The sequence below is a fragment of the Misgurnus anguillicaudatus genome, chromosome 14 (assembly GCF_027580225.2).
Source record: "Misgurnus anguillicaudatus chromosome 14, ASM2758022v2, whole genome shotgun sequence".
In the NCBI taxonomy this organism is placed as follows: domain Eukaryota; kingdom Metazoa; phylum Chordata; class Actinopteri; order Cypriniformes; family Cobitidae; genus Misgurnus; species Misgurnus anguillicaudatus.
In genome coordinates this window covers 17,645,793-17,789,971 of record NC_073350.2, presented here as the reverse complement: position 1 = coordinate 17,789,971, position 144,179 = coordinate 17,645,793, and the positions used below count along the sequence as shown (strand labels likewise).

The 144,179-nt window shown below is 38.2% G+C and overlaps 4 protein-coding genes across 18 annotated transcripts; 3 read left to right on the top strand and 1 right to left on the bottom strand.

The window, feature by feature from the left end:
* The first annotated feature begins 29,170 nt into the window (after window positions 1-29,170).
* id1 (inhibitor of DNA binding 1, HLH protein) lies at window positions 29,171-30,250 on the top strand. Its single transcript, XM_055184796.2, has 2 exons — window positions 29,171-29,645; window positions 29,760-30,250. The coding sequence occupies exons 1-2, from the start codon at window positions 29,292-29,294 to the stop codon at window positions 29,793-29,795; spliced, it is 390 nt and encodes a 129-aa protein (XP_055040771.1). The 5' UTR covers window positions 29,171-29,291; the 3' UTR covers window positions 29,796-30,250.
* Window positions 30,251-35,572: 5,322 nt separating this feature from the next.
* ncoa3 (nuclear receptor coactivator 3) lies at window positions 35,573-83,496 on the bottom strand. Of its 2 annotated transcripts, none has more exons than XM_055183786.2 (23): window positions 83,342-83,496; window positions 57,839-57,943; window positions 57,598-57,758; window positions 55,793-55,893; window positions 55,484-55,658; window positions 54,007-54,192; window positions 53,828-53,914; window positions 51,319-51,462; window positions 50,785-50,932; window positions 49,880-50,367; window positions 47,845-48,860; window positions 47,572-47,698; window positions 47,274-47,432; window positions 46,905-47,132; window positions 46,681-46,795; window positions 43,404-43,575; window positions 42,913-43,275; window positions 42,723-42,824; window positions 42,565-42,630; window positions 42,164-42,329; window positions 41,628-41,808; window positions 39,447-39,630; window positions 35,573-37,422 (listed from the first exon to the last, which is right to left on the bottom strand). In XM_055183786.2, exons 2-23 carry the CDS (start codon window positions 57,922-57,924, stop codon window positions 37,411-37,413), a joined length of 4,467 nt encoding a protein of 1,488 aa, XP_055039761.2. In that variant the 5' UTR covers window positions 57,925-57,943; window positions 83,342-83,496; the 3' UTR covers window positions 35,573-37,410. The 2 variants fall into 2 exon arrangements, with proteins under 2 accessions (XP_055039761.2, XP_073732091.1); XM_073875990.1 differs by lacking the exon at window positions 83,342-83,496 and adding an exon at window positions 66,824-66,846.
* Window positions 83,497-85,572: 2,076 nt separating this feature from the next.
* Window positions 85,573-110,781, top strand: zmynd8 (zinc finger, MYND-type containing 8). 8 transcript variants are annotated; one of them, XM_073875985.1, is made up of 21 exons: window positions 85,573-85,591; window positions 92,972-93,045; window positions 93,209-93,360; window positions 93,791-94,012; window positions 96,050-96,163; window positions 96,595-96,660; window positions 96,910-97,002; window positions 97,081-97,168; window positions 97,249-97,304; window positions 97,375-97,452; window positions 97,564-97,679; window positions 99,067-99,563; window positions 99,913-100,041; window positions 100,453-100,608; window positions 104,325-104,879; window positions 104,991-105,491; window positions 105,601-105,794; window positions 105,906-105,986; window positions 106,067-106,145; window positions 108,825-109,064; window positions 109,341-110,781. In XM_073875985.1, the coding sequence occupies exons 2-21, from the start codon at window positions 93,021-93,023 to the stop codon at window positions 109,508-109,510; spliced, it is 3,612 nt and encodes a 1,203-aa protein (XP_073732086.1). In that variant the 5' UTR covers window positions 85,573-85,591; window positions 92,972-93,020; the 3' UTR covers window positions 109,511-110,781. The 8 variants fall into 8 exon arrangements, with proteins under 8 accessions (XP_073732086.1, XP_073732088.1, XP_073732090.1 ...); XM_073875987.1 differs by lacking the exon at window positions 85,573-85,591 and adding an exon at window positions 86,901-87,029 and having other exon boundaries at window positions 93,869-94,012; XM_073875989.1 differs by lacking the exon at window positions 85,573-85,591 and adding an exon at window positions 86,901-87,029 and having other exon boundaries at window positions 108,825-109,119; window positions 109,341-109,481.
* A 1,961-nt stretch (window positions 110,782-112,742) lies between these two features.
* Window positions 112,743-135,995, top strand: dido1 (death inducer-obliterator 1). Of its 7 annotated transcripts, none has more exons than XM_055183401.2 (17): window positions 112,743-112,891; window positions 116,840-116,903; window positions 118,440-118,547; window positions 118,888-119,785; window positions 122,280-122,622; window positions 123,813-124,028; window positions 124,477-124,690; window positions 127,018-127,612; window positions 127,724-127,883; window positions 128,017-128,133; window positions 128,214-128,363; window positions 128,641-128,797; window positions 128,898-129,390; window positions 129,512-129,662; window positions 129,772-129,861; window positions 129,968-130,163; window positions 131,532-135,995. In XM_055183401.2, the coding sequence occupies exons 3-17, from the start codon at window positions 118,472-118,474 to the stop codon at window positions 135,461-135,463; spliced, it is 7,788 nt and encodes a 2,595-aa protein (XP_055039376.2). In that variant the 5' UTR covers window positions 112,743-112,891; window positions 116,840-116,903; window positions 118,440-118,471; the 3' UTR covers window positions 135,464-135,995. The 7 variants fall into 7 exon arrangements, with proteins under 7 accessions (XP_055039376.2, XP_073732079.1, XP_073732080.1 ...); XM_073875978.1 differs by having other exon boundaries at window positions 123,810-124,028; window positions 127,021-127,612; XM_073875979.1 differs by having other exon boundaries at window positions 123,810-124,028; window positions 128,214-128,315.
* Window positions 135,996-144,179: the final 8,184 nt, after the last annotated feature.

Here is a 144,179-nt window from a genome sequence, read left to right as displayed (position 1 = left end):
AAAAAAATCCTGATAATTTATTCACCACCATGTCATCCAAAATGTTGATGTCTTTCTTTGTTCAGTCGAGAAGAAATTATGTTTTTTGAGGAAAAAACATACCAGGATTTTTCTCATTTTAATGGACTTTAATGGACCCCAACACTTAGCAGTTTAAATGCAGTTTAAAATTGCATTTTCAAAGGACTCTAAACAATCTCAAACGAGGCATAAGGGTCTAATCTAGCGAAAAGATTGTCATTTTTGGCAAGCAAAATAAAAAATATGCACTTTTAAACAACTTCTCGCCAGCGCAACCTCACGTAATATGTCATCACGTCAAGAGGTCATGGATGACATATGCGAAACTTCGCCCCAGTGTTTACAAGTGTGGAGAAAGTGGACCGTTCCGACATTGTTGTATGTCCAATGATACTAATCAATGTCTTTGTGTCAGTTTATTGTTTAAAATGGTCTGCAAAAGTGCGTTTTATATATGTAACACGTGACCTTTCCACGGCATTACGCAATTACGTGAAGTTGCGCTGGCGCGTCACACAGCTGGAGGAAGAGGAGAAGTTGTGGTTTAAAAGTGCACATTTTTATTTTTTCTTGCCATAAATGACAATTTTTTCACTAGATAAGACCCTTATGCCTCGTTTGAGATCGTTTAGAGTCCTTTGAAAATGGCAATTTTAAACTGCATTAAAACGTGTAGTGGAAGATTTTCTAAAATTTTAGAAAAGAACCGCCTTCTCCACTTTTTAAAGAAATGCAATTGCGCAACACTCCTGATTGACAACTAGGAGGACCAATAGTCTTGATAATCCACCCGGAAAAAGAAAATCCTCCGCAATACCTTTAAGTGTTGGTCTCTATTAAAGTCCATTAAAATGAGAAAAATCCTGGAATGGTTACCTCAAAAAACATAATTTCTTCTTGACTGAACAAAGAAAGACATCAGCATCTTCGATGACATCGTGGTGAGTAAATTATCTGGATTTATTTTTAAGAAAATGGAACCGCCACGGACCCTCAAGGGTCCCTGGACCCCCTCTTGAAGACCCATGACCTAATATGTATAATTTTGGTACAGCCATGTACCTTTAAGGACCCAGCATGTACCTAAGGAAGCAATATGCACCTTTTAGGTACAAAAGTGTACTTTTTGAAAAGGTACTAACCCAGTGACAACTTCTGTAACTTTTTCAGAGAGTGAAAATGTGATGCTTGGGGGTGAGGGGGGTTGTACAATATTTGTAGTCTCAGGTTAGATTGAACTATCAAAATATGAGGTGTATGGTATACAATACAAAACACTAAACTTTTAAGGTAACTATCAAATAATTTGGTAAAAATTGCAAACCACAGCGTATCAGGGCAGGAGCTTTCAAACATTATGATGGCGGGGGCCCCCACATATAATGAACCTTTAGCAAGGGACCCCTCTCCTAAAACATATATCCATGTTTTATAAAGAAACATTTAAACTGTGTTAGATAAATAGTAATTCTGATATTATAAGGACAGCTATTTTTACTTTCTCTTTAAAAGTTTTTGGGGGACCTCTTGGAACCTTCTAGGGGACCCCCTGTATAAGGAAATCTGGATTTCAAATATACAAAAAGTGTATAAAATAAAAAGCTCACAGGGTTATTAAACATACATAAACTATAATTAAATTTTTTAATATTTGTTGATCCTCTTTTGTGGTAATATGTTTTAGTCATTGTCCTGCGCTATTGCTACTTGTTGTGTGTAAATTTTGCACACCAGTGCAACATTTTTAATGCATCATTCTAGGCTGTCGATTTATTTCCTTAGCTCAGAGTGCTGATGATGTCTGTATGTGATGTGTTATAGGTGCACTGGCAAAAGGTTTTGCTAACTGACCCATTTGATGGACCTGTTGGGTTTAAATTGCCCTCTCCGAAACCATCAGAGGACACATGCTGCGTCTCCAAACCTGTCCTGGCCCAGTACAAACCCAAGCACCCTACTGTTACACTCTCACACATGCAAACACACACACCAGATGGGCACAGAAGATGGACAGAAGGGCAACACATGTGTCCAAAAGGAAGCTGGCTTTTAAATAAGGAAGTGATTGGGTGAAAATATATCTAAATGTGTAACTGTAACACACGCTCTCTTAATAACAACACATCTGTAACTGTATGTTGCTACTGTCAGTTTCTATCTCTAATGTTGGCACATCTAGACCCCACTGCACTTTCTCCCGGGTGTCTTAACACCACTCGCATTTACGTCATGTACCATTCAGCAGCACATATCTTAAGAAAAACCAAAAGAGGCCTCCCCACAGCATTCCATGGCACTCCACCACTTTTCTATTTTGCTGATGTGCCAGGACGGTTGAACATGCTTTATTTTTTGTGAACCGGTGTGAAAGTTTGCTGGTATATGCCAACACAAGTGACAAAATAAGCAAATGGAATAAAGTGGAAGGAGTGTTGTTCCACTCCGCAAATGTTTTTCCACTTGTGAATTATGGTGCTTTACTTGGGAATTCAGAATTCCAGAATGCCAGGAATCAACGTCAGAAGAACAGAACAGAAGTACTGAGACGGCTCAAGATGTTCATGTGTTTGTTCCTTTTCCTTTAAGGAACAGATTACCATAAAGGAAAAGTCTGTCATTATTTCTGTCATTATTTATTACATCACTCTCCTGTCGTTCCAAACCTGTATGACTTTCTTATGTTGAACCAAAAAATAATCATAATTTTGAAGAATTAAACAGAGTATAGTCTGTTTTTTATGTGTACGTTTGGTCAAACACACAGCCTTTGAAAGAGTAGTTTATTTGACTCGTATGTGTATACAGACGTTCGACACATGTGCATTGCAACAAAATGCAACGCATCTCTTCACTTTTAGACTTAACTGTAATTTCTACAGTTACTTACCACAAAATGCCCAGTAAAATACCATAATTTTCTTTTCCAGTTCATTACTGTAATATGCATTGCATTATGGGTATTAACATTTAATTTACAGTGATTTACTGCATGTTTTGAATTTGCGGTAGACTGCTGTAAAACAACAGCACACTGTTAAAAAAATCCGTAGAAATTGCAGCTGCTGGTAACTAACTGTAGATTTAAATTTATGTTGCTTACTGGCAACATTTTGATCAAAGTTAAATGAACATTAAACATTTACAAGTCTTTGTCTTTACAGAGTAAAACTAAAAAAAACAGCATCAAGCAAAACATTCTGGGAAACAAAATCTGAAGCAAAAAACAGAAAATGGTTGATGATGATTTCTGGTTCCCAGAATGCTTTGCATGAGGCTGTTATTGTATAGTTTTATTCTGTAAAGATAAAGACTTGTTAATATTTAAAATTTATTTAACTTTGAACAAACTCTTGTCAGTAAATAACATAAATTTAAATCTACAGTAAATTACCGGCAACCCAGCTGCAATAACATTGTAATTTCTACTGAATGTTTTTACAGTGCAGTAGTGCAACTGTAGTTGAATAAAACAGTGTTATAAAAGCATATAAAATGGAAAAAATAAAATATATCTATTAAATGAAATACATTTTATTTTTATGCTTTTAGCAGTGAAGCAAATTTCAAAATGTGAATTGTTTTTCAGCAGTGTAAATAATTTATTGAGAATTTTAGATACAAAAAGAAAGGGATTATGGATAAATGCTTGACTTGGGGAGTGTAGCGAGTAACTTTTATTAAGTGACTTTGTGGCATGTGGTAGTGTTAAGGACCTACATCATGGGCGATCTGGGTTTAATTCCCCTTCAAGGCAATATATTTTTTTAAACTAGGTTACAGTAAGGGTATTTTACTGTAAAATGGAACTGCGGTAAAGGCATCATACTGTAAAAAACATGTACAGTTATGGTACAGTAATGGGGCAGTTACATAACTCACTGGCAACACATTGGCAGTGAGTTATCGCATATATACAAAGAAAGTCTAGCAGTGTTGGGCTATATAATACATCTCCTGTGACATAGGTGTACAATGTAAGTGGGGTTTCAAAAGTCAGGCGGTGGGCATACTCTTCTGATGACAAAAATTGCGTCATGCACACTATGCGAACCCCCGTACGCGTAAAAAATTGACTTTTCTTTGGTCTTTCAACTATTGCAAAAGTCTGACTCCAAGACAGTAGAGCATAGCAACACCAAAATCTTAGTTTTTTTTCTGGTACACTTTAAAAATTGGTTATTTTTAACCCATAGTTGGGTCAAAAAGTACAACCCCAACAAAATTAACCCAGAAAATGTATATATTTGACCAAACAATGGGTTAAATCAAATCAGGATGCTGGGCTGAAACAACCAGTATTGTAACCCAGTGTTTGGATTTGTCCCTTTTTGATCCAACTATGGGTTCAAAAAAAATGTATACAGTATGTTCTTTTGTACAACAATTTTATAATTTTAATGTTACAATTTTAAAGTGGACATGTCATGAAAATCCCCAGTGCTCCTATCAACCTAGAAAATGTGAAAAAGATCAAACAATAGACTTATTTTGGTAAACCATTCTCTGCAAGCATGTGAAAAAATAGGTAATTGAAATTTGGCTCCCCTTGTGATGTCAGAAGGGGATAATAACGCCCTGCACTTTCCAACCACTGGCGCTGCCATTTAGTGCAGAGATCAACTCATTTGCATTTAAAAGGACACACCCACACCTACAAAGTGGCAAATTTAACATGCTATAATAAATTATCTATATGGTATTTTAAGCTAAAACTTCACATACTATACGTACTCTGGGGACACTAAAGATTTATTTGACATCTTTAAAAAAAGTCTTGTGAAATGTCCCCTTTAAATAAAAAATTGTCTCTTTATGGATCTTTTATGGAGAAAAGTTTGTGTTGCTCAATTGGTAAAGCATTGCATTAGCAGTGCAAAGGTCATAGGTTTGATCCCTAGGGAACACACATACTGATAACAAAATGTGCAACTTGAATGCACTGTATATCACTTTGAATTAAAGCATGTTCCAAATGCATAAACACTTTTTCTACTGTTATGTTCCAAAAACCAAAAGTTTTCAAGTTTGAAACAACACGAGTAAGCACAATTTGGATGACCTATTCCATTTAGCTTGTTTCTCTTGCTGACAACCTAATAGTATATCGGGCTGATCATGACACAAACCACTGGTCACATCAGCATACAGCAGTCACCTGCTCGGCTAAAGGAAATGGAAAAATCAGCGGTCCGAACGAGATGAGACAACATCACATTCATACGTGTGTGTTTGTGTACCAGATAGAGAGAATTCCCTGAGTGAGGCAAAAAGCAGGAACTATCTCTCCAGCTGTCTTTGAAACAGGAAGCTACTCTCTGAGAAGAGGTTTCTCAAGGCCTGATCGTAAAGGCGTGACAGGAAGCCCCGTCAAATGACAGGAAGTGAAGTCTGGAGAGAGGAAGTGGGCTGTGGAGATTCGGCTCCAGTGAGTCTGGGCCCTAAAGCGAGGGAGGAAAGAGAGAGAGAGAGAGAGAAAGATGCTGGGCGTAGTGATGTTAGCGGCAGCTGTTCCCACACTGCCAGCTGTGAGTTATTATTTGCCGCCTCGTAAAAATACACTGGCACCAGACGGGCAGCCTCCTGTCGCCATGGATCCTCCTGTCACCGTGGTCCTAGTAAAGTACTAGCAAAGACCAGATGTGTGACAACACATCAGCAATCGAAATCATCTGTCATTCGGTTATTAACATTATTAAAATGTTTTCAATCCGTGAGCACAATGCTGCAATCATTTAGGGGACATTTATTTACAGTTTAATGAGAAAACAAAAGTGATTAAAATATATGTATTTGTGAACTAATTAAAGCAAAGACTTTGCCTGGCTCATATTTACAACGTCTTAAAACACACGCTAGCGAACGACTCTCCCCTTAGGTTCATAAAAAAAGTCTTTAAAGTTTATGTCACAGAGACTGTAGCATATGTTTAAAGCATCGACGCTGCTAACCGTGCCTTATCCGCGCACTTAGCATACAGAAAATAAGGAAATAGCTGCTTTGCATTCAAATAAGACGTATCACCTCAGATAAGTAGGTGCTAATTTGTATAGCGGCAGATTACATGAATACAGTAGCTGCATCATTGTGCATAACGGGCTGTGACCGGGAGCATAACCGCAGAGCTTGCTTATACTCGTGCTAATTTGGATATAAACTTCCTCATTCAGATGGTGAGGAGCACCAGAGGTGCTAAGTGTACTGCTTGTTGCTAATGGCCCGTGACCTTCTCTGGAAGGAAACAAGTGATGGCATGGAGACAATAGCTAATTACTGTTATCACACTTTCTGAGTGCCACCAAACAAGGTTAAGCACTAAAACATTTCACCTACTGCAAAGATCTTTGTGAGTCTTTTCTTCAAAGATGCATCAGGATGCTAATGGATCATTAGTAGCTTTTGCACCGGCACTTGAACCTCTGGACTTTTTATTGTGACTCAGGTAACACTAAATAGTTCTAAATAGTTGCCTATACTAGAATGCTGGCCATTTATTTGTAGGCTACTTATAAGGCACATATTAATGTGTTACCATATTCTACATCCCTTAATGCTACAGCATCAATTCTACAACAACTACCTTATTAATAAGCAGTAAATATCCAATAAACTCTATTGGGGCAAATTTTTTAGTAAAAAGTAAATGTGTTCCCCATACTAATGTGTACCCATTCAAATAGAAACCATTTAGAGTTATTAGGAAAGATAGGCAAGATGTTGAAATACTTGTTTCACCATTAGGATAATAACTCGCAGATGGCTGCAATTATGAAATATTTATGAAATACAATCTTAAATATAAAAGTTGCTGCAATGCCATAGAGGAACACGTTTTGGTCAGTGGCTCTTGAATTTCTTTCTTATCTTTTTACAATCTCAGAAAAAAGGTACCATTTCAAAAAGTACACTTTTGTACCTAAAAGGTACCACAATGGTACATATTAGGACCTTTTATAAAAAAATAGGGGTGCGCGGGGCACTATCCGTTTACATTGTTGCACAGGGTTGAGTGATTTGTTTTTGTGGTATTGCTTTCACGCTGTCAAAAAAAATGGTCTTCTGCAAATTTGTGGAAGGGTATAAAGTTTTTCCATAGAGTTATTGATGAAAGAGTGTTTTGCGTGTGTGTGTATGATACCAAAACCAATGTTATGTCATATTAATCAGTGGCTGTTGACTAAAACATAGCATCATTTTGAAATCTGTCTGCAGTTTTAGCAACTTTTTTGGTGGGCTTAAAAATATTTTGACCCAGCGGGGTTAATTGTAACGCTGTGTTACAACTAACCCCTCAGCACTAATGATATGAAAACAGCTAGCGTAATTCTTGCCGTTAATATTAAATAGGCTACACACGAATGTTGCTGGCTATCAACAAAATAAATGTGCCTGTTTTATCAAAAGTGGTCTGTCAAAATTAATTTTTGTTTATATATCTAATATTGATTGAATAAGGTCACGTCAAAGATTAAAATCATAATGAAATGAATGGCTAAAATCAGACTTTGATGCTCATTATCTTAGAATTTAATTTTGAGACTTTAGTATGTTTTTTACAAACTTGGTCACATAAAAACTTTTTTTTCATAATTGTGCTTCTTTTTCTCACATATTTTGACATTTGTATCCATTTATAATTGAACTATGGTTAGATAAGGGATAAATAGTGTAGATACCTGTCTATTATAGACAGATATATAAACAATATCCACTTCAAGTATATATATAGACAAAAGAGTATTGAAATATTTGCCTGCAAACTTAATTTTAGCAAGTGTTACAACTAACCCCCTGCCAGTAATTTTCCAACAATGGTAAGTAATAGAAAAAAACTTCAAATATATTTATTTGTAGCAGAGATGTGTGTGTTGCTTGTGTAAAAATATAATCAATCAAACTCAAATATTTTTTTAACGAATGAGCCAAAACCAAAAAGCGCTAGGTTGTGCCCTGCTCGCCCCTATATAAAATAGTCCTGCTCAAATATTCCCAAAAGCTGTAGTGTTTTGGAAGACTTTTGTCAGCATGGGAATCTAGGATGCTGGCTTCTCTAACTTAACCAACTAATATTTCCTTGGTCAACCAGTTTTACCGCAAAATATCTTTATGCCCTAAACCAGCATAAACCGGCCAAGACCAGCATGACAACAAGAGGCTAGAGAGGGCATCTTTTTTCAGAAAATCTCATTTTTATCTTTGAGATAGAAAATAAAGAAAATAAGAAACGATGCAATATCACAAGGACATGCACAAGACAGACAGTCATGTGTCTTTGAGATTACTGTGTGAGACTGGCTGGCATTACCTCAACATCTGGACAGCCATAACACACAACCCACAGCAACAACACAGACATAATTCAGCCTGCTTTATAACCATGTGCTGATAATATATCACATTGTGTTGCATTTCTAAAGGGTACACATGAAGATACACACACACACACACACACACACACACACACACACACACACACACACAAACACACACGCAATCACGCACACACACACACACGCACATTTACCTAGTTATCAAAATAAGAACATAGACTTCTATTGCTTTTAAATACAACAATATATTCACAATATTTTATGTAAGTTACACATTTTTATTATATAAATTATTTTAAATAAATATTTAAAAAATAAAAACTGCTTTATTTATTAATAACTTTTAAAAATTTTGGATTTTACACACATGGTAACCCCACAGTGGCGGCTCGTGACTGCTCTTCCGAGGGGCGCAAATTCAACATTTTTGTTCGTAGTGTCATGTGTGTTGCTCATATTTTCAAAATATGTGTTTGTTGCATCATGTGAACCATGTGCATCACATGTTTTGTCAAAATAAGTGCCTGCTGCATAAGCGTGATAAAAGAGACGCTCACATTCTCAAAATACATGCAAGACACTCCCTTAACAGTAAACTCTTATTATGCATGAGATTATGCGAGTATCTGGCAAACGCGAGCGTCTCTTTTATCATAAACCCATTAGACGCGTCTGCAGCAGGCACTTATTTTGACAAGACACGCGATCCACATAGGTCCACTCGACGTGCCGAACACACATTATGAAATTACGAACAACACACATGAAGAGCTACATAAATGTTGTGACGAACTTCGCATCGTGCGCCCTCAAAAAAAGAAGTCATCGGCCGCCACTGTAACCCAAGGGTTTTACTAACCACTAAAAGTGGTAATTTTAGATTTTATTCTTAGTTCATATTCAATTTCAAATTAAATTTTGTTAGTCTTTTTATTATAATTTAATTAAGTACAGTTTAGCAGGTTTTTAGCGCCATCTAGCCATGAGATTGCGAATTGCAATCTCAATTTTGCAACGCAATGAAAAGCGGTAGCTGCCACAGGACAAACATGTCGTCGTCTGAGACAACGTAGAGATGAACGCGCTCTGTCGAGCAGTTTTTCTTTAAAACAGCTTGATTTTGCAAGTCAATTCAACCTACTATTTTAAATTTTGGCATAACTAAAATCAAATAAATAAATTTAAGTTAAAATGGTTGAAATTGCAATTTTTTACAATGTGTAGAAACATGACGGTGACTTCAATGTAAGGAGACCCGCAATGTATATACAGTAGATTAAAAACGGCTCATTTTAAGGTAGTAAATACAATACAGTTCATTATGTATTGTTATCTTTATACACCAATGATAATATAGCACCTGTGTGTAGCACTATGTCCTGTGTTGTTTTGTGTAGCACCTTGCCTAACTTCTGAGGATTACTATGTCCCCAAACCAAAGCTAGGCCCAGTAAAAGCACTCTTAAACACAACTTCAGCAATGATAAAAACAGTGATTCCTGCAACTTATTGCGTTATAACTTTTCAGGAATGTCACTGATTTTTCATCTCCAACTTCGGTCATTTCAAACTCATTTCGAGCCGAGGCTTTGATCACCTCACACAGCTGCCTCGAACTACTTTCATTGCTCTCACAAAAGACGAAGAGTGTTTTTCTGCAGAAGAAAGGCCAGGGTTTAGTTCCCAAAGAAAGCTGAAGTTTAGCTCCTTCACTTTCTCAGCATTGTTATGCTAACAGGACCCGAGCTAAAGAAACATCTCATTAGCATGAGAAGAAGACCCCACATCTGAGAGGAGACCTTCCAGAAAGACAATCTCTCATTCCTCTCTCACACTCTTTCACTTATTCATCCATTTCTTCTCATTCAGCTCTGATCCTTCACTTTCTTTTCTCGATCTTCATTGTTGTGTGTTTCCAAAGATCCCCCATCTGTTTCTCCCTTAACATGAGATACTGCGTGAAATTTCTTCTTCGGAAACATCTTTAACTATAGACTCCGATGCCGAACCATATTTATTGATAATCGCATGGCAATTATTTTTACAGTGACTCTCGCTGTTATAACTGCTCTTTACGTATCCTTTAGACTCGGGATAAATTCATCATGTATATGGCAACAGTGTGGGCTTTAACTGGTGACAGATGTGAAGACGTTCAACATGGACCGTGTGTGTGTGCGTGTGTGTGTAAATCACGATAAGTATGACCGCACTGATGTCTGTCTCAAACTAAAATGCCATCCGTCTTAAAAAGCCCAGCCAGAGTAAATATATATGTTTAGATGCCATATTCAACACAGAGCTGTTGGATTACAGACATGTGGGACTGCTGAAAACACAGAGCTCTTCAGACCATATTGGGAAATGTGAAACACATACTTCATTATGACAAAATGTGCTGGTTAAGGGATTATCTACTGTGTGTGTGTTTGGTTAAAGACATTGCATATATTTGTGTGTGGAGGGGTGCAATGCTTTGGGGACTTAGTTAAAGTGATACTCCAGCCAAATATCAAAATGACCCCATGATGTACTCATCCCCAAGCAATCAGAGATATGTACTGTGTAAAAGTCTTAGGCCATCATGCGGCTAGATTTGTTGTTTTTGCAATTGTAAAGTGATCATATATAATTGTTTCTTAGTCTCTTTATTAGAATACAATCAGAAAATACAGGAAATGTGTATGTTGTATTAAAACAGTATAAGCTGAAGTGTCAAGTATTTAGGGTAAACTCCTCTTCCACGTGAGCAATAGCAGAAAACTGCAGGATCACTTAAACCTAATTGAAATTAAATCCTAATTTCTAATTCTAATCGAATGACTTCAGGACTTCTCCTTAAAAAAGCTCAAGATGTGTTTGGTGCCAAGAGAGGTCACACTAAATACTGACTGATGCCTGAAGAAGACATTTAGTTCTAAAAATTGTTTTGTTGTATAATTTTGTTCATATTTCCTGTATTTTCTGTTTGTATCTTAAAAAAGATTGAAAAATAAATATGAATGGACATTAAAACTTTGCTAAAACAACAAAGCTGGTGATGGTGGCCTAAGACTTTTGCATAGTACTGTTTATATCCATCATCTTTCAGACAAACACATTTGGAGTTATTTTAGTAAATGTTCTTGCTTTTCCAAGTTTTTAAAACAGGGATCGGGAAACAACTTCTGACTTTAAAGCACAAAAAATTGCATCCATCCTTCACAGAAGTAATCCTCACGGCTTTAATGGGTTAATAAAGGTCTTTTGCAAGTAATCCCTACTGAAAAATCCAGCTAAGACCAGCATAAGCTGGTAGCTGGTTTTAGCTGGTATAAGGTGGCAGTAGCTGGTCTAAGCTGGTCCTCCCAGCATGAAAAAGCTGGTCATGCTGGTGGGTCAGCTGGTCTTCCAGCCTGACCAGCTAAGTCCAGCTAGACCAGCTTAAAAAGTGACCAAAACATAGCTAGACCAGCTTGCTACACGCGCAAAACCAGCTTCCTACACCAGCAAAACCAGCTAAAACCAAGCTGGAGACCAGCTAAAACCAGCTCACCAGCTTATGCTGGTCTTAGCTGGATTTTTCAGTAGGGATTGCTGTGAAAAATATCTTATTTTAAATATCATATTGTTTTAAAATATCATATTTTAACTTTATAAACTATAATAACTAGCTTCCGGTAATGACGCCATCGTGGACTCATGCATTCACAGCCAATGTACCCGTGGCAATGAATGCTCACTACGCTAAAACTCGCGTAGATCAAGATGACGTCGTTACCAGAAGCTAGTTATTATAGTTTATACAGTTTGTAACCTGGATTTTTTTTCCTACAAAATCACATCGATAACCCGCAGAAGACCTTTATTAAAGGTCACGTTCTTTCTGATCCCATTTTTTAAACTCTAGTTAGTGTGTAATGTTGCTATAATAGCATAAATAATATCTGTAAAATGATAAAGCTCAAAGTTCACTGCCAGACGATATATTTTCTTTAACAGAATTCGCCTTTTAAAGCCTACAGCGAACGGCCGGTTTGGACTACACCCCTCTACTTCCTGCTTTAATGACATAATTATAAGAGTTTTTGACTAAACTCCGCCCACAGGAATACGTCAGTCGCCAGCTAAGCTAACGGCAAGCTAAGTTAACGGGAAGCTAAGCTGCTGTCGAATCACAACACACTAAACAAACTACACAATCAGAACTCGATACGTATTTCTGAAGGAGGGACTTCATAGAACAAGGAAGACATCAGCCTGTTTTTAGGACAATGAAAACAGCGGTATACAGATAAGTAAATTGTGTGAAAAATACCGCGTTTTTTACATGTGAAACGTGAGCACATGTTATATTGCAGACTGTAAAAACAATCAAAGCTTCAAAAACACAGAAACAACGGGACCTTTAACCCATTGGAGCCGTGTGGATTACCTTGGATAAAATAAGCAAAATCAATCTATCTATATTATGTCTATGGCCTACATGTAGCTCAATTTGTAGAGCATTGCTGTATAAATGCAAAAGGTCATGGGTTTGATCCCAAGAAACACAGATACTGACAAAAAGGTATAACTTCCCTACTGAAAAATCCAGCTAAGACCAGCATAAGCTGGTGAGCTGGTTTTAGCTGGTCCCCAGCTTGGTTTTAGCTGGTTTTGCTGGTGTAGGAAGCTGGATTTTCTGGTGTAGCAAGCTGGTATAGGTGTGTTTTGGTCGCATTTTAAGCTGGTCTAGCTGGACTTAGCTGGTCATGCTGGAATACCAGCTGGCCCACCAGCATGACCAGCTTTGTCAGGCTGGGAGGACCAGCGTAAACCACCTTAAGCCAGCTTAAACCAGCTAAAACCAGCTACCAGCTTATGCTGGTTTTAGCTGGATTTTTCAGTAGGGTTGAGTGCACTGAATATAGTATGTTTCTTTACATGTACGCAAATGTACACACACGGTTGACACTCTTCCTTGCAAAGTATAGTTTATTTGACGTAAGTGTACACAGATGCTTAATGCATGCACATTGCGACAAAATGCAATAGATCTCCTGGGCTACAAACCATAGTGCGACATAAGCTGGGTTTCAAAAATCTGCCGTTGTGTGAACAGTACATGCACAATCTTCTGATGATGAAAATTGCGTCACATGCACTATACACGGACCCTCGTGTACGCATTATAAATGGATCATACTTTATAGGCGGAGTGCACAATGTTTGAAAAACTCTTTGGAAAAGGGAGTCGGGCCGACTAACAAAACACAATTGTAGCCAATCAGCAGTAAGGAACGTGTCAACTAACCAACATCCTTGCCGGGGTTGCGTATGTGTGGGGCGGGTCTATCAAAAGAAGGTACAGATTCTATTGGGGAAGGGGCGTGTTTGTTTAGGTGATTTCAAATGTCACTCCGCCTTTAAGTCACTTTGGATAAAAATGCGTCTAAAATCTAAGTTACTTAACATTAACTTCTTACTGATTTTGGGCTCAATTGAGTATTGTGTTAGCAATGCAACGGTCAAAGGTTTGTGTCTCAAGGAACACACAAGCTGACGTGTAAGTTGCTTTGGATAAATGTGTAACTTAAAACCACAAACAATATAATTCTTGCAGGCATGTCATTATACTAAATATCAGCACTCTTGCTGTTTCGAGTCCTCAATTGTCAGTATTCATTAGACCAACGTGGGAGCGTGAGGGTGTCAATAAGCAGTCTGATTATCACTTTGAGAGACTGATAAACAGTAGTGAGTGAACTCTGTGAGTTATGTGACACACAGCCTGCTCTCATCTTCAGAAACAGAAACTACTGCCAGCTGTACAAAGAGTCAGAACCACACTGCACATCTGTGCCAAAACACACACACACACATAAGAAAGACTGGAAAGTCCAGAGTCACTGTGCTTGGCGCCTGTGTGCGCGAGTGACGCTTTCGGTAAAAACTTAGGCAGCTGGGCTGACGGAGAGCAGCTCGGTTGGCGATTGCAACACGTACCTGTGACTAGCTATGTGGTGTAGCGTAACATTGCATACTTAAGGAGCTGTGTTGAGTCACCCACACACACAAGCTCTAATATGGGTAGGCCAAAGTGGATGACTAAGGCCCGCACCTGCTGGGCTGTCAGGGCGTTTCACTAAAGACACTTGTACAGACAGAGAAAGAGAACGAGGGAGGATGGGAGGGGGAGGAAAATAGGATATTTCCAGTGAAGGGAGAAGGATGTTGTGAAATCACGTTGCGTATGTGACTGCACAGCTGCAGCTTTGTGGAAAGGAGTGTACTGAGCATGTGCAAACACAAAGAGTCACACGCTGGATAAATATGCAGAACTCACACTGACACTTTTAGATGTTAACAGACTGATAAGGTAAACGTGATAAGACCTGTTACTAAAATAGAAATGTGGGAGTGTTTTTAGAAAAATATGTAAATACAACTTTTAAAAAGTTCCCATGTTTATTTCATTTAATTGACTTAAATGGGCAATTACTGTAAAAATTGCATACAGTATTTAAATTGATGGTGAACAGTGTAATGTTGTGTTGGCCATTATTTGCCTTGAACTTGGACACTGATTGACTGAATACATTTACGTTTAGGCATCTAGCAGACACTTTTATTTAAAGCGATTTGCAGAGTCAAGATTAAAAAACAATATTATATCGGCATGCAATGCTTTTAGTTTCTATTAACTCCATTAGAAGTCAGCCATTATAAATGTATTCGGTATGTGTGGTGTATGACATTATAATACTGCGAGGGTGATTTGAGAAATCATATAAAGTAATCTGCTCTCGAATCGCGAATCGTACTTTGATGTCATACACTTGTCGGTCTGCATGGCGCATGAAGTCACACACACTTAAGTATGTTGTGGCTAGAAGGGATACAGCAGTGGCCAAAATCTCATAAAATCTTGCCGGATGAGGGCTGTTTTTATCCTACCCCCAAACCTAATAATATTAATAATGCATTTTATTTCATGGCACCTTTCAGAACACCCAAAGTCACCTTACAAACAATATACAAGTAACGGCATAAGACAAAACACACAACAAAGAAACAGCATATGCATGTAAAATACACTTAAGTCTCAATAAAATATGAGCCTGTATAAAAAGATATGTCTTGAGACGCTTTTTAAAAGTCAACAAGCACTCGCTATTGCAAACATCAAGGGGAAGAGAGTTCCATAGGCGGGGGGCCGTAGCTTTATCCCATCTAGCCAGAACCGCTGTTTTTATTTTAATCCTATCCCAAAACCTAACCCCAAACCTTGCCAGATTTAGGCCGTAGTTGTACTCCATCTACCCAAAACCACCTTAGTATTCAGCAGGTCATGTGATCTTAAAGGGGCCATGGCATGAAAATCTGACTTTTTCCATGTTTAAAGGAATATTCCATTTTCTTAAAAGAAAAATCCAGATAATTTACTCACCACCATGTCATCCAAAATGTTGATGTCTTTCTTTGTTCAGTCGAGAAGAAATTATGTTTTTTAAGGAAAACATTGCAGGATTTTTCTCATTTTAATGGACTTTAATGGACACCAACACTTAACCCTTAACTCAACACTTAACAGTTTTTTCAATGGAGTTTCAAAGGACTATAAACGATCCCAAACGAGGCATAAGGGTCTTATCTAGCGAAACGATTGACATTTTTGACAAGAAAAATAAAAAATATGCACTTTTAAACCACAACTTCTGGTCTAGATCCAGTCGTGATGCGCCAGCGTGACCCGACGCAATACGCCATGAAGTCAAGAGGTCACAGAGGACGAACGCAAAACTCCGCCCGCCAAGTGGTTGAAAGAGGACCGTTCCTACGTTGTTGTATGTCAACTGATACTAATTAATGTCTTTGTGTCAGTTTATTGTTTAAAATGGTCCGCAAATTGGCATTTTATATATGTAACATGTGACCTCCCTACGTCACTACGCATTTACGTTAGGTCGCGCTGGACCGGACCTAGACGAAAAGTTGTGGTTTAAAAGAGCATATTTTTTATTTTTCTTGTCAAAAATGACAATCGTTTCGCTAGATTAGACCCTAATGCCTCGTTTGAGATCGTTTGTAGTCCTTTGAAACTCCGTTGAAAAAACTGTTACGTGTTGAGTTAAGTGTTAAGTGTTGGTGTCTATTAAAGTCCATTAAAATGAGAAAACTCCTGCAATGTTTTCCTCAAAAAACATAATTTCTTCTCGACTGAACAAAGAAAGACATCAACATTTTGGATGACATGGTGGTGAGTAAATTATCTGGATTTTTCTTTTAAGAAAACTGAATATTCCTTTAAGTGCTATAATTGGGTACCGAGTGCTTCTATCAACCTAGAAAATGTGAAAAAGATCAACCTAGTAACTTAGTTTTGGTAAACCATTCTTTACAAGCACATGAAAAAATAGGTTGTTGAAATTTGCCTCTCCTTATGATGTCATAAGGAGCTCTTATTATAATAATAATACCACCCCTTAATCTGCACTATCCAACCACTGCACTGCAATGTAGTGCAGAGAAAAGCACAATTGAGTTTTAATTGCAACAAACCACCATCATTGTGATCAATGTTTAAATTTCATCAGCTCATTTGCATTTTAAAGGACACACCCAAAACGGCAAATTTTTGCACACACCTACAAAATGGCAATTTAAACATGCTAAATTATTTATAAGGTGTTTTGAGCTAAAACTTCACATATGTGATCTGGGGACACCAAAGTTTATGTGGCATCTTAAAAAAGTCTTGTGCCATGGCCCCTTTAACATGTCTGACCCCATCAGGTGACCTACACTGTAAAAGAAATGCAGCATGAAGTTTAAACAACTTAATTATGCATAATTATACCTAATTAAGTAAATTCAACCTAATTTTTAAGTTTTGACTTGGGATGTAACTTAGAAAAACAAGTTGAAATTGTTTAACTTGATTTGTTAAGTTAAAGTAACATTAATAATAATAATAATAATGATATCATATCAACATATAATAATATATGTTGATATGATATCATTTTTTACAATGCATGTAAAAACGACTAATGTGATGACTGTAAATGTGCCTGATTCTAACACTAACAAAAAATTTCAAACAAGGAAAAATAATTTTGTGTAACTTTAATTAAGTTTAGGGGGAATTTCTAAAGTTGTTTATAAAGAGTTGTATGCCTTTTAAAATGGTTTTTATTAAATTTATGTATTAAATTCATTCATTTGTTCAACGTCGAGTGCTTCATCTCATCTGTTCTCTGAGAAATTTGCATGTCATTGGGAGCAAAGTGCAGATTGTTTAAAGCACTGTCAACATCACATGAACATTCATCACATGAGCTCTCATGAGACAGCAAAATAACTCATGAAGTACTTTCAAACACTGTTCATTTGGTCATTACAAATACGGGAACAAACACACTACAACAGTAAGTCCTTGATCATTACATCATCATTGTTTACATGCTCTAAGAATCATTGTTTACAGCGAACACTGACAAAGAGAAGTCGCACACACACACACACAATAAAACAAATGCATACATAAGCAGCACCTTGAGTTTCCTGTAACTATTAGGCTCTGATCCAGCACATTCCACTATTAGGGAAGGAAATACCTCACAGCTTCGGCCTCTCTGATGGCTCAATACAGAGAAACACCCTGCACATGCACTTCTTTTGTTCTTCGTGACATATTTATTAATGGATGTGCAGGTGGTGTGTTCTGCTATCCGTTTATACAAATAATACATCAAATATTGGTTTAAATCAATCAATACGAGAAATAACAAGTTTGTTTTGACAGGTCTCATTAAATTCGTTTCAATTCTGGGTGTAAGCAATTCAACAAAGCTACAAAATATATGACACCATTTCAAAAAACAATCTTGCAATATTTGCAGGATGGCAGTCTAAAGGATTTGAACACATATTTTACATGTATAAGTCTATATGTATACACATGCACGCATCCATTGATACTGTATATTCTACATAATGTAAAGAACATTCTGTAAAAATTTAACCTTGACATTTTCATATCGACTAAGACCATGTCAAAGATTAAAATAAATTTTAGATTACATTATGAAACTTAGCTTGGATTTCACAGACAGGGTCACATATAATTAATAAGCAGTGTTGGGGAAAGTTTATTGGAAAAGTAATGCGGCTTTCACATAGATTTCACATAAATTACTACAGTGTTTATATTTGGGTTAAATAGTGGATGAGGAATACAAAGACTGATGTTGCCCGTCTCCATTTCACGTAACTTTAAGCTGCCTACCTACAACAAGCTACCTGACTTAAACACACCTGACATGCCAACTTGAATTGCTAAGTGTTTCCATGACACGGCTTTTCTTCCGATGTCTCTGTAGGATTGTAAACTTGTATTATAAAGCTCCGGGAATTCCGAAACACACAGTATATAAGCTTTTAGTCCATTTTGATTTTGATTTGCTTGTTTGGATGCCCCGTTTTTACTATTGGCCGCGCGGGTAATCGTCACAGAGTGCAGCGCAAAAGTTAAACTATTTTGAACTTTGCTCGACGCAACAACAAACTGCCCTCGCGCAGCGCAAGCCATTGAAATGAATGGGTTTCTTAGCACATCTCACACCGCATCCTATGTGAAAGCCGCATAATGCATTACAATATTAAGTTATACTCCCCAAAAAAGTAACGTATTGTGTTACTTAGTTACTTTTCATGGAAAGTAATGCTTATGTTACTTTTAAGTTACTTTTTCTTACTTTGCAGGTGTTTTTTATGACTGAGAAGTTCTGGATTCAGAAATTGCATATTTTCATCGCAAAAATGTTAATGCTCTGGTCTGTCATTTCCATTTCTGATATTCACGCATAAAATGTGTATTTCTACGTTAATACGTTCAGTTTAATGCAGTACATTGTTTTTACACATCTAATTAATTAAACTGAAAAGTAACTTTCATTTTTTTTTTTAAGTAACTCAAATATTAAAGGAACAGTACGTAAGAAATGTATATCAATAAATCATAAAATGGCCCTGATATGTCACTAGACATTAATAAATCATTTTTATTTTAAATACTTATATCACTGACAACAGTGGACTGGCCAGGATAATGTCATTTAAAAAGTGGAGTTGCAGCCCTCAACTGATGTTTATGTTGTCATGTTGTGTATTGGCCACCAGTTGTATGATTGCAGTACCAGTTTTAGCCACAAGTTTTGTGATTGCAGTACCAGTTTTGGCCACAATCCTACATACTGTTCCTTTCATGTGTACATTTATAAAGTACTATAAATTAAATAAATTAAATAATTTAAATAAATTAAATTATAAATATAAAAAGTAAATATAAAAAAATATATAAAAATAAAAACTTTACTCGTTACTTCAGAAAAGTAATATTATTACGTAATGCACGTTACTTGTAAATACTTGTAAAGTATTTATTTATTATGAATATAATTTATTATAGGTTATGTATCCAGTTTTTCTTGTACACTGGCAAGACAAACCAATAAACGTTTTATCCTGTGGTGAGATGTCCTCCAAAACATGGTATAATTTTGTATGAAGCCAAGCATCTTTCTATACAGGCGCTGTGTGGTCCAGCTCTCCCAGGAGATGTGTATGAAGCCCCAGGCTTTCTTTAACTGTCTGTTCTGCTTTGATACCCACTTTATAAGGCGGTGCGATGGGTGGGGTATTTATGCATGTTGGTGTGCATGCATTTTTCACTCCGTCTCTCTAAAATGTGTGTGTTTGTACGATTGATTGCATGTTTTTACGAAGTTACCATACAATAAATTTAGTTTTTCACGTGTCTTTTGTGTGTGACTATATGTGTGTGAGAGAATGTGTTTCTGGGGGGGGTATGTCCTGGTTGCCAAGTGAGCACCATATGGGCTGCCTGTAAGGGTGCAGCTGAGGTCTCCGGGCCGTTCCCAGAATTGACATGGTAATGAGAGTGACTCTCTTTAAACTGGACGCTGGGCTCAAGCTGGAGCTGAGAGGAGACGCTGCTTTCAGTGCCTCCAACAGGCTGCGGGACAGCCCACCTCCGCAAGACACGGCCCCTACAACAGGGCCAAACCACCTGTTTGATTTTCTCATGGAGGGGTGGGGGGGCACGGAAATAAAGAATAAAGAGGGAGAGAGCTGAGGAATGTGCTCCGTTAATTCTGTTTCTGAGTGTCTACTCATTCAACTTTCTTTAGATAACCCCCCCACCCTTACCACACACACACACACACACATACACACTACTAATTTTGAGTACGCACAGACATGTACGGACACTAAAGAGAGATGCGAACATACCACGCATACAATGTGCACTCACGCTCCCTTTTGTTACTGTAACCCCCCGAAACAATACAAAGATAAAGAAGAACGTCAAGGAATTGGGACACCTTCTGCTCCCTGTTGCACACAATTGGATTCTTGCAAGTCAAGCCTGGCAACTACATGTGTGTGTGTGTTATGTACAAGTGTATGGTGTTGCTTGGCTGTGGGAAAAGAGATCACTTAATGTATGTGTGTGTGTGTGTGTGTGTGTGTGTGTGTTTACAAAGGGGACGCATTCTTTAACCGTGAGAATGCCCAGGGGACATGGGATGCATCCTTTGCATCCGGATTATAGCCTAATTTATTCCCATGGTCATTCCTATAGACTCTCAAGCTTAACATAGAGGTGCTTTACATTCACAACCTTTAAACAAATACAATGGCACCGTAAGTACTTGGATACTTGTGCCAAACTTAAAATGAATATAACATGTGCATTTGGCAGATGCTTTTATGGCAATGTACTACTAACAATAAAGTAATTGCATTAAATATCAAAATCATAATACATCATGCATTTGACAGACAGTTTTATTCAAAGCGACTTACAATGCATACGTTTGATCACTATTGTAGGTATTTTTATGGGAATCGAACGCATGAACTTTTGCACTGTTAATGCAATGCTCCATTGAGCTACAAGAAGTAAGTACAGGTTTCCTCAAAATAAACTTTAATTGCATTCAATAGTATTAAGATTGACTGATAGATTATATCACTCTCATGGGAGTTGAACTAGTAGGCTACCTACATAAAACAGGTGACGGGTTGAAAATGAGCTCTATTATATTTGCCAGCCCAGCCCTTCCATTTGGCAGATGGGCAGCTGAATGATCTAGTCTGCTTTAGGCAGTCAGTGCACAGTATTTTTACACATAGGCAAAATGTCTGTTGAGCTTCACTTGTAGCTTGACTACAGCTGCAGGCTAAACACCTGTGCGGGGTGTGTGTGTGAGAAACATGGGGTGTGTGTGTATTTTAGGGTGTGGCTAACTGCCTCGGCTCTGTGGACAAACAGCTTCTCGGCAACACCTGATACATGTGAGTTTCTGGTTACCTCTTTCTGAAGTGATTTCAAACCTATTTACACTTTAATAAAGGAATGAAACCATTGAGTCAAAACCAAACAATTTTGGCCGGCGGACTTGATTGCCTCATTGCCTCCTGCCATTTCTCGCACCTGTTGATCCTGAGGCTTGTAAGGAGGTCAGAGGCATTTCTGAAAGCATGACGTAGTGAGTCGATAACAAACGTGGCAATATACAAGCCAAACCAAAGTATTTTTAAAGGGCCATACCACCCAGAGTGGACAATCCAAAATAATCCAGATTACATACATGCAATACTAAAAAACAAAAGAGTGGGAAAGGTCTGTTCAGTGTCAACGCTGACATCCATTTATCAGAACCATTAGCGGGTTTCATTCTCAAGCGGCAGGCACAATACGCTCAGACAAACAGGAGGGCTTCCCATTCTTTAAGACTGCCACTGAGAAAACGGATTTGAGGAATTAATCTTAGCGTGGACCTGAAGAGAAGAGAGTGACCGTGGCTTGGTATTGTCCTCTTTTCTCTGAATAGGGCTTTGTGAGGGAGCCACAGCTGCTACACCCATATTTAGGCCTTACTTTCATCGAACGCTGATTTGAGATCAGTTTAAAGTTATTTTTGCACATGCAGGTATGTAGAGGAAGTCAGGTGGCAGTGTTGACTAAGTACACAACTGTCTTTTTGACACAACCGAACCATGCCATAAGCAACGAGTTGCGACAAGCCGTTACACTTAGAAATAGTTGCTGACGGCAGTGCTTTTGACAGCTCTATACAATATCGGAAATAGCATGGCACCTGACACATTGTGCTCTTAAGCCTAATTTATACAATGGGAGAAGCCAAACATTTTCCCTACTGAATGAACTACGGGAGTTTGGAAGAACGAAGCTTGTTTTGTGATGAGTTATTTGTTAAAGGGATAGTTCATTGAAAAATCTAAATACTGTCAATATTCAGGGTTCCCACACCTTAGTTAACTTCATATTCAAGGACCTTTCAAGGACTTTTCAGGTGCAAATCCCCCTCAAATTCAAGGACTAAATGTGGGACACATTTCAAATGAGAGCAAGGTTACATTGTGTTACCTTTTAAGATATATTGTAACAGTTTCGAGGGAACTCGTGCTGCGTCACTGCGATTGACACTTTGGGGACGCCTCCAGGGGTAAGTGCGTCTGAATGTGTATATCAAATTCAACCAATGGTGAGGCTTAACGACAAAGACAAGGTGATGCGGGAGCCAGGAAGTATCGCTATCTGAAATATTGCCAAAGATGCGTTACAGGGACATAGGAAGTATAGCAAGGGAGACGCAGCGTCTCGTTCCCTTCTCAGGGAACAACAGTTACATACGTAACTCGAGATGTTTTCATGTGTCAAACGCAACTATGCAAAAAAGCATTTTGGTATGAATCAACATTCACATACAGAAAATATAAGCATTTAAAGCGAACAGTTTATAGCAGGTGTGCTTAAAAATTCTAAAATTTTTATGATATTATCTTACACTACACAGGGAATTACATGGATTTTTTTCCAGAAAACTTCTTGCATAAAATAGCTTCAAGCACTTTCAATGACCTGTATCTATGTATGCATATTTTCAAAAACTTCTCAGGGCCTTGAATTTTTTTACCCAAATTCAAAACTTTCAAGGATCCGTGGGAACCCTGAATATTTAAGTTGCATCAAACCTGTATAAATGTCTTTGCTCTGCTGAACACAAATGAAGATATTTTGAAAAATGTTCAGAAGAGATCTGGGGCACCATTCACTTCCATAAAAAAAAAATTTCTACAATAAAAGTCAATGGTGCCCCAGATCTGCTTGGTTGCAAAATATGTGTGTGCGCGCATGTGTATGCTCGACCAATTGATCTAAAGGAGCAGCAAAGGTCCAAACCACATCTGCAATTAGTTTTCACTAATGTTTCACAAACAACACCTCAGAAGAACAAAAACCACAGGACATTTCATTATCTTTCAAGACAAAATAAAAGAAACCTGTTGTTTCAATGTCTATAAATGAACCTTTAGTTTAAAATAGACCAAGCAGAAGCCCGCCAGAGGGTCTTTAGCTAAATGGCCTCTGTCCCTCTCCCCTGCTGCTGGTGACAGCTGCCCGGTAGTCAGGGTCTTCCCTCCAAAACTTGGCCATTATGCACCAGCTGTGAGCAGCTGGTCTCCCGTAAACACACACACACATCACACATCCTCTGGATCACTGTTCACTCAAAGGCAGTGTGATGTAAATTAGGGGAGAGCGAGAGAACATCATTCAACTTTTCTTCTTTTGTCAAGGTGGGGCAAGAGTCTACAATCTTTAACAATGGACTTTTGCCCACCTGGAGCAATTTAGACTCTTCTGGGCACATTAAATAATTAAGGGAACTAAAGAAGTGATGCAAAACAAGGAAGGTGTCTAAAGCACTGTTTGCACCTGGTATTAAGAGCTATGATCACAAGTGATTTTAATGGTGTCTGAATACATGCATCACTCACTATGTCGGTATCACTTCATAGTAATGTGCAAAAAAGAAAAGAAATGTGATGTTTTAAGAAGTATGCATCTCATGGTTTATTAACCCTTGTGAGTTGTTCAAATTCACCTTTCGGGTTGTTTGTGTACAAAAACGGTCACTAAATTAAATGGCTGTAAAATTTATCAGATTATTTTTTTTTCATAAATCTGTTAATCTACCTACTCCATATAACTCAATGTACAAGCCAGAAATTAAGCTCTGTATTTTGCACAGGCCTACTAAAGGGTTAATGGTGCCACATGGTGATCAACAGTAAAAATGACAAATTTTACCTCTTAGCAAAGAGAAAACCCGTCAACAATCAGGAATGCATGATAATAAGGTGTCATTGCTTTGCAATCAAAAAATGACATTATAATGGAAGTCAATGGGACAAAAAAAGCCACGAACAACTAATTAGGGAGAAAAAAATAAAAACTGATGCTGCACAAAAACTAAAAATGCATCAAAGCCCATGTTTTTACCAATCTTTGGCATGCCCTGGACTGTAAAAAAGGTTTTAAAAAATCCAGTCCACAATCACTTTTTATATTGAAAATCGGTAATTTTGTGTGTTTTTGTTTCATCAAATCAGTGACACCACTTATGAACTTGGCAATTAAAGAGTTAAAATCATGGAAATTTTCAAAGCATTTGATAGTTTTGATCACTTCTGAGAGTGATTAACAGATTTATGAAAAAAAGTTAAAAAATTAATCTGATACATTTTTAATTTAGTGCCATTTTTGTACACGAACAACCCAGTAAATATGCCCACAGTATATTGTTGAGGTTTTTTTTTTAAATTTCAAAACATTTTCTCAAAATATGTGTCAATATAAGATTTGTCACCAAAAATCATTCCATATGCTGAAACACAGAGAAAGTTGTGGCCATAAGACATAAAAAAAAAAAATGGCCTCAACAACCCATAAAGGGTTAATGATTGTTGATAACAGGCATGCTGCAGATCTTTACGTTTTTACATTTGGCAGACAGTGAATTAAAGTGCATTATACCACGGGTCTGTTGAATGCTGAATTCTGATTGGCTAAGAAATGTTCTGTGGGTGTGCATTAATTTCGGATAACCGCACACCTAACTTGTCAAATGTCTTAAAAATAGGCACCAGAGCAATGTTTGTGGTAACCGTGGTATAAGCGGCATAATTGACTCCGGTCCTTTGAATTATTTGAAAATAATGCACACCTGCGGTGTAACAGCACTCCGCTTCGCGTCGTTCCGCATTGCACCTTGGGTGTGCATTATTTTTTTATAATTCAATGGCCCGTCATCAATTATTCCTTACTAAATCTATACATTTTGTCAGTATGCTTGTTCCCTGGGATCGAACCCACAATCTTTCTGCATGCTTCGTGCATGTATATGTGTGCACTTCTCAAATTTTTAAATCAGATGGTTAACTTATTTTAAAATTATGCATAACTTTCAATTATTTTAGTGCAGTGGATGATTGAACGGTGAGTAGGCAGCTTTCACTGTTGGCTGAGGCTCTTTAGGATGCATGAGGTCAGTTTTGGACTACCTCCAAAAGTGATCGAATCACACAGTGTATTTGCGCGTCTTTATATATAGTTCACTTGTAATCGGATTTCCCGAGCTGTATCTTAATACCGAGCACAAATGGTGTCCAAGTATCCACTTTGTATAAGCTTTGTTTAGAGACATTACCACTGCCCACTCCTTTTAATGTCACTTGGTAACTCTGCCTTCTGTCGCTTTCGAGGATGTTAATATGGTGCTGTCTGGTCTCATTTATTACCCCACTAACGGCACAAAACAAACGTCTGTTCCCAGAAGATGACACAGTCGAAGATTAACTTAAGAAGGAGAGCTGTTGCCAGTGAGCATGAGAAAAAAAGGAGGTGGAAAACAAAATGTGTTTGTGTGCACGGGGGGTGATGCTGGGGGGGCATCCAGGGGACAGAAAGACCTCCGACGTTATTAGATTTGCAACAAGCCGCAACACTATTGCCCATTGTGTTAGGTCCCCCACCCTTTGCTTCTCCCAGAATCCAGAGCATGTCTCCTCCCTCTCCATAACCCTGGTTCTCCTGTCCCATCCTTTCCCAAAGGTCCGAGTCCTCTCCAGGCAATCTCCAATGGAGTGGAAATGATCCCTGTGCACAATGCCCACTCTCTGAATGGGGCTTCAGCATGCCACTGGTGCTCTGTCACCAGCAGATGGGGAGCTAATTAGGTGCCATTAAGGCACTTTGATAATGTGTGTGGGAGCCAGGCGGAGAGTATGTAGTGTGAAAGTGAGTGGAGAGCAGAGAAATAGGGAGACATGCATTCACAAGCTGCTACCAGAGGACCACTGTGTAGGAGACAGGAGTGGCATATGTCAGGCCTATTAATATATAGACATTATTATGTGAATACATATATAAATATATGCTACAATATATGCTACAAATGCTTACAAATATATATACATGGAATGTAAGTTACTTTGGATAACAATGTCTGCCAAATGCATTTAAAGTTTGTTTATATAATTTGAGTTTGATTAATGAATTTTTATTAAGTCCAACTATGCTATCCGGGTCATTATTATTTCTGTTTTGTGTGTACCGTATCAAGTCTTATTGCTTACATTCCACTTTGTATTAAACACTTCCTTTCCGTGTCTACTGCTTTGTGTCACTGAAATGTTGTGAATTAAAGACTTCATAGCCAGCTGATGACACAGCACAGAACACTGCAGCCTTTTTAGACAACGATCACATGACTTCAGACAGGATGTGATTCCCTCGGGGACAATTATCCGAAGCCACTCTTCCCATGAGAGGGGAAAGTCAAAGATACATGCAGATGCCACAACAAGAAGATGAGTATTCCCATTCATCTGCGAACCCAGTATGGGATCAAATAAATTACAAGGATAACTGAAAGCATGACCGCTTATAATGGGAAACATAATGAAGTGTTTGCTTACATTCAAAACAGAATGTATTGTAAAATAAATAAAACTGTATGCGCATTACTGTGAATGATTTCTGAATTTGATGCAGATTGCAAATGTTTAACTTATTAAACAAATCGGTAAACATAAAAATGAATAATTGCTGTCCGGCGGCCAGCATGTGAAGTCACCAAACAATGAGGTATTACTAAAATCGCAGGTCACCCAAGGGTTTGTAACTTTTTCTTAAAACCGCTTTTCTAAATACGTCCAGTGTTTCATATTTAACCGAAAGTTCATAAGGGTGTGTAAGGGGGATGTTACACTTTTTTGCCTCTCTTTTGCCTTGATGTGCAGTAAACAGGCTTTGGAGAGCCCAGCTGTGAGGGCTTATTGTTGGAGTCGGTAGGAAGTGCTGATAGCTTGCGCAGCTGAACAAAAGCGGGATGAGCGAGTGGAGGGGCGCTCCAGACTCGTCGGCTCCAGCCGAGATTCTCTCTCACAGCCCCGATACTGCACTCCCATTGTTCAGCTCCTCCTCCACCTCCCCTCAACCCCACTCAGCTGTGACCGAGCCAGAAACGCTGTGGTCCTTATGTACTCATGTAGGATGTATAGCTATGTGAACGAGCCATCATATGTGATGCACACATGTAAATGCACATTGAAGTTTCCTGCATGCACATTGCATTATTGTGTTGTTGTTTTTGCACTATTGTCACTTGGCTAATAAAAACGACTTTTAAAATATTTATAAATTATTATAAAATATAAAACTGTTTATTTAAGTCTGCCAAATGCATAAATTAAATATAAAACGTCCAATTGCACTATTAAAAGGCAACGTTTTAAAAATGTAAATGAAATAACACAGTCCCTGGAATCTACTAAAAAAAACGTGACTCAATGGGCTATTTTTCACTTTGTCTCTCTCTTTCTGTGTCTTTACAAGAGTCTTTTGAAACGACAATGGCAGTTTGCAGGTGCGCGGAGCGGTAATCGCATCAGAGGTTTTAAGTGATAAATGAGCGCTGACCAGTTTGTTCTCAGGATTCCGCCGCGCGCAGGTGAATGGGGGAGAGCGCAGGGATGCGAGCCTGTTGTTTGTTGTTGCTATGGAGACCGCCCGCGCGGCGCCAGGCTGACAGGCGTCAAGGCTCGAATGAATGGGTGACGTCACGGCGCTGGCGCCCGGCAGTCTGCTTCGGTTTGTTTGGACAATCTGGGGGAAGAATCAGAGCAGAGCAATGCAAAGTTCTGCGAGTGCGCGCTCAAGGCGACGCGCACATGTGAAGGAATTTGGGAGTTTATGCAAGGAAACACATTTAAAGAACAATGAAGCAATCGTTGCTCAAAAATAAACATATGAAAGAAAAATCTGAACGATTGCCATTGTGGCGAGAGCTGATTGTAGAACAGGATACAACTAGGCACAATACAATTAATACAGTTTATGCAACACACCATGATTTTTTTTTAAATATTACACACAAACAGTGCGAAAAAATTGTAATGATACAGAAACAGGAGCAAAAACAGTATAAGTAGGCGTATTAAAATAAAATAATCTCGTGACATGCCCTATTGCACCACGATTTTATCATAGCGTATTTTAATACAGAACTAATACAAATATTTGATATTAAGCAACAATGTAATACCCAAAAATTGAGTTATTTCCCAGAAACAGTCCTCATATAAAGAAAGCTTGTTTCGTTTTAAAAAAAAATAATTGCCTGTTGATCACCCCCACCCCACTTGTTGATCTGTCTGCTTCTTCACCTGTGGAGTCTTGAGGCCACGGACAGCTGGATTTTCACAGATCATCCGCAAAAAACACACATTTGTTTCCATTTGTAACACCATCCCCCAAGCATATTGTAACTGCGATAACCCGAGCTCCGCTGTGATTGGTCGAGCGAACGACTATGGTGAAATCCCATTGGTCCAAGCCTACAAACACGAGCGTTTGGTGCACGCCCACAAGTCCTCACATCGCATAAATACCGAACAACTTCGCACTGGAGCATGTGGTGAACTGTCATCGCAAACTCGACGACGCGATATCCTAAAGGAGTACGAGCTTGTTGCTTCAACTTCGACTTAATTGTCACTTTTACAACAACAACGGCCAACATGAAAGTTGTGGGACCTACCTGCGCTCTGAAGAGCAAAGTCGGCGGCGAAGATGTCGTCCGGTGTCTCTCCGACCAGAGCCTGACCATCAACAAATGCAAGATTCCGCTACTGGACGAGCAGATGACCATGTTTCTTCAGGACATGAACAGCTGCTACAGCAAACTGAAAGAGCTGGTGCCCACAATACCGACCAACAAAAAAGCCAGCAAGGTGGAGATCCTCCAGCACGTTATTGATTACATCTGGGACTTGCAGGTGGAGTTGGACGAGCCTGGCAAGAGAAACCAGAACTCCGCTCCCCGCACTCCTCTCACGACTCTGAACGCGGAGCTGGCGAGCATCACAGTTGAGGTAAATATCAAATACTTGTTTGAGTTCATCTTGCACCTCCAGTTAAACTTTGTCTGATACGTTGACATGTTCAAATAACTCGACTAATGATGTCTCTTATGTTTTTCCTTGCAGAACGGATGTTCGGATGACCGGATCATGTGCCGTTAAGCTGATGCTCCAGGTTTTCTATCATCTGCTATGGAAGCATCCCGAAGAAGGTGTGCTGACGTGATGGACCAGCACCGTCGTGACGCCTTGAACTGTTGGGAGAATCCCATTTCTCCTGTTGTAGAGGAAAAAGCTTTTCAGTAGAGAGTCACAAAATACTTGGACATGCAGAGTGACCTGCTCTCTGAAATATACATAGACTGTGTTAGCTGTGGAATCCATGGCGATTATTCACTTATAGTTCATGCATTTTTTTTTGTTCAAAGTTATTTTTTTACAATGTTTAATGTTTTCATAACCTTTAGAAAAATGTTATATTTTGCTGTAAAGGTCGTTTTCTCAGATTACTGAGCGAAAGAATGTATTGTATATTACAATGACACGTGATGTGAATGATTATTGTGTTTTTTACAATGTATCTGGTGTTTTTTAATTAAAACAAGAAAATGAGATTATTTGCGACTTGCTCTGTCAATATCTTGTGTGAGAGAGAGGATGAGAGTGAAAGTTTGGTGCATCTTGGAGACAATGCAGTTTCTATGTAAATCAAAGTCTTAGTCATTCTTGAGACTTAAATTGATCTTACAAGGTTATATGCCTTAAGTAAAACATTAAGGGTTGGTTTCCCGGACAGGGCTTCTCCATGTCCCAGACTAAAATGCATGTTTGGGCTGCCTTAATTTAGCAACATATTTCACTATATCTTAATCTTAATGGCATTGTTTTGTCTCAAGATGCACACCAGTAATGTGTGTGTGTGTGTTTTTTTTTTTTTTGTAAGATTGGCTTTACAAACCTTTCAAATGTTCTCATAACTACAGCTTAGGCTTGGATCAATCCAAATTTGTCAAGAAAACTGCCCCTAAGAGTTTACTGTAAACTAGCTAAATCTTTAAATGGGTCCCTTGGGCTTTGATTAAAAATAGACGTTGTCTATAGATGCTTCAATGTATTAAAATCACAGCAGTGACATTAACAAGCAATATAAACTGAGAAAATGAATGGCTAGAGGCCTGTTAAATAATGATTCAGCACACAATTAAAACAAAACAATTAACAGGTATAGTTAATCAAATAAGCTTCAGTTGGTTAGGGAACACCTAATTGAATTCATTTAATAAAGTTATTTGTATCTAGTGACATTTCTAAAACATCATTTTTATGCATCCCAGTATTCAAATAGTGGGCAGATGAAGGGTTAAGTCTTTTCCGAGAAGAAGGCAGTTCGTTATAAGATTTATTCCGTCTCCCTGGTGCAATGTTTTTCTCATTTCCCTGCGGTGCGATGCGCGCAGCTGCAGGCCTCGCGTTGTGAGGCACGGCCAGTGTGTGTGATTGTGTTTGTGTGATCGCTTTGTGCCAAGGGCAGGGGAGGGCGCAGACTGAGCGGCGCCGCCGCACACCTGGGGAAGTTCAGGTTAAATCGCTCCACATTCCTCGGCACACAGCTGATTGAAACATTAACAAACAGTAATCCGCAAGCCCGGGCTGCAGATGGGCCGGGAACGCGGCCAAGGAACTCTCACTCCCTCTGTATAGTTTCCCACATACTACAACGAGACCTTCTTTTAATAAGAACTTAGCGCATTTAAACACAGCGCCATATACTCCAGCCAACTTTTACAGACAGAGTTTTCCGTCACTAAAAGCTGAACAGCCCTGTGGAAACGAGAGGAAAAAAGCAACATGCTGTTTTATATGCCACTGCGAAACTTTTTTATAAATAATAAAACAAATTTTTTTTTTATATAAATACAAATATATTTATTTTGTTAAATTTTATTTATATATAGGCTACTTAAAGTATAAGCTGCTTTAGTATTTACTATATACTGTAAAAAAAATGTTGTACACTGTAAAAATCAAATCAACAAATATTTTTATACTTTAACTTAAAAATTTGCAATATCAACGTGAATTTATAAGTTATGTCAACTTTTTTAAAAATAAAAGGTAAAATAGTAGGTTGAATTGACTTCCAAACCAAGTTGTTTTAACTTCATGCTGCATCTTTTTACAGTGTAGCTATAGTAGGCTAATTACCATATTTGCATAAACATATTGTATTAACTAGTAAAGTGACTTTAGTATAGCAACTATTAAATACTGTAGTATATTTTTAATTATTACTGTGATACTTTTATCTAAAATTTGCTGTAGTTATGCAGCTGTTTGCCAGTAACTTACTGTTGATTTAGATTTATATTATTTACTGGCAACAGTTAAATGAACATTAAACAAAAGTCTTTGTCTTTATGAATAAAACTATAAAATAACAGCCTCATGCAAAGCACTCTGGGAACTAGAAATCCTCATCAACTTTTTTTCCTTCAGATTTTGGTTCCCAGAATGCTTTGCATTAGGCTGTTATTTAAGTTTTATTCTGTAAATATAAAGACTTGTTTATGTTTAATGTACAGTAAGTTACTGGCAAACAGCTGCCAGTAATACTGTAATTTCTACAGGCTATTTTAACAGGAGATTATGTATCTAGATGTTTGTTATGAACACTAAAGCAGTGGTTCTCAAACTGTTTCGGAGTGTGGCCCCCCTTGTGTATGGTGCATCTCTTCATGGCCCCCCAAAGAAAATTTATAACACACATTCCAAAACTTAACATATTAATTAAACAAAACATATTAAATTATACAATGTAGTGCTGTTGGTTAGTAGCATTATTTTTCTGAGGTTTAATTACACAATTTATGGTAAATTAATGTATTTTTGTACAGTTTGAGAACCACTGCACTAAAGTATACTACAGTACTTTGTCGTTCCGGTTTAACTACAAATAAACTTATTTATAAATATTTAGCCTACCTTTTAAGGAAGTATGTTTAACAGTTATAAAACATCTCTCTTTGATTTGAAAAGAAATGCAAGAAAATATGTGACAAATCCAGGCAAAGGTCTCAAAATCTAATTCTGGTATAACGAGCATCAAACTTTGATTTCACAGGCAGGGTCACATTCACATATACAAAGTCCAAGTCTGTCTTTTGTAAATCGTCCTGTCACTGTTTTCATGTGATGCTGCATATTACTCTAGCAATGAAGAGGAAATAGTACATTTTCTGTAGTATTGGGTTGTAGCGCCCCGCGGTGGTTACACAAGTACAATGACTTTTAATTCTCACCCACACCCACACAGTCTATGCAGCATCCCAGTTACACACTATACACTACAATCATGTACTTTTTTGTGATGGTAAAAGTATAAACATTTAAGCGTGTAGCAAAAGTTTATGCAGCTATGATATAATTATTCAACCCATATTTAACACTGGTGTTTTTAAGTCCCTTATTTGTGTGGCATGGTACAAAATTGTGTTAAAACACAATTAGGAACCTCTATAACAAAACCGAATTAGCTTGTTCTGTTACACATACGTACATTTAGCCCATTTATTGAGTTTATAATTTGTGATACAGGAAAACCTGTGGATAATGTTGAACAAAAACACTTGATGTTGACAAATGCCCCGACTGACGTCACTTTTTCGCGTGACCACGCCGATCTCGCTCTGTTGTTAAGTGGCAAAACATTCAACAAAATGGCTGGTTTTCATAGCGGCTGCTGCGAAAACGCCAGTAAAACGGACTATTATCAGCTTAAATTGAATTTAGTTGGCCTTAACAGTGACCCTAACAACTGGCTAAACAACCAATAGTCTTTGGATATTGGCATATGGCCAGACATTGCTTTTCCTGACATATTGCCTACTATTAAACCATCCAACCTTTGTAGAACACAAGGCTCATCATAATGGATGTTTTTTCATGAAGGCTCACTGACAAAACTTTGCAATTACACAGAACTATTCATTGGTGTATTTTAATAGGATTTTTATCCCAAAATTTTACATACCTTACATGGCTTCTGCTACTGATTTACTTCTCCTTTGAGTTTTTTTTGCAGTCTGAATAAAGACCGCTCCAATTTTTTTTAATCTTTGTTAAATTTTTGTCGATCACATAACTACTTTTCGCATTTTAGACGCGTTTTCACGTTCGCTCAGACTTTTCGCCACTCAGTGGGCGTAACCGCAGACACTTCCGCCGAAGGTGACGTCACGTGCATACCCTCTATTATAAAACATGAAGGTTGTTCAGTCTTGTTATTGGGGTGCTTTGCTGTTGCAGGAATTGGAAATCTTGACTTCATAAATTCTTTGAAGTATCAAGCCATTTTGGCAAAGATGGTGATACCTTCGGTGCAGACTTGAAGCTGATGATCAATGGACTTTCCTGCAGCACACAGCCAACCCAAAGTACATCCAAATCTACTTAAGCTTGGTTTAGGGATCAATCATAGAGTGTTTTTGTGTGGCCTGGAAAGACTTAAATCTCATTAAAAAGATTCAGTGGAATTTCACAAAAAGAGTGGTGATATCAAACCCCAAAATTATCAGTCATCATCTGGAAGCTTTTTCAAGTGAGGAATGTGCCAATATTGCAGTAGAGAGGTGACAGAAGCTTATGAGCACTTACAGGTCAGGGTTTATTGGAGGTCATAAAGAATCAATTAATCTGTGCAATATTTCACTTTTAGGGGTTGAATACTTTTGTACATGAGTGTACATTTTTCACCAACTTTACATTCCCAGAATGAATCAAATGTGCATTAATAAGCTTTCTATATAGTTTACAGATGCCTCTATTACTGTTTTTATAACATTTTGTTCTCTGAAAACAAAATGTCTTGCAGGTCAATGGGGTTCAATCATTTTTATTGCATCTGTAACTGTAATCATTATTGAGATTGTGCAAGGGGGGCCCCTAGTTATAGACATTTGATAAAATACTTTATTTATCGTATTAATTCTGTGTAATTAAACCTCAGAAAAATAAGGCTACTAATTTGTATTTTAATGTTTTCAGTTGATAAGATATACTTTTTGATAACAAAAAATGTAAAGGTGCAGTGTGTAAATTTAGCGGCATCTAGTGGTGAGGTTGCAAATTGCAACCAATGGTTCAGTCCACTGCTCACCCCTCGCTTTTGAAACGCATAGAGAAACTATGGTAGCCACCACAGGAAAAAACATGTCATCAACGGAGTCAACTTCATAAAAAAGTTTGTCCATTAAGGGCTTCTGTAGAAACATGCCGGCACAAAATGGCGACTTCCACCTAAGGGGACCCTCGGTGTATGTAGATAAAAACGTCTCATACTAAGGTAATAAAAACATAATGGTTCATTATAAAAAGGTCTTTATACACCCCTGATAATTAGTTTTGTATATTATTTTGCAATTCTGTCAAGAGATCTTTTTAAAAATTACACATTGCACCTTTAATTTAACCATTAAAACCAGAATCCAGAAAACTGAAAACACAGAATTTAAGAATGAATAAAATGGAATTTGGGAAAAAATAAAACTGATTTCATTAACACCAGCACTACACTGTATAATTTAATGTGTTTAGTGTAATATAATTATAAAGTTTTAGAATGCTTTATGTCATAAATTTTCTTTGGGGGCCCACACGCTGAAAAATTTTGGGGACCACTGGCCTAGACGTGAGTTTGTGATGTTATTAATAAAGCACATCAAATATAACTCTTAAATGTAATTTTTTTCTTCAATTTTGATTTCTTGCTTACTATATTATTTCAATAAAGCATCAATAATCAATTCAGTGCAGAATTACTAAACTGCACCCTCTTACAATGAGTTATCATCCGTGATATCAGTTGTTAGTGTGCATGCATCAAATCTTGAATATTATATAGCAAGAATAGTATGCAGAAAAGACTTTAGGACACACGCATGCCACGTTTAAATAGAACTTTTATTTACAACAATATCAACATCAAGCAAAATAATTAAGTGTATTGTAATTTACATCCTGTAAAATCTTCCATGTTCACACCCCTCAGATAACCACAATCTAACAGCCCACAATTTTCCAGAATTATCATTTCAAAATATACTTTGTCACAATCTACAGCAATCTAGCGAAATGAACACAAATGATGGTGTCTCTTTCCTGAAAGACTTCGACTTAATAGATCTCTCATTTCATTCCAATGACTCTCCCTTAACTGGGAATCAACATTTTAAGTCACTGATGGTAAAGACTTGACTCACGAAAAAAGCGAAGATTACTGCAATATATAGATAGATGGATGAGACTTTCTGTTCAGAATGGATTCTTGTGTGCTAAAATTAACATAGTAACCAGTAAGGTGTGGCTACAGAGCTTACTTTGAAAAAGTACATCCAAGGGACTCTTTAAAAGTGGTTTAAGAAACTTTTTAAAAGTTACAGATCTCTTTAAATTCATCTTGGCAGTTCTGTAGATAATTCATAACCGTATTACAAAACTTTAACTGATGAGGGAATAAACCGCATGATAAGAGAAAACCTCCATAAGCACAGACAATACTGCTAAAATATTAACTGGCCTTAAAAATAAACAGGTATACTTGGTTTTGTATGTATACAGTATATAGTACAAAATCATAATATGTAGTAATATGTTCATATGATATGTACCTTTTACTCTGCGCTTTTGCGCAAAAACATATAAATGGATAATATTCTTGAAACTAAAAAAAGACTGAAAAATATCTTTGGATTGTGCATGTTTCTTAAAGGTAGATTTCTGAAGACCCAACAGTACAATACAGTGAGAAAGTGAGTTATTTTCCTTAAGTAAGTAAGAGCTAGCTTAAAGAGCAACATCAAGACAATATTTGCGTATCATCTGAAAACCTGCACCATATTTTCCTGTCAAATAAAAATCGTGAAGCGTCACTGCATAACATTTGCGCGATGTCAAATACAACATTTAGAAAAGTGCCATTCAAACATAATGGCGGCCATCATTTAAAAAGAAAAGAAAAAAAGAAGAAGCTGTGCTGGATAGAATAAAAATAAAATATTTTCTCCCTTTGACAAAAGTTAAAACCTAAAGCAGTTGACCTAAAATATAGATAAGATGGACCTAACAGAGGCCCAAACTCTGTGCAAAAGAAGTATGTAGTAAAAGCATGTATGATACACATTTGTAGCATACACTATTTACAATTCCAATCCTATTCACACACACACACGCACACAAAAAAAACTATCTGTCTAATACTGCAGTACCATTTGCTTTTTGTTGACACGCCACTTGTTGAGCCTGTGGTATTGACAGGAGGATTATTGCTTTGATATGCTTAAATGATGGTGCTTACAATTTCCAGGGTTTTCTTAAAATCCGAAACAAATTCAAAATAGACAATATGCACATAATCGCTCTGTAAGGCTAGAAAAAGCAAGAAATATATTGCAACTATCCTTTTCCATACTAGCCTTAAAATAAAGTGCTCCCCCACAGTCAAGTTGTACCATAACCATTTCTGCTCTGTGCCCTCTGGTGGTTATGTCGTGTACTGCAGTACAGTCAGGGACAGGAGAGAGTCTGCTGCACTTGCTACTGGGTATATTCAGATAAAACTCCACAGAGAAGGCTCGAGTCTCTCTCTCTCTTTCTCTCTCATTCCCTTTCGTTGTCTCTCCAAGTCGAGTTCCACTGGATACTTCCAGTGATTTAACCTCTATGAGGTTCTCATTGGACAGTTGCTTAAAATTTGTCCTTTTCACAGAGATGGCTCATTGTCTCAGCAGTACTTCTGTGAAAACATATTTTAAACACACAGATAAGTAATACTGAAAGCATACAGCACACATGAACAAACGGGTTATGGCATTTTATTGTAACCAGAATAAGGAAATAGATTAGTTGGGTTTCCATCGAATGTGAAACAAATCTTGCAAAAAAGAAAACAAAAAGACAAATGCAAATGAGTTGTGCTTCCATTAAGTTGTTAAAGCATATGACGGTGGCGTTGGTAACCTAGTAAAAAACAGTAAATAAAACAAAGCACACTTAAAAAATGTAGACAGGACTGAATTTAGGTACAGAGTTATATTTGAAGAGTTTATTTCCAAAACGCGATAAACGCCATTAAAAGTCAAAATCAGTATAACAAAGTAAATTCTTAATTTTACGCAAAATCTGATATCCGCCGTGTAATTTTGTCATCTTTTTCTCCCTTTTTTCCCAAAACACAATAAACGGCGCACCTCCTTCTCTGCGGAATGCAATAAATCCGCTCAACAAATCACAGCCCACCATTCCACGCATTGTAAACAACAATGGTGGTGCGGAATACACATATAATCCTAGTTTTCCTCATCTATTTTGTACTTCGTGCTCAAAAAACAAACAAACAAAAACAAAATAATACTTTTTCTGTGGCGGGGAAGAAACGTAATACACTAAAATCGAATAATTTACGTAAGAGGCACTCGGGCAAAGGAAAAATGCCGGCTGTTGCATGTTCTCACATGACAGCATCAAGCTTCTGTCATGCTAACACATTGACCTCAGGGGATCTTATGAAAAACTTTCCATTATTTTACTCGAAGTCAACGAAAATCGAGCAGGACCAAAATATTTTACAGGTGATCGCTGTCAAGAAAGTTCAGCGACGACGTCCCAAATATAACAGCAGCAATGACAGTGTTCTTATGACAAAGTAAGTGTTTTGATGAATGCCATTAATGTTTCTTTTTTTAATCTAATCTAACTAAATGAATATAACATTGCAAAGATGAATGCACATCTATAAAAACTTATGGATGTGAATTATTATTGTTATTATAACCTAAATATGCTATGTAAAGAGCTTGTAACAGAAAATAGTGGTTTTCATCATTCTTGATATAGAAAACACATTTTTACAGAAATGAGTCAAAATGGATTTATTGCGTTTTGGAACCAAACTCTTCAAATATACTAGCAGTGCAGCTTGTAATTGCCAAACTAAATGCTATGCACAGAAGAAGAAATGCAGAAAATGCAGGGCATTGCGACAAAATCGAGCCCCATATATGGTAAAGACAACGACAACAGAAATAGCTAGACGTGGGTTTAATGTTTGCTACGCCAAAATTTATTCAGCAAATGCATTTTATCCATCATTATTCACATTTACTCTTTTTTGAATAACTCAAAAACCACCTCAAGTGAGCTTTTTTTGCAAATTAAGGGATTTTTATTCCAAATTTGGCATTTCCATTACTCGTTTCTTATGCGATACTTCAAAATTTGGGCTGTAACGATTAATCGTGCAAATGTGCGTTTTCTCAATTAATCAATTTTAATGAATTACGGTGAAATCCCGGCACATCCCAAAGCCAGGGGGCGCTCTCGTGCAGAAACTCATTTTGTGCCACAGAAGAAGAACCATTACAAACGCTATTCCAGGAAATGTCTACATAAATATTTATATCGCTGTTCTTCAGATTGTTTCAGGTATTTTCATGATAATAAAGAATATTTTGAATGATTTTGTTTAACGAGTGTTGCTTTTTTAAATGCACGTTATAAACGATAATGATTTTAGATTGATAAGGACTTCCCACTGACCAAATGCATGACAAGCTGTGCATGAAACACAGAATCGATTCAAAATCGATTCTGAATCGATTTCAGAGGCATTTTTAATGGGACGCGCAATTAATCGTTGCAGCCCTATTCAAAATGCACATAAAATCGGGGTGATGGAAACCCAGCTATTGACTTTATAACATTATTGAATAACTGAATAGCTTTGAGATTAAGTTAAACAGAATCACACACAATCTTTACCTGGTCGGGTCCCATCGGCATCCGTCCCATACCCATGCCGTTCATGCCCATCTGGCCTTGCATTGGGGGCATCTGTCCTGCACCGTTGCCATTTACACCACCTTGCATTGAACCGTTCATCATCATGCCTCCGTATTGTCCAGGCGCCCCCTGCTGGGGATATTGCTGCTGCTGCGAGTATGAACTGGAAAAATATTAAATTGCAGCGTTACTTTAAATCTTATGATTATGTTATAAACTTTTCTATGTGTTTGTGATTAGTGGATAAATTATAAATGTTATGACACATTTATTTGATAAAGATTCTTTTACACCTTCTAGCCCATGTCATATTTCAAAACTGAGCAGTAATATAAAATACACATATTTTATATTGTGACATAATAATATATATCCATATTTAACATGAGTGTAACTGTACGTTCACGGGTCAATGGCATGATGTTAATTATTTTGTGTCCGTATGGATAAATTAAATGTGAAAGGGTTAAAATTTCAAAATAAATTTGCAGATTACTTGCATACATTTTTTTTTTTTGAGGACCAAGTGTAAAATTACTGGTTTTATTCATTTTGAAAGAATATTTGGGGGAAATTGCAAAAATTTCCATGTTGTTTAAACGGTCTGTCTCAATTGGTGTACAGTAAACTAGTATTTTTTTAAATTAAAATATAAATATATTTAAAAAAAAAGTGGAATAAAATATAATCATTTAGTTTAGTGTAATATGATTTTTTTACATACAATTTTACATCATTTGTCAAAGATTATTTAGATCAGTGGTTCTCAAACTGGGGGTCGGGGCCCCCAGGGGGGCCGCGAGATGGTGCCAGGGGGGCCCCAGTTTTATGACATTTTATAAAATAAATTAATTTATCATGAATTCTGTGCAATTAAACCCAAAAAAATAAGACTAATAACCAACAGCACTACTTCGTATCATTAAGGCTATGTCCACACGAAGCCGGTGCATTCCCTATCCGATCATTTTTTTTCCTTGCTCTAAAAAAATAATCCGTAAACACGAAACCACTGAAACCGACTGAAAGCGGTGTAGTATATATGCCGGACCAGTATGGAGCGCTGTAATTCTGCCACAGATATACACTATACACGGAGAAGAAGACTTTGAGCATGCGGATAACCAACGTATGGTGTTGTCCATTATCGCTTGTTGGTCACCACAATTTCATAGAAGCAATAGATTTTGCTGTAATAAAGCTAGTAGGCTTTAGTAGCTTCTGTAGCACGAACACAATCACGTAGTCCGCCGTTATTGTTGTTGCTGTTACGTGTGACGCTTCCGACACGTGATGTGATGACGTTTTCGCTTCACAAAATATACGGATTGGCTGTACAGACGAAACCACAAGGATGTCGGTTTCAGATTTTTCTACTTTAGGACCCGGTTTCAAAAAATAGCGGATTCAGTCTCCCAAAATGCCGGATCCGTGTGGATGAAACGCCAATACGATAACACATTTATACGTATACAGTGATACGCGTCTCCGTGTGGACAGCCCCTTAATGTTTTGTTTAATCAAAAGTTGAGTTTTAAAACAGTTTCTTGTCATAAATTTTCTTTGGGGGGGCCGCTGAAAAAGTTTGAGAACCACTGATTTAGATAACAATGCTGTTTTCAGGACAAATATTACAAAATGCATTAAAATTTACTAAATATTTCATTTAGAAATAACTAATAAAATGATATTTTAATTTTTTTTTTAAATTACTATTACATGCCATCAAGGTGGATAAAATATTTAATATTTCTCATTCTTTGGCACAATTGGCGGTTACACCATTTGACATTTTCAGGTCCATTCAGTCTTAACTTTAATAAAAATGGTGCATATGTAATTTTTTATTGCATAAAATTAACATAAACACAGTCACTGTGCATTAGAATATACACTAAAGTGTGCTTTTAAAACAAAATAATAATAATTTCTCATCTTGCCAAACTGTTTTTGTCACTGACCCTCACACCGCCACCGGCGAGAGCGTCAAAAACCTCGACGCTTACACCATCCAGATGCACTGCTGCTCGCCGCCGGCTCTCATTGAAAATAAATGACTTCTGGCCAGTTTGATGCTCTCGGCGGCGATGGTGTGAACGCACGGTAAAAAGCCTGACAGTACCACACTCAACCAAAAAACAATAAGGGTGTATTACTTACTTATTCATGGACATAGGCCCCTGTCCCCAGCCCTTCATCTCTGCTGATTGGTACATAGGATTGCTCTGAGGATGCTGTTGCATCATGGGATTCTGGGGTCCACCCATACGACCAGATATCATGCTGTTAGGAGGACTGCTACCCGTTCCCACAAATGATGGGTCTCCCTGTTGAGCCATACCTAAAAAAAGAAATAAAACAGAAATATTAACAAGAAATCGCAAATTGTGTAAACTTCAATGACTGTATGTCATTGTCCTCAAACAAGTTATGTAAGAGTGCATCTCTTTAGGGTGAATTGGAAGCTAGTTACTCTCCAAAACTCTAAAAATTGTGGCTCTGTGGGACTATTAAAACACTGCTGTCTCGAACAATGGCACGAGTTTAGTTTAGGATTTTTACTTAAACTTATGGCTAATGGCTGACCGGTGGGTGTTCTAGAAAGCTAAAAAAATTGCATTTAGTAAAACTGGTGGCACAAACATGACTTCTGTAGAGATCCCAAGGTGATTACCAAAAAAATGTGTGTAGCCTACCATAGTTGCCTCCATAATTAAAGGCCTGTTGGCTTGACTGGTTCATCGGAGGTCCTCCCATGGGGTTGTCCATTCCTGCGGGTGCGGTAACATTAGGAGGGGGACTGAAGCCTCCGGGTTGTTGCTGCTGCTGCATCATCATCATCATCCTTTGTCTTTGTCTCATCTGTAGTAAAGAGAAACGGCAGGGTTTAAAATAGTAAATATTCTTTTACATAAGAGGACTAAATTAGCAAATAATCACGATGAAACTACCATAGTATACTGAGATGTGGTTGACATTCATCTTCTCTGAGAATAAACTGAAATGAGCTGCTAATTTTTTTAAGGATGTCACATTTGTGTAAACCAAATTAAACAAAAAAATTTTGTAAAAAAAAAGAAAAATAATCAATTAGCACCTCTGATTGAAGATTCATCATTTGTCGTCTTTGCTGAGCTATCATTTGAGCATTCAGGAACCCAGGCTGAAAGATTAAGAAAGGTTGATGAGAGATAATGAACAAATCCCAAACTTTAAAAATATGAAAAACACGCCACGGTAGATCATAAGTTATACCTGTCCTTCCATGCCCGGCTGCATGCTCGGTCTCATGGCAGGGTTTCCTGCAGGGTTGTTATCTGGTCTCATGGCCATTCCCTGTCTGCTCTGATTCAGAAACTGCAATAAAAGGAACATTTTAAGTTATTATGCACTAATGAAAAAAAAAAGGTTTGGCAGACATTGTCGATTGAATGAAGCTATTCACCTGTTGTCCTTGTAATCTTTGCTGAAGCTGTAATCTGAGTGGCTTGGCGGGATTCATCATCCGAGGCCTAATCATGCTAGCACGAGGATGCATAGCACCCATACCACCCATTCCAGGGAAGCCACCCTGCTGGTTCACCTGACCCATCATGGGGTTAAAGCCCGGTCCAGATTGCCCCTGCATGGGACCGGGTCCTGGGCCAGAGTTTGGACCGGGGCCGTATCCGCCCGGCATCCCCATAGAAGGGGGACCTGGATAGCCCTGCCCATACATGCCTTTGGGGTCCATACCCATAGTGGAGTCGGGGCCTGGGCAGGGACCAGAGAAGTGGTCTGTCGGAGGGGCCTGGTCTGAACTATGACCCTACAGTAAAAAAAAATCAAGTTCAAGTCAAATGCATATTGCGCAAATTACTTAATCATACGTAACACAGGATTGGGACATTTCCTCTTAAATAAACAGAAAGCTTATTGAATTCAGTGGCTGTTTACCTGGCTGACAAGATCTGGTATGCCAAGGGCTCGATCGATCTCCTCTAAAGCGATGACATCAGTGTTGTTGAGCAGAGAGTCCAACTGGTCTAGCAGAGCTCGCTCATCACTCTGACCCTCAGTGGTGGATGGAGGAACCAGAAGATCATCCAAAGAGTTATTAAATGGTAGCCTAAAATAGAAAAAACTAAATGTTACACACCTGGGTAGATATTTTCATTTATTCTCTAGATCAGAGTTTCCCAAAGTGGGGTTCGTGAACCCCTAGTGGTTCTTGGGGGAATTGCAGATGAAAAACAAAAATGAAAAACAAAAACAATCATAAAAAGTAAATGAAAGTAATTTTCAAAATAAATAAAGAAATAAATAAAGCACGCACTTACAAGAAGGATAGTTTTTTTTGTTTAATGTCATGGGACTATTACAACTATTATATACCACACACATATTTTTGGTGCAATGTGTAAATTTTTGGGAGGATCTATTGAAAGAAATGCAATATATTTTTTTTAGTGGTGTGAAAAGACCTTACTTATTTAACCACTATGTTTTATTACCTTAGAATGAGCCATTTTTATCTACATACACTGTGGGTCTCATTACATATTAGTCACCATTTTGCGCCACCATGTTTCTACTGTAGCCAAAAATAGACAAAAGAAAAGCCATATTCTTAACTAAATGACCACACACATTTCTATATATTACTGTTAGCTTCAGATTTATAAGATATCTTTATTACTATAAAGCAGTTGTTGTCGGTGAGGTAACAGTGGCAGATCAATGATGAAGCTCATTAAGAGTTATGTAGCATGATTAGATTAGTTAGTTTTATTTATGTTGTGTTCAGCTGCAGTGACAGTCACTGACAGAGGCATGTAATGTTACCGCTCTGCTCGTATTATTACAGGAAATTGCACTTAAAGGAGCATTTCACCCGTAGAAACATTAATCTTTATTGAAAGTGTGTCATATTTGTAGTCGAAATGTAACATACATTTCGAATTTGGTGTCTATTTGACAGAGAAAATGGGTGTTTGTAGTCTCACCCCCTCAACAAAGATATTGGACTTCCTGCTTTCAATGATGCAAAATGATGATTTTTACATCATTGAAAGAAGGAAGTGCAGTCTCAGCGCCAACTGAGGAAATGATGCACGACCATTCAAAAACATGACTGGGGTTCTAACTACACAAAGCTTAATGCAAATGGGTGAAGTGTCCCTTTAAAGCAACACCTGACCAGTGACGAAGAATAATGTCAGAACTGTTATATTTCTTATATATTACAGAAAAATATAAAACTAAAATGAATGTTAATTCATAGTTATATTGAGAAACTATAAATAAAGTGAAAACAGGATAATTTCTATCATAGCATTTACATGGTTGTCTTAACTTATAAAACTTGAGGCAGCATTTTATAACGCGTAAATAGTTTTATGCACATGTGGAACCATGCACCTGGTTTCATTACCATATTTTCTGGACTATAAGTCAAACTTTTTTCATAGTTTGGCTGGTCCTGCATCTTATAGTCAGATGCGACTTGTAAGTCAGTATGAATTAATTTTGACACATATGAACCAAGAGACAACATTACCGTCTACAGCCGTGAGGGTCCGCTATATGCTGCTCCTGTATTTATGTAATTCAATGGATTCAGTGATGTGGAATGACGAGTCTGCGAACTTCACGCTAGTTGGCTTGTTCTGTTCATTTAGCCTATTCAGCCTTCCAGGTATGTCCTGTATGCTATTGTGTATCTTGTAAATAACTGATAATGTTACGTTTATGTATGGACACCTATTCAGCCTGCTAGTCTGTGTGCTATTGTTTCGTTGAATAACAAGCCTTTCCAGATGAAATGTCTGTTCTTCGGCTTGGATTTTCTGAAATAATTTTCTAAATAAACGCGACATATAGTCCACTGCGACTTACGTTTTTTTATCTTCATGACGCATTTTTGATTGATACGACTTATACTCCGGAGCGACTTGTAGTCCGGAAAATACGGTAGATACCCCATTGTATTACCAAGAGTGTAAATATTTTTTTCCAAAATGTTCTTGTTCTTTCAATGAAAAAGGTGACCATATTTGTTCTGCGTAAGATGTCAATTAACATTAATAGCAATGTAAATGTAACAACCTTGACTTCATGCAAGATCTAACATTTAACAAAAAATCTTTTCGATATAAACACATAATATTTACATAATGAACATAACATCTGAGGAACACTGCAACAGCATCTTGATGACTGCAACACGTGTGTGTAGAACGAGCTGCTGTTTAGAGATGGATACAGAAAGGTAAGGGCAAAATGATGAATATCATCAGCATTTTGAATTGTCTTAGCACTCCGACTGCGGCTGTTTCGGTCTAGCTATTATAAACATCTGTATTTAAATAGGTTAATAATTATATATAAATAATCAACATAAAGAGTTAAGTAAGCATAGTTTTACTGTTGCTAAAGTTGTCGCTAGCCTATTTTCAAATGCTTATCGGGTTACGCAATGCTAAATTAGAAATGACCAATATTGTTACCAAAGGAACCCGATATAAAAATACATCAGGCATTTCCTCATGTCACTCACAATTCTGTAGTGTGATGGTTGAAACGAAAGTAAAGATAAGCTACTTTGCAGAAAAGCGGAAATGAAAAGGGCCTATTCTCGAATAAATGTAATTTGTTGGAAAACTATTGAAATATTTTTACTTGTTAAAGGGACACTCCACTTTTTTGAAAATATGCTCCAGCTCCCCTAAAGTTAAACATTTGATTCTTACCGTTTTGGAATCCATTCATCTGATCTCCGGGTCTGGCGCTAGCACTTGATTAATCCATTAGCATCGCGACTAAAAAATAGCCAAAGAGTTTCGATAGTTTTCCTATTTTAAACTTGAGTACACGATGTAACTACAGAAGAGTCAAGTTTTAAATAGGAAAAATATTAAAACTCTTTGGTTATTATTTTTAGGGGTGATGCTAATGGTCTAATCAGATTCAATGGATTGTGCTAAGCTATGCTAAAAGTGCCAGACCCGGAGATCAGCTGAATGGATTCCAAAAAGGCAAAAATCAAATGTTTCACTGAAAAGCTGGAAAATGAGCATATTTTCCAAAAAAGCGGAGTGTCCCTTTAAGAAAACGTAATTGAAACAGGGGTTTGAATAAGCAGCTGGCAAAACAAAGCAACATGGCCCAGATTCCATTCAGCAGCAAGTAGATCCAATGTAACCCGGTGCTATTACAAATGAACCTAATGTACCTGTTTGTATTCGGTGTTCCTTCCATTCCCATCCCGTTGTCTGGCCATGAAGGTGACTGTGGTGGAGGTCCTTGCCCTCTGAATGCATTCATACCCATTCCTCCATCATAAGGCCCTGCAAAACCCACATCACACACAATCTGATGTTTAGCCATCTGTTGCAAGTTGTTCATACTGGTGGTGGCTTTGAATTATTTTGTAATGTTAGCAAAACGAACACCTACCCATATCCATTAACTGCTGCTGTAACATAGATCTGGTTGCTGGAACACTATTCGATCGATTAACCATGGGTCCTCCCATCATGCTTTTAGGATTATGGTCACCCATTCCTGGGCGACCCATGCCAGGGTGACCAACAGAACCAGGGCTGCCACTTGAACTAGGCATTCCCCAATCGCCAGCACCTGCCATAGGGGGTCGATTCATAGCCATTGGCCTGTTTGGACCTCCTGGAAACAATATGTTGAGAATGTTAAAAAAGAAGTACTTGAAATTAAATTACAGATGTAATGTTAAAGTAAAAATGATACATTATTATTTTTAATAAAGCAAGTGAGTAAAAGTGGCCCCAAATATATATAGACACTAACCCATGCCAATCTGGTGATCAGGATGCTCCAGTTTGACAAGAGAGGAGGGGGCGCTCCTTCTACCCGTCATGCCCGGCCCACCCATGGGTTTACCATCTACAGACACCGCCCTTTGGAAGGGCACACGTTGGCCAGGGCCCATACCAACAACGTCCCGGTCTGAAACAACAGGTTTATAAACACAAATCAGGCACATCATCAGTTATCCTTATAATAGTTTTCCAATGCCTTTTTTGTTGAACTTCACTTTTAAGTTTAATGAACCCTCCTTACTTGTCCTTAAAGTGTAGTGACTCACCGTGTGCAGTGCTGTTGGGTCCATTGCCCTGCTTATTGCCCCCCTCTGCCCCTCCAGTTCCAGAATCAGCAAACATTCCAGATCCAGAATTCCTCAGCCCTCCAAGAATACTCTCCAAGTTGTCCAGCTGGAAAAATAAAAGACTGACTTTGAACAATTGAACAAGACAGGTAACAATATCAGGTAAACAAAACAATACATCAAATGTAATTATTTTAAAACTACGCACAAATACATTCCCGCAAATTATCTTGAGAGCTATAAACCCAATACCTCATCTGGTGGTTCGAGCTTGACTTTGGCCCCGTGGTTGTTAGAGTTCGAGGTCGTGACGCCTGAACCTTGCCCTCCCATGACCCCTCTTCCCTCAAGCTCCTCCAACTTTGGCTTGGCCTCTGTGGGATTGGGGTCTTTGGAGTCATCCTTGTTGAGGAGGTAGTGAAGAAGCGCCTGAGGCTTTTTACCTTCTTTCGGACTGAGCTGCTCCGTTTTGGGTTCCAAATTCCTGCCCTCATTGCCCGGGTGATCGGCACCGAGACTGGACTTACCGGTGGCCTCAGCCGTGATGCGAGCCACCTCATCCGGCGTGTTTCCGTTCTTGAGAAGCTTATGGAGTATCTTGTGTTTATCCTGTACGGTTTGAGGGCCGTGGTTTCCGCCGGGACAAGCTGTAGATGAAACTCCTCCCGAACCTTGCTGATTTGCATTATTTCCAGATGAAGATCCAGATGAGGAGGACACGCCCGTGGACGAAGGACTCATAATGCCGCCTCCCGTCTCCTTGGAATCGGGACCCATCGGCGTGGAGGCACGACCTGGGACAGGTCCACCGGTCGCGGCCCCAAGCCCGATGTCTTCGGTCGGGGAGGTGAGCAACTGAAGTAACTTCTTGTGGCCCTTTCCGTCAGAGACTCTCCTGTTGACCTCCGCACCCGTTGATCCCTCCTTACTGGACTGACTGTCTGGTTTATCCATAGTGGTCTCAGATGAAGAGGCCTGCTGTTGATCTACCCCAGTGTTGTGAGAACTCGATGGGCTCTTGGAGTCACCAGAACCGGGTTTGCTGCTGGCGGTTTGGCCTTGCTGATTGGACTGGGTTGAGTTGATGCTGGGAGAGCTGTCGGATTTGTGGGCAGGTGAGCTGAGGGCTGATGGTAGAGAGGAACCCACACCTTCACTAATGGCTTGAAGGGCGTTGAGTGAGCTGCTGGAAAAGGTGCTGCCAACTGTTGGACCAGAAGATCCACCTGTGCCTCCCATACCGACAGGGCCCATTGGCGAATGCATAGCTATGACATAAAGAATATATTAGATATTTCATCTAGACTAACATGGAATCTGCATGCATATATTTTATAATATGGTAAAATGTATTTAAAGGATTAGTCAATTTTCTTTAAAATAAAATCCAGATAATTTACTCACCACCACGTCATCCAAAATGTTGATGTTTTTCTTTGTTCAATCGAGAAGAAACTATGCTTTTTGAAGAAAACATTCCAGGACTTTTCTCATTTTAATGGACTTTAACGGACACCAACACGTAACCGTTTTAATGCAGTTTAAAATTGCAGTTTCAAGGGACTCTGGACGATCTCAAGCGAGTCATGGGGGTCTTATCTAGCGAAACGATTGTCATTTTTGGGTTGCGCCAGCGCGACCTCACGTAATACATCATCACGTCAAGAGGTCACGATGACGTATGCGAAACTAACCCCCAGTGTTTACAAGTGTGGAGAAAGAGGACTGTTCCGACGTTGTTGTATGTAGAATGATACCAGTTAATGTCTTTGTATCAGTTTATTGATTAAAATGGGCCGCAAATGTGCATTTCATATATGTAACACGTCACCTTTCCACGTCATTACGCAATTACGTGAGGTCGTGCTGGCGCATCACACAGCCGGAGGAAGACGAGAAGTTGTGGTTTATAAATGCATATTTTTATTTTTATTGCCAAAAATGACAATCGTTTTACTAGATAAGACCCTTATGCCTCATTTGGGATCGTTTAGAGTCCTTTGAAACCGCAATTTTAAACTGCATTAAAACTGTTATGTGTTGGGGTCCATTAAAGTCCATTAAAATTAGAAAAATCCTGGAATGTTTTCCTCAAAAAACATAATTTCTTCTCGACTGAACAATGAAAGACATCAACATTTTGGCTGACATGGTGGTGAGTAAATTATCTGGATTTTATTAAGAAAATGAACTAATCCTTTAAACTGAGCTGACATTATTTACTGCTAACTGGGAGCCTTTTGCAAGATGGTTGGTAATTTTAATTTATTACATTTAAAACACTCACCTCCAGGTGAAAAGGGACCCATTTTGGGACTCCCTCGTATCCGCGGAGACCCCATGAGATTCTGTTGAGCAGGATTCATTCCAGGGCTTCCCTGGGAAGGACTTGTCATGCCCATACCGTAACCACCGCCATGGAACTGACCTTGCTGATGTTGATTCATGCCAGGATGTCCCATCTGATTCATGGAATTCATCTGATTCATAGAGCTCATCTGATTCATACAGTTCATCTGATTCATGTTCATTTGATTCATCTGGTTCATTTGATTCATCTGATGCATCGGGTTCATCTGATTCATTCTGTTGCCTGGGCCGTACATAGGCCCACCTCGGGGTCCCATGTGAGCTTGCTCATTCATGCCATAGCCCCTTGTATTACCCATGCCCATAGACCCACCAGGAGACATGCCCATCTGGGCATTAGGATTGGCATTTCCCATAACCGATCGCATTACACCACCCTGGTTAGGCCTGTATCCATTTTGCTCCCTCTGTGAAAGAGAGAAAGATAAATGAAATTACAGGCGGCCATTTAGAGTAAACTAATAACGTGTAAATACTCAACAACAACAACAAGTAATGAAAGTGTAGCCAGAGGCAAAGCACTTAAAAACGGCTTTAGAAAACTGCAAATGGAAAGCGAACACAAAGAAAAGCTTTGAGACTAGGTGCTTAAGATTTTATTGGGCAAAACAAGTGACCACAGTATGGGTCATCGATATTTTTAGTCTGTGTTCCTGGAAGAGAGACAATGCAAATTTTTAAAACATTCAAATGAATGATGTGAAAGTTTAGGGGTACTTTAGCAAATGGATGGCCAACAAACATGGACCAAAAGCAATAAAAATCCACTTTAAAATAAGAAAACTGTGTGTATCGGAGAAGTCTAGACGGAGCGCGACCGACCTCTGCAGAAGATGAGTGGAGAGGAAGGTCAGCGGTTCATTGGTGACTGGGTTTCGGCAGAGCTCACTTCGTGTTTGTGCCGTTACTGGAGTGCCGTCTGACAGAGAGAAGCGATAGAGAGGAGTCTCTGCTCTACCATGTATATACGCTGAAGAGAGGAAAGATGAATTAGAAAAGACTATACACAAAATCAATTTATAATAAAAGCTTTTATACCACAGGGCTGTTTAAAGCTTTATTCTGATTGGTTAAGAAATGTTCAATAGGTATGCATTATTTTTTGATAAAAGCACACCTAACCTGTCAAATGTCTTAAAATAACCACCAGAGCAATGTCTGTGTAAACCGTGGTATAAGCAGAATAATTGATGACAGCAATCCGCTTCGCATTATGTCACATTACCACCTTGGGTGTGCATTATTTTCGAATAATTCAATGGCTTAACTTGCATATAATGTGTAACTATCTGAAGTGTATATAGCTCAGAATATAGCTTAGCAATATAGATGCTATGCAAGTATAAATTGACCTACCTTCCTGGTAGTGTCTCTTGTACGACCAGGGTTGGCCATCACTGCGATGCAGGAACATCTGCATACACCTGCGCACTAAATCCTCCCAGCCAGGGCGCATGGTGGTGTGCAACAGACTCTGTTGCTCAATCTCGATCAGCTTACCTGTGATCAAAGACACAAATGCATGTTAATATAAAAGTACATTGTCTGCAGAAAATGTGAGTGAACTATGCAGCTGATAGGGTGTTCTGTTTCGTGTGGTTGGTAAGTGGTTACTTACTGACACAAAATGCCAGACTCTGATTAACCCATTTACTCCTAAAACCCCTAAAACCTATGTTATTCTAGGATAAATACCCTTATCTCCTGAGGGTTTTCAGAAAAAATACTAAGAATTGTCAACGTCTACCAAAAACGTAATATCTAAGCCTCTGTAGCACTTTAGAAACATGAAATAAAAGTAACGGGCGGTAGATGTAATGTTTTTGGCATGCAGCATCAGGCGCAAATGGGCTCACAATATGGCTTGGGTGGTACCTTGCTAAATTTTGGTTTATGGGATCTATTCAACCCATTTTATCATTTACCAAGTGACGATCAGCAAGCACATTTCTTGCGAATTGCAATTAACCTCAATTTCGAAACGCAATGAAAAGCTACGGTAGCTGCCACAGGACAAACATGTCCCAACGTTGGGACGAAACGCACTCTGTAGAGCAGTTTGTCTGTTTAGGGCTACTGTAGAAACATGACGGCGACTTTTATGCAAGGAGAACCACGGCGTATGTAGATAAAAACAGCTAATTTTAAGGTATTATAAACAATACGGTTCATTATGTAAGGTCTTTATACACCACTAATAATATAGTTATGTATATTATATTGCACTTATGTCAAGAGATCCTTTTAAAAGTTACACAATACATCTTTAAGACAAATATAACAAATTTCTTATTGTTCATTTAAAGGAATACTTCACCGATTTAGCATTCAGCTTTGTATCTGTAGAAACCCGGCAGTATTACTGAATGACCATGTTTCCCTCCATCATTTCCCCCTGAGAGGAGAGATATCTGCATTTTGGTTCTGCAAAAAAGTCCTCCGATGATGCAAAAATCGTCATATTACATCATCGGAGGACTTTTTTGCAGAACCAAAATGCAGATATCTCTCCTCTCAGGGGGAAATGATGGAGGGAAACATGGTCATTCAGTAATATTGCCGGGTTTCTACAGATACAAAGCTGAATGCTAAATCGGTGAAGTATCCCTTTAATTACTTGCTTATTTATTATTTATCATTACTTGCTATGTTTTATTATTATTATTATTATTATAATAAATGTTATAAAATATTATATGTGACCCTGGACCACAAAGTCGCACAGGTATATTTGTAGCAATAGCCAAGAATACATTGTCTGGGTAAAAACAATTTTATTTTTATGCCAAAAATCTTTAGGATATTAAGTACATAAAATAATTGGAAAAATTCCTACTGCAAAATATCAAAACTTTATTTTTGTGAGTGGGTGCAGTTGGTGCAGGACGTCCTTTGAACAACTTGAAAGGCAATTTTTTGTACCCTCAGATTGCCTTCGGCCAAATATTGTCCTATCCTAACCATAAATCAATGGAAAGCTATTTTATTCGGCTTTTAGGTGATGTATAAATCTTAATAAAAAAAAAGAACACTTATGACTGCTTTTGTGGTCTAATGTCACATATAATGTTACAAACATATCTTTAATGTTATAAAGTTCCCAAGAAAACATTTTATAAATCTCAGCAATACCTTCAACAACCCCCAGGGGTCCCCAAATCCCTAGTAAAACATCCAATTTTAAAGTGCACCTATTTCATTGCTAAATAACGTTATTTTGTGGTATACTACAATGTGTTTGCGTGGTTTATGGTTAAAAAACACATTATTTTCCACATACCGTACATCTTTGTAGCTCTAAATACACTGCTTTCCTCAAACGCATTGATTTTGTACAAAACTTTTGTACAAAAAAAAAGCGCTTGTGTCCCTGATTGGCCAGCTAATCTGTAGATTGTGATTGGCCTGAAAACATCTCACATCAGCCGGAAAAGTGACGCTCCTTACCATGTTTGAAAGATTCGATCCGTGTATTTGTTGTAGTCCAAGAAAAGAGATTTACAATGGAAACGATAACTTGCGTCATCGTTTACTTTGGGGTTTGTACCTTTTGCCTATAGTTAACATGTTCTAATACACACTTACACACCAAAAGAAATATAAAAACGTGACTCGGACCATAGTTGCTCTTTAATGTAGTTTAAGCACACCTCTCCTGAACCAACCACACTAACATCATGTTATCCCTGATGTCCACAGCACAAATGATGCATGCCTATTTACACACCAAAGTTGATCACTTACAGTTAATCTTAATCAAGCAAACACACAGTGTTCACATTAAACTGCCGTTTCCTTTCAAAGCAGCATTTGCTCTGCAAGCATGTAATAAATTTCACCCGAACGTCTTCACGATTGATTTAACCTGATAGCTCGTGTCTAGTGCTGAATCGCTCCGTCCTCTCCACAGCCGTCACTCTCCGTGCTACACAAATCATGCAGGACTGCAGGTCTAGGAGAGAATTAAAAACATTCATTAACTCTAAAATCACCACCGTGAGTACCAAGTACTAATTTGTGACACTCCGACATCAGATGCATTACCTTCCCCTTCCTCCATCATAGCTTTAGGCTGCGTGAGAGCAAAACACTGCATGGTCTCATAGCGTGGCCCACCGGCCCCCTCTTCTCCTCCGGGACCTCCATGACCAAACTTCACCAGCATGCGACAGTTAAACGTATGACTCTTCTGACGGGAGGCATCACCACCCCATGACACACTGTTGGGACCTAAACAAACATACAAAAATGGGATACATATATAATAGCAATGCCTGTGTTTTATCAATGTGCAGGGTTCCCACATCTTAGTTAACTTCAAATTCAAGGACCTTTCAAGGACTTTCCAGGACCAATACCCTTAAATTCAAAGACTAAATGTGGGGACACATTTCAAGGGGGAGCATCGTGTTAACTTTTAAGATACATTGTAACAGTTCCCTTTCGAGGGAACTCGTGCTGCGTCACTGCGGTGACAATTTGGGACGCCTCCAGGGGTAAGTGCGTCTGAATGAAAATATCAAATTCAACCAATGGTGAAGCTTAACAACAAAGACAGGGTCAGGCGGGAGCCAGGAAGTATATCGCTACCTGAAATATTGCCAAAGATGGCATTACAGGGACGCAGGAAGTATGGCAAGGGAGATGCAGCGTCTCTTTCCCTTCTCAGGTAACAACAGGTACATATGTAACCCGAGACGTTTTGATGTGTCAAACACAACTATGCAAAAAAGCATTTTGGTATGAATCAACATTTGCATACAGAAGATATAAGCATTTAAAGCGAACAGTTTAGCATGTGTGCTTAAAAGGCTAGAATTTGTATGACATTATCCTGCACTACACAGGGAATAATATGGATTTTTTGCATAAAATAGATTCAAGCACTTTCAATGACCTGTATCTATGTATGTATATTTTCAAAAACTTCCCAGGGCCTTGAATTTTTTCCCAGACTCACAAACCTTTAAGGACCCGTGGGAACCCTGAATGTGGTGGCATTTAAACGCATGCTCGATGTTGATTGAAAGGATGCAGGTTTGAGCACATCAAGGATGAAAGCCTGTTATGCGAGATGATGGTGGTAGTCAAATGGTTTGGGAACTAGACCAGGGGTCTCCAACCTTTTGTGAGCAAGGGCTACCACAATGGATAAAACAATCTGAAGGGCTACTTTTTCTTTTACTTGTTGCTTTTTTTACTTATGTTTACTTATGTTTTATCATTGTTTAAAATGTTAACATACATATGAAATAAATAAATAATAAAATTGAGATTATTAATAGAATGTGCTTTGGCGGGCAACTCGCAGACTCCGTGCGGGCAACCTCATGCCCGCGGGCACCATGTTGGAGACCACTGGTCTAGACAATGTAATATTTTACTTTAAAAGATGAAGTTATTGAGCAAGGCACTCACCAAAACTTACCAAAAGTGATAATATGCCTACATGTGTACATTTATGCATTGTTGTACCATAAAAGAGCAACATCCCCATAGCGTGTGCTTGCATAGCTCTTACCATTGCTTTTGGGAAGGTTTTTATGTAGCTCTTCTCTATCCTCCTCATGCAGTATGTTATAGATGCTGGTGTTGATGAGCTCCTCCTGTTTATACTGCAGATATTGAGTTACGTTATCGGACACGAAGACGATGCTGCCTTCACGACTCACCACAAACAAGAACCCATCCAGAGCCTGAAAGAGACACATTATTAAAGTATCATAATCAAATAAGCGTTGCACATTAACAAATCAATACAAAGATGCTAGCATGAGGGAAAGCATACGCTCCACTGGTGACTTTTGACCTTTTAGGGCTCAAATCTAACCTGCAGCAGCAGAGGGCCCAGATGGTCCTTGTCGATGACCCCTTGACCGGTAGACGACACATCCGCCTTCTGGACGTCATCATCCCCACATGAGCTTTTACCTGGATGGTGAACATGAATAGTGGGGTGATTCTCACGAAACCATTGAAACACCACGGCACTAATGATTTTTCAGCTTTAAAATGTGTAATATAGTAACATTAAAAAGCATCAGAATTAACACAATACTGTGTTCTACCTTGCACAATGTGTGATTTCAACATAAGAATTTATAATTGTAAATTTGATCTCATTTTCTGCTGAAATTCTCATTACCGCAATGTGTCCGGCTGTGTTTGAACATGCGTTATGTTGTAATTTAATCAAATTAACACAAAAATATTAAGAAAAAAAAGGATGTTTTGCTAGACGACTTTAGATGACAGAAAAAATATTTACTGAATATTCATGTATAATAATAATGAAGAAAAATTAGAAAAATTATGTGTCCATGCCTGATGTTCTCATCCTCCGCAACACTTTTTGAGAACAGTTTAAGCACACATACAGAATTTTAATAAAGTTTGATTTTGAGTGACCAAGCACATGGACCAGTTACTTCAAGATGGCTACCAGGTAAGATCATTTTTTTACAGTTAATTTGAAATATTGTTTTGTCAGAATGCTTACACGACATTTTGATTATCATTACCGCAACAGATGCTTATTAAATGTTAATTTAATTAATAGAAGCATAATACTTTGATTTTAAATGCATGTGCAGAATCTCCAAATTATGTTCTTTCAGGTTTGTCATGTCATTTTGAAAGTATGTCAGTGTTGATGTTTTCTGACTGTTGCGGTAATGAGATTTTTTTAGGACTAATTTTTTAAATTATGTTACAAAAAGTGTGAAATGATAAGTAAAAGTTTTTAAATTAATGTTCCCATTTACTCCAGACTTTGTTTTTCAATGTCTGGTGGGAAAAAAAGTAAATTTAAGCAATTTTTACATTTTCATGCTTGACATTTTTAAAACCAAGTTTTCGTGAGAATCACCCAGTGTTTAAAAATGACTTTTTTGGGAAAAGCACCTGCTGTTGTGAATATATTTTTCATTTAATCATTGTAGGTTTTATCCAATAGAATGTCAAATACGAATAACAACACCAATGCCTATTCACTGGGTGAACTACGGGTTATAATGTTTAAATAACAAAAGGCATGCATAGGCCTGTCTTGCACTCGAACTTGGCAAAGCACTACCCAAATAAGTTGCTACCCGTGCATTTCTCAGACTGCACTTATGAATGAACTATGTAATTACGCTTTTATGAAGATAAACAAGTGCATCGTTGAAAAAACATACATATTATTGTAGTAAATTATTTATTGAATTTGGTCAAATCTGATTCTAAATTTAACATTTTTGTCCATAAGTGTTTATTACAGTAGTGTAATGCAAGCTGCTATGCTGATCTTCTCATATAAAAGCAACCTTTGTCTTGTGTTAATCGTCTTGTTTGTTACTAGACAACCCAGACTCCTGGTTGATGGAAGATCCCGGTTTATCATCCACACGAAAGGTCATGTTTGTGTACTATTAAGAAGTTGCTAAAAATTGTGTTTTCTCACACCTAGTAAATGGCAGAGGTGTTGCATAATTACACAGAGTTGCGAAACCAACCATGCAGTACAACAACGCCTCACCTGCCACCAGGTGGCAGCGTTTTATGAAAAGTGTAAATGTGTTTGTTTCATCACCCTGTGTCTGTGTGTTTAGTAAATATTTTCACTTAAAGAGCAGAGTTTGAGCAGACGTGCACCTTGCTCTTTGATCTGTCGTATCTGGCGTACGGTCTCTTTAAGGATGGCACATTTGTCTGGTTTGACATTGAAGCTGTCGATGTCGCTGAGGTTGGCCGAAATCAGTTCGGCGAGTTCCTCAATATATTTGCTCTCCTGTTCCCTCCTGCGTTTATCACACCTGTAAAACACACGAAGAGCAATTTTAAACCTTGACATGGATGGGGCGATACAGCATGCGTCACATATTTGTTTTCTTACCCTTGCCCCGGTGTGTCGCACGTGGAGAGTTTGCGTTTCCGGTCTGAGCACAGGGGCTCAAGTGAGTTCTCACCCACCCCACTCATGTTTAAATCATATCAGCACCTAACAAAAACACATGCAAACACACATAAGTACCCAAACAGTATCTTCTCAAAGGCATTTCTGCTCCACCACAAGTGCAATACTAATAAATAGAAAGCTGACTTTGGCATTCAGCACAATGCACTTGAAGGCTTCATCTCTTTTCAAATAGGTCCGGTGCGAAACTCTGTGTATGTGTGCGTCTCAGGCTTATTTTTAAGTGTTCCCACATACAGCTGAATGCGCGGAATGTTCCAGGCCTCAGCAGTGCTGCTGTATGTGTGTGTATTTGTGTATGTGTGTGTGAGAAAAGACACTGATTATGATGGAGTGAAACAGGGCCCCGGGGGAAATGGATCAACCCTTAGTGTGTTTATGTGTGTGTGTGTATTTCTGAAGCAAGGACTGGGTCAATTATCTCCATCCATGAAGTCGTACGCAGGAGAACGTATAAATTAATTCTAGAAATGATTTAATTAAAAAAAGAAACGCTGATGCATCTCAATTACGGTACTTAAAATGAAATAAAAATCTTCTTACGGACACAAAACATGAAGAATCTGATTATTATGAGAGTCTCCGCCCCTCTCCACTCGCTATATGTCAAAAACATATGACATAATGTCTCTCCTCCGCATGTTTCATTATGACACACATTCGCACCACGTCTTCCTACTTTTACCGTCATTGCACCGCCCATTTCACCAACCGCAACACTTCCTCTTCTGTAGTGACACTTTTTACTTCTCCGTCTGCCTGTACTCTCTCTCTTGTGTTTTTTTTTTGTGTTACTGGTAGTGTCAATATCATTTCTTTTACTTTCGGAAATTACAACACCGTCATTAGCGCCTGTGCATGAATATACATCGCCAATAAACATAAAGATTTACAGTGGCCACCAAAATAATACAAACACTTAAGCTTCACCTAAAAATATTTTAATGTGAATGAGATAAATAATAAGATGTAAAACCAAGTAGGGCTGTCACAATGATTAAATAATTGCGATTGTTTGACCTCATCGCGATGATTTCAGATCACCGCAATGATTGCACATCTCTCTAAAAAACACAAGGGGGAGCTGCAGTGCCTGTATAAGCGAGACCGCGTCAGATTACTTTTAAATGTGTGTTATGTGTATTTATATTTACTGCTAGGTAAACCTTGCAAACGGTTTAATTTAAATAATCACAACAATATGTACAAATTATTTCATAAACAAAGAAAAAAATTTCAAAGCAATAAAATAAATCTCAATTAATCGTCACAATTTATTAGACAATTAATCATCAGCCAAATTCCATAACCGTGACAGCCCTAAAACCAAGTGGCATTTATTTTAACAGCAAAGTGTAATTTCTGTGCCACTGGTGTCACCAAATGGACTCGCAAAAATAATGGCTGTCCGGCTCTGAACTGACGCCATCGGTTGAGTCAATGCTGTCGTGTCAGGAGGCTAAAACAAACAATGCGATGTTTTGATAGCAGCACAAAGCACAGTAAGCTGGTATGGGAGAAAGTATTTACCATTTAAAATGTCCTTTAAAAACAGACTGTGTACGTTGTTTCAAACAATGTGTATTAGGTTAGGTTTTATTGTCAAAATGATAGATAAACTGTTGAAAATGAATAAAAAAATATTTACACGCATTCTGGTTATCGAATGTAAGCGAAACACATTGAAGTAATTAAATACACCTGTGTTACCCGGCTAGAGCTCTGTGAACTTCAGGTGAACTGACTTCATGCATACACTAAAAATGACCTTGGGACCAGATGGTTAACAGCAACTGCAAAAAAAAAAAAATCCTAAAAAAAAGCAAGGTTAATACCGAGAAAACCATCTAGCATAATTTGCCAGCAGATGCCACTTAGTTAGTTTAATGTTGCAATACGTTTGAAAGCGCAACTTAGGTGTCCAAATATTTTTTGGAGTCACCGTGCATCCACAGACGCACGTCCGTCAATCCTTCCTTCTTCGGTCCATTCCAATCATTCTTACTGTCTTCCCCTGCTGTTATCACTGCGGTCTGCTGTATGTGTGCATGTGTTTGAGTGTGTTTGTTTTAAAGCCCTGACCTTGCCCCGTGCCTGACCCCTCCCAGAGTTCAGCGGAAATCTCAGAGCACGGCCATCGGGTCGCAGTCTTTTCCCCTTCCCTCACCGAAAACACACACATGCTCGAGGAGAACACACAAACACACGGTTTGCCCTCCGTCACCCTCAAAACACTCGGTATGAGCTCATCATTCCTAAACTCGACTGTTAGACATTACACAACCGTGCCTATGCCGCAGCGCACTGCCTGTGCTGACACGTACGGCAGTCTGTCACAAATCTACAACACGCACAGAATAATCTGATCCAGAACACTTTGCGGTCTCAGTTCACACTTTGTTCACTTAAATCCCTTCTTTCAGCTTTCATTTGGCAGTGGAGTGGAACGGCAGAAGGGTTAAGTTTGTGACTGTGTTGGGCACAGGGCACCACTCAAATTAAACACCATGTCCTTGAAGGTAAGTTTAATCTTTTATTGATAACACCGCCATGTGGTTTCAAACCCAAATGACTTTCTTTAGTGGTGTTTCGCAGAAAAAAAGGTTTAATGGAGATATAATCCATTCGCCACTGATTACGAAAATCTCTTATGGAAGAGGCCTTTGCACATTTAATGCACTTCTAAAGTCTTACTCTTCGCTATCCTTTCTGAATAAAGGTAATAGGGTCACAAAAATGGTCAATATTCTGATATACACTTACCTAAAGGATTATAGGAACACCTGTTCAATTTCTCATTAATGCAATTATCTAAACAACCAATCACATGGCAGTTGCTTCAATGCATTTATGGGGTGTGGTCTTGGTCAAGACAATCTGCTGAACTCCAAGCTGAATGTCAGAATGGGAAAGAAAGGTGATTTAAGCAATTTTGAGCATGGCATGGTTGTTGGTATTTCACAATCTGCTTAGTTACTGGGATTTTCACGCACAACCATTTCTAGGGTTTACAAAGAATGGTGTGAAAAGGGAAAAACATCCAGTATGCAGCAGTCCTGTGGGCAAAAATGCCTTGTTGATGCTAGAGGTCAGAGAAGAATGGGCCGAATGATTCAAGCTGATAGAAGAGCAACTTTGACTGAAATAACCACTCGTTACAACCGAGGTATGCAGCAAAGCATTTGTGAAGCCACAACACACACAACCTTGAGGCGGATGGGATACAACAGCAGAAGACCCCACCAGGTATCACTCATCTCCACTACAAATAGGAAGAAGAGGCTACAATTTGCCCGAGCTCACCAAAATTGCACAGTTGAAGACTGGAAAAATGTTGCCTGGTTTGATGATTTATCATTTTGCGTTGTTGTCCGCGTTGACGTGCAAACACACGTGGAGAACGCTGATAGGCAGTATTCACGCGTGTAACCACAGTAGCAGCGCAACCGTCAATTAAAAAAGCAGCTTGGCAAGTTAACCCACAAACGAAGAAACAACAACAACTTGTTGCGCATGATTTGAGAAGACCAGCAATGATGAAGTAAATAAACAGTGACTTTTGTTGCAGTTTGAGTTAATCACTCCTCAATCTTTGTTTTCACCGTCGCAAATGGAAATACCTCTGACGCAGTTTTTTTACCTGACTGGAGGGGTTCTGGTGGACCAATCCCAACGCTTGCGGTCCGCGTAGAACTGAAGCACTGTTAAAAATTTTGCGAGGTGCACGTCAGGCTAACCTATGGCGTAGCTACAGCGTAGAGCTTACATACACGACTATAAATTGGGCTTAAGAGTGTTGTTCCCACTCCCTGGCACGTAGGAAATATCAGAGCCCCTGTGCTTTAATGACGTGCTCGGATTAATGGCATCAGTTTTAAGAAGGTCGCGGTCATGACAGTGTTGCCCTTAGAGTAAATCAGCTTCTTGTTTTGTCCACCAATCTAGTGGGTTGTCATCATCAATGAGTAAAAATTGAAAGAATAAATAAATGAAAACTATTTCCCTGTCCCCGATACTATCATGTATCGGCAATCTCACTGGCTTACAATAAAACAATCTCACAATGGGGCATATCTCCCAACACTAGTGAGGGAATTTTTTGGGGGTAAATTATCCCATTTTCAAGTACAGTTCCATCCTCATTGATAGCCTGCCTACACCTGCAACAAAACCAGACACCACATCAACATTCTGCTCAAGAGAGCATCAGGGAGTGAGAATGTGTGTGAATGCGAACGTGAGCAGATGAACGCAATGAGTGAAAGGCTAAGCGAACAGCGAGAGATCTTCAGTCTTAAAAATGAGCGCTTCACATACGCCTTTAATTAAGCAGATGGGGAAGATGTGGAAAGTAGAAGCTGGAGGCCAAAATCAAGGATACAGACTGAAATGTCTGCATGTATGTTACTTTAACGCTTTAGTTCAAGAAACATATCACACAAATCTTCCGTCAATATTTACAGACTCATAAGTTGTGCTAAACTTGGGTAATGTTTATAGGGCTGCATAAAATTGGGGGGCAATGTATATTGCGATGGGAGAAATACTAGATGACTTAAAAGCTTTGAGAGGAATTAAATTCTGCCTTGCATTTCTTGTATAGCTCTGGTAAATTGATGGAAATAGTTGCGTGGTGGTATTACATACCTCTTGTCAAGCGACCAGATCGTGTTAATAAAAACTTCTTTAAAATTGTCACCATGTCTTTTTCAAGGTGAAATATTATTGAATCTGTGCATTGTTTGAAACTGTTCTCATATGGTGTAATACCGGCGAATACAAAAAGCACACAGCATATTCTGCATGTTTTATGATGTGACTACTACAGATGTGCGCATTGCGAAGTCGAGGCGATATTATTTTGCAGTCCTACTGTTTAATATGTAACACAGAAAAAAGGCTAAAGAATCTCTATACAATATACGATAATCCGAAGCAACCAGATGCTTTCAAGTAAAAAAAAGAAAAGTGCCATTAAAGTAGTAGTCTATGCAAAGCATGCATTATATTTCAAATCTTCTGAGGCCATTTAATAACTTTAATTTCAGGTTCTTACTCCCACAAAGTAAACATTCACTCATAACAGTCACATCCGCATTCATGGTGCTATTACAGTGCATTTTGATATTCTTACTATATGAAAAGACTCATGCGTCTTAAGAAATTATCTTTTTAATGCTTAACAGAAAACAATAACAGCATTTTAAACAACACCGTAGGGGTGAGTGAATAATGACAAAACTTTCATTGGGGGTAAAACTATTCTTTTAAGGATATTAGGATGCCATTGCACAGTGATGCAACTCACTCAGCTCACCTTTTGAACCCCTTACAAAAAAAATGCATTGTATTTGATAAAAACATATATAAGAGCAGTGCTTATTATAGCAAAGCTCTTGCAGTAACCTCTCCCACAATGCACTGGAGAGGCATCACTAAGTGAAGATGCATTTCCATTCCTTCTGAGAATAATGATTATTTTAATGGAAAAGTTATCGAGAATACCCGAATCAGGAAGCAGCAAAAGGAGGCATCCTGTTTGCGCTTTTCCACACACGCACGGTTTTGCGTCACTACTTCCTCTTCCTGGAAAAAGCCGCTGGCTCTGTGCAATCGTATTTACATATTCAACCTCATGGGTTCAACTGGTCTGTCTTCTCTCAGAAGCTAATTTGTCTATCTGTCTCTTTCGGTGTGCGTATTTGTTTCATCCTTCTAAATACCCTCATCTCTCACCCCATCTTATGAAGAACCGTACAGGCTTAACTCATATTTTTCAAAGCACCATTTAGTAAAATATTTTTGATTTATTTAGCCTATATTTAACAGGTGATGTCCCATTGAGATATCCAATTCTCTTTAGGAAGGGAGCCCTGGAGCAACAATGAAAATTATTTTTTTTATGAAAAAGAGTTGTTTCTGATACTGTACCTTTAAGACTACATGTAAATGACCTCTGATATGATTGGCTAACCGTCATTCACCCATGGACCAAGTAACTTGCCTTGCCTTACTATTTCATTACGCACCAACATATAAATACAAAACTAATTTAAAAATAAAATATTGCAAGCTGTTGTACCACAGTGGTTTTAAAACACTTTCTATGATCTTTAAGTGTGTTCAACCAAATATATCCACCACCACATTTTTGGATACTTATACATTATCTAGATTGAAAGGTAAGAATAGTTTAATAATAAAGACTGGAGTATGAAAAACTCTACAAATTCTACAGATAGAGGCTATAAGCATCCTACTAGAAACCACAAGCATCCTATCCAATCCCCGATCCTGTCTCCTCAGCCTGTTTCCCTGACGACCAGTAGGGTAACGTCTTAATATCCCATCGCGCCTTGACCCCACACAGAGAGTACCTGCATTATTGATGGGCCTGCCTCCTGTCACCACATACACACACAACACACACGGTCTACTTAAGCACCTCAGAGCCCCTCCATACATATCAACGGTGAGATTCAATGGGCCATACAAAACCATCACACTGAGTTAAGGGGTGAAATACATTATTGAAAAGAAACAGACGTGTAATTATATCAGAGGTACCTGCAATTGCCGGGTCTCTGTGTGTATTAAGGGGTTATCAAGTTATTTAATAAATTGTGCATTAACATTAATGATGTTATTATCTTGTTTTCAATACCTCATAAAAATTGCATTAGGCACATTTTACAAACCTGTAGCTGCGCGTTTTAAACAAGCTGCCACTTATAAAGTAGGAAACGCAAAGCATAACCAATTGCAATGGCCACTGGCCAGCAAATTACACAGGATTGCCGTTATCCAGTTTCACATTTTTCATCTTCCAGAAACAAATTAAGTTCGCTAATGCGCTTTCAATCTTCATTTTAAAGGTATAAACCGATCAAAAGAAGTAAACTTACAACTACACTGTAAAAAATACTTTGCTGCCTTAAAGTCTTTTGTTAAATCAACTCAGATTTACAAGTCATAACAACAGAGATGAGTTGTCACAACTTATAAAATATAGTTGAGAAAAGTCAACTTAATTTTATAAGTTATAACAACTCACCTGTAGTTATAACAACTCATCTCTAGTCGAGATAAATAATAGTAAGTTGAAATGACTTGTAAAACCGAGTTGATTCAACAAAAAAATTTAAGGCAGCAAAGTATTTTTTACAGTGTAGGGATGCATAACGATTAAACGCGATTAATCTACAGCAGAATAAAAGTTTTTGTTTACATCATATATGTGTGTGAACTGTGTATAATAACTTTGTATAGATAAATACACACACACATGCATGTATATTTAAAGCTCACGTAACACATGCTGTTTCTGCATTTCTGATATTAATTCTGGAGTACCCATCGAGAAGTATGACATCCTTTATATCTCCGAAGAGTCTTTAGTTTAATCAGATTTATAAAAGAAAGATTAGCTTTACCGAATCTTTCCGATAACGTACGAAAAAATGAAGGAGGAGGAGTTACTACAGCGGGTGGAGCGAGTACGAGTCATGCAACACTATACAACACTTATAACTTATGATTCACTACATGTTCGTGTCATTTATATAATGTGCACGTGCCTTTTTCCAACATAAGACGCAAAACTCTGCTGCTACCCCGAATAATAAACTATATCCATTGTTTTCATAAGGCTGTATTTCTTCTCCTTACATCCCAAAACACACTTCTTCTTTCGTGCCATTGTTGAGTTTTGAAATTAAACAAAGCTGTATCGCGTGATAAGATGTTTGCAAGTTGTAGCGTCTCCCGCTGATTGACGGGTAGGCAGGGATTTCCGGGGGAAGTGCCCATATAAAGAAGTGATACGTATAGACAACCCCTGAAACGTCAGTTGGACCTGTAATCGAAAAAAAACTTTCCGAAACTTGTACGAACCCTGGCGAAGTGCATTCGGCACGGAAATACTCTGTAACATGTCCAACTGCTTTTTTGACACTTTGCCTACGTTTAGCATGAGGAAACAACTCTATAACCGTGTTAATAAGTCAGAATGCTTGAAATACCATTGAACCCCCCCTTTAAGAAATGTTTACATGTGTATATAGATTTGTATATTTATGTTTAATTTATATATATATGTAAAATTATACATGCATGTGTGCATATTTATACATAATTATTATTATTCACAGTTCACACAAATATATGATGTAAACAAAAACATTTATTCTGCTATAGATTAATCGCAATGCATCCCTACTTACAACCCTTCCAAAAAGCGTTAAATAAAATTCACGCTCACATTGAATCTGGACTGGAAAGAGGACTCGGATCTCTTAAAATAGAGTCTGCTTAACTGACTTGCACTTAATAGTTTACATTTATGCATTTGCCAGACACTTTTAACCGAAACGACTTGTAGTGCAATACAAGGTATGCATTTTTTATTAGCATTGGTTCGAACCTATGACCTTTTGCTCTACGTCTGAACAAGCATACAGGATGATCTTGCATTGTTACTATTGAGGGTTAAATCCTTAAATCTTTCACTGGTTTAAGGATTTAACCCTTAATAATTACATCAGTTAATCAGAGCTTCTTTAAGAATTTCAAAATACACATGACTGCATACAATATATCTGCCCAGTCATGTTTTATCGAGACGAGAAGTGCATACTTGTATGCAATCACGTTGGTAACGTAGATAAATACAGACAGTGTAAATCATGCATACAAATGCAATGCATCATTTTATCTTTAAAAAAAAAAGAGAATAGAAAGAGTGAATAAAGCTCAGTGAACGGATGATGAATGCAGGAGCCATTCAGACCCAGAATAGCCAACACATTATGGCAGAGTCTGAAATAAGGCATGAAATCTGATCTCAGTGAAACGCTAAATAACAAACACACGCAACAGACAATGACATGCACACTGTGGCTTCACCAAAATCTATTTAGACGTATGCCACCTCATCCTCCACTGGCCACTGGACTTCTGCTGCAGAACAGAGCAGTCCTGAGTGTGTTCGTGCAGCGGCTATCACAGAGAGACAGCAAGTGAATAAGATGAGCTGAGGTAGAACAAAAAAAAGAGAAATAGGGAGAAAGAAAACAGACCACAGTTAAAAAACAAGAGACAGAGAGTGTCTGTGATTGGAGGAGGAGGGCCGGAGAAGGCGAGCAAGACAGAGAACAATAGAGAACAGCCCAGACACGCAGACAAGTGGCATGCATGTGTGTACATGTGCAGAAATCCAAAAGCTTTTTGCAGTAAAACTCCACGTTTACTCCGTTCACTCGTGTGGTGCAGCAAAAAAAGTGGGAAAGATTTTTATATCTAAAAAAATTTACAGTAATATGATGCTTAAGTGTCTGGCCACACCACTACCATATGTGACCCAGTCTGTGAAAATCCATTCCAGCTTAAGTACATGTTTTGGGTAATTTACTGTTTTCTACATAAACTTCATCCTTGATAATGTAAAGAGCATTCTGGAAAAATATTACTTTAATATCTTTAATATTGACTAAGTAAGTCCATAAAATGAATGTAATCAACGATTGAATCAATGCTCCTAAACTCATAATTAGATTATAAGATTTAGCATGGATTTCACACACAGGGCACTTAGGTTTAAAAAAGTGTTGCATGGTTTCATTTGATTTTGTGATTATTTTGAATAATATTTGTATTGAAAATGCGATAAACGTTTAATACAACTACGTTCAATTGTGATAAACCTATAAACCATCAAGCAGTGTCTTTCACTTTCCAAAAAATTCATTCTATGAACGGCTGCTAACTAAAACGCTAAGCCTAATACTTAGCGACACAAAATAAACTTTATTGTACATTCTTAAAAATAAAGGTGCTGCACAATGCCATGGCACAACCATTTTTTGGAAAATGGTTCCATAAAGAACCTTTAAAGGAGCTGTATGTAGGTTTTTGACTGTACTAAATAAAAACTACTATAATATATTTGTAAATATTTTGGAAAATGCTTGTACATAAGCTGGAAAACAATGCTGTGGCCAGTTATTCTCTTTCTGAAATGCATCTTCCGATCCGGTTTTTGTTTGGGTCTGTGTGATCCTGCCCACTGCCAATTTACCCAATAGTGCAGTTTAAATAAAGGCCGCAATGGCTAATAATTGTGACCTCCGGTGAACGCAACCTCCGAAATGAGCCGCAGATTGAGTCATAAAAATCCACACGAGCGGGTTTGTAATTTTCAGACGAAACGTAAAAATCTGCATATAAACATTTGCTAGAAAGAAAGAATACTACGGAAGTGAATAGGGCCTATGAACGGTTTGGTTACAATCTAGGGATGGGCCAATAAATCGGCAGGTGATGCATCGTTGAAATGCCGCTACATCCAAAAGCCAGAGGGCGCTCTTGGGCAGAAACTCAATAAGGACCGCAGAAGAAGTACTATTTACACACGCATCTCCAGGAAATGGCTTAAGCATATATTTATATTGTTGTTCTTTAGACTTTTCAGTAGGGGTGCACCGATATATCGGCCAATGATGCTTGCTATTCTTCTCAATGAATTACGATGAAATGCAGCTACATCCAAAAGCCAGAGGGCGCTCTCGTGCAGAAATGTAATATGTGCCGCAGAAGAAAAACCATTACACACGCAGCTATGACACGCAGCTCCAGGAAATGGCTTAAGGATATATTTATATTGCTGTTCTTCAACCTTTTAGGGTATTTTTATGATAATAAAGAATATGTATAATGATTATGTTTGACGAGTGTTGATTTTTCAAATGCATGTTATAAACGGCTCAAACTAACAGTGATTTCAGATCGATAAGGACTTACTGATCAAAAGCCTTAGTACATGAAATAGCTGTTAATAATATCGACCGTGCGATATCGGCCACGTATTACTAGTGTATATCGGCATTTATCGGTGCACCCCTACTTTTCAGGTATCTTTGAAAAGTGTTGTTTATTCAAATGCATATTATGCGACTCAAACTAACAGTGATTTCAGATTCATACGGACTTCCTACTGAACAAAAGCTGTAGTACACGAAACAGCTGTGCATATATCGGTTGTGCGATTCAGAATCGTTATCGGCCACGTATTATTAGTGTATATCGGCATTCATCATCCCATGCCTATTAAATCTTTCCTCAAAATATCTTCATGAGAACAAAATGTATACAGGTTTGTATCAACATGAGAGTGTGTAAATGATGAGAGAATTTTTCATTATTGGGTGAACTCTCCCTTTAAGCACCTTAATTTTTAAGTATACATAAAAACAATTCTTTTAATCAGCATGCGTTTTCTCTGGGTTCGAACCCATGACCTTTTGTACCGCTAACACAGTGCTCTACCTACTGTAAAACAGAGGTATACTACATTTTATTCTGTCCTCTTTAATACACATTTCTGGTATTATTGTGCACAATAGTGGTGATGTTATTGTGGAAAAAAATTCAACAGCTCCGCCTCTGCAATAAGTTTACTTTTCAGCTGATGTCATTAAGCCCTCATATTTTTCCAAACACCTGTCATACAGACCTCACAGCCAGCTAGCCGTACCCTTTCATTCTGGTAGGGAATGCCCATGTTTATACGCTTCATTAAAAGCAAACCTACAGATAATAAGCCATTCCTGCTGTGCCAGACTAACAAATTTACAAAGCACATTCTCAAGCAACAGATTAGGGTCTTTTATCTCATTTGAGAAATTGGTGCACCTTCACTCCTACAGACAATGTTCGACAAAAAAATGCAGAGTTCGGTAAAAACTCAACAAACGCTGGCAGAATCGCCTTCGCATAGCACAGTACAGAGAAAGAGAGAAAGCAAGCATGGGGGTAAAAAATGTATTGAACACAAAAGTCCATACTATGCAAATGCATTCATTAATCTATGACAGAGAGAGCTTTCAGAAGCCTGACGGGGAGAAAAAACAACGTAGAGAATGCGATGGAAAGAAATGGCAAAGAAAGAAGAACAGGGGCTGTTGGGGTATCATGCTTGGTTGTCCAGCCTCAGTTTTAGGCAGTGAGCTAATGTAGCATTGACTCTTTTACACACATAAAAACACAGCACTCGGAGGGCAAATGGAAAAAGCAGAGGGTGGGCCTCATTTTCCTCATAAAAAGCCCATTTAAAGAGCGCAGCTTTACTCTGAAAAGCATCCATGGATTTTTGAACTCAGAAGAAGGGGGAGAGGGGAGGGAGAGAGAGAGAGAGACCCACTGCATTTTTCGTCGTTCCTTTTTATTTTTTCTTGAACGCATGTTGACTGCTCTGCGCTGTTGAAAAACTTATTCATTCCAGACTGCGACTGTCGATTCCTTTTTCAAGCCTTCGCTTTCTCTCTCTCTCTCTCGCTCGTCCCACTTCCCTCCCACCCTCTCTCTCCCTCTCTCCGAGTAAACAGAGGAAGAGCGTAGGCTCCATTCCAAACCGGTTCTGGGCGTTCCTGCGCAGCTCCGGCAGGGTCAAAAGTTTACAGTGGTTTTAATTTCACCTTTCCTCAGCCAATAGCAGCACAGCAGCTGAACTCTGACCCCTACAAAAGGACTCTACTTGCTTGCAGGAGGACCGCTGCTCTGTTTCACCCCTTGATCCTCGCTTTTATTATTCGGACTCTTTCACACTAGTTGGATTTGTTTTGAAATTGGCAGGAGTTTTCAAACAACGTTAAAGACAGAGTGGCTCGGACGAGTTAATGCTAACATATAAGTACTTTAAATAAAGTCTTTAGAGACAAAGAGTAAAACTGTCATTGGTATGGTTGATTCAAACAAGTATCTTCTTGGGGAATTCATAAAGTTGAAGAAAAAAACAACTACTAAAGATGAAACTAAACCGTAGGGCTGCGAGTTATATCAAAATAATAAAAATAGTGCAAATGTTCATATCGCAATGATGGTATGCAATAACTTTTTTAATACCGTTACTTTAGTTATGTATAATAAAATTTTTAGGTCAGTTGTTGTTAAATATATTCTTATATATTTTTTACAAACCTAAAGCATTAACATATTGTATATTGTGCACGATTAAACAAGTTATCGCATTTTCCGTTTAAAATATCGCGCAGCCATACAACACATATACAGCCAGTCTAAAGACATCTAAACAAGCAAAATCATAAATTATTAATTTTAATATTTTACCACCATATGCTTTTTTTATATTTATGTAATTGCAGCAAAAGGTGGTATTGACTCATGGGGGTTGAATACAAATGCACACCACATCTTTCAGATACTTATTTGTAAAAAGATTTGGACACAATTTTCATACCACTTCATAATTATTTGCCACTTTGTGTTGGCCTATTATATAAAATCCCACTAAAATACTTTATACTTTAAATATTTTAAATTAATATGTAATAAATAAATATTTATAAATTTTTTGTCTGTGGTTGTAACATGAACAAATGTGGAAATATTCATTGGGTATGAATACTTCTGCAAGGCACTGTATAGGTCCAATCAAATTTTATGTTATTTTGGTGTCACCTCAGTTATCACTTTTATTGTGTTAATAAGGCTTAGATTAAAACAAGTGTTTTCTAAATTATACTTTTGCTGTTGTTTATGCATTTACAAGTGTCGAAACTGCAGTTCAAGTAAATACTGATAAACTTAAACTTAACTTTGTGCAATACATTTTTGTAGCATTTGGCTCACCAGAAGACAACCCCTCTCCAGTGACTCTTTCTTTCCCTTAAACAGCTGGTTATCTAGTGGGACTGCTTTTCTCTCCTTCATCATGCTCATTCACAAATCAAATTATACAGTTTTCATTGCAAAGTGAGCTAAATGCCCCATGCTGACCCCGGTCTATGACCTCTTCTGTTGTCAAGGTTCTCCTTCACCACATGCTGCCCCGGCACAGGCTAAACGTCAGCTCGACGCAGGCTAACACTATTAAAAGCGTGTTTAAATGACTTATGAGCGCTGAGACAACAGAGAGGTCGAACGGGCCGAGCAACCAGGGAGTACGTGAGAAAGGCTGAAGCCTGGAGAACGTTTCAAAGTGGCTCCAATATTGCAGATAAAAATCAACTAATTGAGTTAAAACTGCCAATACGTTCGATAAAGCCTGCGAGGGTTCAAAAGGCCTCTGTGAATATTTCAAGGTAACACTTTTAGTCGCTTTGGCAGAAAACCGTTGGCTGACTGTCAAGTTATTTCATGAAAACGAACTGAACTTAAAACAATAGAGGGTTTGAATGCCGTAAAATGGTAACAGTTTCAAGCTTTGATCGTTGACATTTTTTCTTTCACTTTGAATGCTGATAGAGAAGTAAATCAACGAGCTTATGTTTCCCTCTCAAAACCCTTACCTCAAAAAGCATAAGTAAATGCGCATCAATAACAAAAGCATTCACAAAGGTCGCAGGTCAGGCATCATAGTTCAAAACAAACATTCTGCAGTGACCTCCCTCACCTGAATTACACCAAAACAAAAAACGTAACCTATAAATAAACCTGAAAACTTCCTGTACCAGCGTATTCTAGAGATCTGCAGATCTGCAAAGTGGCATCTAGCTCTCGACACTCTCTAAAGAGCAAAATGAGCAGGGTTAAAGGCTAGTTGCTTTTGTTGGCTTGTTCTTTTCTTTCAGATAACCTCTGACCTGCTCTGAGGTCAGCAGGGCTCAGTTGCCACTGCCGATGGTGTTTGACCGGGTGCTGAGTGAGAGAACGGTCACTACGCACTGATCCTGAACACTGTTTGGTTAGATGGTGATTGGAGACAAGCTCAGGTGATGAGTCAAACTGTCAGGGTGCATTGTGCGAACATCCTGACACTTTCTTTGGGCATAAAATGATACATCGACCTTTTAAACAAGTGATTTGTGCGTTAGAAAAGGTAAAGATTACCTGTTGACAAGTTATGTGGTGCATTTCATCGACAAATACAAATGCAAAAAAATGCATTAGGAGCACAAAAGGTCGTGAGTTTGAGGGGCCACATAAACTGATGAAATGTATACCTTGTAAGGGTCTACTAAATGCATAAACGTAAATGAAAAATAACTTGGTGAAACAGAAGTGTTCGCATACTTGTGTAGTATGATTTAGGAGTTAATATACTAAATGTCAATAAATCTGTGGACAATCATCTGATACATTTTAGACTGTCTTTATAAAATGCAAAAGTAGGGTTTCAGAAAAATCACATTTATTACAATTCATAATTAATAACATATACACCTTAAAAGAAAGATTTACGATAGTCATGGATCTACACTACACATGGATCTACATCTACATCCTAAAAAGATCCTACACTGTAAAATAAAAAAATGCAGCATGAAGGCATGAAGTTAAAATAACTTGGTTTTAGCAGTCAATTCAATCTACTATTTCTAGTGTTGACTTGTGATATGTTGACAACTAGGTTAACAAATTAAGTCATAAAACACGTTGAAATTGTTTACAAGTTGAACTAACATTTGGGCTGTCACAATGATTAAATAATCGCCTCATCGCAATTGTTTGACCTCATCGCGAATTTCGCGATGATTTCAGATCACCGCAATGATTGCATATCTCTCTAAAAAACACAAGGGGGAGCTGCAGCGCCTGTATAAACGAGACCATATCTAATGGTGCTCCTTGACTGACAGTGTAACAAGATACATTGCAAAGCCATTTAATACAATGGTAAAACAGCATTTAAAGAAATGCTGTAAAACTTTGATAAGCAGTATGAATTGGCAAGTAAAATGGAAATACATTTCCAAAACAGCAACTTCAAATTTAGTTTTTTTTTTCAGTTTTTGAAAGATATATACATTAAATAATTACTTTTAAATATGTGTTATGTGTATTCAAATTTACTGCCAGGTAAACCTTGCAAAATAATTAATTTAAATATTCACAACAATGTGTGAAAATTATTTCATGAACATCTATGAGAATTAAACGTCAAGGAACTAAAACAGGCAATTAATTGTCATAATCGTCACAATTTATTAGACAATTAACCATCAGCCAAATTTCATAAACGCGACAGCCCTAAGTAACAAATATATTTGTTGATTTGATATCATTTTTTACAGTGTACTATGCACCATTTAGGTATACGAATATGCACATTTGAGGTACTATTACTAATATGCACTCTTTAGGTACAAAAGTGTGCTTTTTAAAGTGGACATTTCACAAGACTTTAAGATGTCAAATAAATCTTCGGTGTCCCCCAGAGTACGTATGTGAAGTTTTCGCTCAGTATACCATATAGATAATTTATTATAGCATGTTAAAATTGCCACTTTGTAGGTGTGAGCAAACATGTGCCATTTTTGGGTGTGTCCTTTAAAATGCAAATGAGCTGATCTCTGCACTAAATGGCAGTGCCGTGGTTAGATAATGCAGATTAAGGGGCGGTATTATCCTCTTCTGACATCACAAGGGGACTCAACTTTCAATTACCTAGTTTTTCACATAGTCGCAGAGAATGGTTTACCAAAACTAAGTTACTGGGTTGCTCTTTTTCACATTTTCTAGGTTGTTACAAGCACTGGGGACCCAATTATAGCACTTAAACATGGAAAAAGTTCATGTCCCCTTTAAAAGAGTATGATCCATGTGCATTTTCTTACTTGTGTGCCAGACTTACTTACTAAGGGCTCTTCATAAGAAAACACACTCAATCGATTTTGCATTGTGCATGCGTGTTTTCATCTGAAAGGGCTTTTGTATATATTTGAATATTTTCTATTGCACAGCTAAAGCATCACTGCATAACAAAGCTAGACTGAAATGCACACTCAAGCTAAAGGAATTCGATCAACCCACACGGCTACGTAGAGAAAGACAAAGTAAGAAGTGTTCGAAGCAAACACTTGAAAACAAAAACAACAGTGGACTGTTCCGCTGCTTTCAAAACGTCACGGTTTTGTATCATTTCTGTTGGTATAAACCACAAAGACTGCAAAATAGCTCGCACACTGTTATGATGGGACCCAATGGCATAACCTTGGTAGTGTGAGTATACACACACAGGCAAGTTCAATTAAAATGTAATAATGACAAAAGGCTCATGTAATCACAAGCTCTATTAATAGCACACTGGATACGGACCTCCTACAGGCAAGAGGATGCCCATCATCTTTTCCACAGACATGAGAGCTGTCCCCGCCCACTGCTGGCCTCGTCACCTTGACAACAGGCCACAAACATGAGTGAAGCCATGGCGACAAGCAGGCAGACGGCACAGGATATAATCTGTTTTACCACAAGGTTTTGGATTCAAACCAGCAGTGTGAAATGCTTTCTTAACCAAAAGCCATAAGACACGCCCACATTGAAGAGTAAACATCTCATTTGCATACTTAACATATTAAGATGCATTTCACCAAATAGGTCAACATTACAAATAAGCAAATAAGCCTAGTCTACTAAAATTTGAAATTGCATTCTGTCACAGTACATATTGTATTAGATGAAGTATGTAATATATATAGTATGTGTGGGTGTAGTATGCATACATACTACACCCATACTACACACATCATGCTTTTATTGTCATGTGACCCATATGTTTATTATTCACCTCTGTGACCCATTAACAACAGAGGGGAAAATAACGTAATCAGGTGTTGCTAAACACCAGGTATACATTTCGTGGTACCTATAGGACTTAAACTTGAACAGAGTTGCCCTCCTCAAAGTTGAATTTGGTGGCTCCTCAGCTCTCATGGGATAGAAAAGCGTCCACCCGACGCATACAGAGAAATCCCGAAGGAAGCAGTAGACCATCTGGATATTTCTTCTATGCATACTGATGTTTCGGCCATACTATTCATTTTGCATACTATATAGTATGCGATTTGAGACGTAGAGTTGGTTTTGATTCTGGTGTCTAGTTGGATGGTAATGCTGCTCTTTGATGAGGTGTGTGACCGGTCCAACAGGACTCAACGCTTGGGTTTAAATGAAAGTGGTTAATTAAAGCATAAATGATGTGATTAAGGGACAGACTGTTACTTCCCCCACCTGGTGCAATCTTTTTTCAAGGCTAATGCATAAGGTGCATCTGCTCCACTGCAATGCTGCGGCATCGCAGCTTTCACGTATTCTACCTTTGAAACACTGCAAACCTGAAATCCTATTGTGCTCCGTCCCTTTGACTTCTTCAGATTATCAGGCGAGACAGAGAGATTATCAAGTCTCCTCAGGAACAAAGAAATCTGAAGCCAATATAGACATATTACAGCGAGAAAAGACGAGCGGGTGCAAAGTAAACGAGTGAGCTGAGAGGAAAGGTCAGGGGGTGAAGAGGGGTTACTAAACACTTAAGGAAAAGGTACAGATAACATATAAGGGGGAAGAGGAGATGCACAAAATCACTTGCATCTGTCAGTAGCACAAATCAAAGACTGAACGCTATTTACTGGAAATGCATTTGACCCAAACTGTTCTTGCCGCAATGCAAAACATCTCGCCTGGGGTTCTAGAATGAAAGAACGTTCAAGAACAGTTTACCCAAAAATCAGTTACTCGCCCTCATGCTGTCCTCAATTTGTACCACTTTTTTATTGCACACCAAAAGGGTAATTTTGATGAAAGATTATATAAAAGCATATAGCAACCATGGGATGTCAATCTCCAAAACAATAAAAAAAACTTAAACTACTCTTGCACTTATGAGCAATACTCCTAGATTTCTAAAGCAGCTGACTTCAAACCTGTCATGACTCATCTACTTATAGAAATATGGAATAAACACAAAGGCATGTAATATCTGAAAGCCATAAACACAGAAGTATTTAAATTGAGTAACTTTTTCTGTTCCTCACATCTTGTTTTGATCTTGAAAATTCCCGCTGTATGCTTTGGTTATGGAACAGTGTGATTAATCTTCAAAATTTCTCTTTTTTGGAGTGTGCACACTTAAAAATAAAGGTCCTTAAAAAGTTCTTTAACTCTTTGCCTGCCAACTTTAAAAAAAAAAAAGTTGCCAGCATTTTTTATGATTTTCACAAAAGTTTAACGCCTTCCAGAAAATGTTCTTCTTTAAATATATAAACATACAATATATCAAATGAAAAAAACAGACCCTCCTACTTTTTATTAGTTCTCTTTTAATCACCTCTCAAATATGTGTAGGTTTCTTCAATAACACCAAATTTTGAGCAAAAGCTGAAATAATAAAAATTTTGCGAAGGACTTTTGATAGAGATCAGATGCAGAACGATCTTTAAAACATACACAGAGTTCTTTCTCTTTCACGTGAGGCGTTACTCCGGGTTGTAAAAGTTGCGAAAGTGATGGATAATAGCGATATTGCGGAAAGCCAGAAATTATCGTCCTTGCATCGAAGCGTTTTCTCTTAATTGGCGAGATAACTTGTCAATGGCGGGGAAAGAGTTAACAGCAATAGAAGAACACATTTTTGCTTTACAAATAACTTTTCAGTCAAAGCTTCTTTAAAGAACCATTTCTTTCTTACATTTTTATGATCTAAAGAACCTTTGATAGGACACAGTTGACAGTACCTATTGACTTACACAGTAGGGGTGGGCGATATGACCAAAATCTTTTATCACAATAGGATTAATCTTATATCATGATAACGATATGTATCACGGTAGAGGTTTTTAATGTTTAAAGGTATTTCTGTTATTAAAATCTTTAATACCATAGAAATGTTAATAATTCTCACAAAAATCATATACATGCATAAAAAGAAGATAAAAACAAACAAAACTCAAGCTCTCTGAAGATAAACAGTCAATGATAAAGGAATGATAATATAAAATTATGTATGCATGTATACCTATTTTTTATTTAAGGTAGAAAAGTGATTTAGTCAAGAGCAGTGAGAGATTTTCTCTCAATGCTGTTTGATAAACATGAGTGACAGACAGAAGCACAATTAGGTAACTTCCCCTTTAAGACCGGATCTAATATACTGTTACACGTGCGTTTTCTCTTTTAGCTGTTCAATTTCTCTTAAGCCCTAAATGGTCGTGTTTATAAGGATACTTGCAAAAACAGGAATTTTGACACATATATGTATTGAAGGCCAATAAAGTGGGAAAAATGCTCGTGACCACGCGCACAGGAGCGTGACGTGGGCGCGTAACCTCGATAGAGACGACAGTCCAAAATCTCTACCAGTTGACAAATTTCTACCGGTTAATCATGTCTATCGGTTTATCGCCCACCCCTATTACATAGTATTTGCTTTTCCTGCTATGGAAGTCAATAGGTATCATTAACTGTTGTGGCTGCCATTATTCATCATTATAATATCGTCTTTTGTGTTTGAAAGAAGAAAAAAAACTCATACATGTTTACAACAATATTATGAGGTGAGTAAATGATGACAGAATTTAAATTTTTGGGTGAACTTTCCCTTTAAAGGTTCTTTATGGAACCATTCAGCAAAAATGGTTCTTCTAAGGCACTGTGAAAAAAATATTTTGGGGGGAATTAAGAATCAATAAAGGGTTCTTCACAGCGGTGCCATCAAAGAACCAATTTTGGTGCTCCAAAGTAGCAATAGACCGATTTATTGCTGTGGCCAATATTTGGAAATGGACCAGTACATTTTTCTGATACTTAAATTTGTTTTTTGTAATAAAAAGAAACTCAACGTCTTATTCAACCAGCAAAGTCTTATTCAAACAGTACTGTGATTTGTCAGATCCACATTAACTATATCTTCTACTTTAAAAAGTTATATTTATAAATATTATGCATAAATTTTTTTATTTAGTTTCACCAATTTTCTTATTTACTGTAATCACAAATATATGTTACATCTGCCTCATATTGGCAATACTGCTTTCTTAATATCGGTATCGGCCATAATAAAACTCCATGTTGGTCGACCACAACTCCAAAGAACATTTTAGTCAAAGCTTTATAAAAGAACCATTAGTTTCTTACCATTTAATAGTCTATAGAACCTTTTCCCACTACAAAGAACCTTTTGTCAATCAGAAAGGTTCTATAAAAGGTAAAGTTTCTTTGTGGAACCATAGAACCTTTTAGAATCCTTTATTTTTAAGAGTGTATACTTTTCATGTACATGTTTTTCCACTTGACCCAAAAATAACCTTAAACTTGGTTGCACAAAGAACTTAAAAATAAAGGTGCTTTAAAGGTTCTTCACAGCGACCCCATACACTCTTTGAAAAAAGGTACAAATGTGGTCACTGGGATGGTATTCAGCTTTTGTACAAAAGTGTACTTTTTAAAAAGGTACGGTCCCAGAAACAACTTTTGTACCTTTTTTTTTTGAGAGTGTAAAAGAACCTTTTTTGGTTCGTCAAAGGTTCCATTTCCTTCTTACCATTTCATAATCTGAAGCACCTTTATTTAATGTGAAACAGAAACTTTCTTTGGATGTTAAAGGTTTTTTATAGAACCATTTCAACAAAAAGGTTATTTTATCGTGAAGCACCTTTTTTTTAAGAGACTGGGGTTCGAGAAGTCAACAGTCGTTGAACTCAAACAGTTAATCCTACAATAGTTTAGTTCATATGTGGCAGTATAAATCCACAGCTACAGTGGGGTTTTGTAAGCATGGAGGGTTTTTTTTGAGTAACTCTCCACAAACCTTTCGTCAAATTGGGGGGTGGGGATGCTGGCAAAATGAAAACAAGGTGGCCGCTAAGCAGTTGAGAAGTTCATCCAAAGTTGACTTTCTCTCTTTCCATCTACTTATCCCCCTGTTCTCTCTCTCCTCTAGGCCTGACTGCCATAGAACGCATCTGGTAACGTTTACCGCGTGACTTAAAACTTTTCTCTACTATTATACAACAGGGTCCTAAACACAACACAAATACACAAAAAGTCTTGGTAACTTTTGCAATGGTAACAAGACCAGACCCGGGCCTTACCCTCCCGTGGGCTTATTCAGGTGAACCCGTTTTACGAGCATTCTTCAGCAGAGGGTGAGAAAGCCAAAAATTAGAGAGGGAAAAAACAGTGCACATTTCATCCCTTTTTCTCCTCTTTTCACGGCAATACCTGTAAGCTTTCCTGCATGTGTTCTGGAAAACAACCATGCATCATGGAGAAACTTTAACCATTAGTAAGCGGACTGGAAAATGCAACAGATTTGAGTAAATATAGAAATAAAAAACAGAAACAAACACGCAGTGTTTCTCCACAAATTCTCAAGAGTAATTTTTTCATGCATCGACACACAAATTGTTAAACCCGGTGCATGCAGATATTTCCAAGTTTCACTTTCAAAGCCACAGTATAGCAGAGAGCTTCCTTCCGCATATGTGTGCATATCGTGCACACACCATCATCGGCAGGCACATCCAGCTCGTCGTCACCGCCCGAACGACCTTGAGCCAGTCGTGCAGGAGTGTCGTCATGGCAACACAGCTTTACACAAGCAGCCACAGCTGGATGCAACTTACACATTCCTCTTAAATTCGACTCGTGCTATAGGACACTAAAGGGAGCTGTAAAACGTAGAGTAAAGCTCACACATGGATGCCATGCAAAGACACACAGTCTCAATTATGACTCATAGGTTTGCAAATGATTTGCACAAAAAATTTTAAGTTATTAAAAACGAACAGCGGTGCTCTTGATGGGGATGCCTAATGAGCGGATCCGAAGGGAGAAAGTTCAACAGACTTGTTGTTTATAAAGCAAGTAAACATATCGAGAGAAATGAAAACTGGAAATGTTGTCTACGAGGGGTTTATAAACAACGCAACACAGTTCATCTGGCATCCATTCGAGCTGCCTAAAGGTGTACAGGAATGGAATAGTGAATGAGGCAACGGGAATTAAATTTATTACTCACTTTGGACTTCATCGAGGAGCACTAACATTAGTTTTCTGTCTGTCTCTCCGGTTAACAGAATGGAAAGTTACAGCAGGGTTTTAGGGCTACAAATTAGTGCAGTAAATTACAGTGCAAACTCCTAAAAGAAACTCAAATATGAAACGTTTTGGTTAAGAATATGAACGAGTACAATAAATCATTAACGTCCTGTAAGTTATTAACGTTTCATTTTTTTTTTGACTCGTTCTGCACACGACACGAGTCACCTAGATATGAGTCAACAAAGTTTACATGGCTGCACTGACACCTTTAACTACTCAAAGCCATCACAAGGAACAGGTATCACATTTCAATTAGTGCAACAATCAAGCTTTTGTTTCAAGCCCCGGCCGTCAACGCAACTGCCTTGGAGCAACACAATACACCCCCCACCATTAATCTTACATTCGAAACAAACACACAAGATACACGATATAACTGGAACATTTTCCCTTTTCTGAAAATAACCGTCATTCACAACCACGCCGTTTCCCTTCTTTCACTCTCACACGAACCCTCCGAGAATGGCATTGATTCAACTTCTTTAAAATAATCTGCAGAAAAACGTGGTCTGACAAATGTAAAATGAGCTGAGACAATCATCAGATAAGTGTCAGAAAGGTGACGAGAAACACATTAGTCATTTCGCTGCCTCCAGTCACAACCTCCTGCGATCGAGATGATAAAAAACACAAAAAGAGACATATTCTTAAAAGACAATGGACGTAAAATGCACGTTGTTTCAATATGAAGTCATGCAAACCTCTCTTAAAAAAAAACAATGTTTTGCAACAACCATTTTTATCTTGTGCCTTCCCCTGAGAGCGCCCGAGTTAATGAGTTATAGAGCTCAAGCTAACAAATGGACGAGGACAGAGAATCTATGCATCCTTTAATTCTTAACCCCATCTGCAGTCAAAGCGTTCAACACAAGATTGATTCATAGTTAATTCAGCCTGACGCTTGGCGTGTGAGAGAGGGGGATCTGGGGAGAAAGGAAGAGATAAAGGGGGAAGGGGGGGCTCAGCCTGCGACCAGTGTGAGGAAGAGTTCAGAGGGTCTTTTCCCACACGCAGTCAGGGCATCCGTGGTTCCCATTGCGTGTAAGCACCGATATGTAGCGTTGGGACGGAAAGGGTGCAAAACACGTGCTCTGTTCTGATGCATTCAATTGTCTGTCGACACCTACCGCTAACAAAGGTGGTGCTGATAAACAAGAACAAACATGAATGCTTTAAAAATAAAGTCGGTATAGCAAACATCTTCATTTGCATATTGCCTATGTGATCAAATCTCAGTGTACTTGCAAGATAAAACAATCATGCAAACGCTGGATTTGAAACTTAATATTGCAATAATTAGCAGCTACTTATTACATTGTAGAGGCAACAAATCAAACAGGATTCCCTTTCAACAGTGTTATTTACAAACAGCATACTTTTGCCTCAGTTTCAAAACAATGACAGATAACTTAAAGGAAATACATCTCAACGCATTTATATGTGCATTATATATGTGTGTACGTGCATTTGGGGAAAACTTTGCTTCGGTTCTGTGAAGTTTCTATAAATGGGCAGTGAACATTTAAAAAATGATGGGATGTGGCCATTGGCCAAACAGCAGACAAACTCTCCAACCCAGACTGGATTAAGACCATACTAATGTGCATAACGTTACTGCAAAAACTTCCTCAAACTTTCCAGAGGCACTGCAGTGCACTGAATTTCTCGAGCTCGGTCATTTCATTTGGCATTGCTACGGCAAAGAATGGGAGTGTTTAAAAATAGTGTCTGATGAGTCTGATAACAAATCTGACGTTCCAACTTCGAGAGTCTGCTCGTTCCAAACGCGCACTAATGCCGCCGTATCTCGTTAAGGTTTAAGACAGAGCCATAATCGCAGCATCCCATACATTCAATTTTCAAATAACCTTTCTGTGTAAGAAACTTTTCAGCATGATTACTAAGCGTCAAAGGAGACAGATATGAGTTAGTACGGTGCCCTTTTGGCGGCTGATATTTTGATTTCTGTGCACTACATGATCAACATTGTATTAGCAAGAGTAATATTTGCACAAAACTAACGATTACGTGAGGCTTTCTAGTAAGTTACCAAAGACTGGTAAACAAAGTTGCTGCTGATCAACTACGAAAACACTCAACGTCGCATGTTTTAATCGAGTAAATCAACACAAGTGCGATATAAAAGCTAATACTAATATTATTTTGTTTGTCAAACGTAAAGGCGGAAATCAGTTAAAAAATATTTCCGACTGGCAGGTAAGTTAAGTTCAAAGCAAATCTCCACAAATGTTTATTAACTTTGTACGGAAGCAGTCTTGTATTGTATTTGCTTAACGGCAAAATGTTATCATAAACGCGAGTGAGGAAACGTAAAGAAACCATATTTGTTATAAAAGCCAGTCAGAGTAAACAAACATGCAAAACAATATTGTCTGTGGCGACACTGTGTTACTACGATTATTGTCTCATAGGCAGAATAACTAGGTGGCAATATCCCCACCGTAGAGAATATTGTAACACTTCTGAATAACCGGCAGCACGTAACATTGTTTCACGAACACAATAAATACTTCAACGTTTCCACGTACGACCGTATTTCAGCACGAGGCGATTCCGTTCACTTACCGGTGTAAATGTATCCAGTGAAACACTCCAGTTTCTTTAAGCCACTTCTACGCATCCGCCATCTTCAGCATTAGCTATGTTTGTTTAAATGGGAAACACTCCCAAAGCCTAAAGAAGCCAGCCTGAACCGTGAGCGCAGGGCATTGTGGGTAGCGTAGTTCTTTCACCTGGGCGATCCGCGCATTCCAAACAGAGCTAGAGAATAAATAAACTACAAGTACATGAACCCCTGCAGATCGAAAAATAGACATCCAGTAGGAGATGGGCAGTAGTAGCAATATCGTAGAAAAAATACAGTGCATGTATTTTTAGCTCAACCAAGGACCACGTAGAGATAACCGTCACGTATCCCTGATGACTAGGCTGACGTACGCCTGTATTTACATACGGTAGATTAGTATTGTGATCCAACTGTCTTTTTTAACATAAATTGGTTAAGTCAGTTTGTTCATTAACAAATGATCTTAACACAGTTAAGTTTTGGTAGTAGTATGACAAGACCAGCTTGTTTTGTATTTCTGTAACTGTATGCATGTTCAAGAGGAAATGACTTCATTGACATTGCAAACTTATTTGAAAGCTATAAAAAAGGGGCGTGTGGGTGCCAGTATAGACTATGCACAATAAGCTCACACAGTGTGTTGTTTATTATTATTGGTATATATTTAGATCATTTTGCAAATATAATTAAATGGTCAATAGGGGCTATTTTGGACACACTCTTATTCCTGTTGTCTGCAGAGGCTGTAAGTGCTCTGCCCTCTGAAGACCAGACATGGAAGATAGCAATGAACTCGTCTCCATGGTGATCTCTGAGGCATACCAGTGTAGAATTTCAACTGTTGGAGGAGACAGTGCTAAAGAGGGAGGGAGGGAAGGGAAAAAAAGAGGGGAGGGAGAGAACAGTGAGGGAGGGGGAAGGGAGAATGGAGAGCGAGCGAGAGAGCCAGACTGAGTAAAGAGAGAGAGAGTAGTAATTAGCTCATTGCTTGCTGTTTCCTGTCATGACAGTTCCCTGCTATATAACCTCTGGTCTCATCTGGCCAAGAATGTAGACGTGAAACTGATGCATGGAACCAAGCCTTGAAACATATTTGGAAAAACTGTAGATATAATTTTGCAAACCTTTTTTTGCACGATTCCACCAAATCAAGGTTGAATTCTAATTGCTAAATTGGCTAAATCTTGTGAATGAGTATTTAAATCAGAAGGCTCACAAAATGTTCAGCATTTGACCGCATAGTTTTGAGGAAAAAGACCCGATGATAGTGTCCCAATGACATTCTTCTGTAAACCAGAGGCCTATAGACCTGTTGTTGTTCCCTCCCCCAATTTGCAGCATAAACTGGCTTCCCCCTTCTATGAGTTGGAGACGGTTAACCCCCAACCCCCCGTTCCGTCTGCCCCCTTTGAAAAGACAGGAGATAGGGATTTAAAAGGACAGGAGATAGCCCCCAATCATCTGACTCTATAGATCCTCTACCTGCAAACCTCCATACATGAACCTCTCTTTCACCCATCCCCTCTCCACATGATGCACACACATCTCCACAGATTTACAAGGTTAGATCACCTCTTCAGAAATGTAAGGATGAGCATCAGGTTTAAAACTGAAAGTGCAATGCAATTCAAGGTTAAGTGGTGAAGTGATATTACTGTGCTCCTTAACATGGCAGATTGTTTAATGAACTGCATAAATCAATTGCTGAACTTTATTTGAAACACAAGTTATAGATCTCTAGACATTGATGTTAATAAATAGACACATCAATTGTGCAGGTAAGAGAGATAACTGAACTGCATTTCAAATGAGCAAAAGACAGTAATGTGCATGTGCAACTGAGATATTGTAAATATTGAGCTGAAAAGAAACAGTGCACCGATGTAAGAAATTCTCTATATCATCGATATTTTTTGTCTTGAGCTCTTCCATGCTGTGTGAGTCAGTATGTGTTTTGATTTATTAATGCAGCAGGGAGTCTTAGACAGCTGTCCTCAGCAAAGATGACAACAAGGGATGCAGAAAGCCGAACAGCTCCCTCTAGTGAACATCCTGCGAAATGAACAGTATTGATCAGTTAATCAATCATTTTATTTTATCCATCAAAATATTTTTTTTATTTTGGAATGTAAAAAATATTACTAAATTAAGATACATGAAAATAAAATAAATCATATTTAATATTTCCGTATTTTTTTTTCCATTGACGGTTTGACGTTTCAAGTGCAAGTGAGTGTCTACCATCTGAAGTAAGTTACAAGGCGCGCGGAAATTCACAAATTTGGCGGTAACAAACCCTAACCAAACCGTTTTAGTGAACATATTCAGCATGCTTACTAGACAGGCTTTCGTAAAAATGATACTATTTGACAGTTTCGCTTGATATGAGGAAATTAAGGCGTGTTTTTGTTTGCTAACGCCACTGACATGGATTAGCCGTCCTCAGACAATGTTGTCTGTAAATAAATGACAAGGTCATAAAGATGACATATTAGAAATCACGAGTAATTAATATGCTGTATCTGTTAAGATAATTCCACCAGACAGATTTACGATGATTCATGATCATTAAATTTTTGATGAGTAAAAGGGCCTACTTCATAATTGCCCGTTCTTATTTGTTAAATTGTCACATAAGCTTAAATCCTGCGGCTTGTTGAGCACAAGTGTGACTTTCCTTTAGGTGGGTACATGGGGACAACATGTACCATATAACCACACTTTTAGGTTGTCTTTATGAGGTATGCACGTGTTGCTTTATGGTATGCGTTTCATTTAAATGACTCATTTAGTTTCAGTGTTCAAGCAACACTTCCTGCAGTCTAGTAGACTATGTATGGGTTGTCTGGTAATGTGTAGGTTACTAAAATTATGCATTCTTAAGATAATTTTTTTAATGATGAAATCAGGTTTCGCAGGGAGATAAGAGGGTATGGGGTGTGTTCACTTATAGGTGCTTCAGAACCTGTCTAACTAGAGTGGGTTAAGATAAGATCCTCTACACCCAACCCTCTCTATCCCAAACATTTGTTTATAATATGTTTGTCTCATTGATTTCTGATTTTATTTGATCAGTGCCCCCCTCCAAAAACGCTTCTATATTAGGACATGTTCAAATTATATAAAGGTGAGCTTGAGTAAACTACCATGGTTGCAAGTTGTCAATGGTTTGAGTAGAAAGTAGTAAATGATTTACAAAGATTTCCTGAGGTTAAACTGCAGATGATGGACTTCCCAAGATGTGTATGTGGACTTTTAGGAAGGGTTTTGTGCAAGTTTACTGACACACTTTTGTTGCTTTACCATTTTAATACTCAATTTTTTTAATCTTGTGTAAAAACAACTCAACATATATAGGTTCGGTTATGTTTAGTATAAGTGTTAGTATGTGTTGGTGTGATCGAGGCCTAGCTTCTTTCTCAATCTACAATCCTGCCATGGCCTGCCTGAACTGAACAAAAGACGTTCGCTCAGGAAATGTTTCAGCCAATCAGAGGCTGCTTTTCATTCTGCTTCTGAGCAAGGGCCAATCGTAGACCTGCTTTCATAGGTTTAACCAGAATGTTGGCTTGGCTGCCTTGGAGAGCCGAGACTGCTCTGTATAGAGAGGGAGGGCTGAGGGCAGTCCTCCATGTTTTAATAAGCATTGACATTACACACTGTGTTTTATGCCATGCATCCACAGAGGTAAGCCTGCTTTTTCATCGCTTCTTTATCTGATTATGTTGAACATTTGAATGATGTCATGCAAAATACTGGATATTCTCAGAGATAGAAAAAAATCTTGTCCCCACACTGTAGATCTGTATCCTGACAGGCACAGAGCTCAGAAATCACTCTTTGACTCTTGTTGTTCAGTTTGTCTTTGAACTTTCAGGATCACGTGGCTGACCTGTGCTAGCACAGTGACCGAATGGCCTCCTCTCTTCTTTACTTAGTAATGTTTCTCTAGAGCTGGAGAGAGGAGCACAGCCGTGTCTGGTTGTGTCACAGGCCAGACCTCTCAAAATGCAAGGCCCTGAGGAGCAGACGCTTTGTAAGAGGAAGCTTACATGCAGATTGGCAGAAAGATCGAGCTGCAGTTTTGGCTCAGGTTTCACATGTTTGAACAACACTTCAATGGCTGACATACTCAGTGTCCATTTTGCTCAGGATTTAGGCCGAAGTCACATAAGTATAGCAGTTGTTGGCTTTAAAGCGAAGAATTTCTGTTTCATAGACAGACATAAATGGTAAATTAGTCTTATGTTTGTTTGCTCAGAGTCAGACTACAGGCCATTCATTTTATCAAAACTCAATTGTGGTTGGCCATTTCAGACAGCTTCCTCTTTTTTTTAGCTGTGAACCCAAAAATACTGTTTGTAAATGTATGCATCTAAATGTGCAACATTTAATATATATTTATGGCATGCTTTTGGTGTTTCAAATATTTGTCTTGGTCCGTACCTGGTTTAATATAGTAGGAGTGTGATTAAGGGTAAGACCTAAAGACTGTGGACTAGTGTTAATGTTAAACCAAAGTGTTTATATTTTGAACTACTAGCTGCCAGTGTCTGCAAAGTCACATATGTGTTTAGTTGTGTTTGACAGTCTTTTTTGTGTGTCTGGCTTTACCTGGCTGCTTTGACATTATATGCATTTGTACAGGTGATTTACTGACCTATAATCTGTTCAATGCTGTCAAAAATGGTCCCTATCTGTAACTGGGGCAGGACCTTATATGTGCCATTTTGGTACATATATGTATATATTTGATACCAGTACCGTACTATAAGCCGCATCATTCAAAAATGCGTCATTAAGACGAAATAACATATATAAGTCACAGTAGACTATACGTCGCGTTTATTTAGAAAATTATTTCACAAAATCCAAGCCGAAGAACAGACATTTAATCTGGAAAGGCGAGTTATTCAACTAAACAATAGCAGACAGAACAGCAGGCTGAATAGATGTCTGTACGTTAAAGTAATATTATCAGTTATTTAAACGATAAACCATATAGCATACAGAACTTACCTGGAAGGTTAAATAGGCTAAATTAACCGAACAAGCCAACTAGCGTGAAGTTCGCATACTCGTCATTCCACATCACTAAATTAATTGAATTACATAAATACAGAAGCAGCATATGGTGGACTCTCGTGGCTGTAGACGGTAATGTTGTTTCTTGCCTCATAAATGTCAAAATTGATTCATACTGACTTACAAGGCGCACTTGACTATAAGACGCAGCACCAGCCAAGTTATAAAAAAACCGCGGCTTATAGACAGAAAAATACGGTATACCTTTGAGGTACTGGTTTGCACTCTTTGGTATCAATATGTACCTTTTAAAGTTCTAATATGAACTCTTTAGGTGCAAAGGGTTAAAGGGTACCACCCCAGTGACAGCTAAGGAAAAAAATGTTGACCATTTTTTTCTGACATTTTAGTTAGTATGTATATCTAAAGAGATAGGTGCAGAGGATTATGGGGTTTCTAACATTTACAAGACGACAGTGATGGATGAATATCAGAAAAATATGGAAAGCTGCACATTTTGCAGTTCCATTTATGCATTTGGCAAGTACAGTGCATACAATGTATAAATTTTCTCTGGGATTGAACCCGCAATGTTTTGCTCTGCTAACACGATGCTTTTCCTACTGAGCTCCAGAAACAGCTTACAGTAGCAGCTTATTACCGGTTGTTATTATTACAACCTGACTGTGTAAACTGTAAAAACATTTTCGTTGATGCATGAGATCCTTTTTGGCAGGCTGCTGACTGCTCAAGCCATTCTTGAGCGTCTAAATGGGAACGCATAAGGAGTATTCCCAAGACCAGCAATTTACTACGACTCCAATTACATTTTCCAGCCTTTTCTTTGTCTCCTGGTGCTTATAAGACCTTTAGTGCATTCCTGTGAGTCACTCATTTGTCAAAGCTCGGTTAGGCTCTCGCCTAACACGACACAGGGAGAGAACAAGATCAAAATGGTCGCTCTTAGCCATGAGCAGTGAAGGGGGAGGAGGGAAAGAGACACCTGACACATTCGTCCGAAAGCTCCCGCGTCCCGTGTTTGTTCTCACATAGGAGCCGGTAGTTTTCATGGAAGAGGAATATGAGGATTTTCAGGGTATTTTCCTGCTGAATGGCAGCAGCAGCCCTCCCTGCATTGCAGCAGTGTATCAGAGCAGAGAGAGGGAAGCGGAGAGAGCCACACAGCGCCAGCCACCCAATCACGCGCCTCCGTGTGGCTCTCAAACCAATCGGCAGCACACAGCTGAGGTTAAAGATTGACAATCGCTCTGAGAGCAGCAGGGAGAGCAAGGCCCTTCTGGAAAATTCTGCACCCATCTTTGTCTCATCCCTCACTGCCTTTAAATCTGAACAAATATTACATTTAAAAGGCTCAGCCTGAAGAATCTGTGTACTGTGCCCGTAAAGAAAAAGGTATGCTGTTATTATGTGTCAGTTTTTATGTGGAGGATCATACAATGTTGACGTGATTGTGTTTTCTTTTTAAGGGGCGGACGATTATTTAGGTTATACGTGTATGTATGCTTGTATTCTGATGATGTTTGCAGATGCTTTTGGGTTATTGATTATGCGAGATGATGTGGATGCTGCCGAGAGTGGGGAGTGGATGGTGCATGTAGGTTGGGCGTGAGGAGGCCAAGATGGCAAATGCTCAGTGTACAGATGTGTGCATGCTGTCAACACAACCCCTCCCCATTCGCATCTCTGAAGGTTGGGGGTGCAGGATAGAGAAAAACCTGATGATGGGAAAGGCAAAGATATTGCTGCCTTGTCAGTGATTACATTTTGTCAGGATTCACTTGTAAATGGGAAACCGTAAGAGAGACACATTATAAGCTAAAGGAAAATGCATTGCGATTCTTTTTGTGAATTTGTCTTTGTTTTTCTTAAATGAGTGGTTAAGGTCAGGGTAAGCTGTGCAATGGTGGGCATGTGTAATAAAGACGTGGGCATCAGGAAGGAGAGAAGCTGATTTTCTCTATGTACTGCTGGATGCCATTTATGCCGGAAAATGATTGAGATAATAGCAGGTCCTAAGCCTATACAAGGGATTGGCCTTATTAGAAGGTTTTGCATTGCTTTTCGGATCAACTGATGATGGCAAGCTAGCAATATCTGACTAGTTATAGCCCATCCGTCTATAAAAGCTATTTCGTGTATGCAGAAATTGAACAATTCTGTTTTGGCAGTGGAGGGAAACCATTTTGGTGAAGCTCCTGCCAATGTTGTAACTGAGCTGTGTTGCCTGTTATGTTTTTCTTCGAGGGAAGGAAGGCATGTTGTACAGATTGTTTCCGCTGGGCATCTTTGGGATATTTTTCCACTAAGGAAGTACATTTGCATTGCCAAAAATAGGCTACTGGGACATCGGATATTTTGTTTTGTTCCATTTGTTTGCCAGTATCAAGATGTTCAGATGTAAAACCATTTAAGTGCGTCTGACGTTTTCTTGTAAATGTTTAGGTGTAGTCTTTTTAATTTAATGGCAATGAAAAGGTTAAAGTCAGTAATTGAAATGCATTATTTTCACACATCACTATAGTTGTTTAAATGGTATGAAATTTGGCTGTCTTTCACTGCAAAACCCTCAAAGTTAGCGATGCACCGATATGGAAATTTTGGCCGATACCGATAACTCTTTATATTTGGGGGCCGATAACCTATATATATATATATATATATATATATATATATATAGGCCAATAAATATTCATATTATTTTCACAATGAAAAACTCCCAGACCGCGGACATCTTGTCTTCGTGCTAGACTAGCATACTCTTCTTAAGCCCGCAACACGTGTCATCTTCGTGCTATGTCACAGAAAGCACCAATCAAAACTTCACATGACCAGCAATGAGCAAGTAAAGTGGTTCAACAAACCAAAATCATCCATCATTTATCGGCTTTCATTTATCGGCCTAATTTTGCTATCAGACGATAACCGATAATATTAAAAATAAGCAGTTATCGGCCGATAACGATATGTCGGCCGATATATTGTGCATCCCTACTCAAAGTGCATGCAAGCTTTTCCGACAGAAACCTACATTTTTTTTCCCAAAAGACATAGTAAGCAGGTGCAAAATTACTTAAGGCCAAAGTATGGTCCATTTTTCCACATAGGTCACACATACGCTTACAGGAAATGTAGTATGTAGCCCAGGAGATGCATTGCATTTTGTCACAATGCACATGCGATGAACGTCTGTGTACTTGTATGAGTCAAATAAACTATACTTTGCAAGTTTAACCGTGCGCATACATGTAAAAACACACTATACTCCAGGCTTTAGGGGGAGCTGTGATGCATGCACTCTAAAAACAAACAATGCTAAATAGCACTAAAAGTGGTTCACTGGCTCATAATCATAGTGGAACTATTTTAAGTGCCATATAGGACCTTTGTAGAACTATATTGTGCTATATAGAACCATATCTGGTGCTATAGTGGTGCCATATCACCCCCGGATGGTTCTTCATAGGTGCTTTATAGACGGTTTCAGCAGTAATAACATAAACAATCGGCTTTCGTGGTCAACACGTAACTTCCGGTAAACTCCGGTAAGAATAAATAACAACAATGTACTTTAAACGTAGTTTATTATTTATATAATTAGCAAAATAAACAACACGTAGATTGCATAAGAAACCAAAACATTTATAATTTTCGACAAGATATTTGTGCAGACCATTAAAAAAACTGAAACCGGAAGTAAAGTTTGGACCAGACACGTATCGCGTCACCGCACGTGCGTCCTATGAAACCGTCTATATAGGTGCTATATAGCACTTAAAATGGGTTCCTCTTTGGTTACGAGCTTTTAGTGCTATTTGGCAAAAAAATTTTAGAGTGTGTGTTGCCACATTCGTGTTGCATTCAGGTCCAAGTACTTACATGTTACCCAAATTTGAATGTGAGATATTGGTTATTTCACATTCCTTTGCTAAAAATCAGCGTGGCGTTTAGTGGATTCTGCCAACAAAGCAGTATTTGTCAATGGCCTGAGGCCGGAAGCAAAAGTATTTGTTAAATATATAATTCACGCCGAGAGCACTCGGTCAGTATCATTCTCATTTTTTTGCCAGAGTTGGCGTTTAGCGACTTTAGCATCTGAGCTCTACAAATCTTCAGTTGCATTTTGACATGAATCCACAATATTGAGTATTTTAGATTGTGACTGGCATTTGTCAGTAGACAGAGCTGACCCTCGGTGTGGAAAATAAGTGTATTGTGTGTTGACTTGAGGGGGCCCAATGCTGCAGATTAGACGTCAGAAGGCTCTCTCTGTCTGTCTCTCTCTCTCTCTCTCTCTCTCTCTCTTTCTCCTGCATTGAGTTGTTGAAATAACTACCAGGATTTGTGAAACAGTGAATGAATGCATTTGTTTCCTTTTGCTCAGGATAGCTTTCAGAACATAGTTTCCAGATTACGTCATATTCCTTTAGTTGCATTGCTATTTCTAGCTTTAACCCTTTGAATATGATATATTCAAGGCTATTTTTAGTAAAACCTCTACAAATACAAACAACACCATTATACAATGGAAGCTACCCGTTTAAACCTTTTCTATAGGATTGATTTATTTTTACCTATTTTTGTAGCAGCTTGGCTGAAGGAGAAGTGAAGGCGGAGTCAGATGCGACTGAAGGGATGGAAATCGCAACACGATCCAAGGGTAAGAAATGTCCAATGAGATGAGAGATCAAATGTAGCATCTTTGGAATGTTGCACACTTTACCTTTCAGTTGCTACATTTGTTGATAATATCTGGATTTGGGAATACAGTTTAGTTGATACAATCAATTTAATAATGTGTTATTTGTGATTTTACCATGCAGCTTCTGATCAGGGGTCAGCAGAACGGGCCGTCCCAAAACGCAAGGCCTCCAGCCCTCCCCACTCTTCTAATGGACACTCCCCTTCCGAATCTTCCTCCAGTCCTGCCAAAAAGAAGAAGAAACCTGGCGCCGTCAATAACAGCAAAGACCAGGTAAAACTCACTCTACCTATACAAACCCATGTTCAAGTCCTGCATGCCTGACTTGAACACGTGTGTCATAGTTGTCGCTCATTCACTAAAGTCACTTCACTAACACTAGTGTGTGTCTTCTTTTGGGTGGCTTCTTCATGGTGATACACGACAAGATACCTTTATAGTTTTTGCCATAAGTTGCTATTTAAAATCAAATGGGTATTGTTGCTATTGTCATAATTATTTAATGCACAAGGAAGTAAAGAAATCTGACATTCTTTTTAGTGGAGGTACTAGTCAGGTCACTAGTTCAGCGGTCATCATTTTCGTCTGTCTTCCCATGCCGTTTTCTGTTCGATAACCTTTGTGCCTGCTTGTTTTGTCCTGTTACCTTTAATACCCGTGTTTTGAAATCCCGTCCCTCTGTTTTTTCTCGCCCGCATTCCAGTCAGAACTAAGACATGGTCCCTTTTACTATGCGAAGCAGCCTGCACTCACCACAGACCCTGTTGATGTTGTACCGCAGGACGGGCGGAATGATTTCTACTGCTGGGTGTGTCACCGTGAGGGACAGGTGCTCTGCTGTGAGCTCTGCCCGCGGGTCTACCACGCAAAGTGCCTCAAACTGGCCGCAGAGCCCGAAGGAGACTGGTTCTGTCCTGAATGTGAGGTACTGACTCAAGTGACAGCTCAAAACAAACAGCTCAAAAATCGTCTTAGCTGTTTATCAATCCTTTATCCATTGTTTGTTATGTACAATAGTATTGTGCAGAAGTCTTACTGTGCGTTCACACCTGACGAGGCGGACAAAAACGCACTATTCGTGCATAGTTGGACGCTTAAACATTTTGAGTTTACTCGGTTCATTCGAGACATTCATGCATATATTCGCGTCATGGGATGGGCTTATTTAGCTCAAATTTAGTAAACTTACCAGGTTCGACCTCCTCACTCACTTTCTTTCAAACAAGATCCGTTTAATTCCTGTAAAAGTACGAAGATGTCTCGTGTAGCGATGATGATTGTCCTCCATTGTTGTCTTGTTTTTCTGCCCCGCTCGCTTCTTGTAATCACGTCACTGCTAGAGCAAGCTCCTGGTTTGTTAACGCTGCCCGAAAATCTGCCAAAGTTCAGATTTTACAACTCTCGCGTCTTTGCATTGACTTAACATGTAAATAATTCCCGCTTGCTGCCTCTTCCGCGTCTGATGTGAATGCACCTGTAGGCCACCACCAGCATAGTTTTAATAATCATCCATATTAATTTTCTGCTCTCTTGATTAAGATACAAACAGAAAATACAGAAAAAGTGTAACTTTTTCACTAAACACATCTTGAAGTTCTGAAATAATTCGATTAGAATTCGGCTTTCACTTCATTTAGGTTTACTGCGAAAACATGACTTTCTTACTTAGTATTTTTGTCTTGTTTTCAGTACAAATATCTATAAATTCTTAAATTAAGATGCATTTTCTTGATGTTAGCCAAAAAACATAAAATCTAGGTGAATTTGTGCTTGAAACAAGCAAAAAATCTGCCATTTTGGTAAGAAAAAATGTGAACTTTTTAAACACTTAATTCAAGAAAAAACTCAAGAAAAATGTTCTTACCCCATTGGCGGATTTTTTTTCTTGTTTTAAGCACAATTAAGAATTTATAGATTTATTTTCCTAGGTCATTTTGCTCATCAAGAATTTAAAATGAAAGTATTTGTATTGAAAACAAGACAAAAATACAATGCAATAAAGTAAAATTTGCAGCGTTTAGGGGCCTGTTTACATGAGCACGCTTGAGGGTGAAAACATAAAAATATTTTATCGGACATGCCTTTTGTTTACACGGTGACTGCATTTTGGGGGCTTAAATACGCAAAAAATTAAAACCACCCTCCAGAGTGGAAATCTTAAAAACGCTATACCGTCACGTTCCCGTCTAAAGAGTAAAAACGCAAAAGTCTGCTCACGGTGGCTCTCGTCGCATACACATTTACATCACATGCATGGGCCAGTTCAGGAAAATAACAACAAACATGTCAGGATGTTTTGGACGAGACCTGGGAGAACAAGGAAGAAGGTGGTACGCAGGCTCGTGGACTTGGTGTTGTTGTGTGTCAGTGCTTCACATTGCCACCTAGCCGTCTTAAGTGCATACTACATCGAATATCACACACTTTTGCGTCACCATATGCATGCAGATTTCACCCCCAAAGCGCTTGTATAAACGCGAAATAAAAAGTGATAATGCAACACCACTTTTGCTTTTTCTCTTTAGATCGTTTCCGTGTAAACGTAGCCTAAGAGCCTAAACGTAGCCTGTAGGTATTGCTCACCTGTAAGGGGGGCTCACACTAAATACTTGACACTTTATAGCTTATATATTCTGTATTGTATTACTGCATGCAAATTTCCTGTATTTTCTGGTTGTATTCAAATAAAGAAAATGAGGCATAATTATATATTTTACTGTAACATTGCTAAAACAACAAATCTAATGGTGGCCTAAGACTTTTGCACAGAACTGTATATTAAAGGCATGTACTCTATGGTATTGAATACTGAACAACTACTGTACTGATATGTAAATGCTGGTGATCATAAATATGATATCAAATTCTTATTTGGAATAAAAGAAAAAATCCATTTTAAGTTCAATAGCTTTTTCAAACATTTGCATTTAACTCAGCTTTACGATTTTCTCTATTCTTTCAGAAAATAACAGTAGCCGAATGCATAGAGACTCAGAGTAAAGCTATGACGATGCTCACACTGGATCAGCTGTCTTTCCTGCTGAAGTTTGCTCTCCAGAAGATGAAACAGCCAGGTGTAAGTTTCATCTCCTTTAGCAGTTCACATTAGAGGTTTGTCATCTCATCTTTGTAGTTGGTTCTAATGGGAAAATATTTAGAAAGTAATGGTGGGAAATAGCTGTGTTTAATGTATAGTTATTTTAAGCCCTTTTCCTTTCAGAGCAGACATGGAGCTTAATTAACTTCTCAGTAGTGCTCTTGGGGCGCTTTCACACTCGAGATTTGGGTGCAGACCCGAGTTGGTTTGACCTCAAAGTTCAGTAAATTTTGGAAAGACAAAAATCTAAAGTCTTCACTCAAAACTAATAAACTTTTCTGACCAAAATCATATAATGTAAAAGAAAAAACTGCACGGGGAGCGGCGTGGTATCAAACTCATCCAAGCAGTCAAACCAAGTGTGAAAGATAGGCACCTCAGATCATGGGGCAGTTGTGCTTTCTTAACAGGACCAACCTCGTTCATCCTCTCAGCTTCCCCATGACGCTGCTTCACGGAGAAAGACTTTTAACTGGGTAAACAAATGCCATGCAAAAAAATCTTACTACATTCCCACCCCTGCCTTTTAAACATGTTTGCAGTGGATCATATTGATAATACACCATAGCACTGAACACAACATATAGTCTAAACTTTGTAGTTGGTGGAGATGTTGAAAGTTAATAGCAGTCATGCAAAGACAGCAAGGCCATTATTTCTATCTTCAGTGATGATATAGGTTAGTGCTAAAATATCTTTTATCTTTGTATTTTTCTTCTGTTCAGACGGAGCCCTTTCAGAAGCCAGTGTCATTGGAACAGCATCCAGATTATGCAGAGTATATATTTCATCCCATGGATCTCTGCACTTTAGAAAAGGTGAGAGTGAAACATTTTATGCTTAAAAAATGTGTAATTAATCAAGAATTTCATTAATTTGCTTGCTTTGTTATTCAGAATATTAAAAAGAAAATGTATGGATCCACCGAGGCTTTCCTGGCTGATGTGAAGTGGATTTTGCACAATTGCATCATTTATAATGGAGGTTGGTTACAGTGCGCTAATGCTTCTAGTTTTATGATGTGGTTTGATGAGTTTTGATTAAAATTGAGTTTTTCCTTCTAGGGAACCATAAACTTACAGCAACAGCAAAAGTTATTGTAAAAATCTGCGAACATGAAGTAAGTAAAGTGAAACACATCATAACATGCACTAAATTTAGTGCCTTTTTTAACACTAGTTATCTTACAGATGAATGAGATCGAAGTCTGTCCGGAGTGCTATCTATCTGCATGCCAGAAAAGAGACAACTGGTTTTGTGAACCATGTGTGAGTGCCTTACACCAAGCAGAATGATGTGGCATTTTAGACATTCCTTCTTCACATAGTAACAAGTGCAAGTTAACCATCTGTTCACTAAATATTTGTGTGCATCAACAGAGCAACCCTCACCCACTAGTATGGGCCAAGCTGAAGGGGTTTCCATTTTGGCCTGCTAAAGCTCTTCGAGATAAAGATGGACAAGTAGATGCTCGATTCTTTGGACAGCATGACAGGTAAGAAACTTTACCAACCATTTACCAGCCAGACCCGAATGACTTTCCGTCATCTGTGTTTATTGCTTTTTTAATGCAATGAAAGTTAAAGGGGACATATCATGAAAATCTGACTTTTTTCATGTTTAAGTGCTAAAATTGGGTCCCCAGTAGTGGTCTTCTCAGATCCAAAGAAATGTACCCGACCCGAAATTACCCAAATCACTTTACACCCGACATGCATAAATAATTTTTTTTCAAGAAAGACCCGACCCGAGACAAACCCAAGAAAATTAGACCCGAGTCTGACCCGAACCAGTGGAATTTTTTTTTTTACCCGGCTGTACCTGAATGTAAATGGCACCGACGTGTGTGCAGTCTGCAGCCTCACACGCAGCAATCAGACAGAAAGGAACCCCGCTGGTCTCGCAACCAATTTGGCGAGCTGCTCCATTTGTTTAACTTTGTTATCTGATGACGACACCAAGGTAAACTCTAAAATGTACATTTAAAATTGACTGACATGTCTGTTTCAATGAAAATTAACCTACCGCCAGCCACACAATGTCGCAAGCGCTCTTGGCAAACAGAGGAGAGGTTTGAAAAGGACATTGACGCACACACATGCGAGGAAGTTCGGGTCTTCAGGTCCGTTTGGCAAAAACACATTTATTTTAAGTTACCCGAGACCCGAGGCCACTATTATTATACCCGACCCATGTCCGAGGCACACGTGAAACTTTTAGACCTGAACCCGATCTCAGGTCGGACCTCAGGTTTTTGGATCTAAGTGGACTCATGAAGATCTCTAGTCCCCAGTGCTTCTATCAACCTAGAAAACATGAAAAAGATCAACTCAGTAACTTAGTTTTGGTAAACCATTCTCTGCAAGCATGTGAAAAATAGCTTGTTGAAATTTGGCTCCTCTTGTGATGTCAGTAGGAGATAGAACTGCCCCTTAATCTGCACTATCCAACCACAGAACTGCCATTTAGACTCAGCTCATTTGCATTTAAAAGGACACACTCAAAAACAGCACATTTTTGCTCACACCTACAAAGTGGCAATTTAACATGCTATAATAAATTATCTATATTGTATTTTGAGCTAAAATTTCACATACGTACTCTGGGGACACCAAAAACTTCTTTGACATCTTAAAAAAATCTTGTGAAATGTCCCCTGTAATGGAGATGGATGATAATCATAAGCAAGTCATCATAAGTAATTCATACAACTTGTATGTTGTACTACAAGGCTCCTGAAACAATGTGGCCATATGCTTTGTTCTGGGAACAGGCTAAATATTTTTACTGTAAAACAATAAAAAAAATACAGAAAGCTGATAAGATGATGTAGAGCATAACATCTGTACTATTTTTTTCATTCTTTCTAATTAATTTTTTAGGGCCTGGGTTCCTATTAACAACTGCTACCTCATGTCCAAAGAAATCCCATTCTCTGTAAAAAAGACCAAGAGCATCTTCAACAGTGCCATGCAGGAGATGGAAGTGTATGTAGAAAACATCCGCAAAAAGTTCAGCGTCTTCAATTACGCTCCGTTCCGCACGCCGTACACACCGGACAACCAGTTCCAGATGCTGCTGGACCCGGCAAACCCTGGCGCGGGCTCCGTCAAACCCGAAAAACATGAAAAGATCAAGTTCAGCTTTGATCTAACGGCATCTCCTAAATTGCTCGTGGGCAAGAGCATGGTGTCCAGTGGGACCACGGGAGGCGGGACAGGAGGGCGAATTTCATTAACGGATGTGCCTCGTTCACCAATGAGCACTAACTCGTCTGCCCATACTGGATCTGATGGAGAGCAGGAGACTGGAGAGAAAAACCATGCTAAAGCGGCCTTGCCCCATTACAGCACAGCAGAGGAGTCAATGGATTGTACTGGTATATAAAACACAATTGCTACTCTGTGTTCAACTTTCCTTGACTGTGAAATTCAGACTAAAATTTCAACCTAATTATGAGATTAGGAAATCGTTGATTTCATCTTTGACATGGATTTACTCAATATATTAAAGATATCAAAATTATATTTTCACAAAATGTTCTTTACATTGTGCAGGATGATTAGAAAACAGCAAACTTACTTTAGTTGGGTTTTCACAGACTGGGTCACATATGTTGGATCAGCTACTTAGCTTTGATGATAGAGAACCAACCTGATTAAAAATTAAGTGTGTGTTGCTATAGTCCATACATTTTAAACCATTAAAGCTCATTCGCTCTTTTACTGCATCACCCGCCCCTCCTAGAACAGGAAACACCTTAGAAAGTCCTAAACCATTCCACTCCCCAGCTCCCAGCACCCCTGTTAAACAGGAGAAGACCCCAACCACCGGCAGCATCCTCAACCTAAACCTTGGTAGACCTTTTTCACTTCTGCATTTTGAGTTATACTTCATTTCATGGATCTAGTTGGAGTAGACAGGATGTTAAAGGCTGTGAGGCACAAGATCTTGGATCTTAACACAACATTTTTGCCATCAAATCATTTATCTCTTTGTTTGAGCTACATGACATTGGATTAACCAATGACACAGGTTTGGTGTAGTCTCTTTGTTTGACTAACTGCAGAATGAAACGACACATTTTGCATTAGAAATACTGTCTATTTTGACTTGGGTCTACTGTTGTGTTGAATTGTTGGCATCAAACAGGATGTAATGAAATACTGGATAAGCACAATTGATTCAGCTTTACTGCTCTATTGTTATTTTTGATGCTGTATATTTTTGGATGTGCTCCTGATTGAGAGATGTGTTTTCTGCGTTAGATCGCAGTAAAGCAGAGATGGACCTGAAGGAGTTGAGTGAAAGTGTTCAGCAGCAGAACCAGCAGCAGCCTTCTCTCACATCTCCTAAAAGACAGATCAGAAGTCGCTTCCAGCTCAACCTGGACAAGACCATAGAGAGCTGCAAAGCACAGCTGGGTGAGTTCTGATGGAAATCTGACAGGGATATGGGAACTAGAGTCACCTGAAAGATAACAGGTCATTGCATTAAATAAAATTACATTGGCGATTACAGCTGTGTGTTTGCAATGCATTGCAGTACGGTGCAGTGTGGCGATATATTGGGGTATTTCTTATTTTTGGGAAATATAATAAGATATCATTTTAGGATAGCTTTCATTGTGAACACACCACCATATGCAAACCTTAGCAAAGTAATTTGTGGAGCACCCCTTTGCTAGTACTTCCTGTCACTGTGTAAGTTTAGAGATAAGAAAAATGCTCTAGTGGTCGAGATGTAACCTCCAACAAAACAACTGCTATGAGTCTTGTACGGTTGTAATTTTTAAATTATCGATTTATTTATTTATCTTTTTGGGAATCAATACAGTATTGCCAAACAAATATCATGACACTTGCATGTATCGATATTTTCTTACACCCCTGTTGGCGACTTTCTAAATGTACTGTATGTCAGTCCACCATTTTAACGTATATTTTAATTGAACAACAATTTTCTGTATATATTTTTCCTATGTTTATGCATTTGGCAGATGCTTTCATCTAAAGCGACTTACAGTGCATTTAAGCTAAATACATTTCTTTTATTATTTGTATGTGTGTCTGCTTGGATCAAACTCATGACTGTGCTATACCAGCTGAGCTACAATTCACACTGCACAACTAAAACAACATCAAAGAGTACTCACAGAGCATCCTTATGGCATTCATGCTTAACTGTTAATGTTATTGTCTTCTTCACACATAGCATCGGTCCAAAACTTTTAAGGCATCGCCATAAAACGTTTAACGCCAGCAAATTGCTGGAGTGATTGGACTAATAAACCTAAAATGCTGATTTAAAACCTTTTTATAGGCCAATTTTGTATGTTTAAAAGTATGTTTAAAAGTGTCCTTGTAAGGTATACTTCATTTGACTTTTATGTGTACATAGACGTTTCGACGCATGCGCATTGCGACAAAATCCAATGCATCTTCTGGGCTACATATTACATTCTCCTGTATGCGCATGTGCAACCTACGCGCACAACGTCCAAAATCCGGCAGCCTAATGGTGCTTTCACACAGGACGCAGTGTGCGCGGCGCTATGAAACACATTCATTTCAATGGCTTGCGCTGCCGGTTTGTTGTTGCGTCGACCAAAGACGAGCGTCGCGGTCAAAGTTTAAAATAGTTTAACTTTTGCGCTGTGATCTCTGACGAATACCCGCACGGCCAATAGAAACTGGGCATCCAAACAAGCACAAAAAGCTAAATGGACGAAAAGCTTGTACTGTGTCTGTCAGAATTCCCGGAGCTGTATAATACAAGTTTACGCTCCTTTAGAGACGTCATGAAAACACATCAATTCAAGTTGGCATGTCAGGTAGTTATGTTATGTAGGTATGCAGCTTAAGTTACGTGAAATGGAGACAGCAGCGTCTGTATTCCTCCTTCACTACTTAAGGGAATAGTCTACTCATTTTCAATAGTAAAATATGTTATTACCTTGACTAGGAATTGTTGATGCATCCCTCTATCGTCTGTGTGCGTGCGCGTGGGCGCTGGAGCGCGCTGCGGCGCTTCGATGGCATTTGGCTTGGCCCCATTCATTCAGTGGTGCCATTTGGAGATAAAGATAAAGTGACCAAACACATCAACGTTTTTCCTATTTAACTTGTTTGACTCTGTGGACCCTGTACCGGGTCCAGAATTATCTTATTTTGACTTAATATAAAATATTCCTTTAATTTTTAATGGTCTGTCATGGACCCAGTACCACATATGAGATACTGTTTGAAAGCTTAGACTCTCTACTTTCTGCAGATATGCATCACTTTGAGATATGTTTCACTGTAAGAAAGTTAGTTACACTTAATTTACACTATCACCCCCCCCCCATAATTTTTAATATCATTTAATATTCACATATTTCATATTTTTCAAGTATGACAAACATGGGCAAGTCTTATATCAAATGAAAGCTCTCACTCTCAGGAATAAGGCTGCAGTGTCATTTTTGTCCTATTTTTATCACATATCCAACAATTGTCGAATGAATAATGATGTAAAAAATCATCTTTTGTAAACATATGGGAAACTTGAGTGTGGACTGCCTCAGATAGCACAGATAGCCACAAATGATACACCATCTTTTCTCTTAGGTCCTACTCTAAAAAATGAGTCCATTCACAGCATTTTCTTTGGTTGTGTGCATGAATAATCCCTTGCTATTTATCATATGTGCAAAACAAAAAATTAATATTTATATGAAAAATGTATTTTCGCACACTTCAGTAAAATGAGAATAACTTTTGAATGCGACATGCTAAAGAGATCATTCTTTCTTTTTTTGACTGTTTACTGTCTGCTGCTGGTAACAACCAGAACTGTCTGCAGTCTGCTAGAGCACCCAGAACCAGAGTTATACACTATCAGAGGCAGTATTTACAACATAAAAAAAGAAAAATTGGTGTTTTATCATATGAAAAACCACATAAATAACAATATTTGTCACAAACAGCAGCTTTTTATGTAACTTCAAAGGGTTTTCTGCAAAATGATATAAAGCAATTGCATTTATTTCACAGTTGGAGTAAAATAACTTTTGCAATTATTATGATAGAGAAAAAATTCCTTTTTCCTCTGTAAGCTGGCAATTGCTGGAATCAAATAAAACTGTCTGCAGGTTTCGTTCCCACTCAGGGCCAGAGTTATACACTTTTAAATACAGACTTTAGAAAAAAAACATCAAAAAGCGCCTATTTATTTTTGTGTTTATTAGAGGACTGACAACACATACAACCATGTTGAGCACTTTTAACAGTGTTTTATGTAATTTCAGAGGGTTTCCTGTAAAATGATACCAAACTTTTGTATGTGCACCTCTGCTTGAAGCTTTTGAAATTGGGTAGGCCAAATCCAGGCGAAAATCCCCAAAATAGCCTCAGAGTTAAGACGAGTAGTTATACGAGCAAGTTTGGTGGTACAAAATAAAACGTAGCACTTTTCTAAGCGGATTTAAAAGAGGAACTATATTTTATGGCGTAATAGCACTTTTGGGAGTACTTCGACTCGGCGCAGTAACACCCTCCCTCTCCCATTATGAGAGTGAGAAGGGGAGCGGAATTTTCAGGCGAGTCGAAGTGCTCCCAAGAGTGCACGTGTACTGTACGCGGACCCTCGCATACATGTGAAAAATTGACTATACTTTGGCCTTTGACCAAGGCAGTTAGGAGGTGTGCACACCAAGGCATTTACGCCAGCGTCCCAGCGTAAGTTTCAATTGTTTCCAACGGAAGCACCATGATTTTCAAAAATGCTGGTGGGTTTTGTCCACGTTGAGCAACGAAAGTTGAAAAATGTTAAACTTTGGGTAAACGCTCAGCTCATCAATGTCACTTCTCACTTGGCCGTCCAATCGCAGTGGAGGGGGGCGGGACAAATATCACAACGACTAACCAACGTATTGTTCAACGACTGATAAACAAAGCACAAGTGTCATAGCAACCAAAGCGCTCAGCTGAAAAAAAGCAGGCAAGCGCCTCAGCGCCCGCCCGGAGTTTTCAGCCACGTTTAAACACTTTGATGTACACGCCCCATTTGGCTTGAACACTTTTAAACCCAAGATTTTATGCAGTATTTTATCTTCTAAATGATTGATACCGAGTGTGGAATCTTTATTTATTTGCAGGTATAAATGAAATATCAGAGGATGGTGTTGGGCACAGCGACTCAGAGGAATCTGACAAGTCTGACTCCAGCGACAGCGAATACGCCAGCGACGACGAACAGAAATCTAAGACCAGCCAAGACAATAAAACTGCAGGTGATGGTAAAAACGCGAAAGAGCCCCTTAAAAAAAAGACTAAACATTCAGCGGCGGCTGGTGAGGACAAAGAAAGCAGAACAGAGTCTACTACAACCACCAACACAGCAACCAAAGGAAAACCCATCCAGAAAACGAACCCAGCTGACACTATAGCCAAAGAGAAGCCAGGTATGGAATCAGAAAAAGAACCACCGGAGAAACTAAAAGACAAAGTAGCTATGCCATCCCCAGAGAAACCCAAGACATCGGAGGAGGCTGGGCAGCCGACATCTGCGGATGTGGAAATGGACTCTGATTCAGAAAGGGAGCTAGTCATTGACCTGGGAGAAGAGCAGGCTGGGAAAGAAAGGAAGAGGACCAGGAGAGATTCAGCCGCTGTCACCGCACTCAAAGAACCCACAGTCTCCAAACCTGAGGGTGAGATTGCCTTAGATTGCTTTGATGAAGGCATATTATCTCATTTTGAAACAACAAACTTGTGTTGACCGACATGTTAAGTATATATCAAACATTTCTTTTTGGTTGCAGGTAAATCCACTCCAATTTCAAGTGCTCTCACCCAGCCCCAAAACCCAGCTGTCCCCTCCTCCACCCCAATTATCAAAGACCCATCTCAGTCCCCAATGGCTATCCCACTTAACATAATACCCCTAACGGTGGCTTCAACCAGCACCACTCTGACCACCTCCACCCTCCCCAATGCCACTCCCGGCACCCTCAGTTCTCCACCCGTTCCCACCAGCACCGTGAAGAAACAGCGTCCCTTACTGCCCAGAGAGACCGTGCCTGTGGTTCAGCGGGCCGTCGTCTGGAACCCTACCACCAAGTTTCAGACGTCCTCTCAAAAGTGGCACATGCAGAAGGTGCAGAGGCAGAACCAGGGCCAAACGCAGCCGGCAACGCAGGCACAGGTGTTAACGCAGGTGCAGAACAGCCAACAGCCGCAGCAGCAAGCGCAGGTCTCCTCATCCTCATCTGGACAGCAGGCGTCTTCCAGCACCAGATACCAAACGAGACAAGCTGTTAAAGGTATGTAGCTCCATTTCCAATGAGGTGTCATTTAGTGAATGTTGGAGATTAAACACCAAAACATTCTTATATACCATATATCATTGAATTGATGTGTGTATATATCCAGCCGTGCAGCAGAAAGACTCGCCACAAAGCACGTCAACATCTGCGGTCACTCTGGTCACCAGCACGCCGGTGTCCGCCACCATGACGGCAGGAGTCACTGTTAGCTCCTCTTCATCGACTTCCACGCCTGGAGACTTCCAGATCCCGACCACATCTGCTGATGTAGCAGCTGATATCGCCAAGTACACTAACAAAGTGAGATTGGGTGACTGTGGATTCAGATGCTCATATCTTGGGATGAAAACAAATTAGTTTATAAATGTAATTATTGAAATGCTAGACTGACAGTGTTTTTAAACTCTTCAGATCATGGATGCAATCAAAGGGACGATGACTGAGATTTATAATGATCTTTCTAAGAGTACATCAGGAAACACAATAGCTGAGGTTTGTATAAAAAAAAAACTGCAGAAGAGCATAATACTTTATAGCAAATAGCTATCTTTATTTCCTCTTTTTTTTTACAGATTAGACGGTTGCGAATTGAAATCGAAAAACTGCAGTGGCTACATCAACAAGAGTTATCAGAGATGAAGCACAACTTAGGTACCTCATTTTCTGATTTAGATTTTTTTATCTGTTTTACACTTTGTTGTCTTGTGACACATCATGTACTGCTATTTATACATCAGTTAGTTCCGGTCCTTGATTCTGATTGGTCTATGGCTGTGTTTTATTCACGATAAAACACAGCTGTGACCGCTGCACCCAACGATTCTGTGCATCACAGCACCAATTAGCAACGTTAAAGTATGTGACACATTCTGTATTTTTTTCAGTGGAAGGAAGGCTTTTGGTAATTTTACTTCATGAAAGTTGCTTTGCTAGATATTGTTTTTGCTTTAATATTTGTATTGTATGGTAACCATTTTATAAAAGCAATAAGGTAGTGCTGTCATGAATAAGTCAAGGCTGAAGAAATGTTGTACACTGCAAAATATTACTTTCTTACTTTGTATTTTTTCTTGTTTTCAGTACACTCTAAAAAAACAAACGGTGCTATATAGCACCAAAACTGTTGATTTGAATCGTAACCATAGAAGAACCGTTTTTAGTGCCATATAGCACCGGTGACGCACCGGTGAAGCACCTGTGTAGAACCATATAGGTGCCATATAGCACCACATTTGGTTCTACATAGCACTATATGGTTCTACACAGGTGCTTCACCGGTGCTTCACCGGTGCTATATGGCACTAAAAACGGTTCTTCTATGGTTACGATTCAAATCAACAGTTTTGGTGCTATATAGCACCGTTTGTTTTTAGAGTGTACAAATATCTAAAAGAAAAAAGTTAACTTATTTCAAGGTTTTTTTTCTTACCCCATTGGCAGATTTTTTGTGCTTGTTTTATGCACAAATTCACTTAAAGGCGGGGTGCATGATTTTTGAAAAACACTTTGGAAAAGGGAGTCGGGCTGAGTACCAAAACACACTTGTAGCCAATCAGCAGTAAGGGGCGTGTCTACCTACCGACATTGTGGCCTGGGTTGTGTATGTGTGGGGCGGGTCTATCAAAAGAAGGTCCAGATTCTATTGGGGTAGGGCCGTGTTTGTTTAGGTGATTTTAAATATCAACATTGGCTTTCAAAGATCATGCACCACGTCCACGTCTTTAAATTTGATATTTTCTAAGGTCATTTTGCTCATTAAGACAATGCATCTTGATTTAAGAATGTTTAGATATTTGTACTGAAAACAATTGAAAATGGAACTGAAATTTTTTTGCAATGTATACCCCAGGGGTCTCCGACCTTTTTGTGAGAAATAGGACAATGGATAAAACAGGATTTTATCCATTGGAGGGTTATTTTTTTTATATAGTTTACTCAAAACAATTTTGCTTTATTTGATTTTATTTTTACATGTTGATATGTTTTATCATGGTTTAAAATGTTAACATACATAAAAGAAGCCAAGCTAATATAAAAAATATGTAATTAAAAATATAAAAATAAAAGCTATTAATAGAATGTGCTTTGGCGGGCAACTCACAGACTGTGCGGGCAACCGTGGGCACCATGTTGGAGAACACTAGTATAGACGGTTTCAGCAGCAACAACATAAACAAACGGCTTTTGTGAACTATACACTGCAAAAAATGATTTTCAAGAAAAAACTTTTTTACTATTTTGGTCTTGTTTTCAGTAAAAATATCTAAAAATTCTTAAATTAAGATGCTTTTTCTTGATGAGCAAAACGACCCAAGAAAATAAGCCGAATTTTCAGACCAAAAATATAAAATTTAAGTGATTTTGTGCATAAAACAAGCAAAAAAATCTGCCAAAATTTTTCTTAAAGGCGCTCTAAGCGAATCTGTGTGACGTTACTTTTTGTTGATGTTTAAACTGTTTTCAAACAAACGGAGCGTAGCTAACTCCTCCCCGTCCCCATTTCTTCCGTGCTTTCATGAACGTGCCTAACCGCCACCTCCAAATCCTTCTTGTCGTTTATTGGCTGGAACAATTTTGCTTACCCCATTGGCAGATTTTTTTGCTTGTTTTATGCACAAAATCACTTAAATTTTGTATTTTTGGTCTAAAAACTAGACTTATTTTCTTGGGTCGTTTTGCTCATCAAAAAAAGCATCTGAATTTAAGAATTTTTAGATATTTTTACTGAAAACAAGACAAAAATACTTAGAATTTTTTTCTTGAAAATCATTTTTTACATTATATGCAACTTCCGGTGGACTTTCACATAGAATCAGTAAAAACAGAGTCCTTTTACACTAGTTTATTTCTGATAACAAGGGAAATAAATGACAAGTAAATGTTTTTCGTTCATATATAATATTTAATGTGTATCAACTATTACACTCAGCTAACATTACTGTGTATTATTGAATAATGTTAGCTGCATGTCCTTGAAATCTTGCCTGGCTGCCAAACCTTTCCGCACAGCTGTGATCCATGCTCGTCGTCTCCCCTCGTCTTTAGCAAACCAAAACATTTTACTTCATTAAGGTATTTGTTTCAGAGATCAGTTTAGCCACTAACCAAACAGGAAGTTCCTTTCGGTTCAGTCGCGTAACCGTGACAACATGCATGTGTCCGATAAAACCATCTATTGGCAAAACGGGAAGCGGAGTGACTTATTCCATAATACAGCACAGCCTTTTGTACCTTATTGCTTACAAATAAAGTTCAATAAGGCACAACAAATCTATTGTCTTGATATTTACCCAGTCATCCTGACCTGACCCTTGTGTATGTGATTTTTAGAGTTGACAATGGCAGAGATGAGACAGAGTCTTGAGCAGGAGCGGGACAGGATCGTGACGGAGGTCAAGAAGCAGATGGACGTAGAGAAGCAGCAGGCTGTGGATGAAACTAAAAAGAAGCAGTGGTGTGCGAACTGCAGAAAGGAGGCCATTTTCTACTGCTGCTGGAACACCAGCTACTGTGACTACCCCTGCCAACAAGCACACTGGCCTGAACACATGAAGTCATGCACACAGTCTGGTAAGATGTAGTGTGGGCATCAGACTCATACAGAACTGTGAGAGTGATAACAGATGTGAGTACAGATGAGGTTTACTTGTGCTTAATATGATGAGATACAATCACTATAACATCACTTGACCCCATTTTTATAAATAATTCACCTTTAAAATTTACTCACTCTCATGTAATTCTAAACCTGTGTGACTTTTTCCCCATGACAAAAACAAAAGGAAATAGTTTTAGGTTATCTATGTGTGTTAGACTATTAAACAAATATTACATATTATTTTTCAGCAACATCATCACAGCAAGAGCAGGATACAGAAGGTAACACAGACGTTGCACCCAAAGCCCACGGGCAGCCCAATAATGGACCCAACTCACCCAGAGAGACTGTAGCCACTATACCTGCAGAGAGAGACAGTGACGTGGATAAAACCAAGGACACCGTCACTGTTTCCTAGCTCGGATGTACATACACTAAACTGGACTTACTTCTGTACAGATGTAAATAATGTAGATGTTGTCAAATTGTTCACTACAAAATGTTTATTTAACATATGTTTGTCTTGCCTAATAGTGCTTTTGTGATATTCTTTTTTTTTTGACGTAATATCTGAATGTTCCCAGACAAAGACCACACAAAAATATTCCTGTTTAAAGGCCAGAAAGACCTTTCTATTTATGTTGCTTTTTAACTGCTTGGGGTTTAGCTGAGCAAATTATTTTATTTGTCCAAAATATTCAAATACCACATCATTCAGGGGGTCTGCATAATAAAAAAAGACAAAGGATGAAGATCTTTCAAGAATGACTCACTCAGCTTAAAATGGTTACCGTAAAGCAACACGCTTCTTATTTCCAGTTACAAAAACCAGTATATAATGTTATTTTTTATTTTTAGTATTTTTATCAGAAAGAGTACTGTTTTGTATTTTTGGAATATCTTATTTATGCCAATTTATATAAAAAAAGAACCTTCGGTTATGGAAAACTTAAATGACTACACATTATATTCTGTCCTTACATTGCTAAGACAGGATTTAACACTGTTTCACCTATGACTACTTCATCACAGTCTTGTTAGGATTGTGTGTGTGGACACAAAGAGATTGTAATATGTTGTAAAACTGTATTATCAATAGAAAATATAGTCAGCATGATCTGTTTATTTGTTTTACTGTATCTTAAATATCTTAAATGCCTTTATTTTTTTCTGCCTTCCTCTTAATGGTCCTGATTATGTTTCAGTTACACAGAGACAGTATCCTCGTGAAAGTCTGTCATTTTATTTCTACTAAATGTTCTTTCTTGGTCTTTATATAGTTTTGTTGAAACATTGTTATTGGCAAAGTATTTTTATTGGCTTTATTTATCAAACGATTTACATTTTTATATCCTTTTTAACATGACTGTATTACATCAAGGGCACCAAAGTTCTTTGCTAGTTATAATTTTGTTTACAACATATTTTTATGTTTATTTTACGTTTTGTTCTTAGTGACTGAAGAGCAAACTACGACCTGGAACATTCCTTAACATGTTATACTGTTAATAGTGCATAAATATGTTATTCCAAACCATAAACATAAAAGAGGAGCGATCAAGAAAGGCTTTTCCGTTCAAGAACAAATAGATATTTACATTATGTATATAAAAAGATCTTGTGGTCTAAATTGTAATTTAATAGTTTTTGTATGGTGCAAGTGAATTAAAGAACACCTGAATGAAAGTATTGAAACAGAGTCCTACTTTAATGAACAACACATAAAAATAGAAAAAGTACACTGCACATTGTATAACTTTCAAGTACCTTTACATTGTTTCCACGCTATTCTAACATATTCTAAATAGTCAGTAACGATGTTGTCTAGATATGTACAGTGAGGAAAATAAGTATTTGAACACCCTGCTATTTTGCAAGTTCTCCCACTTAGAAATCATGGAGGGGTCTGAAATTGTCATTGTAGGTGCATGTCCACTGTGAGAGACATGATCTAAAAAAAATCCACAAATCATAATATATTATTTTTAACTATTTATTTGTATGATACAGGTGCAAATAAGTATTTGAACACCTGTCTATCAGCTAGAATTCTGATCCTTAAAGACCTGTTAGTCTGCCTTTAAAATGTCCACCTCCACTCCTAAAATTAGGATGCACCTGTTTGAGGTTGTTATCTGCATAAAGACACGTGTCCACCCCATACAATCACTAAGAATCCAACTACTAACATGGCCAAGACCAAAGAGCTGTCCAAAGACACTAGAGACAAAATTGTACACCTCCACAAAGCTGGAAAGGGCTACAGAGATATTGCCAGGCAGCTTGGTGAAAAAAGGTTCACTGTTGGAGCAATCATTAGAAAATGGAAGAAGCTAAACATGACTGTCAGTCTCCCTCGGACTGGGGCTCCATGCAAGATCTCACCTCGTGGGGTCTCAATGATCCTAAGAAAGGTGAGAAATCAGCTCAGAACTACATGGGAGGAGCTGGTCAATGACCTGAAAAGAGCTGGGACCACCGTTCCAAGGTTACTGTTGGTAATACACTAAGACGTCATGGTTTGAAATCATGCACGGCACAGAAGGTTCCCCTGCTTAAACCAGAACATGTCCAGGCCCGTCTTAAGTTTGCCAATGACCATTTGGATGATCCAGAAGAGTCATGGGAGAAAGCCATGTGGTCAGATGAGACCAAAATAGAAACTTTTTGGTCATAATTCCACTAAACGTGTTTGGAGGAAGAAGAATGATGAGTACCATCCCAAGAACACCATCCCTAATGTAAAGCATGGGGGTGGTAGCATCATGCTTTGGGGGTGTTTTTCTGCACATGTGACAGGGTGACTGCACTGTATTAAGGAGAGGATGACGGGGCCATGTATTGCGATATTTTAAACAACCTCTTTCCCTCAGTTAGAGCATTGAAGATGGGTCAAGGCTGGGTCTTCCAACATGACAATCGCCCAAAGCACACAGCCAGGATAACCAAGGAGTGGCTCTGTAAGAAGCATATCAAGGTTCTGGCGTGGCCTAGCCAGTCTCCAGACCTAAACCCAATAGAGAATCTTTGGAAGGATCTCAAACAGGCCAGAAACCTGATTGATCAAGAGAAGATGTGTGGAGGAGTGGGCAAAAATCCCTCCAATCAGTGTGTGCAAACCTGTTAAAAACTACAGGAAACGTTTGACCTCTGTAACTGCAAATAAAGGCTACTGTACCAAATATTAACATTGACTTTCTCAGGTGTTTAAATACTTATTTGCAGCTGTATTACCGGTATACAAATAAATAGTTAAAAAAATAAAATCATTGTGATTTCTAGATTTTTTTAGATTATGTCTCTCACAGTGGACATGCTCCTACGATGATAATTTCAGACCCCTCTATGATTTCTAAGTGGGAGAACTTGCAAAATAGCAGGGTGTTCAAATACTTATCTTCCTCACTGTATGAATGCATGAAAGCTTAAAAGTATTTGTATGCCATTGAATAATTGTGACAAACTTTTATGCAATGTTTAAAAGCCTTCAAGTCTAAAAGGTCAACTTATACTTGAGACCCACTGTGGACCATTATGACTTGGTTGTGAGATGTTTTGCCCTGCCCACAAGAGGGAGCACTTTTACATGATAGATGTCCAAGGATGGTGTAGTTTCTCCTCCACTCCAGGGTGGCGCTTGATTTTTAAACCACAACTCGGTTTGCACGAGTGTGCATTGCCTCATGCTATCTCAAGCGCAAAAGCTAATATTACAATCGCCACCACCACCATCAACAGGAAAGAAAATGGAGGTCAGAGAGTTGCACTGACTGCAGGCAGAACAATATTAATGTTACAAGTGAGTATGCATTTTGTCGCCATGAACACTAATGCATGTTGACTCAAAGTTAATTCGAGCTAAACGGATGTATAGATGGACACTAATGCAAATGTTCGTCAGTTTCACAGCAGCGAAGCTCGCGCTCCAGTAATGGCGCCTCGAGCCTCCATATTTACTTGATTTGATAAGAGATGCTATGAACAAATGAAAGACCAGATTTCCCATTAAGATGAAATGGGCCAAATCAATGTTTTGGTGTTCAACTGAAAACTATTGTGTAAATGTTATGCATTTAAGAAGGCATGTGGCTATTTGAATTATCGTAGTATAAAATGTTATGCACATCATTTTATTAATATGTGATTATTATCTTATAGTAATTACACATGGTTTGCTGTCTAAATGTATGATTGTACGTTACTCTGATTGTTGTGGTTTCTGTTTAATATATTAATGCCATGAAGTTTTGATTTGTACTGGGCGGTGAAGTGGGTGTGTGTTCGTTAGTCATCTGGTTTAACAATAAATATGGTGGATTGTTTTGGCAGCTTTAATTTAAAGACTTCAATTATTGCTTTAAGTACGTTTATGGCTCCAGTACATGAGTTTAACTTACTGCTTTTCTGGAAGAACGCGTGCCGCACTCTAGATCGTGTAGCTAACCACACCTACGGAATGTTTATATTAAAGAAACGATATTTACATTAAAGGTTTATAAAATCTCAACACAAATGTTCATTATTATGCACGAACCCATTTAAATTACTTGGATTATTAGACTATAAATATGTGTTGGCGCTAGCGTGATCAGTGGTATTAGCAACTCGTCACGTGGCAGTCCTCCGTGACTGAAACCGACCCGATTAATATTTAATTGGTAAATGGTGTAAGTTTATATTCTGTTTAAAACACACATATAACTCAGACTCAATATATTTTTGAAGTATTTTTAAACGTTCTGGAACAAAGCTTTTTTTAATCTGAGAAACTGAGCGCGAGCGAGATGAAGTGAAAGGGAGGTCGCGCGCTAACGATTTAGCTAAAGCTAACGGGCTATAATAAGCTAACTTAATTTTACACCGAAACCTCTTTATCGCAGTTAAATGACATTTAGTGTTTTAATGCTCATTATTATTATTGCGAAGTAACTGTGGGTGTGGGCTATTCAGAGTTTTTTGTGTCATTTTTGTTGTCACACAAGAGTGTGTTACTATGACACTTAATACTGTGGGCGGCCATGCAGAGCTATGCAACATACGGTAGGCTAACGTTATGTGTTTTTATTTCTCTTTACACTGTTAATGTTGTACGACAAAGAGGGTTTTATAGTTTTTTTAAGAGACTTATAATTTAATTGTTTTAAAATAAATTGCGGTTTTTATATAAATTAACCCTTGCATTGAAATGTAAATATTTCCTTACAAGTATACATTTTTACACGCTGTATGTAGTAATATTTGTTGACGACTTATTAAGGTGACGTAACATGAAGTGTAAATAGATGTGTTGAGAGGGATGTCAGCTGTCACTGTCTTAACAGCTTAGTTGTATGTATATTAACTACTACTGGGGTGGTTTGATGAAAGAGTTCACAATGTTTGATATGTAACCTCACCCAAATTGCCACATCAAGTACATTATAGCATTTTGGTTATGTATTATATAAGTGGTCTGCAACATGGTTCACCGGGTTTCATGCACAGAGTCTGTGAGTTGCCCGCCAAAGCACATTGTATTAATATCCCCAATTATTTCTTTATTTTTTACATATATTTTATATTAGCTTGGCTTATTTTATGTATGTTAACATTTTAAACAATTATAAAACATATCAACACGTAAAATTAAATGTAGCCCTCCACATTATTTTATCCATTGTTGTAGCCCTAGCTCTCAAAAAGGTTGGATTGAGACCCCTGGTATAAGTAGTGTTAATAAATAATTAGTAATGATACGCTTTCTAGCTCACCTCTTTAGTTGTATATACACTGCAGATTCATTGTCGTCTTAATGCCATACTAGCAATCTTGCAATAACATCACCTAGAGATTCACTGATATATGTCGGTCAATAATCTGTATCAGTCGATAAATAAATTTTTCATACGATCAGCCGGTCAGTCCTGTCAATCAAAAAAGAACATGAAAATGCAATGAATTTGAGCTGTGTATAGAAAATGTAAAGAAACATCACCAGTTTATGTTGAATTTTAATTTTATGAATGAATAACATTCAGAAAATGTAATCTTCAGATTTTGTTGATGCTAGTTAATATATCCACCAAACTGTCGGTAGCGGCAGATATTAGTCTGAATAATCATAAATAATCGTATCTGTGGAAAAATTTAATATCGGTGCATCTTCTGACATCAACTGTTTATAGAAAAAATATGTTTTTATTTAATGTAACGCATTGATCTTGCTTTACAGTTATTGTTGTGCAAATATCTGCAGTTAGAAATTAACAAGTTCCATTTACTTGTAGGGCTGTACGATTAAGGGGCACACATTATGCCCATTTTTACAAAATGTAATATAAGTCTCAGATGTACCTAGAATGTGTCTGTATAGTTTCAGGTCAAAATACCACACAGATCATTTGTTATAGCATGCACAAAATGCCCCTATTTCGGTGGGAGCAAAAAGCGCTGTCTTTATGTGTGTACCTTTAAATGCATAATATTGACTACAACTCCTCATTTCCTTACCAACAGACAGTGAGTGCTTTTGGTTAAAAATAATCTAAATCCAGTAAATACAGCTTCTGTGTGCTAACAAACGCATGTAGAAAGGTTTTTGTGTAAAACTAACCTGTCAGTCAGTGGCCGTTGGTGGGGCTTTGTCAAAATCCGCAATTACAATGACTTATTTCTGTGCAAACAGTGTTAAAATTAGTAATCAAGGATGCCTCTTTCAGGCACTTTTACTATTGATCTATTTTACATATCTTTTGATTTTTGACCAGAGTCTAGTCACACACATGCTTTCACTCTGCTGTGATGCAATAGTTAAACAAGCTTGGGTCAGGTGGCTATTCTTTGTGAAGTTTGCATGTTCTCCCTGTGTCAGCATGGGTTTACTCAGGGGTACACTGCTTTTCTCCTACAGGCCAAAAACATACAGGTTAGATAAATTGGGCATGTCAACCCCCTCCCCCCCCAATGTGTGGATTGATTAACTGGTTCTTGCCATGAATATAGCCATAGATGCTGGAATGGTGTTAAGAATAAAGAAACACACACACACACTATAACATTCTCTGTGTTTTTAAAATTTACTTATTTTTTGTGTAACCTAAAGCTTGAAAGTGTAGCTGACCAAAAATGTTTACAAATCTTTTTCCTTCATATGTATAATCTTAAAAACTACAAATCTAGGCTGTCTGAATTGTTAAATTTGTTTTAGTTTTATACATAATGTAATTATTTTAAAGAAAAATACTTAATGTTTCATGACAAAGCAAAAACTTTGAAAATGTAAAGTAATATTTTTTTAAATGAATAAGTAAAGGAGTGAATTATAAAGAGAACTGCTAATAAGAGCCTATAATAGATGTGATCATCTTTAAAATGGTTTAAAAACATCTTTAAGTGAAACCTCAAGACACTGAATGATAAAATGACATGAATCATTTATGATTTTTGTCTTATTCGTGCAGCCCTACTTGAATCTATTAATGTACTCTAATGCAGCGGTTCCCAAATTGTTATTTCATGACCCACCTAAACAGGTTTAATCTAACCCCGGACCCACCAAATATTTTTAAATGGAAATATGGAGTAAACACATTTATTCTTTTATAGAAACAGAGTAGTTTTTATTTTTCTTGTCATTGTATGAATGTAATATAATACAAGTTTAATTGCTATGCCAAAATACAGTTTGGTGTATGTTCTATCAAATGTCTCATTCTTGAAATTAAGTTTTTCATGTTTGCTGATTTATTTCATTTATTTATTGTTCTAGTACTGTGGTTGAGTTCCAGTCTTGGTCTTCATTTCAGCTGAGCCTGAGACGCTGATCCGAACAGGTGCAACATTTCACTACTCCAATGTGATGAAACCGTACCTAATTTTGACAACTGAGGTCACACAATAACTTTATTGTAATAAGACTGGAGTCAAAATGACATGAAGCTTGTAAACGTAATCTGTTATGCATACACAATAGACAGAGGTAGCATGTGTTTCTCAGGTTTCATTTATTCAAGATCCATATAATGCTCATGAATGCAGCTTTACCCATCACAAAGCACTGTGCTGACATCTTTTTGCTTTAAGACAAACTTAACATAGTTACAATATTCTAGTAAAGCTGATATTTCTAAAGATTAAAAGTTTATTGTCATAATTTGTCAAATTTGAAACATTACAAAGAGAACTTTGTTTAAAAAAATGTTTAAAACACAATAGGGCGGATTGAATAATGTTGGGTCTTATGAAGTCTTGAAGGAATAAGAGGATAAAATTCAGCCCCCCTATTGTTCTTGTTTTTAATAAACTTTCAAAAATATTTTATTTAAACTTTTACTTTTAAATAAAAATACATCATTCTTGTATGTAGTGAAAAATTTTGATCCATTCCCCAAATATGACCAAATATGAATTTTTATTATTATTTTAAATTATTTTAGTAACTATAGTAAGTAACAAGCAAAAAATAACCTTGATATTTAGAGACAAGTATCTACATACCTGTTTTGTAGATTTTGTCCATATTGGGGCGGTTTCCCAGACAGGGCTTATCCTAGTCCCTGATTAAAATGCATGTTTGCGCAGACTTGATGTAAAATCATCTTGCACTGACACAACTTAACATATCAGTTCCCTTGTTTTGTCTCAGGATGCACACCAGTATTGTTTTGTATCTGTATCTGTACTTAGGAGTGTTAAGGGCTTCTTTCAGAGATTTTAAATGGGTATTTCTTTGACAAATAATCTTAAAGGGGACGTATCATGAAAATTAGATTTTTTTCCATGTTTAAGTGCTATAATTGGAACCCCAGTGCTTTTATCAGTCTAGAAAATGTGAAAAAGATCAACCCAGTAACTTAGTTTTGGTAAACCATTCTCTGCAAGCATGTGAGAAAATGGGTAATTGAAATTTGGCTCCCCTTGTGATGTCAAAGGGGATAATACCACCCTCTAATCTGCACTATCCAACCACGGCACTGCCATTTAGTGCAGAGATCAGCTCATTTGCATTTAAAGGGACACACCCCATTTTTGCTCGCATGTGATATTTTGAGCTAGAACTTCACATACGTACTCTAGGCATACCAAAGATTTATTTTACATCATAAAAAAAAGTCTTGTGAAATGTCCCCTTTAAGCACTGTTTATCTGAGCTCTCCAAGCACTTTAGGTATAAATCACTGCAATAATTACCCACGCATATAAATTCTTTAATATATGCTTCGCAGCAATACGTAGCAACCCCTAGTCAAATCCAACTACGCTTAAAGACGTGTCAGAAACACACATCGCCCCAGTTGGGAAGACTGAAGACGTCTGGTAATATGTAGGAGCTGTGCTCTCCCTTATTTTGTCTTCTTTCTTAATTATAGATATTCTGTTTGAAAAGTAGTGTCTCTCTGTTATGGAGGAGAGTGTGAGCCCTGAGCTGGCTCAAGCCCCTGAGCCTAGCCAGGATCCAGTGGATACCAGCTCACAAGGTACCCATGGCTCAGTCCACCACATGCACTTCTTCATGAGAGCTGTGGGCTAGTCTGGAATTTCCAATGAGAAAGAAAGAAATCACTGAAACTTAAGTCTCACTTAATTATAATCATATGCTTATTTCAGTTATCTTTTCATAATGTGGTGTTCCAGTCTGTACTGCTTTGGGCTCTAAATTCACCCGCACTTTCATTATCAAATGCACTACATTTGCATTACAATATCAAATGTGATCAGGATCAGATATCTGCTGCATGCTGTTAATTAAGGGCTCTTATATTTGAATGCCTTGTACATTGTGAATTCGATCTATATTTTGCTACGTCTCACACACAGAACCAACGTCGGTTTCAGAAGAAGTCAAAGATCAAGAAGACCAAGGTGATGGTATTCAAGATAAAGTAGAGGAGCCTGAAAAATCCACCAAGCCGCCTTGTGAGTTTAAGAAGACTTGGGGCTTTCGTCGAAGCACTATTGCTAAAAGGGAAATTCCTGGCGAAATGGCTGCAGAGACTCCAGAAGGAAAGGGCGCCCCAGTGCGTCGCAGTGGTAGGCAGGCCAAGCGCACGGACAAACTTGAAGAATTTCTAGTTACTGTCAAAAGAGGAAGAGGAACCGGGAGGAGGAGTTGTCCCTCACGGCTCGAGGGCGGAGATCCACCTTCCCAGACCCCGACTGATGCTGAAACCACCTCAGAGGCCAGCTTCGATGGAAACGCAGAGACCAAAACGGAGGAGCCCAAAGTTGCCTCACCGGAGAAAAAGAAAAGAGGGCGGAAAAAGATGAGGAGAACTGCTAAGACTAAAGCAAGCAGTGGTTCAGTCAGTGATGATTGCAGCTCTGATAACGAAGAGGAGGATGAAAATGAGATGATGAAAACACCTGAGGAACATATTGAGATTGAAGCCAAAGCTGAAGATTGCAAAGATGAGGGATCAAAAGAAGATGAACAAGCAATGGATGTAAAGAAAGAAGATGAAAAAGAGGAAGAAGAGAATAATGAGAGCAAAGACCAAAGTCTTAGCTCAGACGACTTTATAAGTAGACGCCCTCCTACAAGATCTTACAGTAGAGATTCCAAAAAAGACACTAAACCCAAACCAGGACCCAAGGTCCACAAAGATACAGATGAAGAGGAGGATGATGATGATGATTCATCGTCGAGTGAGTCTGACACAGATGGCTATGACCCTAATGCACTATACTGCATCTGCAGGCAGAAACACAATAAAAGGTATGTGTCTTTGGTAGAGGTCCATTATGTGCCAAAAATATATGAAAGTATATTAATAATGATTTTAATGTGCTGAGAGATTTATCACGTGTGAAAATAAGGTCTAAACAGTCTTATATGCTTATGTGTGATTAGTTAGGTAATTTTAATATACAAAATATATTTAGAATCATCTGTTGATATGATCCTGCTACTCGTATTCTGCTATTTTCTCATCCTTTTTGTTCAAAATTTCACATTACTTTTCACAAAGAAAAAAATAATCAGTTGTTTGGGACTGGATTCACTATTTAATTTTTTTTAACAAATGACAAGAAGGGTTGTCAAATTGCATAAAATTTCTGTGAGGACTCCTGAATAGTGTATCTTATTTTTTAGATTTTACAGATCTTTTTTTTTTTAGTTTAAGTTTAAGACACTACATGGTCTTTTTAATTCAGTGAAAGAAAGTAGAGGGTCTCTCCATCTATGTAATATTAATCTTCTGGCAAGTAATGCGCAAATGGCCCTGATGGGGATTTCTAGTATAAATTCTCTCTGAGTGAAACTGATTTAATTGTTGTATAGTACTAGTTAGCACTTTCCAGTGACAAGAATATTTGATCTGCATGATTTCCTTAACCCCTTAAAGTTTCAATGTACCGTGGGAGGAACACTGCATTTTTTTTTGACAGTAAATTTCATGACATAAAACTACTCAAAAACATAAAAACATGTCACATATCTTTGGAAAGCTACTATTCTTGTGATTTGAATGATGTAAGCCCTTTTAAGATACAATCAACAGCGCAGGTACAATTAGTGTCCTTTTGGGTGTTTTTAGCCTTTTTTCTTAATCAAAATGATAATTTTTGATTATTTTATTGTGAATTGTCAGCCAATAAAACGCATTAGCTAATCTGTCAGAATTGAAATGCTTTTTGAAGTCAATTTTTTTAAAAGGACTATTATTCACTTAAATTAAATAGAAAAAGCAAGCTGTTTACCAATGTATATCAGGTCATTCTTAATCTGTCAAAACATGGTTGTTCAGCAGAGTGTTTCTTCTGGCCTCTTACTATAATTATTATAATAAAATGTGACCCTGTCTATAAAAACCTGGCTTAAAAATGAAAATTCTGTCATTTACTCACTCTCATGTTGTTGCAAACCTGTATAAATGTATTTGTTCTGATGAACACAAAGGAAGATATTTTGAGATGTATGTAACCAAACCGTTCGCGTACCCTATTTACTTCCATAGTATTTATTCCTACTATGGAATTGGGCTGTCACGTTTATGAAAAATCTAATTCGAACAGATATCGAATATCACGCAATGTATCCGAATATATCTAGGTGTCCCTCGCGCGCATAAAAAACCCACCATAATGGAGATTCAGTCACAAATTTATTAACAGTGACAGTCATAAACAGGACTGTCTGGATTACTTTTCTTACTTAATGTTTGAAACAGCAGGTTATCAACTTATGAATAACAACTTATATGAAAAAAAATAACTATTCAGAACAGGTACAAACAATAACGTGACAACTTAAACTGCAGCAGGAGTAAGGCATATAGCCAAGCCCAAACAGAATTCGCGCTGCAGATTTCGGCGGAAAACTCAGCGGAATTCTGCTGATTTAATGCCCGTCATTGACAAGCACACACATCCCGCGCTTGAGCGTGTTTGTGAGCAGTAATCTCATTGACAACAAGCACACATGCACAGCCTATCCCGCGCGTTTGTGAGCCGTCATTGACAAGTACATTAACCACATGATCATTTCAAATCCGTTTACAAGACAAATGCTGTTGTTTAATATAAAGTTTACATTGTGTTGTTAAAATGATGAAATTATGAGATTAGCATGTATGAAGATAATGCAAACATATTAACACAAGCTTTTTATTTTGCTATAATATTTAACACAAAAACAATGTCATTTTATATACAAACTATAATTCTATCTTGACATGCACATTAGTTTCATGTTGGTCTAATTTGGTTCCCTCTCTTGCGCACAGTTGCTGTCGATCTCACTCTCAACCTCCTTCCTATTACATGGTGTTACTGTAGAAATGCGCTAAACATGGCATTTGGATGGTTTATTTGTAGTTTGAATGCAGATATTTCACGTCATGTTCGAATGGATATTCGAATTTCCAATAAAAAGTGACAGTCCTACTATGGAAGTAAATGGGGTCTATCTTCAAAATATCTTCCTTTGTGTTTACCAGAACAAAGAAATGTATACAGGTTTGTAACAACATGAGGGTGAGTAAATGATGACAGAGTTTTCATTATTGGGTGAACTATCCCTTTAAGTAATTTTTTGTGAATTAATGTCTTCTACATAAAAATCACCCTATATAATGTAAAGGACATTGTGTGAAAACATAACCTTGATATCTTTAATACCTTGATAATTAGTTTGAGACTGGATTTCACACACAGGGTCACGTGTATATATTTTAAGGGTGTTTGGTTATTGGAATCCTTGTGCTCAGGTTCATGATCTGCTGCGATCGATGCGAGGAGTGGTTTCATGGCGACTGCGTCGGCATCACCGAGGCACGAGGTCGACTGATGGAGAGAAATGGGGAAGATTATGTCTGTCCTAACTGCAACACACAAAAAGTACAGATCACCAAGACCAGTGGCTCCACAGCAGCTGCAGACAATGGCAAACGGCCAGCATCTGGCCCTCGTAAAGCAGAGCCCAGTCCAGCTACATCCAGCACTGCTCCAGTGGCAGCAGAGGAGAAAGCTGCTGATGACCTGGGCATCAAGGGCAGAATCGAGAAGGCTGCCAATCCTAGTGGCAAAAAGAAAATAAAGATTTTCCAGCCGGTATGTTGCAACATGAACCTTGAGTCTAAACACTGCTGCTCTATTTTTGGTAGTTGTTGATTTATCAGGTATTGACTCATTATTCAAACATAATCTTTACATTGATTTGTATTTGCTGGTTTTTATACGATTGTTTATATACCGTGCAGCAGTTTTAATGTGTTTTTTATTACATTAAAATTAACTAAGGAGGTTTGTAGCATCATAGCTTTAAATAAATCAATGCATATGTAAATAATAATTATTACTATAAGTAATTTTATTGGGTTTTTTTTCATTTTTTGATGGATTACAATTAATGAGGCTTATCTTGTCAGCTTTGTGGTGAATGACCCCCTGTAGAATATATTGGGTGGTTTCACAGACATATCTTAAAAAAATCAGACTTTTTGTCTCAAGATGCACATCAGCATGGTTTTTTTTGTATGTTTATAAAATTATTTAAATTTCCTTATATAACTATCTAATCCCTGTCTGTGATACTGCCCTATTATGATTTAAAAAGTGCTATAAAATAACATATCTTGTAGCATTAACTTTTCCTTATTTATTGAAGTTGCTTTTAATAATTGCTTTGCAAAATGTAGCTTAGGAGCCATATCATATTTATAAATTGGATTCGATACAAGTTGATATGTTTGCATTGGTGTATATTAAAGGAAAACAACACAGTTTTTCAATATTTTGTGTTCTTACATCAACTCGGATGAATAAATACATCCCTATCTTTTTTCAGTGCGTGCACTTTTAATCTTTGTACAGAGCTTCTTGAATGTTAGCATTTAGCCTAACCCCATTCATTCCTATGGCTCCAAACAAAAGTTTTGTTTTGTGCCACCATTCTTACTCGTGTAATTACTCATGTAACAGTCTTTAAATAGGAAAAAACATGGAAGTGTTTGGTGGCTTCTAAATTCATCCCTGTTTGGAGCCATAGGAATGAATGGGGCTAGGCTAAATGCTAACACATTCGCAAGTTGCTGTACAAAGATTAAAAGTGCATGCATTGAAAAAGATAGGAATGTATTACTTCGTCTAAGTTGATGTAAGAAAATGGTAAAATATTGAAAAACGGTGGTGTTTTCCTTTAAGGCTTTCAGTCTACTCAGTCTATTCAATTTTGCAAACAGAAAAGATATCTGGCCACAACCTAGTGGCTGCAAAATTGTGACATCCTGAGTTTTCAGCAGGTGACTGCAGTCAAGGGGTCTTCCCTTCCCAAGTGCATCGGTCCTGGATGCGAGAGAGACGCTCTTCCTGACTCCGTCTACTGTGGGAATGACTGCATCCTCCGGCATGCCGCGGCTGCTATGAAGACCATCACCACGGATGGAAAAGACTCCAAGCAGAAGGAGAAGGGCAAGGCCAAACGACAAAAAAAGACCACAAATAAATTGGCACATAAGGTATTAAACACAAGTCCTGAGAAAGGTCCAGTAATGTTTATTTTGGTAAAGTTTAATGTGTTAACTCTTTTAATGACTGTTTTACGAGTACGCATTGAGGGTAAAGTAAACTCAATAAATGTTAATTCAGGTGCAAGGCAAATCTTGGAGACGGGTACAGTATCGGCTTTATCATGCCAGGTCATTTAAGATCATGCTTTTTGATGTCTACTTTCTACAGAGGCTATGTTGCTAATATCTAAACTGATATAGATATATATAAATTTAATAAAATCAGTGAAATATAACCTTTCTATATTTAATATTGACTAAGTAAGGTCATGTCAAAGATTGAAATCAAACTTTAGTGATCTCATAATGAGATTAAAGATTTAGGCTTGATTTCACAGATTGTGTCACGCATGTTTCCATAAGTGCAAATGGTGTTTTTTTCTGTTTTTGTTCATAGAAGAGGGGTCCTGAAAGGAGATCTTCTAACCAAGCTGAAGAGGAGGAGGAATCTGAGTCTGGTACTGAGGAAGATGAAGATGATGAGGATGACAAGCATGCAGAGGAGCATCCACCTCCACCAGCCATGTCATCCTGGTCCAGTGACCATAATTACATTGCAGTAACGCCAGAAAAGACTACACCCATATCAGCATCTGTGTTAAACAAAGCGTGTATGTATCTCTCTGAGGGTTTTCCACACTTTATTGACTTGTCTCTACCGATGATAGTGGCGTTGAACTGTCGAGAACAGCCGAGTTATATTGTTGCAGCCTAGGGGATTGTGAGTTCAGATATCTGAAACACCAACTCCTGTCAAATTGGACTGTCATTTGTTACATGCCTGTAAAGGGATTTTTGCACTAAAAATGTAAGCTTAGCTATAATTATGAAATATTTTAAATGGGACCAATCTTTTAATGTAACTACGAAATGTTAATATTTGGAAAGTACCTGTATCAGGTCATTCGAGGTATTTAGAGCTCCAGTACAGGTAAGTTTATCAAACGTGGAGGTGGTAAGTATTTATAATAAGGAGTAACTGTATTTAAGCCTGTATGTATTTAAGAGTAAAATATATTTTATTAAATATAAGGTCAGGGTAATGGATATTATGAAAGCCAAATTGTAGTGCCTTGCCATGATATACATTTGAAGTACATTAAGGGCAAAGTATGTAAACTGTGTGTGTAAACTTTGAAAATCTCATTGTATGGATCCCTACTACAAATTTATCTCCAATCTTTGTCGACTTGGGTGCAATAACTTCTCGTGACCTCACAGGACAGGTACTCTACTGAACAGGTAGGTTTTGATGTCTTTTTATACTGCCCCCCTCCCTGACTACGTATAGACATGGACATTTGACTGCAATGCTTTGTTGTATTAATGGAAAAACTTCAAAACTAACTTTACTTTGATTTGCATGCATTGCATTTAATGGAGAAAAGTGGCATTCAAAATAAAGTGAAATTACGGATAACACTGATGGCCCTGTGCTTCAATTGTGAGAGAAGTCTGTTTATTGGATTGCAACACTTCATGGTGTGGCTCAGCCTTTTTTTGGCCTTGATCAGACATCAGTTAAATGTTAAAGCATTATTTGCAAAATGAAGCCGACGGTCCTTGGAGGTCGACCTGAGAGAAGAACTGTGGAGTTCAGAAAAGTCCCAAGAGTCAAGAGAGCAAGCTGAAATAATGAGGAACGCTCAAGAACAGCTGAGGACAACGTTACACCCCACAGCAGCCGACGACAGAATTCACACGCCTTATCATTCACAGCAATCAGGGAAATACATAAACATAGATTGCTTATGTGCATATATTTGTTTAGCCTTTATAATGAATTTATTATATATGTGGAAAGGTTAGTGTACAGGTTAAACAATGAGTGTTGAGATTAATGATTTGGTTTGCTGCTCTAGTGGTAATGGTTGAGTATTGAAAAGACAAAGTGTCAATATGCTTAATTACCAAAAGAAAGGGTGTCATTGTCATTCATTTCTTGATATTAAACAATGCATATTTGTGCATTGGTCCTAGATGATTTTATGTGTTTTTAGAAATGGTTTTTGGTACATAAGGCTGCTTTAGGTTGACATTTGTACCGTGTTGATATTTCTCTCAATGAGAAATTTGTCTGATATGGATAACACATGAATGTTGACTATTTTGATAGGACATTGTGCACACAACTACATTAGAAGTGCTGTACAAAAAATGCAGCTTTGCATTATACTTTTGAGCTTGGATATTTAGTGCACAAATGTATTATACACTTGCATTTAAATATAATTGGTTTTTCTAGTGATCTTTATAAAGTCCTTATGTATTTGCATTGATATTGCATTGATTTACTTGATTTTTCTGTTGTTCCTTGTGTGCGTTATTTTTCTTACTGATACATATACTGAGCATTTTGTATTTTATACAGAAGTCATTTAATTACAATGAGAGACAGAATTTTCTTCAAAAGTGTACAACAATGAAAAATATTGGATTAAATATTTATGAGAGCTTTAAATTTGCATAAACTTAAAAGAAGCAGAATTTTGTTTAATATTGGCATTTTGGTTGGTTTAAATATAAAGCTGATGATTTTGCATTCATAATTAATTCATATGCATTTATAAAAGTTGATATGAATTAATGTGTGTATTTATATTAATTTAAATTCTAAAGATACATTTTAAATTAGTTTTGTGAAACTGGTACATCAGCATTGGTGATTGATTGTAAAATTATATATATATTTTTAAATAAAGCTTAAAAACTGCTTACTTGAGCCTTTTGTGTTGGTCTTCTTAATTATAGCCATTGATATTGTTTACTATATCATGACAAGGCACTAAAATATGTGACTTCACAAGTTAAATTTAACCAATCGTCAGCTTCCAAACGGCTTAATTTTAATTGCGAGTTCTGATGAATTGTTTTTCATGTTTTGAATTTGTAATACATTGTGATGTTGATGGTTTTGTTGATATCTTTTATTTTCCAGCAGCTGTCCAAAAAGACAAAGAAAAAGAGGATAGTGAGGAAGTGAAGCCGGAAAAGGAGTCCACGTCTGCGGAGAAGAAAGCTCCTACTTTACATGTTGCTCCCAAAAGTGGGAAAAAGTCTCCTGTTTCAAAAGGGATTAAAGGAACCACTGATGCTTCTTCTCCGACCAAAGCCAAACCAAGTACAGCACCTCTAAGCAGTACCAGAGACCTGCGGAAACAGCCCCCACCACAAAGCAACAAGTTTGGGAACAAGCCCAAGAAGCCAGGGCCTCCCCCACCTCCAATTCCAATCTTGTCTCCATCAGGCCCTCCTGGATCTCGCCACCATGCCTCCGGAGCCCTTCGCGTTAGCAAAACCACTTTTACCATCCCTAAAAAACAGCCGCAGGCGCCACCAAAAGAGTCTGCTGAAGGTGGTCCTTCTACCTCCTCTAAGACCCCACCTTCACCAGTATCAACCACTCCATCCATACAGCACCCATTAACAAAACCAACCCAACCCCCTGCCCCTATTGGTCCTCCTCAGCCACCACCCAACAATCAGATGAGATCCAACATCAGACGATCGCTGACCGATATCTTGTATAAGAGGTGAGAGATGATTCAGAAGTACTTGTTGTTTTTCGTTCATTGGGACTAATGTCCAAACATAAATTGAGGATTTCATAAAAAATGAATTGATTGATCACGTTTGTCCCTCAGGGTGAGCGACAGCGATGATCTCTCCATGTCTGAGGGTGAAGTGGGGAAGTTGGCGGTCAGCATTGAGAAAGAGATGTTTAACCTTTATCTGAACACCGATAACAAGTACAAGAACAAGTACAGATCACTTATGTTCAACCTGAAGGACCCTAAAAACAAGGTCAGTCCCTTAATGTACAAATGTTTGTTTACTGTATTCCAGAAGCAGAAAGTGCTTAAAAATGGCTTGGAAATGTTTATGATTATCTCTTTGTGTTGACTTTTATAGTTGTGTTTTTTGATGTGTGTATCAGGGTCTGTTTTATCGTGTGATCGGTGCTGAGATCAGTCCTTTCAGACTGGTAAGGTTGAGTCCAGAAGAACTTCTTTCAAAGGAGGTGTCTGATTGGAGGAAAACTGAGACAACTGAAGTAAAAAAATACATTTTTAGTATTATCTTAATAAACTATCAGTAGTAGGAATGCTGAAATTGTGTGCTTATTCCAACAAGGATCCGAGATCCCAGTCAGGACATTCCAAAACCGGATCACGACAAGAAGGCATTCCCCCAGATGTAGACATGGAGGAAGCTCCTCCAATGTCTGATGGAGATGTATGTATGCCTGCCACTTCCCAATCTCCCCACTTGGCTTCTTCTGCTGTAAGTGCTGAGTCTCTGGCTTTCCTTACCTGTCTATTCTTTCGCACATCACTTTCATTGTAGCTTCCTAAATTCAAACCTCATCCCTTCTTTCTTTTTGCTTGCTGGATGCGTAATTTGCTTTACGGTGTGTTACTTATCTGCTGTGACCGTATTACTCTTATTTGTCCATTATTTGCAGTGTTTTTTGGTTGTATATCTGTATAAATGAAGGGGATAGCTGTAATATTGTTTGTAGATCCCCCTTTCATTGTCTACGTTTGTCTTTTTTTGACAGGAGCCCCAGGAAGACGCACGTCCTACTTCTACATCCCAAGCTTCGGTTTCTTCCGGAAAAGGCAGTGCAATGCCAGATATCTTTAGTAGTATGTTACAAGATACCACGGCACAGCACAGGACTCATCTGTTTGACCTAAACTGCAAGATTTGTACAGGTTTGAATAAATCATTTTAGTAAGCACAGAACATTAAGATAATTTCAAGCTGTATCTACACTTACTAATACAATTCCATTGAACAATGCCAATTTTGCAGGTCAGATGTCTGCAGACGATGAACCGCCTTCTAAAAAAAGCAAAATGTCTATGCCTAAGAAGCCAGAGCAACCCTTAAAGTCCAAACCTGATCCCAGACCATCCAAACCCTCGGCGGACCACCCCCCAGTATCCTATTACTCTGGTGTAGAGACATCAATGCCTGATTCGACATCTGCAAAGGAGGATCTAAACACTTTACCGCCACAGGTCCAGGCCCCAATCCCTGCTGCTGTCTCCTCCGTTACTATAACCCGAAGGGATCCTCGTACGGCAGGTCACCGGTCATCCCTGCCTCAGATTCGGACTGCTCAGACTGTTCCTGATGTTGGGGTTCCTTCTCTGTCAGCCAGTGTCCCTGTGTCTGTTGAGCCCCCGGTTGTAGAAGCAAAGGGTCCTTTGCCAATGCCTCCTTCAACCCCACCACCTAGACCTGTGGTACAAAAAACAACCTCTTCACAAGATGTGCGGCATTATGGATCCAGCACTGCCAGGTTCGGTGCTATTTCAAATTTGCAATCTTAATGAAAATATCCTTTGATACTGTGGTGAAAATTTAGAAAAGCCTTTATTATTACGTTTGGCTATATTTGTATCTATATTTTATGTTTACAGCAGTGTCCCAGAGCCTTCTCTTGAAGGTGAAACGGCTTTGTTCCTGTCTGGTCAGGAGATGCTGTGGAAAGGATTTATAAACATGCACACCGTCGCCAAGTTTGTCACGAAGGCCTACATGGTGTCTGGATCATTTGAGCACATTAAGGAGGTGAGTTATACTTTTAAGTTTTATTTGTATAATGTCACACTGTATCATATTTCTGTAAAGTTCGGAGTATTCGAATTGAAGATTTAACTCCTTAACACTTTATTTGCAGGATTTGCCTGACACCATTCACATCGGCGGTAGAATATCTCCACACACTGTGTGGGATTATGTGGGAAAGTTGAAGACGTCACTGTCCAAAGTAATATACGAAAGCATATATCTGACCAAACTAATATTCAAACTTAATACTTACTAATTTTGATTGCTGACATTTTACAATAATCTCCCATGTTTTTTTTCTTTAGGAACTCTGTCTCATTCGTTTCCATCCAGCAACTGAAGAGGAGGAGGTTGCGTACGTGTCCCTGTTTTCTTATTTCAGTAGCCGTAAGAGGTTTGGTGTGGTGGCCAACAGCAACAAGCGCATTAAAGACCTTTACCTCATTCCTCTGAGCTCAAAAGATCCACTGCCAGCGAAGCTACTGCCATTTGATGGACCAGGTAAGCATCTAAATAGAAAATGCAACATTTTTGTGAAACATTCATTATATCTATGTCTATATTTCTAATAGAAAGCCAAAAGGGTATATAACAAATCTAATCTTGTAAGCATGGTTATTCGCTTGTTAAGTCTGACGTCTTACACCATTATGACCTTATGTCATAACTTACAAGCGGAATTACACGTGTAGTCTTGCAGGTTATTTTGTGAGAGCTTGAGAGCTTGTTTCATAAATTACAAAATAGGAAAACTATTGTCAATGTCAGTGCTTCTATTTGTACATTGCTGTTTGGGTTGTCTTTTTTCTGTCTGCAAGCTGTCATGTATTTTAAAATATCCTAATAAAATATCTTCTGAATCCAAGTTTGGTGATGTCTTAGATTTGTTTTTAGTATAAAACACTCACAATGAAAAATGAAACCGAGGATGTCACAATTGTTCTTCATACACATAAAATTAAACCGCCATGTGTATTTTTAAAGGCGGGGTGCATGATTTTTAAGAAGCACTTTGGAAAAAGGAATCGGGCCGAGTAACTAAACACACTTGTAGCCAATCAGCAGTAAGGGGCGTGTCTACTAATCAACATCTTTGCCTGGGTTGCATATGTGTAGGGCGGGTCTATCAAAAGAAGGTCCAGATTTTTTGGGGGTAGGGGCGTGTTTGTTTAGGTGATTCCAAATGTCAACATTGGCTTTCAGAGATTGTGCACTTCGCCTTTAAATTTATATTTTACCCAAATCACCCTTATGTTGTTTCAAACCTGTATAAATTTCGTTGTTTTGGAGTCCACAAATGGTTTGGTTACAAACATTTCTCAAAATATCTTCCTTTCTACAGGTTTGTATCAAAATTGAGAAAATGATTACAGAATTTTCATTTTTGGGTGATATAGTCCTTTAAGATCAGCTAGAACAGCATTATGCTGAATTATTTTGTTTCATAAGGAAGTTGAAGTCATCCAACCTGCTCAAGGAAAGTGAATGCAACTTATGAATGATAACCAGCATGTTTTTTACGAGGAGAACTATTGCAAAAAAATTTACATTAAAATAAATATTGGTATGAAAAATTTGTCAGGACAAATAACTGTATTGTCATCTCCCTGTGTAAGGTTATTTTTTTGTATATAATTTTGTGTTACTTACCATTTTTATATGAATGTAAAATTAAATCCCATTTCTTTGAATATGCAAATACAGAACTGAAATACAAGTGTATTGTGAAAATGAAACATTGTATTTTGTGGAACAAGCTCTCTTAGATTACTAACTTCTATTTTAAACTTTCAAAAATTGTACATGACTGTAAATGTGAAGAACATTTGTTAGGGTAGTGACTAAAAATATTTTATTACTTTCTTGCAGGGCTAGAGCCAGCTCGACCCAATCTCCTCCTTGGGTTATTGATTTGCCAGAAAGACAAGAAGCGTCCTGGAGCATCTCTTGAGAATGAGGAAAAACGTTCTAAAACCTTAAGAGATGAGGAGACTGGCCTCCCAAAACCATCCATTGTTGGAAAAGTTGAAATAAAACAGGACAAAAGTGTTCGATCTAGTCTGGATGGTATAAGCACAACTCCTCCAGGTACACCACCACCCATCAGTGCCCCTGAATCTTCAAGCTCCATCTCAGCTTCTGTGTTGTCCATTCTCTCCTCTGTAAAAGCAGCTGGTGTCACCACTAGCACAAACAGTAATTCTCCAAATGTCACAGCGGCAGTCTCTTCCACACCTCTGCAGACTATCCTTAAGACACTTTTTGGTAAAAAGTCGTCTGATACTGATGTCTCGTTATCACCATCAGACCAAGGTGCTGCAGAGGGATCCATGCCTTCTGTGTCCCTACTGGACCCAATTTTGAAACAGTTTTCAATATCAAAGAGTAAAGAGATAGAAGTACAGGACGATAGACCATATGATCCTGAGGAAGAGTATGACCCAGCTGTTGGCTATGCTAAAGAAGAAATGCAAAATGCAACCAAAGTGTCTGCAGCTGTTGAGCAAAAAGGGGTGAAATCTGCTGTGGTGGATGATATTGCTTATGACCCTGAGGATGACTCCATTTTTGATGATGTTGGGGCTAGGAAATTAATTGAATATCAGAAAGGGCTTAAAGACCAACAGGCTGAGGAACAAAAGTTGCAGCTGGAGAGGCATGAGGATCCAGTTCACCAAATACCAGAGACTTTGATTTCTCAGCCTGTGACATCTTTACTAGCTAACAGCCAGTTGTTGCAGCTTGGTAAAAAAGTTGAAGACCTAGTGGCAAAGAGCTCAGCTGCTCAAATTATTAACCAGAGAAGAGACCCAAGGCAAAGTAGGGACCCTCGACAAGCAGCTGTAAGTAGAAGATCGACGTCTGATTCATTTGAGAAAGAAGACCAATCTCTTGTAGCCACAGATGAACCGTCTCCACAGCAAGCTTCGGTGATAGAGACATCAGCATCACAAGCCTGCATAACCCCAGATGCACAAACAACACAGATGGATTCCATTGTGGATACATCAGTAGAGGAACCTACTACAACCACCGAAACATCCCTAACTCAAGTCACTTCTGTCATGGATATTCAAGAAGTGCAGCATGACATCCCGCAGACAGCAGAAACATCCAGGCCTGAGGAAGGAAGTGAAGATGTACCTTTCCTTGGTACAGAGAGCATGGAGGTTTCTATTCCTTTACTAGGGGAGAAAATTGACCCCGAGTTAGTTGAAAACTATGTGGATAAAGAATCTGAAGAGGAAGAAATTAGGGAAGATCCTATTGAATCTGATAGTAAAAGTTTTGAGAAAGTATGGCCAAATTCTGCCAGTATCTTAAAAGCTGATCAGGTTTCATCAAGTGGACAGCCTATTGAGACCACTCCAACCACATATTACAGCATTTCAACGATCAGTACGTCATCTATACACTCGACCATGCCAGATGATGACCTCCATGATTCTTATATGGATTCTCACAGTTCCCATATACAACACATAACAACAACCAATCCTGCAAACATTCCACTTCAAATGTCTTTTCCTCCCCCTATAGGGCCTCCACCCATTCTTGGTCCACCTCCCATGCAAGGCCCACCACCCATGGCTGTTCCACCACCCATGCATCTCGCTCCTCCAATGTCTGGACCACCACCACCAATGCAGATTCCCCCCATGCAAGGTCCACGTCCACCCCTTGGAGAAAATGATCATTCTCAGTTTCATCCACCTGGATCATATCCACCTTACCAGAATCAGTGGGGAAGCAATCCTCAGTTTGATGCTCCAAGAGGCCCACCCCCTCCTAATTTTACACCAAGAGGACCACCTCCATTCCAACAAATGGGTCAGAGAGGTCCTCCTCCTCAGATGTTTGATAATTCTCTTAATCCAATGCCACCCCAGCATATCGGACCAAGAGGCCCACCTCCAGGACCTCCACTACCTGGACCACCTCTTCCAAACTTTGATGGACAAAGGTTTAATGGTCCTCCACTCCCGTTTAATTTCTCAGCACCTAGAGGCCCACCTCCACCATTCCAAGGCCCCCCTCCAACTCTCCAAGGTCCCCCTCCACCTCTCCAAGGCCCCCCTCCAACTCGCTTTGATAATAGAGCCCCACCACCATCTCACTTTCCAGGACCCAGGGGGCCACTTCCCACTCATCATATTGGGGATCATGGAACCCCATCTAATATGTCAAGAGGTCCCGGTGATGACCGTGGAAACTCTTATCAAGGACTAGAGAAACCCCATATACATGCACAAGGGCCGCCTTTTAGGGGTCCACCTCCAAACCACTTTGATGGACGGAGGGGACCCCCTGGTCCTTCAGGTGATATGTCAGGACAGCGATTTCCACCTCCAAACCAGTTTCGTGGTTCACCTCCACATAGGGGGTCTTTTGATGAACCGCGGGAAAGATCGTCTCATGAATTTGAAAGACACAGAGGAATGCAGCAGTTTGGTGGGCCAAGAGGTCCACCACCGGGGCATTACGACAAGGAAGCTGCTGGTCAGCCACCACGATATAGCTATAACGAAGACAACCCTAGCGATGTTAGACCCATTCGTGGACCTTTGCTTCCAACTCCTGATGGTCCCATTCCAATGCAGGCCCGAGTAGGTGGACACAGTCCAGACCCCCACCGTGATGACCACTGGAGACGACACTCCCCTGAAATGAGACGACACTCCCCTGAAATGAGACGACACTCCCCTGAAATGAGGCGACACTCCCCTGAAATGAGGCGACACTCCCCTGAAATGAGGCGGCACTCCCCTGAAATGAGGCGGCACTCCCCTGAAATGAGGCGGCACTCCCCTGAAATGAGACGGCACTCCCCTGAAATGAGACGGCACTCCCCTGAAATGAGACGGCATTCCCCTGAAATGAGACGGCGAAGCTGCTCTTCTAGAGATGGTTCAGATCCTCACAACCGTCCGAGTAGATTTGATGGTAGCTCACGTGACAGAGATGCCTCCTCAAGATTGTCTGAAGAAAGAGAGAGGCAGCGTGATTTGTCTGAGGATAGGAGGAGAGAAAGAGATCGAGAAGGTCCTCATGGTGCACGACCATGGGGCTGGAACAGGGAACACGAGTATGAGAGAGGCAGAGAAAGGGATCATGAAAAAGACCGGAGCAGGGAAAAAGATGGGGAGCGTGGCCGGAGCAGAGAAAGAGATGGGGAGCGTGGCCGGAGCAGAGAAAGAGATGGGGAGCGTGGTCGAAGCAGAGAAAGAGATGGGGAGCTTGGTCGAAGCAGAGAAAAAGAAGGGGAGCTTGGTCGAAGCAGAGAAAAAGAAGGGGAGCGTGGTCGAAGCAGAGAAAGAGACGGGGAGTGTGGTCGGAGCAGAGAAAAAGATGGGGAGCGTGGTCGGAGCAGAGAAAGGGAGAGGGAGCATAGCAGAGAGAGGGATCACAGTAGAGGCAGAGAGAGTGACCGATACAGAGATGGAGATGGAGACAAGAGAAGAGACCGGGATCGAGACAGAGACCGAGGTAGGGAGAGAGAACAAGAGAGAAAAGACTATGATCGAGAGAGAGCCAAAAACAGAGACAGAGAGAGAGACCGTGACCGAGATCGGGATGGCAGGGACAGGAGACGAGATCGCTCGAGGAGTCGAGAACGAGAGCGTGGAAAAGATCGGGAAAGAAGAGATCGGGACAAGGAGAGAGACAGAGATAAAGACAGAGGGAGGGAAAAAGACAGAGACCGACGGGACAGAAGCAGGAGCAAAGACAAGAAAGATGAGAGAAGAGAAAAGTCTGACTCCTCAAGGGCAAGGTCTACAGAATCTAAATCCCATTCTTAAGTCGTTTATTTTGATATGATGTAAAAACCTCTGGAAGAACATTTTCTGAATGTTTTTTTTCCTAATTTTGCATGGGTTTGAAAGTTATGTTTCAAAGTCCCGTTTTTGTACTCTCGTCTTGCTCAAATATTTTATGCTTTTTACATTTAAAGTCATTGATGTTGATCTTGGGTGACATCTTACCTGATGATAATTTTGTTAGCACAAAATGCACTCTACTTGTATTGCCGTTTTAAAATATATGGGAAAACTTCACAAATAACAATAAAGCAAGACATGTAAATATGTATGTATGTGTGTATATACAGGTACGGTTTTATCTACCTTTTCTAAATAGAGAAATCGTAAGCCATATAGCTTTAAAAAAAAAGTGTCAAGGAAAAAGAAAGGTGTCCTCAATAGAAGGTCTTTGTATTGTAAAAGCTTAACCAACATTTCATGAATGTGTCTGTAGGCTGTTAATAATTGTCCTGAAGCCACTTCTGATGCCCAACATATTGTTTCATTAAATCCTCTCTATTATTAAAACAAACTTTTGTGTTTTTCTTTGCTGTATGTTTTTATACAGGGTATTAAAAAAAGTCATGTATAGGTAAAGTAGGACTTTAAATCATTTAAAAGTTAAAATAATTAGCTGGAAACTTTTCATTATGTAGCTGACAATGTTTTGTATTTGTACTTAAATAGTACAAATTTGTTTTGAAAAATGAAGGGTCACAATGGTTTAACATCTTTCCTAAACGCAAGTGGGCTCTCATGAAACGCCATTATGTATGTAAATGCGCAGTGTTATGTTAGATCTCATTTATTATAAAAAATTAGCAGATTTTTCTACCAATACAACAATTTTTAAACAATTTCAACTTAAATTTATACATTTTCAACTTTTTCTAAGCCAAAACTTAAAATAGTAGGTTGAATTGACTTGCAAAACCAAGTGTATATGGTTAGTTTTAGATTTTTAAATTAAGTGGGATTTAAATTTGCCGTTTAGACCACCAACTTGGGTGGTAATGCAACCTTACCCGTTTGTTTTGGTTATAGGACGCCTATCACATTGTATCGGTCAGGTAGTAAATACATTTTTTGTGGTATTTAAAATAAATCACTTAATCTATGAAGGATATCTTACAGGGATTTTGTAGTGTTGAACAGTTTTTGAAAATGGTATCATACACACACTGTGAGAAACACACAGTGGTCTTTACTGCACTGTTTCCTCTCTTATGAGAATAAATACTTTACTACAAGTTGTCACTAATAATATGACCTGAGGATTTGTGTATTTTGCATTGTTGGGGTTGGTGTGAGTACCTATATTGATATCAAGACATTGTCTTGTGTATCAGAGTCTTGAGACAAATGAAAGTTCAGCTTTTAATCTTTACAATGCCAAAAAAGAAAAGTTGGCATAGCACAGCTCCAAAAATAGAATTGTGGTGAGAATATGAAGAAAAATTATCTAAACTTTTTGGAACTGTGGGGTGCCAACTTTATTGTCATTGCAAACAAAGATGTAATAAATACGCAAATGAAATCACTGCAACTCAAAATGACATTAAACTACATTTTTTATTCTTTGATTCATTCATTACAAATATTTGTAATATTACAAATGCAGCCTTTTTCGTAAATATGAAAAATACTGTCCCTTAAAATTAACCATGTTTTTTGATGCGCTGATTACCATTGGCAAAACCATGGTTATTTTGTGGTAACCATTGTATAACTATAAATACTATAAAAAGTGTTTTGTTTTAATTGTTGTAAAACCATGTTTAATTTCTGTAAGGGGTAGTATGCTTCAAGAATTTACTTTAGTAAATTGTAGTGAATTCATGCTTTAGTGTTTTTGAACCTTACATAGTTAATATTACAGCATACAACAGTATTTAATAGTTTATCAGTTAATACCACAAAATACTCTAATGTTAAATGTGTAGTGGTGTTAGACACTACGGTACTCTAAAAACAAACGGTGCTAAATAGCACTAAAAGTGGTTCTTGGCTTGTAATCATAGAGGAACCATTTTTAGTGCTATATAGCACATATGAAGGTCATGAAGCACCACATATGGTTTTACATAGCACAATATGGTTCTACACCGGTGCTACACAGGTACTTCATGGGTGCTATATGGCACTTAAAATTGTTCCTCTGATTATGAGCCAAGAACCACTTTAGTGCTATTTAGCACCGTTTGTTTTAATTGTATATACATCAATTAACTGCAGTAAATCCTAAAGTATATTACCATATATCACATAATTTTTTATGTTAGGAGGAAAAATTTGATAGATTGCAATGTATGAACCTATTACTAATAAATAAATATATTAATGATGTACATCATGCTAGTCATTCATAACTTGAATGTCTATCTGATCTCATTAAGACAGCTAATTAAGTTTTCATAGTATGTCTACATTCTAGGCCTGTTCAAAAGATGATATTTATTTTAGCTTTTTTATTGTGATCTCACAATATAATAAAAACATTACCTTTGGTGTTGGCGAACACATAGGGGTGGTTTCCCGGACAGGGATTATTTTAAACCAGGACTAGGCCTTAGTTTAATAAGGAAATATAACTAGTTTTAAAAACGCCTTACTACAAACATTACTGGCGTGCATTTTGAGGCAAAACAAAGGGCACTGGTGTATTTTAAAATATGTCAGTGCAAGTTGTTTTCAGTTTGGACAGCTCTTTTTTTTAGTTTAGTCTAGGACTAGTCTAATCCCTGTCCAAGAAACCGCCCCATTAACTGAAATAGTATAGATTTCTAGATTAATCTTCTTGATACAACGCTAAAGTAAAGTTCGCCAGAGTTCACGGGGCGCAGAATCACACATGCTCACATATGAGGTCAAATTGAATGCAAAAATCCGTTCCTCTAATTATTTTATTATTACTTTTATATACTTTATGGATTTAAAATTACATTAATTTCATAGGATAATGCAGTTGTTGTGCAAAATGCATTAATGACACAATTAAACAAGTCATTAAACAAAACGTAAATAAACAAACATGCCATTTCAGATGTAAATATGATGTCAATATGTCATTATTCCGATTAAATAGTATTTGATATGAAAGTTAGTCAACACTTTTATTTTGGTTTTTGCATGAAGGCAGGGACGCTCAGATTGTTAGTGCCATGGAAAAGACTGAAAGCTCTATAATATTTCGTTTGATGTATGCACAAATTTCTGTGAGCTGTGCACACTGTGTCCCCTTAAAAAATTGGTACATGACGCTCCTGACTGGCATAATATTACTATCTGTGCTTAAAATGTCATTGTAATATCTGGTCAGTAGGTGGCGGTAAATGCTCAGACAAAAGAATACGGTTCAGTTGACACCAAAGAACAAACAACGTCATGTCTTTAGGTGTTAAATCTTTCCACATTTTAAACTAACTTATATCAAGCTATTATAAAATATTAACAGATAACAAATTTGTTTGGAAAAACAAGCAAATAATAAAATGTGTTACTAAATATTTTGCTAAATATTGTATGTAGTAACATGGCATGTTGCAGAAATCCATTTGTGTATTCTGATAAGTTCCTCCATACCTTTGTAAAAAAAATGCTTTTCTTTTCTTGTATCCAGTGTGTGGGTTGATATCTATCAGCCCTGCTCTTTTCAAGGTCATACTGAATGATATTCTCAATGTCATGACTGTGCCGGTCATCTCTTATCATTTATCACAGCTAGTCTGTGTGTAGCAAAGGGCCCACAGTATTCAGAATGAAATGTTCTTTCTACTGAATCGCTCCATCTTTCTGTTGAGCACTGAGCTTTTGTGGTTTGTCTGCACAGCTGACCTTTAACTGTATGCTTACAATGGGAGTTTTGCTAGAATCCAGTAACAAACTAGCATAGTTATATTCATTAGTTAGTTGACTCATAAATTGTATGAGAGGTATCATGAATTTTTACATCTATTTGCTGTAACATCCAAGCATTGTATAGATAATGCATTGGCCATGTGGAGAGAGCATGGAGAAAATGTTTATGAGGAAAATGTAGACAAAACGACAAAGACTTTAAGATGTCAAATACATATTTGTTGTCCCAGAGTACAGATGTGAAGTTTTAGCTCAAAATACCATATAGATAAATTATTATAGCAAGTCACTTTGTAGGTGTGTGCAAAAATGTGCCGTTTTGGGTGTGTCATTTAACATGCAAATGAGCTGATCTCTGCACTAAATGGCAGTGGCGTGGTTAGAAAAGGCAGATTAAGAGGTGGTATTATCCCCTTCTGACATCACCAGGGTGCCAAATTTCAATTACCTATTTGTTCACATGCTTGTGGAAAATGGTTTACCAAAACTGAGTTACTGGGTTGATCTTTTACACATTTTCTAGGTTGATAGAAGCACTGGGGACCCAAATGTAGCGCTTAAACATGGAAAAAGTCAAAATTTTCATGATATGTCCCCTTTAAGTCAAATACACAAAAGGTTGAGTTTTGAGTCCCTCAATGTTCCACTAGGGGATGTACATTACCCAAATTTGGATGTTATGGTTCACAGTCTATTGTATAATTTCACAACCTATTGTATAATTGTAAAGCTATTGTATATAATACCACAAATGTTCCTCACACTTATGTTGCATAGATATTTTCTTAGTACTTTTACGTGTACAAATGTATGTAATACATTTATTTTGGAACAATAAATTTTTTTATGTATTTAATGTGAAAAACACATTGAATACATACATAATTGTATTTAAGGCAAAATCTGTGCAAATATAAAACAGTCAGTGTCCTCATTAAGGATCTATTTGGTCTGAGACACTGTCCCCTAAAGCAGAAATCTCACAGCAACAGTGTTTTGCATGGATTGAGTGATGCTTAATGGTGTTCCTTCTGATTCTCCTGACTGCCCACCATTACCACCTGGAAACTGTCAGGATGTCCAGGATCCATTGTCAGTGGGAAAACTGTAAACTAGGGACAATGAGTTTGGTGACATGCCTGGAGAAAACAGATTTTGGATGCAGTTCTATAATGAAGGAATATACACCTCACGTAGTTCTCCCTAATGTAGTATACAATAGGCCATGTCCCAAATTACACTCTTCTACAATATATCTTGACAATTCACTAAAAATCAATTACACTCACTCATGTTGTCCCAAATGCATTTCCTCCAAGAAATGTATGACATCATCTTTCAGTTTCTATTCACTTACATTGATTAGATAAAAAGATGCATTTGAAATAAAAATAATGCTGTTATGCCTTTTATACACTCACCTAAAGGATTATTAGGAACATCATACTAATACTGTGTTTGACCCCCTTTCGCCTTCAGAACTGCCTTAATTCTATGTGGCATTGATTCAACAAGGTGCTGAAAGCATTCTTTAGAAATGTTGGCCCATATTGATAGGATAGCATCTTGCAGTTGATGGAGATTTGTGGGATGCACATCCAGGGCAAGAAGCTCCCGTTCCACCACATCCCAAAGATGCTCTATTGGGTTGAGATCTGGTGACTGTGGGGGCCATTTTAGTACAGTGAACTCATTGTCATGTTCAAGCGACCAATTTGAAACGATTCGAGCTTTGTGACATGGTGCATTATCCTACTGGAAGTAGCCATCAGAGGATGGGTACATGGTGGTCATAAAGGGATGAACATGGTCAGAAACAATACTCAGGTAGGCTGGGCATTTAAACAATGCCCAATTGGCACTAAGGGGCATAAAGTGTGCCAAGAAAACATCCCCCACACCATTACACCACCACCACCAGCCTGCACAGTGGTAACAAGGCATGATGGATCCATGTTCTCATTCTGTTTACGCCCAATTCTGACTCTACCATCTGAATGTCTCAACAGAAATCGAGACTCATCAAACCAGGCAACATTTTTCCAGTCTTTAACTGTCCAATTTTTGTGAGCTCATGCAAATTGTAGACTCTTTTCCTATTTGTAGTGGAGATGAGTGGTACCTGGTGGGGTCTTCTGCTGTTGTAGCCCATCCCCCTCAAGGTTGTGCGTGTTGTGGCTTCACAAATGCTTTGCTGCATACCTCGGTTGTAACGAGTGGTTATTTCAGTCAAAGTTGCTCTTCTATCAGTTGGCACATTCTCATCTGACCTCTAGCATCAACAAGGCATTTTCTCCCACAGGACTGCCGCATACTAGATGTTTTTCCCTTTTCACACCATTCTTTATAAACCCTAGAAATGGTTGTGCGTGAAAATCCTACTAACTGAGCAGATTATGAAATACTCAGACCGGCCTGTCTAGCACCAACAACCATGCCACGCGCAAAATTGCTTAAATCACCTTTCTTCCCATTCTGACAGTCAGGAGATTGTCTTGACCAGGACCACACCCCTAAATGCATTGGAGCAACTGCCATGTGATTGGTTGATTAGATAATTGCATTAATGAGAAACTGAACAGGTGTTCCTAATAATCCTTTAGGTGAGTGTATATGCAAAAAGTGCATGGAAAAGAAAGTAATATATATTTGGAACATGAAAAAGTTTCAGAATTTATATTTTTAGGTGAACAATCTCTTTAAGCGATGTAATATCTAGACTTCGGTAATTCACTTTAAAATCAAGCAAGGCTGGGTGCATGTGAACATCCTTATGAATCATATAATAACAAATGGGATCCCCATAGGTCTTGTGGGTGTCATGGATATGTGCAAGCAAAGGCTGTGAGACCCCTAGTTTACGTCAAGGGCACTTTTGGAGACAAATCTTGATTCTATTAACTCAATAGTTGATTTTTTATATGTTCAGTCATGATTTATTGCGGTTTATGTTATTGTGTGTATAGGTTGTGTTGTGTTTCCAGGGCCACTGGGTATATTTACTTTAAAGTATCTGTAATATATGTAATAATAATACTGTGTATGAAATGACCTGACATCAGTATTACCTATGGACATTGCAGGGATGCTGCCCAGTATAGCGAGCGAGCAAGCGTGCGCGCGAGAGAAAGAGAGAAAGAGAGAGAGAGAGAGCGCACTGTATGATTGATTATTCTGTTATACCTTTGTGGTTTGATGAAAGCATCCATGATTTATTTGCACCACTCACAACATCATTACACTTCGTACAGTATCTGTGTGTGCGAGCGTGTGTACTATACAGGTATATTAAATCTCAAGTATTTCTTTGAAGCTAAAAATATTGCAAACAAAGCCTGCCAAGAATGGTTCCATAAATGGCTGTCCCCCCGATAAATATTCTCCCATCTAGTGACACCCCATATTAAAATGGGAACTATCCCCTGTTGTGCATACTGCACATATTAGGTTATTTAATACTTGATGAATGTGTTTACTTGAAGCAGATGTAATTATTTAGCACTGCTACACCACATCAGTTTAGTGTCTGGTCCACATCCTTCCCCGTTGTCCCTCATGTGTCATAATTTCTGGTAAGACAGATTTAAAGTAGCTGTTTTCCTCTTAGTTTTAGTGGGATGCACATGTGTGTTGTTTAATTGCTTAATGATGTTACAGTAGGTTGCATTTAAAAGCTCGTGAAATTCATTGCAGTTTATTGCAATCGTAGACTAATAAAGTCGTATGTAATAATATTTTCATTTTACGAGACCTTTAAAATAGTTTTCCACAGAGCAGTCTTCTTGCTTTTGGGTCATTCTACAAAAAGGTGGAAATGCTTGTCCCTTGCTTTTGCAGACCCCTTAATCATTTAATTTGATCTATTAATTCCATAATGATATATATTTAATAAATATAGACTGTCCTTAACATGATGAGAGAGTTTATTTATGTACTTTTCTTTTTTCCTTTTTTTAAACTTTTTTTTTTAATGTCTTGTCCTGAAAATTGCCCTGTCCCTTTGATCATACATGGAAGTTGAACTGTGTACTTATTATTTAAAACCATGTTTTTTATAAAACAAATCTAATTTACATTTACCTTTAACCCTGTATGAATTTACTACAACACTGAAATGGTAAAAAATACACTATTAATATGAATAATATCAAATAAACATTTGTCCCCCAAATTTATGTCATTGGTGTTACCCTACCCAAAGCACTTTTATTTTGAAACAATGCATCAGCTCTTTGAAGTTTTTGTTGTGGCAAAAGGTCAGTGGAAGAAGGCAAAAGGTTTGTGAGATGTCTTACCTTATTTGTTAAAATATCATGATATATCTAAGAATTTTGAGATAAGATTTTTTGGATGTCATACGTGTTACTTTTTTTTATAGCTGGAGTGTTAAGATCTTTTCATAAAAATACATTATACTGAATAAGTATGTGATTGTTACATCTCTAATGAAATGGCACATGGCTAATGGCAGCCATTTTGTTAAAATATTAGTTTTTCCTGTAAATTGTCCATTGGTGTTACCATCATTGGTGTTACCGTCATTAGTGTTACTTCTCTAATGAGAACTTTTTATATTCTAATTTTGTCATTGGTGTTACATTGTGTCATTGGTGTTAAACCAAGTTTTGGTGTTATGAATGTATTTTCTTGTACTTTCTAGTAATTTTTCTCCATCTTTTCTTGCTGTTACCATTCCTCTACTCAACCTTTAACTAAAAACACAAGCTGTAATGAGAAAAAATATTTAGTATCAACATTAATGTTGTTTAAATCACAGGTAACACCAATAACAAATAAATGACTCATGGATTCTTTATTAAAATGTATTAAAAAGTTAAAAATAGATTAAGCTCCCCGC

What these genes read in the sequence shown, in the direction of transcription:
- ncoa3 (XM_055183786.2), bottom strand. Translation starts at nt 57,924, where the DNA reads ATGAGTGGGGTGGGTGAGAACTCACTTGAGCCCCTGTGCTCAGACCGG. An exon ending in ACGACAGATCAAAGAGCAAG is followed by an intron (nt 55,894 to 57,597) that starts GTGCACGTCTGC and finishes TTCACCATCCAG; the next exon opens with GTAAAAGCTCATGTGGGGAT. An exon ending in AAAGATTACAAGGACAACAG is followed by an intron (nt 42,825 to 42,912) that starts GTGAATAGCTTC and finishes CTTTTATTGCAG; the next exon opens with TTTCTGAATCAGAGCAGACA.
- zmynd8 (XM_073875982.1), top strand. An exon ending in GGAGAAAGACTTTTAACTGG is followed by an intron (nt 96,661 to 96,909) that starts GTAAACAAATGC and finishes TCTTCTGTTCAG; the next exon opens with ACGGAGCCCTTTCAGAAGCC. An exon ending in TTCTTTGGACAGCATGACAG is followed by an intron (nt 97,680 to 99,066) that starts GTAAGAAACTTT and finishes TTAATTTTTTAG; the next exon opens with GGCCTGGGTTCCTATTAACA.
- id1 (XM_055184796.2), top strand. Translation starts at nt 29,292, where the DNA reads ATGAAAGTTGTGGGACCTACCTGCGCTCTGAAGAGCAAAGTCGGCGGC. An exon ending in TGGCGAGCATCACAGTTGAG is followed by an intron (nt 29,646 to 29,759) that starts GTAAATATCAAA and finishes TTTTCCTTGCAG; the next exon opens with AACGGATGTTCGGATGACCG.
- dido1 (XM_073875976.1), top strand. Translation starts at nt 118,472, where the DNA reads ATGGAGGAGAGTGTGAGCCCTGAGCTGGCTCAAGCCCCTGAGCCTAGC. An exon ending in AAATAAAGATTTTCCAGCCG is followed by an intron (nt 122,623 to 123,809) that starts GTATGTTGCAAC and finishes CTGAGTTTTCAG; the next exon opens with CAGGTGACTGCAGTCAAGGG. An exon ending in AAACTGCAAGATTTGTACAG is followed by an intron (nt 128,798 to 128,897) that starts GTTTGAATAAAT and finishes CCAATTTTGCAG; the next exon opens with GTCAGATGTCTGCAGACGAT.